Source organism: Vulpes lagopus, chromosome 20, assembly GCF_018345385.1.
Source record: "Vulpes lagopus strain Blue_001 chromosome 20, ASM1834538v1, whole genome shotgun sequence".
NCBI classification, from domain to species: Eukaryota; Metazoa; Chordata; class Mammalia; order Carnivora; family Canidae; genus Vulpes; species Vulpes lagopus.
Window position 1 is genome coordinate 25,251,949 of NC_054843.1, and position 144,179 is coordinate 25,396,127.

The window sequence follows — 144,179 nt, forward strand, 5'->3', positions numbered from 1 at the left end:
ACATAGACCCAAAGTTAATTATTCTTTAGGGGGAAACTTGAGAATATTCATAAGAAAACAACCAATAGGGGATCCCTGGGTGGCTCAGTGGTTTAGCGCCTGTCTTTGGCTCAGGGCGTGATCCTGGAGTCCCAGGATCGAGTCCCACATCAGTTTCCCTGCATGGAGCCTGCTTCTCCCTCTGCCTGTGTGTGTGTGTGTGTGTGTGTGTGTCTGTGTCTCTCATTAATAAATAAGTAAAATCTAAAAAAAGAAAGAAAGAAAGAAAGAAAGAAAGAAAGAAAGAAAGAAAGAAAATAACCAATAGAGGGAGAAGATAGAACAGACAAGATACTTGACAAAATGAGGTCTCTGAAGAGGTGGGAAGGCAAAGAACGGACAATGCTAAAAGAACATGAATAGATATTGGGATGCTGCTTCCTCTGAGATAGGGAATGAAACAATAAAAATGGGAATAGAAGCAACTAATTTTGTATTAGTGTGTGGCATATTACCACTTTCTATCTGTATGCTCTATAATAATGTGACTGTGTCACTCCCCCGTCAAAAGATGGTCATTCTCCTACCCTTGATTCTAGGCTGTTTTTAGTGACTTGCTGGACCAATAGAATACAACAGAACTGATACTCCAGGACCTCCAAGGCTTATGTCCACATTTTGGAACACAGGATCTTGGGACACTCTCTTTCAGACTTAGCCACCATGCTGTAAGCAGCCATACAGAGCCACTGGAGAGGCCAGCCCCAAATAGGTGCTCTGGTTAACAGCCCAACCCAGTTCTTACCTCACAACCAACAACAGTTGCCAGCCTTGTGAGAGAGACATCTTGGATACCCAAACAAGTCAAATCTTCAACTGTCCATAGGGCAAGCTGATTGTCTTTGGTCAAGCTGCAATCATATTTGGGGTGCAAACACCCCAAAATGAGAACTGTCCAGCTGTGCCCACCAACCTACATAACCTTAGGAGAAAAATAACTGTTTTAAGCCACTAAATCTTAGCATGTTTTGTTACCCAGTCAAAGCTAGTCAGAACATAGAAGAATGGGAAGTTAAAGAGTTCAAGCTTAATTTTCTCTTAGTTGAGTAGAATGCTAACTGATTTGGTATAGGTAATATGAGGAATGAAACAGAAAATTGATCAGGGTTATGTAGAAAAATTGTTAAACACTGTCAAGAGCACAATGCATGTCATAGACCTAACTCTGTGATGGCATCGATCCCCTGTATGACTTTTCTCTAGTAGAATGTAAAAGATCCATATAGGTTTGAGGTTGGACAATGAGGATAAACAGAAAACAAGAGGCCAAGAGAGCAGAGAGTGGTGCCAAGAAAGTGATTAAGCAGTAAATCAGTGCCTAGGAGCAGGACCGACTGATACTTTAGACACATGGTCTAGGGTTCACAAAAATGTTTTAATTTCTTTTAGAATAAGAAGAAAAAATAAACTTTTAGGCCAAAGAAAATGTTATATTTACCTTTTATAAGTGCAATTATAAAATATACCATTTTTTTCTTTTATAATGGAGAAAGGGGTCCATAAAGGCAAAAATGTCCAGGTCTTGTGAAAGTCATCATGTGGTCCTGCCAAGTAAAGCCAGACAATATGAGAAAAAAAAGGAGGAGTTAAGGGTCAGAGGTCTTGAGGAAACTATTATGAATCTGTAGTCAAATCAGGAGAGCAAGAAACACAAAAGGATAAGAGACTGTGGTAAAGGAGTGGAATGGGAGAGGTTTAAGTTTTCAGAAAAGTAGAGTGGTCTCACAGGGGATGAGAAGCTCCAGGACATGGTGGTGAGAGATGGGAAGAGACATGACTGTTGGAGCAGAGGAGATCAAGGAGCATGGAAGGTGGGAGGTTGAAAAGGTCATTAACACTGAAGTGATCCAAGATGGTGGCAGGAGTTAGAAAGACTAGGATTTCTGATGAACCAAAATTTTTTATATAAAAATTGAAGTGCTAGAAGAAACCCATTTTTTTCTTTTTCTTTTTCTTATTTTAAACATTTTATTTATTTATTCATGAGAGACACAGAGAGAGAGAGGCAGAGATATAGGCAGAGGGAGAAGCAGGCTCCCAGAGGGGAGCCTGATGGGGGACTCAATCCCAGGACCCCAGGACCATGACCCGAGCCAAAGGCAGATGCTCAACCACTGAGCCACCCAGGCACTCCCAATTTTCTTTTCTTACATTGACATTTATTTTCAAGATACACATTAAGTGGAATTTGGGAAGTTCCTTAGTTTTTATAATAATAAAATATATTTCAAGTATTTTTTCTACCAAAACTAATGTGAATTTCTTTTTTTTTAAATTGAAGTATAATTAACATAAGACATTACATTGGTTTCAGGTGTACAACACAATAATGATTTGTTATTTTTATATATTGTGAAATGATCTTGATGTCTAGTCAATGTCTGTCGCCATACATGGTAATGAAGTTTTTTTGTGTGTGTGATGAGAACTATCAAAATCTACTCTTAACAATTTTCAAATATGCAATGTAATATGTACAGAAATGTTTAAAGTTAATTTCAAAATAGGGAAAGTATAGGCACGATACAAAATACAGAGAGCAAAATGGAGAGATTAGTAAACAATGCAGATAAATTTTTTCTGTACAACAAACATCAAAACCAAAATGACCATTTAACAAACCAAGAAAAAATATATTTCAATTCATATGTCAATAGAGGTCTATTTTCCTTATTAGGTAAAAACCTGCAACAAAATAGCAAGAAGACAAGTAAGGGTGCTGCACCCAGTTCCAATGCGGGGGTTTTTATTCCCACTCTGCTGACCAATCCTCTGATACCAGCTAGATGACCTACAATTCAATTCAAGTCTGACAGCTCCCAGAGATAGCATCAGATTCCAAAGGTTAAGAGCTCAGTCCCACAAGACTGCCCTCCACTTCAGATACCAATCACAAGTTCAGGTTAACAGTGCTTCTGACTGACCAGCTATAAATTATAAGTTCCCACAAACCCCTCCTTGGATTTGATTAACTTGCTAGAGTAGCTCACAAAACTCAGGAAACCCATTTACCCACAAGATTACCAGTTTATTACAAGAGATATTAAAGGATACAATCAACAAGCAGGGCAGCCCCAGGTGGCCCAGTGGTTTAGCGCTGCCTTCAGCCCAGGGCGTGATCCTGGAGACCCGGGATCGAGTCCCACATCGGGCTTCCTGCGTGGAGCCTGCTTCTCCCTCTGCCTGTGTCTCTGACTGTTTCTCTCTGTGTGTCTCTCATGAATAAATAAATAAAATCTTTAAAAAAAAAGAAAAAAAATCAACAAGCAGATGAAATACATCGGGTGAGGTCCTGAACAGAGGATCTTCTGTCTTAGTGGAGTCTGGGGCCTAGCATGGTGGCACATAGAAGAGTAGTTCTCTTTCACCAATCTGGAAACTCTCCGAACCAACTACTTCTAGACTTTTACAGGGACTTCATTATATAGGCATGATTGATGAAATCATTAGCCCTTGGTGATTGATTCAACATGCCAACCCTCTAATCGAATGGTTGGTTCTCCTGGCAATGAGTCTCCCACCTTAGCTGGAGTCCAAAATCACCTCACTGACATAATAAAAGACATATTCATCCTTCTCGTTACTTAAAAAAACCCTCAATTCCATAGTTATAAAAAACTTTGTGCCAGAAATGGGGATGAAGACCAAAATATATATTTCTTATTAAGAATCACAGTATCAACAATATAGGCAAAGGAGATGGCCAAAAATTCACAAAAGGGAAATACAGAGCTAAACATTTGAAAAGATGTTCATCCTCACTCAAAGTAGGAGAATTGCAAACTAAAACTTCAATGAAATATTTTTCAACTATCAAACTGGCAAAGGAAAAAAAAAATTAAACATTGTGTTGGCAAGGATAATGACACTGACTCTGACACATCACTGATGGCTGTGTAAATCAGCACACAGCCTATGGAGAACAATTTTGTCAACAGCTACTACAACTTTAAAAAAGCAAATGACTTTTTCTTTTTTTTAAGATTTTATTTATTGGGGATCCCTGGGTGGCGCAGCGGTTTAGCGCCTGCCTTTGGCCCAGGGCGCGATCCTGGAGACCCGGGATCGAATCCCACGTCAGGCTCCCGGTGCATGGAGCCTGCTTCTCCCTCTGCCTGTGTCTCTGCCTCTCTCTCTCTCTGTGACTATCAAAAATAAATAAAAATTAAAAAAAAAAAGATTTTATTTATTTATTTGACACAGACAGAGAGCACAAGCAAGGGAGCAGCAGAGGGAGATACAAGCTTCCCACTGACTAGTGAGTGCAAAATGCAGGGTCTAAGCCCACCACCCTGGGAGCATGCCCTGAGCCAAAGGCAGACAGTTAACTGACTGAGCCACCCAGGAGCCCTGCAAATAACTTCTGACCCAGCAACCTCGCTTCTAGGAATTGATGCCACAAATAACTTGCAAATATAAAAGATGACATAAGTAAAATGTTATATATAGCAGCTTCATTTGCAATAGCAGAAGACTTTTTTTTAAGAAGTAAAATTTGTATGTACTAATAGGAAAAATTATTCAAAATATTTTGTTAAGAAAAAAATGGTTTTCAGAACAGTGTCTATAATAGCTTACCACTTGTGTATTTCTAGGAAACAATTTATATATAAATATGCATACATATACATAAATGCATATGATTCTATTTTCATAAAATATTTCTGGAAGGATATCCAAAAATTGGTGATGAAAGTTCCTTCCAGACAGAGGTAGTGGGGGACTGGAAGACATGAGGGGAAGGCAATTTTCATTACATATTCTTTTTGATGAGGAACCACTTGTCATTGTCCTCAGTTATTGTGGAAGTGACTGCGGCGGGTGTTAGAATGGGGTATCATACAACTCAAAGAAAGAGGGCTTGTTGGACATGGAGAGTCAAAGTTTGGAAGAAACAATAAAAGTCTAAATGAATACCACTTCCTGGCTCAGAGATACAAATGAAGAAAAAATGGCTAGAATCTCTAAAGAAAGCTGCCTGAGAAGTGATAATGTCAAGGAAAAGCCAAGTTTACATTAGAACAAGAATACAGAGAGTTCCATGAAGAGACTGAGGACATTGTAGAAAATAGAGTATTTCCAGAAAGCAGTAGAAAGGGTTGTGAGAGAGGTCAGCAGTGGGAAGCAATGAGAAGATGACTCAGAGAGGAAATTTTGCACAGAGCGGGGTAAAGAAGAAAATAAGAAAGAAATGCGTGGGGCAGCCTGGATGGCTCAGCGGTTTAGCGCCGCCTTCAGTCCAGGGCATGATCCTGGAGACCTGGGATCCAGTCCCCCGTCGGGCTCCCTGCATGGAGCCTGCTTCTCCCTCTGCCTGTGTTTCTGCCTCTCTCTCTCGGTCTCTATGAATAAATAAAAATCTTTAAAAAGAAAGAAAGAAATGCCTGAAGAACTCACATTCTAGACTTAAGGGTGATGTCTATGAAAAGCACAAGAGCAATTAATAGCTAACAAAGTTCTGTGGTTTTATCAGTGTCAGCTGAGCTCAGCCACTGGGTGACCCAATGGTGTTAGCTTGGTCTCTAAGGCTAGAATCCATATCAACTGTTTGACTCTGCACAGTGGCCTTAATAGAAATTCAGTAAAAGAATTCTTTCTCTGCCACCACAAAATTCAACACTAGGCAGTATGGACCACCCTCAAGGAATGCCTTCTCCAAACCTCATCATCAACTTGAAATTCTACTTTCTGATCTATTTTTCTCACATGCTCACTCACTCACTATAACTGAATTGCTTTTGCCTTCACTGAGACCTCTCATTAAGTAGAACAGAGAAGAAATGTTAGAAATCATTTACCCTAGTGATTCTCAACTCTGGAGGCTCATGAGAAATCACCTGGCATTGCAATAACGTGGATGGACATTGAAGGCATAATGTAAAATGAAGAAGTCAGACAGAGAAAGAAATATTGTATGATTTCACTTGTATATAGAACCTAAAAACAAACATACAAAACAAAACAAAACAAAAAGCCAAAGTTTCTATATTCTCTTTATAGAAACAGAATAGATTGGTGGTTGACAGGGGTGGGAAGTGGAGAGATTGAGTGAAGGTGGTCAAAGGGTACTCAAAGGGTACAAACTTCCAGTTATAAGATGACCGGGGAATTTAATGTACAGCATGTTGACAATATTATGTGGTGAATACTTAAAAGTGGTTAAGAGAGTAAATCCTAAAAGTTCTCACTACCAGAAAAGGTAAGGGAGATGATAAATGTGTTGACAAACCCTACTGCATTTACCATTTCACAACATATACACGTAACAAATCATCACGCTGTATACCTTAAATTTATGCAATGTTATATGCCAATTAAATCTCAAAAAAAAAAAGTTGGAGTAAAAATCACCCAACATGCTCTAAAACAAAACAAAACAAAAAAAGATATCTAGGTTTTACTTCCCAATCTGATTTAATTGTTCTAAGATAGGGACTAAGAATAATATTTTTTTAAACCTCACCAGGTAATTCTATGTATAGCTAAGTGTGAGAGCTGATTTACTTCAACATTTTTGTTATAAAGATGAAGGAACTAAGGCAGATGACCCAAGGTCAACCCTCTAGAAAGTGGAGGAAGGGTTGGAACTTTGGTCTCCTTGTTCTCAGTCTAGTATTTATACCTCAATTCATATTGCTTTGACCCATGATTCTGTCCTTTCTCCTAGCTTCACTCGTCTCTTTAGCCAACCTTAAGGCAACAATAAAAAATACCAAAATGTGGGATGCCTGGGTGGCTCAGTCAGTTAAGCGTTTGCCTTTGACTCAGGTCATGGTCCCAGGGTCCTGGGATAAAACCAAGAGTCAGCCTCCCTGCTCGGCTAAGAGTCTGCTACTCTCTCTCCCTCTGCCCCTTCTCTCAGCTGTGCGATGGTATGTTGCTCTCTCTCTAATAAATAATTAAAATCTTAAAAAAAAAAAATGTAACCAGCATGACCTTCACAAGGATCCACAGATCCAGCTCCCAACAACTGTATATAAGCCCAAACGTGGACTTCTAGTCCGTTGTAGGTGGCTTTGCATTGCTTGAAGTCACTTAATGGTGCCACTTGGCATCATCATATATTCTTGCTCTCACCCCAGTGAATCCTCATTCTACTTAGCCATCCTTATTTCACCTTTCTTTGTTCCTTGTCTTGTTGCCCAGAGCTGCTCCAAATCTTTTCTATGTTCCTTCAGTCATCTGCCTTAGCTATGTGCACTCAGCAAACTAAACCATCTGATATTAATGCCATCTTTTCCCTAGCATCTCCTCTGCCTGAAATCATCTCTGCATTTAAACTTTAACTATCCTCTTATTAGGTCTAACTTTTGTCTGTAATTAGATTTAATCCCTCTTGTTTTTCTCAAGTACCTGTTCCACCTGTCGCCCCCAACTCTCCTTTCTCCAGTCAGTCATCTCTTCTCTACTGCTTCTTTTCTCTCAGCTTAAACAAATTTAGCAGTTTTTCCCATCCTTAAGGCAATCTTCCTTTACAATTACTGCCCTATTAAGTTACTAATCACCATCCCTCTTTCTTTCTTAATAACATACTATTATCCAGGAAGGCAAGTTTAAATGAGTTGTATATTGTAAAGCTCTTAGAAGAATACCTGGCTCATAAGTCATAGTAAGTGATCTATCACTCTACCTACCTACCTATCATCTATGTTATCTATCTAAGATGTTTGTTATCTATCATCTAATTGTTATCTATCATTCCATCTATCTACCTATTTTTCATCTATCTATCTATCTATCTATCTATCTATCTATCTATCTATTTATCTATCTATTATCATCATCATCATCATCATCTATCTTCCCGGCACTCTCCAACAAAGCTGTATCTTTCACTCAAGGACCTGCTCAAATGGCCTCACCTCCATGAAGTCCTTTCTTGATCAGCTATGACAGGCCAAATTAATGCACTCTCTTTTACCAAATCACTTAGAGCATGGTGAATCAGAGCATTGTGTCTGCAGTCCAAGTGCCTGGGTGCCAGCCCTGTTTTTGTCATTACTCCCTACAGGCTGACAAAGTTTAGGACAAGTCCCTCAAAATATGCCACTTTGGCATAAAGATTATTTTGAGTTAAAAGTAATCAAGATCCAGCAGGTTCAGGAAAAGCTCTTTACCTCCTCTCTAACTGCTTAAAAAGAATTTAGGTGGAGGACTTGCTTCAGAAAGAGCTATCACCATAGATAACTATACTATGATATGAAGTACATTTGGTAGACAGGGAGGAAACTAGCAAGGTCTTTTTGATCAAAGTCCTTTTTTTTTCCCATTACTTGGGACTTTGGTAAATATTTGTTTGGTAAATGTCTCATTTGTTTACCAAACATTCTGTTTTTCATTCTTCTGAGGATTGCATTCCTTCCTTTTGAAGTCCCAGGCCCCTAACCCCTTGTCCCTAGTTCAAGATGCCTTGCTGAGGTTTTTGCAAGTTCCATATCTATCTGGATTCCCTGTACACATACACTATTAAATTTGATTTTCTCCTGCTACTTTGTCTCATGTCAATTTGATTCTTAGTCCAGCTAGAAGGACCTTGAAAGGGACAGGACATTCTTGTTCCCCAACAAGGCCTTTGGCTTCAGTTACTATCAGTAAAATGGCAATGAGAATAGCATCGAGCTCATTGGATTACGATGAAATGTCACACACAGTAGTAAACACAGTATCCAGCGGTAACCAAACATATGAAGTTTCTACAGCTATGAAGCTTCATTTAGGAGGGGGAATAAGTAATAAATGAGTAATAATAAATGCTGATATACAACATCTTAGTTGATCACCCATTTAAAGGCCTTCTAAGAAGGTGAAAAATGATCAGTGATCCATTCAATGCACTGGAGGAAGAGAGCTCCTGGTGAAGCAAACGGCATGTACAAAGAACTAGAAGAATAAAAGAAGCTGAAAAGTTTGCACAACTGACATGTCCTATAAAAGAACAGCCAATGAAGGAGAGAAGAAAATTGGATAAAGAAACCAGGTTCATAAACCATGGTAAAAGATTTTACTGTTTTAAGTTATAATGAGAACTGAAATTTTTAAAAAGATATTATTTATATTATTATTTATTTATTATATTATTCATGAGAGACACAGAGAAAGAGGCAGAGACATAGGCAGAGGGAGAAGCTGGCTCCCAATGGGAGCCCAATGCAGGACTCGATCCCAGGACCCCCAGGATCACGACCTGAGCCAAAGGTAGATGCTCAACCATTGAACCACCCAGGCGTCCAGAATTGAAACATTTTAAGAGGACAAACAACATGTTCCAGCATTTGTTTTTAAAAAGAATGTCCAAAAAAGAAAGAAGGGTAGAAAAGAAGGAAGGAAGGAAAAATAATGCTTTGGTTGATGTTTGTGGAAATGAAATATTCATGTTCAGACATTAGCATAGCGACAGGTAAGCACTTACTGGCAGATTGTATGTTTCAAAGGCAGCACCAATATATCCCATCCCATGTGTTCTTCTTACAATACAAAGATGCTCTGAATTGAAGTAGGCCTATGCCAACAGCAGTAGTGAAACCATATGACTTCCAGGCTATGTCATAAAAGACAATAGAACTCTGCCTTTATCATTAGAACTCAACCGCCATGCTGTGAGGAAGCCAAGCAGCTGCATACATAGAAGAGCCACATGAAGGTGTTCCAGTAACTGCCCAGTGATGATACCAGGTAACAGCCATAATCCTCCAGATGTGTGACTGAATGAGTAAGCCTTCATATGATTCTAGCCTTCAGCCTTGAACCACTCCAACTGATGCAGGGTAGACAAAAGAGAATCTATTCCTGTGGGGCCCTGCCAAAATACAGATCTGTGAGCAAATTAAATGTCGTCATTACTAGATTTTGGGGTGGTTGGTTGCATAGTGTTGGATAAATGGCATAGTGGGTGTTAGTATTAATATTATCTCTGCTAATTGCCTGTCCAATAGCCTCTTCTTACTTCTTAAGTAGAACCTCAATTTTCTTTAGAGCAGAAAAATGACCAGTTATAAAAACCTATTTCCCGAGATGTCTTTCAGCTAGTGCTGACATATGATTTGCCTCTGGCTAATGGAATATAAGTGGACATTTACTATTTAAGGCTTCCAGGAAAGCTATTGTATTCCTAACAAAAAAAGGGACCAATTCAGTTAGTAGGTATCTTATGCCTCCACCTTTCCGATCTTATTGCCCAGAATTTAAATATAATATCTAGAGTCATTTTGATTTAATTCCTTGCCCCCTGAAGTCAAATCACCTGAGTTTGAGTCTGTGTGATATCTCTGAACCTCATCTTTCTCATTTGGAAAATTGGAATAATAACAGTCCCTGCATTATAGGATTGTTTAGAGGAGAAATAAATGAGGAAATTTAAGGAGTTAGTTTTATATATATATATATATATATATATATATATATATATATATATACATACATACACTGGATAAATATTAGCACAGTGGACTGTTATTGACTCTGGCTAGTCATAATCTATTCCCTCTAAATTGGTAAGCATATCTTTATTTCCCTTCAGAGCAGGACCTCTGCCACTCTCAGGCTGTGTGGTTTTTGGTTCAGGCCCCACCCCAATGCCAGGTGGTACACTGGACACAGCTTGAGCTGTTTGACTTCCTAAGCCAGGCTAATTTATTTAAGGATAGACAAGTGACCCAATCAAGGGCAAAAATGCAGCAAGACTTTTGCTAAGACTTTCAAGACAGAGGCAGACACTCTCTTCTGGTGGCCTTAAGGCTGAGGAGATGTAAGATCTGGAACTGCTATAGCTGTTTTAGCCATCACAAGAAAAAAGGCTGTCTAAGAATAGTGCCAGAAAGAAAGAAAAGAACACAGATGCTGAGAAAGAGAAACGACCTGTGATAGCATCACAGGTCAGTGTGTGTGACTTTCAGAATCACAATCAAATAACTCCCCCTTTTTACTTTGGCCAAAGTGGGTTTTTTCCTGCACAAAGGAAGGAAAGAGTTCTAATTGACTCAGCTATTATTATTATGGATGAAATTTTTATTGAAAAGATAATATACATCAAGATTAAGAAACAAAACTCAGATGCAATATTTTAATTACTCAAAATTATGCGAAGCTGACAATTACTTTTTCAGTTTGCATATTACCTCAGAAAAATAAGAATAGAAAGGAATATTCTCAACCTGATAAAAGACATATTTGAAAATCCTATAGTTAGTATTATATTAATGGCTTAAAAAAATAAACACATCAGTACTAAAATGGGAAATAAGGTAAGGATGTCCACTCCCACCATGTCTATTCAATATTGTACTGGAGGTTCTAATACCATAAGAAGATGAAGAAAAAAATAAAAGCAAACAGATTGGAAAGGAAAACACAAATCTTTGTTTATCACAAATGATGTGATCATCTATGTAAAAATTCTAAAGAAACTGCAAATAAGGGGATCCCTGGGTGGCTCAGTGGTTTAGTACCTGCCTCCAGCCCACAGCATAATCCTGGAATCCTAGGATCAAGTCCCATGTCAGGCTCCCTGCATGGAGCCTGCTACTCCCTCTGCCTGTGTCTCTGCCTCTCTCTCTCTCTCTCTGTCTCTTTGTGTGTGTCTGTCATGAATAAATAAATAAAATCTTAAAAAAAAAAGAAAGAAAGAAACTGCAAATAAGCTATAAGAACTAAAACTGAGTTTAGTAGGATGGCAAAGTCAATACACAAAAACCAATTATATTTCTATAAATTTGTATGAGCAATTGGAATTTGAAATTAAAATTTACCAGTTACAATAGCATCAAATTATGAAATGCCTAAGAATAAATTTGGTAAAAGATTTTAAGACTTATTTACTAAAAACTATAAACACTGTTGAGAAAAATTAAAGAAGATCTAAGTAAATGGAGAGATATACTATGTTCATAGATTCATAGACTCAATATTGTTAAGAAATCATTTTTCTCCAAAATGATCTATAGATTCAGGACCTCTGAGTCAAAATCCCAACAGACTTTGCTGAAGTCTTAAAAAGACTTATATGGAAATGCAAAAGATTCAGAATAGCCAAAACAACTTTGGGAAAAAAGAACATGGAGAACATTTTGAGCTTTTTCTAGGAAGTTGTTTCTAGGAGCATAGTTCTGAATAAAAGGCTGGAAATATCTATAAGAAAAAACAATCTTTTGCAGCTCAAAATCCTTTTATGTTTGAAATATTTTAAAAGCATATTAGTAGTTGTCATAAGCTTATGAAATGCCTGAATGACTCTATCCTTCAGACACCAGGTAAGAGTGAAATGGGATGGGGAGAGGGTGTGGCATGGGATTACCTGCTAGTGAAATATATGATGCACTGGAAGAAAAAAGTCTAATTTACTAAATCAATTAAAAATAGTCATAAAATTACTAATAAAAAGAAAGATATTCTACAAATATTTGATGCTTATAATTATGCCTTAACAGGGCAAAGAATAGTAACATCAATTTTTAAAAACTTGAAAACATGTACTAACCTAGGAATCTGTGACCTAAAATTTTAGTACTGGGCTTGTCACTAACCAGCCTTTGGGCAGGTTAGTTTACTTCTCTTGATCTTAATCTTGACATTTTCAAAAGGAGGGTTTTGAGGGACATAATTTCTAAGCACTTCTCCCAGATTTATACTAAAAATTTTATTTAGGCCTTTCTGTGTGTGTGTGTTTCAGCACTACTATACCTTGAGATAACTTCCATTCAGTTCTTCTCTACAGAATCCAATGCCTTGTAATTTCCATATCTTTATTAGAGACCATTATGATGGGATTGTGGTTGTTTTGAAGGAATCAAGGGCTATAAAATGGTTTTCTCTTTCATCCAGGACCAGTAAAGAAGGCATTTAGCATGTCTGTAACCAATGATTATGGATACTTCTATTTTTAATTCTTTCTGCAGTCCTCTAAAATGTAGTCTTTGATACATCACATGCATGAAATATGACCATCATTTTTTCTCTACTGATTTCCAAAGCAAGATAGACTATTGGAGGGTAGATAAGTAAACTAAGAGGTTCAATGTTCTAAATGGAAATAACTAGTTCAAGTTCACCACCTTATCTTTCTCTAGCTACATCTGAAAAGCCCCCTTCGATATTTTTATAAGTCTGATTGCTGACTTACTAGAAAAGCTATTGTGCTATAAGGATTGTAATCCAAAGAAAGCTGGTTTAGGCTCTTTTTAGTGCATAAAGACAGAATTCAAGAATATAAGGAAACATAAATGAAATTTTGCAGTCTTAAAAAGTATTTTGTCTTTTAGCTGTGGCTAGAATGAGGTACCGCTACCTTATTCTGTCCCAGGCAGGTCCCAATTAGCAGATCCTCCCACATAAGCCACCACTATTATGTAGAGTTACAGATGAAATCTCTTTTCTAAAGATCATACTCCTGGGTTCATGATCTTTTGAGATTTTTCTTCTTTTTTTGTTCACCTTTATTCTACAACTTACCATCAGTCCAAAAGACCTGCTTATCTTTTACTAGTGTATGGGAGGCCATTCTGAGATATAAGCTTCATATGATTAAAGAACATTCCCGGTGTAGAAACCTTAGCATAGGTTTAAAGAACGACTTAAACTTTGGGACCATCTTGACCATAGCTCCAGCCAAAATCTAAGTTCCCTCCTTTAACCCTTTCATACTATTGACACAAGCTTTGACTCAAATCTATTCCGTTCAGTTTTAATTATAAGTTATACCATTAATGACCACCTGCATTGCCAATCAGGCTTGTGTCTCCTAAATGTTGCCCTTTGGAAACTTCTAACACTTTGTCGTAATTTTCTCTAAACTGAGCTCCCATAACGATATGCAACTCTGTTATTCTGCTTGCTTTATCTGTTCTTTTTACAGTTCTTCCCACCCTTGATCTTTCCTAAGGCTGTAAACTCACATTGTATTCTCCTAAGTCTCCCTCTGAACCCCTAAGCTTTTTTTTTTTTTTTTTTTTTTGAATGCTTAAACTTTGTATCTCACAGACTTTTTGAACTCAGGCTCCAATTTTTAACCTATAGATTGTAAAACCCTTCATTCTTGAAAAAAATGTGTGAATTTTGTTCACTTCAGTTGGTTCACTCTGAATCTTTCACTATGTGGTACTGAAACTAGAAATAAACAAGTTATTTATCCCTAAATTCTCAATCATGTTTGCTTCCTATTGAAAATTCCCAAATTCAGACATTTTTTAAATAGTGAGAAATAAAGCTCATCTTCCTTTCATTGTTCCTATAATCAAGTGGTGTCTAGTCTACTGCAGTTGGGGGTGGTTAGGCAACACAAACATGCCTTTGGCTTACAGTCTGTCTGAGATAGAAGTAACGCGGAGAAACATATAAAATGAAATCTATACAAAAATACATAAAATGAAAAGGATATCAGCAGTGAATTTTTTCCATAGAAATTATAGAAATTATTTCATTAAAAAAGAATCCAAGTTGACATCTGTAGGCGCTATCTCACACTTGAGTAAAAACAAAGTCAGCTGTTGCCTGACTGCAACAGTACTTTTATTTGACACTTTCAAATGCTTGGCTTAAAACGAAGCAGTGTGCTGGCCAACAAAAAGCAAAAGAGCATGAAAAGCAGTGGGGAGATGAAATTGGGTAAAAGCAAGACATTTTCAGTTCAACTGTTTTATTTTATAGTCTAAGACTATAAAAGCAACAAACTGTAAAACTTTACTATTTACCACTGAATTCTACATAATTCTACATTAAGTGTCATAATCTATCCTTTCCTCAAGAAAAAATTGCCAGTTCTATATTTAAGCTAAAGAACCTACTATACCAATATAATAAAAATCTATTTTAAGGATTTAATACATTTCACTATTCAGATTTCCATCATCCTCTTAATGAAATACTGTTTTTTCTACAATACCTTAAAGTCTACACTTGATGTCTCCATTTTCTCAAATCTGGTTCACTCCCTTTGGCTGGTGTGAGGGACCGAGGAGAAGTCTGCTTCTCTACATCAACTTTTTCTCTATCCATTTCTGCTTCCTTTGTCTTCTTGATCTATGCCATCCATTTCAATTTCTGCACTTGCATTCTCTTTCCCACAACCTACTACCCTCCTAGAAAGTAATATATTTTGGGGTTGCTTTGATTTCTTCTTAGATTCTAGCTCTTAATCTCCTGGCTATATCTAACCCTCAAATCACATTTATTTCCCACCCAGGGTGATTTGGAGATATCGTGGGTTATTCTCACACTGCTCAGAGAGTCTGATATCCATAAGTAAAACAAGCCACCCAGGTGTTTTTCTAAACAAAAGGTATTTTTCCTGTAACTTCATTGACTTCTCTCTCCACAGGCAGAATATATCATTCTCCCCTTTGTGCTTGCACAGCACTTTAAAAATATCTATATTGCAATATTAAAGCTATGATTATTTTACTTGTCTGTCTTACCAAGTAAATCGTCTAAGTCCCTTGAGAACAACAACTGTGATGGCTAAGTTTGTGTCAATTTAGCTGGGCCACATGCTGAGCAAATATATGGTCAAATATTATTCTGAGTTTCTGCAAGGGTGTTTCCAAATGAGATTAATATTTAAATCAGTAGACTTAGTAAAGCAGACTGCCTTCTATCATGTGGGTGGGCTTCATCTAACCAGTTGAAGGCCTGAATAGAACAAAAAAGCTGATCCTTCCCCAAGTACAAGAGAATTCCTCCTGCCTGACTGCCTTCAAACCAGGACACTCTCTTTCTCCTGCCTCAGACTTGAATTAACATGAGCTCTCCTAAGTTTTGAGCTTGCTAACCATTGGATTGGAAATTAATTATCCTGTGTCTCCAGCTTATTGATTCATCCCACAGATCTTGGGACTTCTTAGCCTCCATAATAACATGAGCCAATTCCTCATAAAAAAAATCTTTTAATATGCACACATGCTATTGGTTTTGTTATTTTGAAGAACCCTGATATAGAAATTTTATCTTATGTATTTCTAATGGCCCAGAACTTGGCACAGTGCCTAACAACAAATAGATGCTTCTCTTAATGGTTTGTTGAATTAACTAATATTTTAATAGTGTTTTATGGTCTCCTAAATGTAAGACTTATATTTGATTAGTTAGTTGTTAGTTTTGAAAATAGCAAATGTTGAGCCCCACAATGGTATGAGAAAGAGTGAATTCCTTGTTTTTTAAAAACTGCAGCTAAAATGTTAGTCAACTAAAAGAAGAAGGAAACTGGGGCATCTGGGTAGCACAGTTGGCTGAGCGTCCAACTCTTGGTTTTGGCTCACATGGTGATCTCAGGGTCATGAGACCCTGGTTGAGCTCCATGCTCAGAGTGGAGTCTGCTTAAGATTCTCTTTCCCTCTCCCCATACCCTTCCCCACAACTCTCTCTTTAAAATAAATCTTTTAAAAAATAATACAAAAAAATAAAAGAAGGAAATTACTAGACTAAATTTAAACTACTTATCATGTTTTATTGATCCATTCTTTCAATTTGGTCACACATCCATTCTCTTATCAGTTTGGGTCTGAATTTTCTCCTTATGGACCATGAAGCTAACTCCTTCCATTTCTCCCTGGTTCTGGCATTTCATCCCTCTTATCTTTCCCAGAAGCAACTATAGGTTAATTTTCTAATATACTGCTTTTGCATTATCCCAAAATTTTCAGCAGCAGTCCTGTACTATCTGTATTCTTCACCCTAGTATTCAAAATTTCTCACAATCTGATCACAACCTATCTTTTCATCAGACTCTCAAGCAAATCCTCCACCCTTCCTGTTAGGTTGGTTAATGTATACCTCTTTTACATACATTCAACTAAATTTAGCCCAGTTCTTTTTTTTTTTTTTTTAGTCCAGTTCTTAAAATACCTTCCCCCTTACTCTTAGCAAGCCCAAATTCTCTTAGGAAATAGTGGAGAAATCACCAAGTCTGGATTTAGGAAACCTTGTGTCTAGTTTTTTCCAATAGCACTATGTTGTATGACAGGGACAACTGAGTCGAATCACTTCTCTAGAACTCAATTTCCTTATCTATATGATAATGAGAAAAGACAAGAGGATAGTAAGGTTTTTTTTTTAAGATTTTATTTATTTATTCATGAGAGACACAGAGAGAGAGAAAGAGAGAGAGAGAGAGAGGCAGAGACACAGGCAGAGGGAGAAGCAGGCTCCATGCAATGAGCCTGACATGGGACTTGATCCCGGGTCTCCACGATCAGACCCTGGGCTGAAGGCGGCGCTAAACCGCTGAGCCACCCTGGCTGCCCAGTAAGTTCTTTTTCAATTAAAAAAATGTTATATTTTCTTCATCTACCAGCACAGCTCTGTCAATAATTCAATCGTTCTTGAGTATTTCTTATGACCAATGCACACCTGCTCTATGAAACCTGAATAGCCCTCACCACACCCCTAACAGCTGGACTTGTTGACTCAAGTGCATTTATTTTCTATGCCATTCATTTGCCACATATTATTTTTAGGCCTTATCATCTTAAATATAGTATTGTCTCTCTAAGAGCAGCGGCTTATGCTTCTACATATACATGACGATTAATTCTCAAACTTTTAAAAGTATACTTGAGAAACTTATTAACAATGTTGAGGGATCCCTGGGTGGCGCAGCGGTTTAGCGCCTGCCTTTGGCCCAGGGCGCTATCCTGGAGACCCGGGATCGAATCCCACGTCGGGCTCCCGGTGCATGGAGCCTGCTTCTCCCTCTGCCTGTGTCTCTGCCTCTCTCTCTCTCTCTCTCTGTGACTATCATAAATAAATACCAAAAAAAAACATTTAAAAAAAAATGTTGATTCTCAAGCCTCTCATCCATCTCCTTCCAATTCTGATTCTATAATTGGTAATCTACATTGTAAAAAGTACTCCTTCCCTGTCCCATAATTCTGAAAAAAAAACTGCTCCACTGCATATAATACATTTTCTTGCTTGCACTTGGCATGGGTTGAAAAACTTTATTTTTAAAAAATCTGTTTTGGGGATCCCTGGGTGCCTCAGTGGTTTGGCACCTGCCTTCGGGCCCAGGGCATGACCCTGGGGTCCCTGGATCGAGTCCCATGTCAGGCTCCCTGCATGAAGCCTGCTTCTCCCTCAGCCTGTGTCTCTGCCTCTCTCTCTCTCTCTCTCTCTGTCTTCTCATGAATAAATAAATAAAATCTTTAAAAAAAAAAGAAAAGAAAATGTTTTTTTAAATAATCTGTTTTAATTCAGAAAGGTAGGTATGTTTGCATTGAGAAAATTCTTTTTTAAAAGACTTATCTATTTATTTGAGAGAGAAAGAGAGAAAGAGAGCACTAGCAAGACCCCAGCTGAAACCAAGAGTCAGCTGCCCAGCCAAATGAGCCACTCAGGTACCCCACATTGAGAAAGTTCTTACATAGAAAATGGCTGAGGATGGATGGGTAACTCTAAAATATTCTGCCCACATTATTAAAGATATTTCCCAAGAGGAAAGTAAAGAGAAACATGAATAGAGAACTAAAGAAACTGCATGCATAAGGTGCTGCTTGATGGATCAGCTACAGATAACAAAGACCTGGGCTGAAACCCTTAACAATGGTAAAAGGAAGGCTAAATGTCAGAATGAGCTGATACTCTCACAAAGGGCTGTTTAGCTAAGTTCAGAGAAAGTTTTCAGATCTCTGCACAGTGCAGATGAAGATAGAAAGCAAAATCTTCAAAATCTCATTTTGTGTTCATTCTTTCCTCCAAGCAAAGTGATTTTAAACAAGAAAGAACAAAACAAACAAAAATAAATAAATAAAAATAAAAATAAAAAAAAAGAAAGAACAAAACAAACATCACAGGGAGAGGAGTTAAAGAAAAAGAAGGAATGGAAGGAATGGTAACTTTGAGGGGATTAATATCTCTAATTCCAGAGTCATTTATAGATTTAGGGCTCACTGTCAATAATCTTTGAGGAAATGTTTAAAATAAGAGAAATAACAAGAATTGGCAAATGAGAGATATCCTTATTTTGAAAAATGGAAAAAATGGATCTGAAAACTACAGACTTGAACTCTTTCAAGTTTTAGAACAGATTATATAAAAGCTTGTCAGCATTTAGAGATGGAAGAAATGAAGACTCTAAACTAGTTTATATATGCCAACGATAGAAATGTCAAGTCAGTTAAGCATCTGACTCTTGATTTTGGCTCAGGTCATTATCTCAGGTCATGAGATTGAGCCCTACATTAGGCTCCTTGCTCAGCAAGGAGTCTGCTCAAGATTCTCTCTCCCTCTCCCCACTTCCAAAATAAATAAATAAGTCAAAAAAAAAAGAAAGAAAGAAAGAAAGAAAGAAATGCCAAACTTTTCTTTTACTATAGATTAGGTGATGCTATAGAAGTTGCAATTAATGACTCCAGCAAGGCATTTGATGAACTAATTATATTCTTATGAATAAGGTTTTTTTTTTAAGATTTTATTTATTTATTCATGAGAGACACACACACACAGAGAGAGAGAGAGAGAGAGAGAGAGAGAGAGAGAGGAAGAGACACAGGCAGAGGGAGAAGTAGGCTCCATGCAGGGAGCCCGACGTGGGACTTGATCCCAGGTCTCCAGGATCATGCCCTGGGCTGAAGGCAGCGCTAAACTTCTGAGCCACCTGGGCTGCCCTGAATAAGCTTTTTTAAAGTTGTTCTATTAGGTCAATTCAGACTTACTTGACTCATTTTTCTCAGACACGATTAATGGAATGAGGGCTCTAGGGATTTTTTGGTGATTTGCATTCATTCAACAAATATTTATTGAACATTTTACCATATGCCAGGAACTGCTGTAGGTAGTGAGAATCCAATGGCGAATAAATCAAAGTCCCTGATGTCAAGGGATTTAGTAGAGGGAGATATAATAAACAAGTAAACCAATATATCCTATATCAGGCAATGGTCAGATAAAGGGGGGAAAAAGTTTAAAGGAAAAAAAAAAGAGTAATAGTAGATAGGTTATTTCTTTTAAGGCTGGTCAGAGAGGCTGATAGAATCTGGTGATAACTGAGCAGAAACCTAAAAGAAGTGATGGAATGAGCTGTGGAATTATCCAGGGGAAGAATATTCCACAGAACAGGACAGCAAGCATACAGGCCCTAAGGTGGAAGCATGCTTGGTCAAGAGGCCCAATGGTAGGCAGAATAATAGGACCCCAAAGCTTTCCATGTCCCAATTCCCAGAACTTTGAAACTGCTATATTTCAGAAAAATGGCTTTGCAGAGGGATTATCTTGGATTATCAAGGTGGGCTTCACAGAATCTCATGAACCTGAAAGGCAGAGAACTTTGGCTGTAGCAAGTTGGCAGAAGAGTAAATCAGAAAAGATTCCAAGTATGAAAAGAATACTATACATTGTTGCTGATTCGGAGACGTTAAGTTCCCCTGAGCAAGGACCAGAAAGAGGTCTCTGGAAGCTAAGGGAAAGCCCTAACAGCCCCCAAGGAAAAACAGACCTCAGTCCTTCAAACACAGCACAAAATTCTGCCAACAATCAGAGAAAATAGTTAAACCAATCCAACTTCTGACCCGCAGAACTGTGAGATAATAATATTGTATTGTTTTAAAGTGCTAAATTTTTGGCAATTTGTGGTCATTTGCTTTGACAGCAATTTAAAACAAATATAGACTACACTGGATTGAAACGGGCAGGTAAGGGCACCTGGGTGATTCAGTTGGTTGAGCGTCTGACTCTGGATCCCAGCTAAGGTCACCACCTTTGAGGTTGTGAGTTCATCCCCATGTTGGGTTCCATGCTGGGCGTGAAGGCTACTTAATAAAAAGAAGAAGAAAAAAGAAACAGATAGGGGGTATGATAGAAGATGAGACAAGAGAGGTAGAAAGGATGGATTGCAGGAAGAAGGTAAACAAGAGGGTAGCTACTATGGGGCCTTCTAGATCATTATAAGACCTTTTCTTTAACCACAGATGAAATGGGTACCAAAGGGGATTGAGGGCAGGCATTACATAATCAAATCTATATTATAAAATAACTACTCTGAACTATTTTATTTTTTAAAAAGATTTATTTATTTATTCATGAGAAACACAGAGAGAGAAAGAGAGAGGGGGGGGGGGCGTAGAGACACAGGCAGAGGGAGAAGCAGGCTCCATGCAGGAAGCCTGATGTGGGACTCGATCCCGGGATTCCAGAATCATGCCCTGGGCCAAAGGCAGGCGCTAAACCACTGAGCCACCCAGGCAGGGATCCCCTGAACTACTTTATATAGAGTTCAACTGAAGGTATTCTTGCAATAATTCACAAAACAGTATAAACTAGGGAAATCATAAGGGAGACAAGTCAAATTCTGGGTATGTTAGGTTGAAGCATATAAACTTGCTATTTGAGTGGCTCAAAAACAGTTGAAAAAAAATCAAAGGATGAGTCAAAAGGATTTGCTCATGGATGGCCTAAGGGATGTTGGGGAAAGAAAGGAGTCATTGTTGACTAAAAATCATTGACTTGAGCCAAGGGTACAAGAGTTGTACTGAGATAAACAGTGCAGGAGGGGCAAGTTTAGTGAGGGTTGAGGGGCAAAGGCAAACAAGGATTCATCTTGGGACGTGTTATGTATGAAACGCCAATCAGACATCTAAGTAGAAATGTTCATTAAACTGTTAGTTATACAAGTCTGGAATTCAGAGGACTGTCTGAGCTGGAACTATTAATTAGGGAGTCCTCTCACAACAACGGTGTTCAAAGCCATGAGATCAAGAGTTCAAACACGCAGGAAATGAGTGTAAAGAGAGAAAGGTGGTGCTTCCTGCCTTACTCCTTTTTGGAAGTCTTTCCTAGATAATTTTTTTCCTGACTTTTAATACAAATGTATGAATAATCTCACAATCTGAAATTTTTAAATATTTAGTTATATAATTAATGAATTACCTGCTGAAGGGCCCCAGGCTGCCCCAAAATGTGTCACAATGGTATATTGATTATTCTGAATTAAAGTTACTTAAGATATAGCCAGTGCAAGAACACTCTGACCCTCCTTTGTCTCCTGAAAGCAGGAAATAAATCTCCCAAGTGAAAAGTGTCCTCTCTCTAGGAGGTAAAAAGACATCCTTATCACCAAAGATAGGGAATTCAGGGCAAAGAAGCCTATATAAACAAATCTTGTTACTTTTACTAATTTACTATGCAGCCCAAATTCAGTTTAGAATTCCTCATTAATTGAAGCTCCTGAACATAAATTTACTTTGTCCTGTCAACTCCTCACAGATTTATGATTCTTTGTCTAAAAAATATAAAGGCTACATTCCTTGGTCATTTATTTAGGTCTCAATTTTATTACTGGGCCTCTGTGCACACATCATAAAATTTTGTTTTCTTCTTGCATTAATCTCTCAAGTTACTTTAATTCTTAGACCAGCTACACGAACCTTGAAGGGTAAAGTTAATTTTTCCAACACTGCTTTAAAAATAATAAAATTGAGTAATAGCTGTACTATCAAAAAAATTCAAAATAAAGGGTCACCAATTACTTTCAGGTCTTCCAAATCAAACACAGATCATACACTTGAAAAACTCAAGTGACATTAGCATAAGCTACACACTGATAACAAAAGAAGTGAATTGGGATGCCTAGGTTGCTCAGTGGTTGAGCCTCTGCCTTAGATTCAGGGCATGATCCCAGGGTCTGGGATCCAGTTCCACATCCGGCTCCTGCAGAGAGCCTGCTTCTCCCTCTGTGTCTCTGCCTCTTTCTCTCTGTCTCTCATGAATAAAATAAATAAAAGCTTTAAAAAAAAAAAAAAAAAAGACAAGTGAATTGTATTCCCTCAGTAGCTGTTGCTCTGGGACACTTTCACATTCTATAATTGTTTACATTTCTATATAACATTTATGCTGAACATCTGGAGAGGAGTATTATTCTTTCAATTCATTGCGGTTCCTCAATACTGTGAGAATTCAGTATTTACATGTCTGCAATTAAAAGGAAAAGCAAAACAAAACAAAATTACCAACCTAACAACTTTGTTCTATCTGCTTCTTTCTACACCTATTGCCCCCATAGTGTTTGAGTAGTTGCTCATGATATATACAGGTCATAGCTAGTTTATTATTCTCACCAACTTTCCTTCTGAGTGAAAAAAAAAAGCAATTATGAGCAATTTACACTAGTATAAAAACACTAATATATAATATATATCTCACAAATCTGTCATGAATCTTTCACCTTCCTACTCCCTCTCTCAAAGAGAAAGCTTTTATTGATATACAGGAGATTATAAATATTTATATATATGTACCTCATGCATGTAAAGTTTTTTTTAATCACAAAAAAAGTTACTGAAACATTCCTCAAGGTAGAGAAAAACCTGACCTGCTGCAATTATCTCCCTAAAGCACTCCTGCGAGCACAATTACAAAGTATTTTTGCCAACCACATCACAAACAATTATTAATGTACTAACTGTAGTTCCATGTTTTAAGCTTCTCCTGGGCCAGGTGTGGAGTGGGAACATGTTCTTTATGGAAACATTTCATTGGATCATCTGCTGACAAAGCACATTTTTAAAGCATACTCATAATCACTCTAATTAGGCCATCAAATGTCAGGACTTGCTTTGTGATTTTGATTAACTCTAGCAATCTCTGTGATGCAACCAAGGAGTGACCCTACCTTCGAAACAATTTCCTTATGCTATGCTCCCCCCATCCCCAACCTGTCTGTCCTGAAAAGTAGTTAGGAAGGTTTGAAACTCTGCCCTTACAAGTCTTTGAAATTTCCTTTCAGCTGGGAGCCCAATCACATCCAAAACCTTTTATATGCCTTCAACATTATTTCCTTTATAACTTTTGTGACACTGAATTTATAATTTATAAAATGTAATATGTTAGGTAGATTGTTTACATATCTCTATCTTCCACTAGGTTGTGAGTAACTAATTTGTCCTATTTTGATCCTTGCTAACGGATGGACACGGTGTTCTCAATGCTCTAGCACAAATATTTGACGTGGTTAGGCAGAAAAGAGAATGTGAACACATCCAGTCCTCCCTCCCCCACATTCTCCTATCCCTACCGCAACACAACTGACTGAAAAGAACAAAGAAAAATAAAACAAGGGGACTGATTTTCTTAATTAAAATATACCATATATTGTTCATATATACGCTCATATATAAATTAATATACGTATATATATACACACATATATTTAAACTTAGTTATCATTGTGACTTTGAGGAAATACTACTGAATGAAGGTCATTGTGATAGTTAATCTTAGGTGTCAACTTGGCTAGACCATGGTGCCAGTTGTTTGGTCAAACACTAGACTAGATAGATGTTGCTTGTGAGGGGTATTTTGTAGTTGTGATTAACATTTACAATCAGTGGACTTTAAGTACAGGATATTACCCTCAATAATGTGGGTGGGCCTCAATCAGTTAAAGGACTTATGAACAAAAATTGAGGTTTTAGGAATAAAATAAATACTATTTCCTCAAGATCATAACAGAAATCTTACTAATGGATTTTGGACTCAAGAGTGCAACTTCAACTCTTGCCTGAATTTTCAGCCTGCCAACAGGCTGCCCTACAGATTTCAAACTTGCCAGCACCCACTTAAAATAAATCTCTCAGGCAGCCCCAGTGGCTCAGCGGTTTAGCACCGCCTTCTGCCCAGTGCGCCATCCTGGGGACCCAGGATCGAGTCCCACATTAGGCTCCCTGCCTGTGTCTCTGCCTCTCTCTCTTTCTGTGTCTCTCATGAATAAATAAGTAAAATCTTTAAAAATAATAAAAAATAAATCTCTCCCTATATGCATCCTATTGGTTCTGTTTCTCTGGAGAAGATTTACTAACAACTGCATTTTGAAATAGTTTTCTTTTATAATACTTCTGAACTTTTTGCTAATTGAATATATCATATTCTTAATTTTGTTACATAGAGCAAGAGTAGGAGCTTATATACTACTTACTAATAGAAGTCAGTTTCTCTGTTGGTCCAGAGAACAAGAGAGTTGTCAAAGGAACTCAACAACAATGGCACATGTCCTGCCAAGTAGGGAAATTTTACACCAGGTTTCAAATATGAAGCTCTGTTTGAGCCCAGAGTGTGCAGCCTATCTAAATATGATACCCTATTCCATAAACTAGGAACATTTTCCTAAGCTAGTTTATAGAAATTAACAAATCTTAAGCAATTAACCAATAAAGAATCTGAATAGCTGGATCAAAATATTTTTCTCTAAAAAAAGATGTGCCATGTTTGGGGCATGGTTGGGGCAGGGAGGAGGGTTTCAACAATTAATGCAACTCAGAATAGGAGGTTGGTGTGCCCAGTTTCCATTGCCTCATTCATCAAGAGAGTTTGTGTTGTGACTCTTGGAAGTCAGTTTTACTGCATTATGTAATGGAGAAAATAATGAAGATTACAAATTTTCTTTATGCTTATGTTTTTTTAACCACTGCCAGTTTATGGATATTTAGGAAGTTGAAGCAAAGAAAGTAGATTTAGTTTCCTTTAATTCAGCCAAATGGTTAGGTCCTAGAAATTTCTGAAGAAATGTATTAGTGTTTTTAGAATTAAAAAGTCTTAGATCCCACTTGGTAGACCTTCAATGGCCCTCAGAGGCTGCACAACTTTTCCCTGATGTTACATAACAGAACTCTCTCTGTCTACTATAAAAGCAATGGTTTTGTATTCAGATTTTTTTTTTTAATTTTTATTTATTTATGATAGTCACAGAGAGAGAGAGGCAGAGACATAGGCAGAGGGAGAAGCATGCTCCATGCACCGGGAGCCTGATGTGGGATTCGATCCCGGGCCTCCAGGATCGCGCCCTCGGCCAAAGGCAAGCGCCAAACCACTGCGCCACCCAGGGATCCCCTGTATTCAGATTTTTTTTTAAGATTTTTTATTTATTCATTCATAGAGAGGGAGAGAGAGAGAGGGAGAGACACAGGCAGAGGGAGAAGCAGGCTCCACGCAGGGAGCCCGACATGGGACTTGATCCTGGGTGTCCAGGATCACACCTCAAGCTGCACACGGCACTAAAACCGCTGCGCCAAAGGGGCGGCCCCTGTATTCAGATTTAAACCTGACATGTGGATTGAAAAGATGGTATTTGAAACTGTTCTGTTCACAATGCTGAACTTCTCTGAGCTCAAAGGAATAACAGATTTTAAAGAGTTACACAGGGGATACCTGGGTGGCTCGGCGGTTTGGCGCCTGCCTTTGGCCCAGGGCACGATCCTGGAGTCCCGGGATCGAATCCCACGTCGGGCTCCCGGCATGGAGCCTGCTTCTCCCTCCTCCTGTATCTCTGCCTCTTCTCTCTCTGTCTATCATAAATAAATAAATAAATAAATAAATAAATAAATAAATAAATAAATCTTAAAGAGTTACACAGTTATTTAGTGGAAAATAAGTCCTTATTAATGAAAGCAATTCAGACTTTGGTGATTATGAGTCGTGTTCTCTATGACTTTGGGATACTACCATAAGATGTGTGTGAATATAGACCCCCCAGATCTACTAAGGCAGCTCATTTTCTTTTTTTTTTAATTTTTATTTATTTATGATAGTCACAGAGAGAGAGGCAGAGACACAGGCAGAGGGAGAAGCAGGCTCCATGCCCCGGGAGCCCGACGTGGGATTGGATCCCGGGACTCCAGGATCACGCCCTGGGCCAAAGGCAGGCACCAAACCGCTGCGCCACCCAGGGATCCCCAGGCAGCTAATTTTCAAAACATACACACATAAACTTGCCTTAAAACTGTTCTAAAACGGGATCCCTGGGTAATTGTATCAACTCTGCTCCCCTCTTCCAGCCTCCTAAAGAGGCCCCAGCCCTGTAGACCAATTTTTGGGGGCTTTTGTGATTCAGAATCAAAAGAAAGAGAGCTGGGGGAAAAGATCTGAAGCACACATCCAGGGCTAGAGAAGAGTAGGGCATTTTTAAAACACAGAGGCATGCAAGCAGCTATCTTGTGTGAGAATAGTGGATGAGAGGGAAAAAAAAAAAAAATGAGATGCTTAAGATATGTTGTTATGTATGTGCTTCACAGTCTGGGCTACCAGAATTTTTTAAGAGTTATTTCAATATTAGGTTTCAGGTATTTGCTTGTGTATTTTGAATACAGTCCTGCTCTAAGACTGGGCCATGTGGGTCACAGATTTATAAACATCACACAAAACAGTAATCTCAAGCTATAGGAATTTCTGGACAAAATCTTTATAATGTTTGTGGCTACACAGTTATTTTATGGAATTGCAGAGATAAAAGTCTTTATCAGTAAAATAATCTCGATCGAATTGTTAATTTTTTAAATTGTTATTTATTTAAGAGAGACACAGAGATAGGCAGAGACATAGGCAGAAGGGAGAAGCAGGCTCCATGCAGGAAGTTGGATGTGGGACTCGATCCCAGGACCCTAGGATCACGCCCTGAGCCAAAGGCAGACGCTCAACCGCTGGGTCACCCAGGCGTCTCAGGAGCCACCCAGGCGTCCCCGGATTGTTAGTTTACACTGATGAAAACACCCTCATAATCTCCTAGAGTAGTCCCGGGTGTAAATATCAATATCCTCATTAAATCAACCAATAAGTAGACATAGGTCGAACAGTATAATTTTTTTTAATAAATAAAACTTACTGTACTGGTTTTGGAATTGCCTATTTATCAATGCTAAAAAAAAAAAATCGCTTTGCATTGTGAACAGGGTATAATCACCAGTATCAGTAATAGAAATGCTGTAATCTAAAAATTAAAATAGTCATTGGACAGGGCTGAAAACATGTTCCTAGGCCTAGAGGGCAGTGAAGAATCTAGACAATCTACAACTTGAACAATCAGCGCTTGAGCAATTCACATGTTTTAGCTGGGAACAGTGGAAACTGGCTCTCTTTCAATAATAATTTTTATAAAAGGAATAGCTTGTATTTTTCTGGTCTGATGTATTAAAGTGCTTTCGCAAAACTAATGACACGGTGCCAATTCGACGTAAAAGATTGGCGAGATTCTCCTTTTCCCCACAATGTTAAAATGCACCTTTTCCACATTTGTATTTGCCCGAAGACTAAGCTTTGTACCTGGGAAGCCCTGGAGGAGAAATACCTCAGTAAGAGCCTGAACTCTCAAGGTCTCGTTCATTCGGCCAATGTCCCCGAGCCCCGCTTTGTGCAGGACCCCGGCCTCCGAGCCAGGCCGCAACCCGGTCGCCAGGAGGTGGCCCTGCTCTGAGGGAGCCTCCCGCCGGCGGGCAACAGCCCAACTAGGAGCCCTGAAGAAACCACCTCAAACACCACGGAGCAGCTACACAGCGGACGTGCCTGAAGTCACCCCAGGGACGAGGGTCGAGGGTCAGCCCGTAGGCGCAGAGTCCCAGCTGGCGCGGGCGGCCACCCCCTCTCGAGGGCTGGAGCAGAGCCGGGGCTAGAACTCGCGGCCGGAGGCGGGCCGGGGGCCGGGGGCACCGAGGTACGCGAGGGGAAGCGGGGACCCGAGCGCGCCCCCGATGGCGCGGCGGCAGCGACGGGGGCGGATCGGCACGCGGCGCGGGCCTCGACGCGACCGGGGACGCGGGGGCGCTGCGGGCCCCGCCGTCGGGCCGGGGGGCTCCAGGCGCCGCGCGGTCCGGGCCCAGGGGCGGGCTCCCGGGCCAGCCCCGCCCCCGGCTCCTCCCCCGCCCCCGAGGCGCGCGAGCCGGTCCCGCGCGGCGCCAAGCCTCTCCCGGGCCATCGCCCCTCCTCCCTTCCGGGCCGCGAGCCCCCCGCGCGTCGCCTCAGGGCTGCGCTCGCGCGCGCGCTCCTCTCCCGCGCTCCCCGCGCGCGCACTTCCCGCCCGCCCGCCCTCAGCGCGCGCTCGGTCGCCCGACGACGCGGGAGCCGCCAGCTCCGGACCAGGCTCGCCGCGCTCGCTGCCGCCCAGCGCCGGCCCGCGGAGGCGGCGCCCTCGGTTCCCTGGCCGGAGACTGTCGGGACCGCCAAGTCTGCGGCCCCAGGGCGGCGGCGGCGGCGGCGGCGGCGGCGGCGGCGGTGAGGAGGCCGGGCCGGGCGGGGGGCGGACGTGGTGGAGCTGAGGGCACCGCGGGGAGGGGGCCCGGCGCCGCGGAGGCCACGTCGGAGCTCGCGGCCAGCGGCGCGCGGGGGAAGGGGGAGGCGTGTGGGCTCGAACCGGGCTGCGTCGGCCCCGGCTCGGCGCGGACGAGGGGCTGGACCGCGCGGGGCGCCCGGGGTTTGCGCGGGACCCTCGGCGGGATGGGGCCGGAGGAGACGCCGCCTCGAGGCTCCTGCCACGTTTCCACCGCCCTCGCCTCCGCCGGGGGTGGGCGACAGCCTCGCGCCTGCCCACCCGCCTCGGGGCGTCCCCTGGAGCCGCGGGCCCGGCCTGCTGCCCGGGGGGTCGCGCCGAGGGGAGCCCCGTCCGGGAAGCCGCGGCGGCCCGGCGGGCGGGAGGACGCGCCCCGCGAGGGAGGCTGCTCGGGGGGAGGACGGGGACGGGGCTCCGCGGCCCTTCCCCCTTGACTCGGGGAAAACCGCGATTGCAGAAGTTGGACGCGCTCGCAGGCCGCTCTCCGGGGTGGGTGGAGCCGCGCGGCGCCTACTCACCCAGCGCTCTCCCCCCGGGCGTGAGCGTTAGCGGCGGCTTCGGAGGGCGTGAGGCGGCCGAGCCCCGGCCCGGGGGACCCCGGGGGGACCCCGTGGGGGCCCCGTGTGCTCAGCGCCCGCAGCCCGCCCGGAGCGCCGCGGAGGCCGGTCCGCGGTCCTCGCCCCCCGCCGCGATCCCCGCGCCCTCAACCTCGGGGACGTCTGTCAGGAAGACTTGGTTTCTAGAAACGGCGGCGACGGAGCCTTTCGTCGCGACACGGGGGAAAGCACAAAGTTATGAGCTCCTGGAACGCCGGGCTTGGGCTCCCCGTGGGCTTTATGCCCGCCGCCGTGAGCCGAGGAGCCTGAGGAACAAAGTAGAACTTGAGGAGCCGCCGCCGCGGCGACTACGTCCCGGGATGACGTCACCGTGCGATATTTAAAATGGGAGCTTTTCGCTCCGAGTGTGGGTGGAGGAATTGCGGCTACTTGAAGACGCCTGCGGGCTCCCTGGCCCAGCTCGCTTCTAGTTTCTTCCTCTGACTTTGTAACTCCCTCTTTCACCCTTTGGTACCCCCAGGATTCCAACTGGTGGGAGGGGGTTAATTTTTATGCTATTCCACGCATCGTTCCTTCAGACTGAGGGAAAAAAAAAAAAAAGTAATTCCATATGACTCATCCTGTGTTCCAAAGCAATAGCAACCACCGAGTGGTTCTTTCCTTCCTTTTATTTTTTTGATACGAAACAACAAGACAAAAAGGAAAACAAAAACCCTGACCTCAGCTGTGGAGAGCGCAGTAGACGAATTTAATGAATGAGAATGATTATCGGTTAGAATTCAGTACTTTTCTTTCGTGGGGTTCCTTGTTTTCTTTGATGAGATAGAAGCTAATGTAGTTCCATCAGCAAGCAACTTTCTTCTCAAACCGTATATTAAGTTGCAGTGGGTTTTATTTTCCATTATAACATGGTGGGATATAAATACAGCTTTGTAAAGTGGAAATGGCCTAACTTTTTTTTAGGAGGAAGGCTGGGGTTGTATGTGCCTCCACAACTTTTATGTGCAACTCAGTTCCTCTTGTCTGGTACTTGGCCAAAGAAGGTGGATTTGGCATTCTAGGGTTCCAGAGGGGAAGGTTTAGGTGTCTACCCATCCAAGATCAGGGTGGGGAGGACTGCCTGCCTGCACACCTCTCAGATAACTAGTATTTCACAGTGAGATCCCTCGTTTGAATCTGCACAAGGAGTAAAGGATCATATTATGAGGAGAGATGTCAAGAGGTTTGAGAAAACAAGTGTGTGAGAACCCAAACTTATCAGCGAGGTTTTTGGTTTTTATATTAAACACAGCAGCGGCTGTATATCTTTAATAATTGGCTCTGGAAGGGATGATATTGCTTAGTAAATGCAGCATATGAAAAACTCCCAAGTTACTTACAGCCGCCAAGTGAATGAGCTCATTGCATAAAGACAGAATAGAATATACGTTGAAACAATCCCAGGATAAGATTTTTGCCTTTATGGATTAATCAATGATAAATCAGATCTGCCATTTAAAGAGAGTCTTTCTTGAGGCAATTCCACAGTGCAGCTAAATCTCTGGCTTTCTTTTAGTTTGATTTTTTCTGTGGATGACCCTGAATTTCTGCTCTACTAAATATGTTTTGATAGAACCACTGTTGGGTTATATCTTTCAGGTAAATATATCTCTGTTCCTGAAAAATGCTAACAAATTCATGCTAAAATTTTTTTCTTTATGTGTAACAGCTTTATTATTCAAATAGGAATTTACACATTTAAAATCTACAGTTCATTAGTTTCCGTATATTCACAGAGTTGTGTAGCCATCACCACAGTTAATTTTAGGACATTTTCAGCACCCTTATAGCAAACCCTGTATTCATTGACACCCTCCTCTTCCCTCCCCCCCATCATTCCTTCCCCTAGGCCAATAACCTACTTTCTGTCTATATGGATTTGCCTATTCTAGAAAACTCAAATAAATGCAATCATACAATATTTGGTCTTTTGTAACTGGTTTCTTTCCCTTAATACAGTGTGTTCATGGTTCACCTTTGTCATAGCCTGTATCAATACATCATTCCTCTTTTTTGTTGCTGAAGAATATTCCATTGCGTGTATATACCACATTTATTTGTCCCATCAGTTGGGACATTTGGGTGCTTCCACTTTTGGACTGTTACGAATGATGCATTGGACACTTGTGTACACATTTTTGTGTAGAAATATATTTTTATTTCTTTTGATGTATAGCTATAAGTGTAGAATTGATTGGTCTTATGGTAACTCTTTTTTTTTTAGGTATTACCATTTTTCTATAGTAGCTATACAGTTTTGTGTTTTAAAGTTTAAATTATTACACAGAATTTTAAATTATTGCAGCTAAATATTGACACGTTTAGTAAAAAGTGTATAATATCATTGTAGTGCTTTCTTTGATACCTGATTTTATTTAGCCAACAGAAGCAATTTGGTGTGCTCTCTTTACTGAACTTCTTCACAAAGCTAAGTGATAAGATTCTTAGACAGTATTGTAATAAAGTCTTCATGGCATAAACTAGTCATTATTTGTTCCTTTTTCCAGATATGAGGCAGTGAAACACAAGATAAAATTGAAAGAAGGAGAGCTATGAAGGACAGACGTTTTGCAGAGCTTTATTTTCCAGTTTTTATGTTTTGTTTTTTTTTTTGAGGAAAACTGTTTTATCTTTACAGGGAAAGATGAAGAACGAAATTGCTGCTGTTGTGTTCTTTTTTACACGGCTGGTTCGAAAACATGATAAGTTGAAAAAAGAGGCGGTTGAGCGGTTTGCTGAGAAATTGACTCTTATACTTCAAGAAAAATATAAAAATCACTGGTATCCAGAAAAACCATCAAAAGGACAGGCCTACAGGTAAAAGATTAGATTGAACAGTTGGATTGGACTAAGAGGCTGATAGCTCCTGAAACGAGTACAAGGCCAGAGGACTAAAGGGTGTTCAGTTCATTTCTTTCACAGTTCAACTGCAAAATACAAAACTTGGGGTGTCTTTGGTATTTTTTTTTTCCATACATGTTTTAAGGTACAAGTGTTTGTTCAAGTCCCACTTACCACTGACTACTTGGGTAGTCAGTACTGTCGGGTCATGGGAGTTAGTCTTGAGGTTGTAGTTTGGCTTCTGACTGAACGGATTTCTTATGTATCACAGGTAACGTGAGGGTTTTCACAATTCTAGAGGACCCCTAAAATTCACCCATAAATGGGCATGGTAAGAGTTGAGAGAAACGAGTCTCTTTGTTTCTACAAATCAATTACATGTTCTTGGAAAAATAAAAGTTTTATGGGGAATACAATTAAGAATATTAAATACCTAATACATTGTTGACCCCAAAAATTTCATTTATACTGTGCATAATCCTTTTAGTAGAAGCCATTGTGACTTCTATTGATGAAAGCAACTTACTATGACCCACAACTGGCAGACACTAGCTCTGGGATTTGAACTCACGTCTGACTGGTCCTAAATTCTTTTGGGTTTCTGCACACCACAGTTTGAACACTGCCTTGTCTCTGAGAGGGAAAGTAACTCTCACTTGCAGCTGTCTTTTGTACTCTGGTTTATAAGTTACACTTACGGCTTAAAGTAAAGAAGAACAGGCTTCTGCAAAACATGTTCTGGCATGCTCATTTCCTAGTATTTACGTGATCACTGTGTTGAGAACCTGGGTTCTGCTAAATAAACTCAGCTGTCAAACTATGCCCCATTTGTGGAGGTGGCCACAAAAAAATAAAAGTCGAGCAGTTGTGACTACAGAAATTCTTTTATTTATGCATAATGGTGCCCCCAGAGTTTCCTTCTCAGATCAGTACTTCAGTGCTTTGATGTAAAAAGGACTTCTTTCAGTCACTTAGCTTTTACAAGTGTAAGACTATTCAGGGAATCTACAAAGAAATGAAAATGTGATTTGTTTAGTTCTCATTTGCTAAAAGCCAGAGGTGAGCATTTATTTGATTGAAAAAAGAAAAGTATTGTATTGAAAAGTTATTGATGTATTTTCGTCTTCATTTTTATCCAAGGAGGTTTCCTAGTAAATTGGAAGATGTGATGGATTAAAGTAGAAATATGAATGTTTTGTATAAGTCAGACTCAAGTTATTTTTTATCTTCTCACTTGATTCTCTTTTTTTCCTGCACATCGTCATTTCTGATAGTGAACAGCTTTTGTGAGTTAGAGCTGTTGAGGCTTTTTACACTGATATAATTGACATTGGACAAAGGCTTTTGGAAGTGCCAAACCAATTTTTTACTATTACTGAGAAAAGAAGACACTGTCAAGTAAATGCTTAAAGGTCAGACAGTGTACAGTTTCATTTCCATTAATTCTAAAAACTTGAGGAAAAAAATTAGCTAAACAGGATTAAATTGGCATATGATCAAAAGTATCATTATTGAGTCATTTTGAAGCTGTCTTTGGAGTAGAAAACTATTAGACTTAATGGTGGGTTGTTACTATTATAAAAATGAACAGAATATAGGATTAGCCAGAGTGAGACTCTTGAATCCATAGAGTAGGTTGGAAGTGTTCTTTTTCTTCTAAAGTGTTTATAAATTAAAATTGTTTCTCCACAATATCTACAAATAAGAGGCTTTTGGAGGGCAATTTGGCAATATTATCAAGATCTGTAGAAATACTCCTACTCTTTGAACAGTAAGTCTCCTAAAAATCTATTCTAGAAGTATAATTAGAAATGCAGATAAATATGTATGAATATGGATGTTTCTTACACTTTATAATTGCAAAAAATTGAAAAGAACTGTCAACATTAAGTAAATGATAGACTATTTTTATGCAACTTTTGAAATCTTGTTTTTGAAGATCGGTTAATGGATAAGTCACGGTATATAGAGTTTGAAAAAACAGCACAAAATATGTAAGATATGCAAATTTTGTTGAAGCAGAGTCTCTAAGCATCTTTATTTACATATATATTTTTTTAAGCTTAGAGCCTACATCACTCTTATTATAGATAACAAAAACACGTACTTCTAAGTTCTATCTCCTTATCTATAACTGCTTTTGATCCTATGGTAAGTAGGACTTTTGAATCAACCTACACAACACTAGAATTTGTAAACATAGACCATCTTAAAGAAAGGAACAAATAGCATCTTATATGCTGTAAAATATTTTTTTTATTACTCTGAATTGCTTACTTGTTAACAGTCATGTTAAGATTAGTATAGACAGAATAGAATAATAATAGCCTTTGGAGTCCAGTTGTCCAGATATGCCCCCTGGATTTACCTCCTCCTAGTTGTAAAGTTGGTAAAGTTATCAACTCTGCCTCCTTTCTTACAATGGGGAAGCTAGTATACATGAAGCACTTAGGAAACTGTCAAGTGTATAGTAAACCTTCAGAAAGAGTTATTATTAGTACTTAGAAATCTGTATTAGCTATTAGAAATTTTTCACTGTTTTAAATGAAAATTGAAGTCAAATAATGAAATAATTTTTTTAAGAACCTAAGCATCATGTTAGGTTCTATTCATTTTTCTATTGATATCATTGTATTTAATGGTATAATTACTATCTGTCAATAAATTTGTGTTTTCCTTATTTGAGAGCTTTGCATCTGAGGAAGAGGTGAAGCGACTTAATCCAAATTCACCCAATAAATAAGTACTGGGAGTAGCACTAAAACCTGGATTCTCTTGATTGATTTCTTAGTTGTAGGCAGTAAATACTTTTATTGTAGCCACCATTTTTTGTACATAAGCAAAATGCTTACTTTAACATGTATTTTTGCATTCATCCTCGGAGCCATCTTTGAGCATTCCATTGGGTAGATATGTATTTTCTTAGGTTTAAAAAATGGAACAAAGGCTCTGTTGGTTTAGATTTTTTTTTTCAGTTATTTTTGGCGTTTTTAAAAAATGAAAACCCTTTGGTAAATACATGAGTAAGCCAATAACGCTTTGGATTATATTTTAATCTTAACTATGATATGAATGGTTCTATGTCTTGGACTGATTGTATATTTATAGAACAATTATAGGTGAGGAAAGGACACCTTTCTTAACACTTGCTATCTGGAATCTATAAGCAAGGAAATGATCAAAACATCATAAGAATTTCAAAATATTTGAAGCATTGGTTAAAAGTCTTTTGTTGGAGATTTTGTTATATAGTAACTTGGCCTATTAATACTTCTACCTTTAGTGCTCTAAGTAATTTTATGCAACATTAGTGCTCCTTCCTCATTTAATGTACATGTGAGATTGAGTGGTTTCTGTCTGGCTAAAATGACGTAGAGCCAGTTCTTATGGTTTCCCTGGGCCTGGACAGATGCCCTCCTCTTCACACCAGGCTGAGTCGTCTTACTGATGCTGCTTCTTTGCCTTCAGTTCACATTTATTTTCTACTTAGGATAGATATGCACCTGGGTTCCCCAGCAGGGTTTTTTTGTTTTAAAATCACGTGGGATCCCTGGGTGGCGCAGCGGTTTAGCGCCTGCCTTTGGCCCAGGGCGCGATCCTGAAGACCCGGGATCGAATCCCACGTCGGGCTCCCGGTGCATGGAGCCTGCTTCTCCCTCTGCCTGTGTCTCTGCCTCTCTCTCTCTCTGTGTGACTATCATAAATAAATAAAAATTTATTTTAAAAAAATCACATTGGTAAATACTAATAATATGACAAGGTTTATGATTAAGATTCAATTAAAGCTATTAACATTATTCTACTTCGTTGTAGATGCATTCGTGTCAATAAGTTTCAGAGAGTTGATCCTGATGTTCTGAAAGCCTGTGAGAACAGCTGCATCTTATACAGTGATCTAGGTTTACCAAAGGAACTCACTCTGTGGGTGGATCCATGTGAGGTGTGCTGTCGGTAAGTGTGCTGGCTGAACTGATTACCATGCTAGAACTAATTTTATGAAATTCTCTCAGTTACTGCCTGCTTGTGTGTCTTTATGTCCAGAAGCTGGCTGTGTGGGCTTATTTAGTTGTGAATTTTGTCATCTGAAGGTGAAGGACTGGTTACATTCCTTTTTTACAGTTAAAGAAACTTAAAAAAAACTTGATTGAGTAGGGTTTTTATAGGGCTCTGCCAAGAAGTTGATTATAGACCAAAAGGCAGAATTTAGATACCTAGCCTCTTGTAGGTCAATTACTGTCTTTTCTTTGGTGGTGCACTTGTGTTTCCTCTCTTCAAATTAGGAAAGAAGTTAATCTCAAGTAGTACTGGATAATAATAATGTTCAGTTGGTTTCTGTTTGTCTCTTCTCTTGCCTCCCTCACCCATTATTTTCATAGTTTTGTTTTTTTAATGGAGATTATTTCTCATTTCCTAATGAGCAGAATTGTAAAAGGTGAGTGTTAGATGTGATATCTAATTGAATTCCATTCATTCTGAAAAACATACATTATGGACCAGGCATTCTTAATTGTGGGGTTTTTAAAAAGTGAAAGTGACATTCTGCTGTCAGATTGTTTGAAGTATAATAAGGGAGAAAAAAGAATGAGCAGATTATAACAGTGTGGTTTATGCTGTAATAGAAATACGTACAAAATGCAGTGGTTGGTGGCACAAAGGAGAAAGTTACTGCCTCTACTGGGAATCAGAAAAGAATACCAGGTGGGTAATACTAGAGTTGGGTGGGGAAGGATGCAGTTGACTAGTTGACGAGGTGGCAAGGATATTTCCAGGCAGGAAGAATAAGGATGAGTAGATACATGGAATACCCTGCAAGTGATTCCCTACAGTTGTTCCTTTAGGGTATTTCTCTTTGGTTTTAAGTGCATTTCACCTGTTGACTACAGTTGAGATGCTTTTTGATACAATCCTAATAAATTCCAAAGGTGATCATAACCTTTGACCTGATCTCCAGCAATAAAAGTAGAGGTGGTGATATGCCATGCCACTCTGGACCACCATGGAAGTACTTGGTATAAGCTGTTGGTGTAAGCTGCTTGCTTTGGGAAACTTAAGGTTACTAGATTCTCCAGCACTTCTTTCTCAGAAAAAAGAAGAGCAAGATATCTTAAGTTTTGGTCCAAGAAGGTCAAACATTTTTAGATTCTGGGACCAATTCAGGACTCATCTTAGGCCAAGGTCAGACTTTATAGACTTCGGCCACTGTACCCCTGCTCAAGACCTCAGTATATAAGAAATAGTTATCACAAAGTTACCATATTCAATTGCTTACTTTTTTATTAGGCCTGCACTTGGATTCTGACTGACTCTTCTTTAACACAGTTCTTTAGTTATGTAGTTTTTCAGCCATAAAAAAGTATAAGCAGTATTTGAAAGGGGCTTTTTCATGTAGTTATAAAGCTACCAAAAAAATAGAGTCTTACGTGGAGGCAGAAACAAAAAAAGCAAAAAAAGAGTTGGCAAAATGTATTATCACCTAGTCAAATAATGAGTATTTAATATGACAATCTTAAATCATTAGGGAAATATTTCTATGTCCAAAAATGCTTAAGTCAGGTAATTGTATAAACATTTTGGACATAGTTATTCGAAATGGCTTTTTTTTTTTTTTTTTTTTTTTTATTTACTTATGATAGTCACAGAGAGAGAGAGAGGCAGAGACACAGGCAGAGGGAGAAGCAGGCTCCATGCACCAGGAGCCCGATGTGGGACTCGATCGCGGGTCTCCAGGATCGCGCCCTGGGCCAAAGGCAGGTGCCAAACCGCTGCGCCACCCAGGGATCCCTCGAAATGGCTTAAACTAAATCTTGGCACCTGAAGATAAAAGCTTTAGTTAAATAGTCATTCTACTTAGGTGGATACTTCATTACTTATGATGCCAGATAATGAAAAGTTTCTGTGCTTTCATCTTATTAATATATGAAAATCTTTGCGTTCAGTAGCCTTTTAATAATTTTACATGTGATTAAAATTTTGCCAAAAGTTGGCTATGATGTGATATTTTAATCACCTTCAGAATGTGGGGTTCTCATTCTGTGATAATAGAACTTCGTGCTGGTGATTGAGTAGAGGTGATTGCAGTTAAGAGAAGAAATCTCAATATTGATAGTGCTTTTGGACCAAAACTATAAAGATAAATATTCTGAAAACCAAAATAAAGCTGATCTAGCAGTTCTATAATTGAACAAATATCTGAGAGACATTAATAATAACTCATTGGTACACTAGAGAGTAAGCTTATATATAAATTGAAATTGACTAAAAGGGAGCATTCTTCATAGTATAACTGAGTTATTTCATCAGGATAAAATATTGGAAGTGTACAAGAAACCTTATGTAGTTAGGTTATCATTTTGTGAACTATGTGAGAAGATACAGAATAGGTAACAGATCCTCCCTTATAAAGAGAATGCCTGAGAATGGCTCACAGCTTTCTTATTTTTCTTATTTATCCAACATACTCCATACCTTTTTTTTTTTTTTGAATCTCTATAATCCTTTTCCTGATACACAGACCATTAGATGCAATTGATTTGTTTCCAGTTAACTAAATTGGACTTAATGTTTTAGCAGTGTATGGTTGAAAAATGGAAAATGTAAGTTATCCATTACTAATTCTAAAACATTAACCGCACATGCCAATGTTACAGTAATATATAGTGAAGAGCTTTGCTTACTATGAAGAGAACTATCATACCGAAATAGTAGAAAGGGAAAGATGCAGAACCTAATTGAATTTGCATGTCAAAAATATCTGAGTTAATAAAGCTGACCCTTCAGTCATTCGACCCTTCAGTCTGCCCTCGATTTAAGTTTCTGTTTCTACAGAGGCAGGGATTTTTCTCAAATGCCTTTCTGTTTTATTTGAATTTTGACTCCATTAATGGGCAAAACCGAAGATAGGCCTAATAAACCCTTTAATATTGCTGACATTAATAACATGTGAATTAACCATTTTTTTTTTTGATTTTTTTTTTTTTCTTGAATTAACCATTGTATTGAAATTTGTTGAGTCCTTAACCCATGGGTAGACAGGTAAATTCCGTTGCTAAAACTCTGTGCAAAGTAAAGTTGAAATTACAGTACAGGAGTTATGTGTTACGAAGGATTTGCCTAAATGCTCAGGCATCTTATACTAGGAAAAAACACTAGCTGAAGACCAACCAGTATCCAGCCAGTTCAGCTTTCTTGCCTAGCAGATAGGAAACTGTGGCCTGGAGACATTAAATAACTTGCCCCTTATCAGAGCTAGTTAGTGGGAGAGCTGGAACCAGAAACATGTTCAGTGCTCCTTCTACCATCTGTAGCAACTCCTTTTATGAGATAAACTGAAAAAGAATAAAAAAGGGAGTTATGTCCCATATTTAGGTAGTATTTATGGCCCATTCAGCCTGTGAGAGTGGAAGTCAGCACAGCTATATAAAGAAGTAGAACTCACCTGTGAGGCTACATGATCTCCATATAACTTTCAAAGAAAGGCTTTATTGCAGTTTGGCCTTTTACTTTATACATATTCTGATTGAGAAATAATTTGAGAGAAGACTTTACTTGAGGGCCACCTGGGTGGCTCAGTGGTTGAGCCTTTGGCTCAGGTCGTGATCCCAGGGTCCTGTGACAAGGTCCCACATCAGGCTCCTCAGGGAGCCTGCTTCTCCTCCTGGCTATATCTCTTTCTCTCTGTCTTTCATGAATAAATAAATGAAATCTTAAAAAAAAAAAAAAAAAGACAAATTAATCGACGTTATTATTAACTGTGTTTTTCTGTCAAGGTTGGTTTTTTTTTTTTTTTTTTTAGGCTTAAAATCACTTTGTCTTTCTAACTTTAATTACATGTTGTGTAAGAAATGCTCAACAATTAATTCCTTTGTCCTAACACTTACTAGAAATTGTTTCATAGTGTTTATGTTGTACAGTCTATTCAAATAGATTTGTGGGTTTTTCTTAATCTCCAAATGAAAACTGGTTTTATGGGGGCCTGGGTGGTTCAGTTGGTTAAACTTCCAACTCTGATTTCAGCCCAGGTCATGATTTCGAGGGTATGACATCAAGCCCCCGTTGGGCTGTTGGGCTTCTCGCTGGGCAATGGAGCTTTCTTAAGATTCTCTCTCTGTGTCTCAGAAAAAAAACCTACTAGTTTTACTATTCACTATGCTATTTTCCCTCATTGCAGAATTTACTTTCCTTTTTTTATTTTAGTAGCCAGCAGCTATAGTTAAATATTCTAACAATTATTTTTTATTTCAAGGCTCTAAAAATACTTTGGGAGGATTAAAAGGGTAGTTTTACTTTTTAAAAAGAATTAGGATGAGAAATGAGCAGTTTTCGTAGGAATCTCCATGAGATAAGCAATATAATTCCAGCAAAACCTCTATTTTACTCAACAATTGTTTGTTTTTTAGTTCCTCAGTTCTTATTTTTGTCAGTGTAGATACAGGCAAACCAGGCCCCTTTTTTATTTAATCATGGTAAAAGTCAATCTCAAAGGAAATACCTAGTTGATTTGTGACTTGAATTACTAATATCTACATTACAGTGGTTAGTTAAAAATACATTAGAAAATTTTAATGTATAGCCAGTTTAATGGTACATACAAAAATATAATCAAAACAGTGAATTTCTCTTCAGTGTTTTTTAAACAACTATTTTTTGGGTGGCAGTAGGAAAGAAAATTGGAAAGAGAATGTGTAATTGAATAAAGCCAGAGGTAGGAAATCATGGTTTGCTTGTTGTCATGGGACCTGGACTAAGACACTGTATGAGGACGCCGGGGTGGCTCAGCGGTTGAGCATCTGCCTTCGGCCCAGGGCACAATCCTGGAGTTCCAGGATCAAGTCCCGCATTGGGCTCCCTGCATGGAGCCTCCTTCTCCCTCTGCCTGTGTCTCTGCCTCTCTCTCTGTGTCTCTCATGAATAAATAAAAAATAAAAATAAAAAAAAGATACTGAATATGTAAGGTTAAGTTCTGGGGAGAGCTCCTTCTTTGCTTTAGACCAATGGCATATCCAAGGCTGTTTGTTTTTATGGAGAATTTCTTGCTTTTGTTGATGTACTTCAGGGTTTATAAGTTTGTTTTTTTAAATCCTTAGGTATGGAGAGAAAAACAATGCATTCATTGTTGCCAGCTTTGAAAATGAGGATGAGAACAAGGATGAAATCTCCAAGAAAGTTACCAGGGCTCTTGATAAGGTTACCTCTGATTATCATTCAGGATCCTCTTCTTCAGATGAAGAAACAAGTAAAGAAGTAGAAGTGAAACCCAGTTCAGTGACTGCGACCCCAAGCCCTGTGTACCAGGTAATCATGGATGTCTCAAAGATGATGAGCAGGGCTTGCGAGGTCATTCCAGGGGGTCCTGCTCATATTGCCCAGGGTTTCTGATTTGAGATACTGAATCCCAGTTCTTACTTTCCACATAAAGGGAAGCTGATCCTCTGAGATATAAGTAGGATAAATACATTTTATTTGGTTGTTTGTTTATGATAAATACATTTTAAAAGGTGTGACAAAAAGTAGAAAAAATTATGGTGATAAAACATTCCTGATATTTCAAAATCCTTACTGTATTACAAAGGAGGTATTCAGTTTTTAGAGTCTTCAACACTTCTGTTGCATACCATTAGGTTTAACTTTCTTCTCTTCATGATTAAAGAGAAACTTCACTGAATTATATATAAGATTTTTCACTCAAGTCAGAACACTATCTCCTTTACTTCAGCAGTTAAAGAGTTACATAGCAACTGTGCATGCACTTAGAAATTCATCCACTTGTTTATACCCCACATACCAAAGAACATTTAATATACTTTTTAAAATTGTCAATACAATACTCTTCAACAAAAAAGATAAATCAAGAAAATTTAAAGACATCTTTTGATTTGAGCTGTGTTCTGTACATGCACTTTATTCTAATTTTGAGTATATTTAAAATATACCTATTTTTATTAATTTGGCCTTAATTAGATATAAAACATACCAGATTTGTGGTAGGGTTGGATTTGGGCTACAATGAACAGTTAGACTTTAATGAGAAATCAGGGTTTTGAGTATGAGAAACCAAATCTTTTTTTTCTTTTTTTCTTTTTTTTTTTTTTTTTGATGTATTTATTTATTTATTCATTCATTCATTCATTCATTCATGAGAGGGAGATGCAGAGACATAGGCAGAAGGAGAAGCAGGCTCCATCCAGGGAGCCTGATGTGGGATTCGATCCCAGGACTCCAGGATCACACCCTGGGCCGAAGGCAGGCGCTAAACCGCTGAGCCACCCAGGTGTCCCAAGAGAAACTAAATCTTTAAATTCATCATACATTTATATAATGAACATGCTTTCGGTTTAACTTCTCTCTCTCTCTCTCTTTTTTTTTTTTTTTTTTTTTTTTACATTTGTTGAATTATCCTTCTAGGAAGATTAGTTTTGAAGATTATCATATTCGTAGGGATATATGGTGTATATTGTAAGATAACATGCACTTGCTTTAAACAACTTAAGTGTAAAAAACTATAATGGTGACCAAGTCCTCTCACCTCCCCCCAACCAGCAGTGCTGTACTTTTCTATGGAAGTATTCGTTACTAGGATTTTTTTTTTCTGTATTTTCCCTGAGAGATTCCCTATATAGATAAGTAAACATAGTATTTGTATTTCAGAGATGATTTTTAAGACTTTTACCATAAATATTTGGGTTTTTTCCCCCTCTGTGATGTATTATATACTCTAAATTACTGTTGTTAAATTGCCTGGAATTAATTCACATGTGGCAATTTTATCTCAGAATTTTATTATTACTCAACAAAGCAAGAAAGTAAGTCTCAAATTGATTGCAAGTAAATTGGCCTTTAATTTTTAGATTATCCTTTTTTTAAAGATTTTTACTTATTGTCTATTAGTACAAGCAGGGGGAGCTGCAAAGGAGAGGGAGAAGCCGATGCCTTGCTGAGCAGGGAGCCAGACATGGGGGTTGATCCCAAAACCCTGAGATCATGACCCAAGCCAATGTCAAATGCCCAACTGACTGAACCACTCAGGCACCCCTAGATTTTCCTTTTAAATTGTATTTATTTTCCCCCATGTTGAGAAACTGTTAGTATAAAATTATAACAAAAGCATGGAAATTGAAGTATCTTCCGTGGGCCTTTATTTTTTTTTTATTTTTTTTTAATATTTTTTTTAATATTTTTTTTTTATTTATTTATGATAGTCACACACAGAGAGAGAGAGAGAGGCAAAGACACAGGCAGAGGGAGAAGCAGGCCCCATGCACCGGGAGCCCGACGTGGGATTCGATCCCGGGTCTCCAGGATCGCGCCCTGGGCCAAAGGCAGGCGCCGAACCACTGCGCCACCCAGGGATCCCATTTTTAAATATTTTTTTTAATATTTTTTTTTTATTTCCGTGGGCCTTTAAAATAAGACATTTTTCCTTGACATTTTATTCACTAACAAAACATTTCATGACAGAGAAGCATGTTAAAAGCCATTGTGTAGAAATCTGGTACAAGTGGCCCACTTTAATCTTTTCTTCCTATCCACTTCATCTTGAACCTGGCACTGCTAAAAGGTGTAAATAGGGGGCTTGTCAAAGTAAGGACACAAAGTTCCTAGCTTGGGGCCTTTGTTCTTTTAGGAGTCTGTCTGGTTTTTTAAAGATCCTTCCAGAGATTACTAATTAAGAATTGAAGATCATGTCATTTCTCCCACATTGATCTATAGAGTCAATTCAGGTTCAGTCAAAATCCCAACAAGATTTTTCTAGAAAGTGACATTGATTTTAAAATTTATAAAAAGGAGACTTAAGTTAAAGGCCTACACTTCTATAAAGCCATTATGTCTAATAAGATAATGTGCTAAAGATTTATAGATACACAAATATATTAATGGAACAAAATAGAGAGCCCAGAAATAGACCTACATATGTACAGTCTTCTTCTTCTTCTTTTTTTTTTTTTTTATGAAAGTGTCAAAGCAGTTCAATAGGGAAAGTCTCTAAGAACTCATACTAGGGATACCTGGGTGGCTCAGTGTTGAGTGTCTGCCTTTGGTTCACGTCATAATCCCGGGGTTGTGGAATTGAATCTTGCATTGGGCTCCCTATGGGGAGCCTGCTTCTCCATCTGTCTATGTCTCTCTCATGGATAAGTAAATAAAATCTTTAAAAAAAAAAAAAAGGAATGGCACATTGGGCACTCTATATAAGAATAAAAATGAACCTAACTGCTACCTGGCAGCATACACAAAAAATTTAATTTGAGATGGGTCTTAGACCTGAACATAAAAGCTAACTCTGACACTTTTGGAAGAAAGTATTCAGAGATATCTTTATTACTTGGGATAAGCAAAGATTTCTTTCAGGGTATACAAAAAACAAAAGAAAAGAACTTGTTAAATTTGACTTCATCAAAATTAAAAATCTTTGCTCATCAAAACAAACCATTAAGAAAATGAATAGGCAAAGCATAGACTGGAACAAAATATTCTCAATACATACATCAAAGGACTTGGTTTCCAGAATATACTTTATAAATCATTCCTATAAATCAGTAATAAAAGACAAACAACCCAATTAAAAATAGTGGGCAGAAGATGTGATTAAACACCATGCAAAAGAAGTTATACAAATGTCCAGTAAACACACATGAAAAGGTGCTTAACCTTATTTGTCATCTGGGAAATGCAAATTAAAACCACAGTGAAACACAATTTCTTCCAGAATGGCTAAAATTAAAGTCTGACTGCTGGCAAGGATGTGAAGTAGCTAGATTCATAAACTGTTGGTGGGAGTGTGAAATGGCACAACCGCTTTGGAAAACTATTGGCGCTTACTAAATATGCATCTACCCTATTACCCAACATTAACACTTAAGTATTTAATAAGAGAAATGAAAATATTTACAAAATCATGTGTTAGAATGTTTATAACAGCTTTTTTTCATAGTAGTAAGATGGAAAGCAACTGAAATGTCCACAAACAAGTGAATGGGAGAAAAATTGTGAGGTTTTTACACAGTAGAATAATAGCAGTAAAATAGGAAGAACTAATAATAAATATAATATGGAAGGACCCCAAAAACATTTGATTGAGCAAGTGAATTTTGCCATCCACCAAAGAACACATGCTAGATGATTCTATTTATATGAAGTTCACAAACAGGGAAAACTCAAGTCTGATGACAAAAATCAGAACAGTGGTTGCTTATGGGGGTGAGGATTAACTGGAAAGGATAATGTAAGCTCCAGAATTTTGTCTTTTCTGACAGTTTTGTTTATCTGTGCCCCTAAAGTGGGGCTTGACCTCACAACTTTGAGATGAGTCACATACTCTTCTCCCTGAGCCAGCCAGGCACCCTTTTCTCTCTTGATAGCTTTAAAACATTTTCAGCACCTCAGTATAAAAAGAAATGAAAACATTTCATTTTGCTGTTTGTAATATGAGTCAATTATTAGTTGGAACTCTAAATTTGTCCTTATTTCAGCATTATTTTTTTTTAGCATTATTTTATATAATTAGGAATTAACATACTAAGGTTATTCGTTGAAGCATTGTTTTATTTTGTGCATTGTTTGTAATAGTAAAACACTGAAAACAGCCTAAATGTTCCATCAATAGGACACTGATGTGTGGCATAGTCATTGCATTACACCTAGCTGTCAGATAATGAAAAAGGACTTTAGGTATGATACAAGTATCTCTGAGATGTGTTTATCAAGTGCAAAAAGTAGTGAAGAAAATTGTATGTGCATGTTTTTCAAAATGTATGTACAGATGTATACCCAAGTATATGCATGAAAATTTAAGGGTATACACCAAAAAAATTAGTGTCAATTGCCTCTGAGAGGGCAACTGAGTAGCTGTCAATCAGATACAGGGATTTTACATTCATTGTGTATGCTTTTATATATAGTGTTTGTATTTTTTAGGCTATGAATGCAAGTTTATACAGAATATAAATTTTAAAATACTTATATTAAAAATTGCAGATTAGAAATGAGAGAATTCAGAAACTCACAGTCACACGGTACAGCATTCTGAGCAGGGGGCTCCAAAACTGCTGATGACTTGGAGTTGTTTTGTGAACTTGATGTCCCATTTGACTTTGGGATAATCTAGTACTGTTGTTCTAAAACACAGACTGGCTGCATTAGAATCACATACATTGTAGTCAGAATACCTGACCTCTGTTTTTACATTTTTGTTATTGGTCAGGGCTAGGATATGAATATTTTGTGTTTTAAAAGCTTTCTAGGTGACTCCTTAATAACCATCCAGCTGTGGAAACTACTGATCTAAAACATGGTGTGTCCTTTCACACTTCCATTCATTTCTGTTTTAATCTTTTCTTAGAATGCTGTTTTGAGTTCATTCATTCTTTCATTTCATTGTCATTTTCATTCAGAAAACAAATCAGTCACCTATTATATATGAAGTTTTTAACATATTTATATCTGACCATAGGATGTCACTTAGACCTCCTCTTAAGAGTATGGGTGAGTGATTTGGTTCGTCTTTAAAGAGTAACCTGGACTTCTGCATTGTTTTTACATAATGTGACTAATTTTTCCTTTGAATTAAGTTACTGTTTTCTCTTTCATGCAGATTTCAGAATTAATATTCCCGCCTCTTCCAATGTGGCACCCTTTGCCCAGAAAAAAGCCAGGAATGTACCGAGGGAATGGTCATCAGAATCACTACCCTCCTCCTATTCCATTTGGTTATCCAAATCAGGGAAGAAAGAATAAACCATATCGCCCAATTCCAGTAACATGGGTACCTCCTCCTGGAATGCATTGTGACCGGAATCACTGGATTAATCCTCACATGTTAGCACCTCACTAGCTGCTTTTGATTCTGTTGGTGTCAGTGTTGAGAGAAGGTAGACTAAGCCTGACCACATTAAAAGTTAAAAGTTCATACTCATTCTAGTAAAGTTAGATGGGCCAAACCATCAACTTATTTTTATAGAAAAGTTATTGATAATAATCTTTCTTAAAAAATATATATGCACTTTAGATATATTGATATAGTTTGAGAAACTTTATTAAAGTTAGTCAAGTGCCTGAGTTTTTAATATTGGACTTGAGTATTTATATATTGTGCATCAACTCTGTTGGATACGAGAACACTGTAGCAGCAGACGATCTGTTCTAGCACCTTTGAGCATTTACTTTATGGAGAGTATGTAAGTTATTTATACACAAGGAAATCTATTTTATGTCATTGTTTAGAAAAATTGCGTGAAATCATGTAGTTGCAAATAAAAAGTAGTTTGAGGCATGACAATGTGTGCTTCTTTTCTGTGCATAAGAAAGGGAGAAATAGCAAACGGGATATTTCAGTTTAATGTGCTTAAATATTTAGCAAAGAATAAAAAATGTAAGAATTTAATTTTTTCTTTTAAAAAATCAACTTTTTATTAACCGTAACTTTCCCCAAGGCAACCATAAGAAAATGCATATAAAAAATCCACAATTTATTAGTATGAATTGAAAATATAAATATAATAAAACATTTTTTTCAGCCATCAAAGTTGCTATAGATAGGATTTCCCTAACCAAAGATTTAGTCTGTATTAATTTTGATATGGCATCTGACTTAAATGCCTGGTGCCACTGCATAAGGCAGAAATGTTCTTTTTTTTTTTTTTTTTTTTTTTTGGCAGAAATGTTCTTAATCTCTGATCCTTGTGCTTTTTTTCAACACATGAAAGTCTAACAGATGTCTGAAATAAAGCCAAATAGTACAGTACTTTTCAGATTCTTCAGTAGTCCTTCATATTTATACCACCGTAACGTCATCTGTCTTGTAAGCGTACTTGAACTACAAAAAAGAGAGAGAGATAAGAATTTGGATTTTTTTTCCCCCAAAATTAAATTTTTTAGATACTTTTTCCTATTTTGCACCATATTTAAATTTCTAGTCATAAATTATTTGACTTATCAGAAAAATCACAGCTTCCTAATAAATTATTAGAAGCCCTTGGCTACTCCAAATAATTCCTGTAGTCATTTTTTATGATAGGTTCTATTTAAGTATAAGAGTACCAGAGAAGTGCACAAATTCTAAGGATACATATAGCCCAAAGGTTTGAAGTATGTGGAATTTAAATTCTGCAACCTCAACATGAAATTTGTTTTTAAATCTTAGAGACTCTTCTAGTTTTAATATTATCTTGGGTAAACTATATACATCTTTTAATATATTTCTAAACCATGATAATCTTTTTTCCCTGAAATATATAATGAATACCTACTCAAACTTGAGCAGGTTTTTCTTAGGGTAACCAGCATCACAGGATGATAAGCTTTATTTAAATTTGAAAATGTTTTTTAGGGATCCCTGGGTGGCGCAGCGGTTCGGCGCCTGCCTTTGGCCCAGGGCGCGATCCTGGAGACCCGGGATCGAATCCCACGTTGGGCTCCCGGTGCATGGAGCCTGCTTCTCCCTCTGCCTGTGTCTCTGCCTCTCTCTCTCTCTCTCTCTCATAAATAAATAATAATAATAAAATTTAAAAAAAATGTTTTTTAACTGTTAGGCTTCCCTTATGGATCCTAGAGAGTTCTGTGTGATAATGGCAGATTGCAGTTGTAAAGGTAGCAGGTTTCAAGTATTTTTATCATGGAGTTAACAGATAGCTTTTCTTTTAGTTTGCTTGTAGTTACAAGCTTATTGGGAAAATTAGAAGCATAATAGTCATACTGTCAAGAAGGGAATTATTTTTAGCACACATCTAGTAACTAGATTTTTCTTTCCACATTAGATTACTATAAAACCTAAATCTCTTCATTAGTGCTGACAGCTAAATGGCTGAGTGCCTTGTGAAAAAGGCTAATTTTGCATTTGAACTGTGTATTAGACCTATTACCTCTAGAAGATTTTGCCCTTCGATTGGCTATCCAGCCTCTCAGCTTGTTAGGAAAGTTATTTAAAGCAGAAGAAAACTCCGAATAGTTTTTCCAATCCATTCCTAATGGAAAAAGCCATCTTTCAGCAGTTGGGTCTTAAATTCAGTCTCGTAAGCATGGGATAGAAGTTTGTCAAACTTTTAATGGTATTTAGGACTCTAGGAATTGTAACATCTCTAAGTCTGTCTCCCGTATACAATATAGGGCTGCTAATGAAGACTTGCATGATTTCAGCTTGAAGCCTTTTCAGGCTGTTTCAAAGAGAAGTGGCTTGTGACTGAATGATGATTATTTGTTTTAATTCTCCATCTTACATTTTTAGGCATAATGACAAAGCTCTAAATTCAGAGATTAAACTTGGACATGAGAAATTTTAAAGTTAAAAAATACAAATTCTTTTGGTAAGTTCTATTAATAGTGAAGTGCTTATTTCTGGGTTTTTGGTGTAATATTTATCTTAAAATATTTAACTTTTAAGCAAACTTACGATTTCAATTTAAGATTAATAACACATTTATGTTGATTTCTCAACTATCACTCTTAAAGTGACTTCTTTGATGATTGGAAAGAAAAACTTAAATGCTATGATATGCATTTACCTTGCCAGAGTGCCATTCTATCCATTTCACAGATAACATAAGTTTTTAAAATTTCATATCTATGTGCCTGTAACTTATTTAGTCCTCATAATCACCCCATAAGGCAGGTACCATTATTATCCCAACAAAAATCTAAGTAGCCAACAAGTAAACAGTTAGAAAAGGACTCTCCGAGAAGTTAAAAATGCCCAAGATAACAAAAACCTAAGAAATGAAGCCCTGACTTAAACCAACCCTGTTTTGTAAAGCCCATGGTTGATGGTACCTTGCTTGGGTCAGCTCATTACTTACAATAATACTGTGAGAAGGTTTAATATCAAGCCAATATTTGAAAATAAGTAACAAGATGCAAAGGTTAGATTAAGCAAGTGAGGATAGAAGACATTAAAATATCTGTTGATAAACAATAAAGCCTTGACAAAGTTCCTCTTTACAAAGTGTTCAGATATTTCTGAAGAGGGACTAATAACAGACATTTTATTTGCTTGAACTATAAATCAAATTGCAATAGGAAATAACAGCCCACTTGACAGGATTGAGATGACAAAGCAAACTACCAATGATAGGTCCAGGGGGAAGATCACACAGAGAATTAGTGGTATTTTATAAAGGCCCAAGTTAATGATAGGCTTTAACTTCTTTTAGTTACCAAATATTTGGTAATTTAACCTACTATTCAGTATTCTCATAATATTCTCTGGAGTTTTGTTTTCCACTTGTGAGGCAGTAATACTGTGAGGTTTGAAGGGAAACCCAACCATATCCCTACATTACTGATGGAGCATTGGCTTATAATGGGAAGCTGTCATGCAAACACTAGTTCTAGAGAAGGCTCATGCAATTCCTGTTTAAAATGTATACACTATTCACAGAAAATATGGCCTGTCTCCCAATTTATAACATGAAGCACCTTCCATATTCCATGGCTCTTTCATGTAATTTAAAGGATAACCTAAGGAAAGAAATGGAAACCCATCTAATCCTTGTCAGAAGCAAATTTACCATTAGTAGGTGTAGCGGTCCCCACTACAATTAGAGTGGTTTGATGTTTATTCCTTAAAGCACATGATCAGCACAAATAAAAGTGCTAAACTTTGTCTTTATCCTCAAAAAAGGAGTTACTTGCTATAGAAATGACTCCCATAAATTACATAATGGGAGCCTTGCTCAAATTTCATAAGTCTTGAAAATACCAAGTATTATAATGTAGACACCATAACGAGGCTTTAAAATGCCACCATTTTTGAAGGGCAGTTAAAAATGTAAATGTGCCTATCTTTTGACCAAGAAACTACTTCTAGGAATCTGTGTTCAAAAATACTCAAACAAAGGGACCATTATATATATAAAAGTGTTTATTGCAGAATTGTGAGTGGCAAAAACAACAAAAATCTAAGTAGCCAACAAGTAAACAGTTAAGTAAAATCTGAACATATACTCAAGAAAATACCGTGGAAAATACCACGTAGTGACAAAAAAAAAAAAAATGTGATCACAGGGAATAAAATGTTGCAAATTGGGGAAATACTGCAAGTGGGAGATGAAAAATATTATTTCTATGATGGTGCCAAAAACTGTCTGGAAAAATAAATACCACATTAACAGTAGCTAGTGTTCTCAGAGGCAGGGGAAGTGGCCAGATACAAAGAACTTTTTCTAGATTGTACATTTCAGTCTCTAGATTTTTATACTGAGCATTATTACTTTGTAACTAGAGATGCAGAAAGACAACATTTTTTATGATAACCAAATTGTGTGTATATCTCATGGGCAGTCTGTTAAATTTCTGAATTAAAGGATTGCAATGTGGTTAAAATTTTTGATCAAACTACATCTACAGGGAAAAATTTCAAAATAATGCTTGTAATAATAGAGTGGTAATATATGCTTTTCCTCCACTGTTCGCAGTTATTTGTAAATAATATTAATTTCATAAGAAAAACTTAAAATAGTGCTTTATAAGAGAGAACCCCTATTATTAAGAGTACTAAATACCTGGAAATAAACTGTACCAACAGAAATGAGTGAGTCAAATGAAGAAAAATTTATAAAAATTTACAAAAAACTGACTAGAAGAATATGCTATATTTCTAAATTGACTCAACATTATGGAAACCTCACTTTTCAAGTTAATATGTAAAGTCAATATAAGTCATAATTAAAAGTCTGATAAAATTGTAATGGAACATGAAACCCTGATTTTAAGTTTACATGGAAAAATAATTCTCAAAAGTAACCAGCAATTTTTTTTTTTTTTTTTAAAGAATAACTGACAGGGAGTATTCTTCCCTTTACATGATTTGTCAGTATATACTCAAAAGTATAACAGGAATGAACAATGAAACAGGATTACAAGTGCACAACCAGAAACAAAAGTTTAATGTAGAGTGAATGTGACTTCTCAAATTGAAAATAACTCACTAATAAAAATTAATAGTGAACCGTTTGGCTATGCATTTTTATACTCATCATAAGGCTTGAACTTATGACCCAGGATCAAGAGTCCCATGTTCCTCTAAGCCAGGGAGGCTCCCCTATATGCATTGTTTTTAAAGTTAAATTCCTACCCTACAGTATAAAAATACATCCCAGGTAGATTAAAGATAAAATGTTAATTATGAAACTAAAAATTATGACAAAATATGAAGGGGAGGTATTTAGTAACTTTAGCTTAGGAAACTCTTCCCAATTTTAACAGGAAGGTTGGTGGTTTGGAATTAAAAGTAAACTGCCTATCAAAAGACATCATAAAGTTAAAAGAAACTCCAAAGAAAATTTCCACACCATGTTTAAAAGAAAAGGAATTACTATTCTGAGAATATGAAAAGGTTCTACGAATAATTATTTAGCAGAACTAAATAAATATAAAATATAAATAGATGCAAATGGCTAAAAACAGAGGATGTGCTAATGGCGCACTAATGACCAGGGAAATATAAGTTGAAGCCATGAAATACCATTTTTCACCTCACAAATTGACCAACATGGGAAAGGTTGTGGTTTGCATTCTTTGTGGAAGAGAATTTGAAACTGTCAGTGTTTTTTACCACATAATTCTCTTACCTGGTAATTCAAATTCTATACACCTAGAAGATAACCTATGGAAATACTTTTGCAAATACATAAAAATGTAAAATTGATGCAGCATCATTTGCCATTAATAAAAGATTATAAATTAATTCAAACTTTATAAAAGCATGAGAATTTGTATCTACTCATGTGGGAAGATGTTCACCATACTGTGATATTGTGTGATAGGTACCACCAGTAAGTCCCTTCCATTCTCAGATAAACCCGTGTATATTAAAAAACAAAACAAAATTTAAAAAAACCCGTGTATATTTTACTATTCTCATCTTACACAAGTACACTATGCAAGTAGGTTGCTCCAGGTGACCTAAATTATCAGGGCTTCAAACCCTGGAAGTATAACTCCGGGACACATGATGATACATAGACTAAACTGTAAAGAGTATTATGTGGGCATTTTATCATTTAGAAAGCAATAGAATAAATAATTGTTAATTTTCTTGGTGTAGACTGATTTGAATGAAAAGGAATCAACTACCTTATTAAAATTATTGGCCACCAGGGGGCATCAGATATTCTTTTTCCCCACTTAGAAGTGGAAGGCTGTTATTGTAGTTAATCCATGAAAAGCATTACTGGCTACAGTTTTGTTTTTTAGCTTTTTTAAGCAAGTAAACCACAATCTATATGTAGAACTGTCATTGGTAATGGGGAATTCTAACTATGCCATACTCATTTACACATTTATTTATTAGAATTATTTTTCAGTTAACAAGTAATACTCCTTCAGGGAAAAAAAAAACCTAGAAGCACAGAGAAAGATCATTAATCACTCAAATAATCACTCAAACAGATATAACCACTGTTATTTTAGTAGATGGGGGTGTTTAAAAGAGCGTTTACTTTATATATGCCTATCCTGTTGTATTATGAAATATATTCGGGGATCCCTGGGTGGCGCAGCGGTTTAGCGCCTACCTTTGGCCCAGGGCGCGATCCTGGAGACCTGGGATCGAATCCCACGTCGGGCTCCCGGTGCATGGAGCCTGCTTCTCCCTCTGCCTGTGTCTCTGCCTCTCTCTCTCTCTCTCTCTCTGTGTGTGACTATCATAAATAAATACAAAAAAAAAAAAAGAAAGAAATATATTCATTTTATGGTCACAATCTGAAAATGTTTAACATTTTCTTATGTCATTGACTTTTTTTCTAAAACATGATTTTTAGTAGTTTCCTCTTTTCATATGTATGTGACTTAACCAATCTTTATCATTAGATATTAAGCTACAGGGCAGCCCAGGTACCTCAGTGGTTTAGCACCACCTTCAGTCCAGGGCGTGATCTTGGAGATCCGAAATCAAATCCCACATCGGGCTCCCTACATGGATCCTGCTTCTCCCACTGCCTGTGTCTCTGCCTCTCTCTCTGTGTGTCTCTCATGAATAAATAAAATCTTAAAAAAAAAAAGAAGATATTAAACTATGGATCTCTTTTGGAATTGTCTTCAGTCATATATCTAAATATATACCACCTTTGTGGAGTTAGGTGTAGGGGAGTAGGTGTAGGGGTTAGGTGTAGGGGAGTACTCCTTTCAAGTTTAGAAACAAATGGACAAGTGGAAGGGTGTCTCGCTGGCTCAGCCAGTGGATCATGTGACTCTTGATCTTCAGGGTGGTGAGTTCAAGCTCCACCTTGGGCCTAGAGCTTAATTTAGGAGGGGAAAAAAATGGACAAGTTGGTACCAGAACTGCCAACTTTTTGAATTCATATAGGAAATGTATAGATGGTGATTTTTTGAGTTAATAATAAGCCACGGTGATTGACAGTTTCACTAAATTCAATAGAAAAAAAAAGTTTTTGCATCTTATAAATCATCCATCAAACACTTCTTCTAAAGAAGTGAAATAGGGGCACCTGGGTGGCTGAGTCAGTTAAGCGTCTGCCTTTGGCTCGGGTCATGATCTCAGGGTCCTGGGATAGAGCCCTGCTAAGCAGGAAGCCTGCTTCTCCCTTTGCCTCTGCCTCTCCCCCCAATTGTGCTCTCTCTCAAATAAATAAAATCTTAAAGTGAAGTAAAATTCACTGATTAAAAGTGAAAGTATTTAAATTTTTTGAAATTTGTCTAAAATGACTGGAACATCAAAAATGTAAAATTCCATTTTGTCATCTAAGTGAAATCTATTTCATGTTTTCCAGTGAAAAGACAACACAGACTATATTTAAAATCTGATATTGTTAGCTAGTAAGATCCTTTGGTAAATAATTTTGAAGCTACCATGTGATGCTTGATACTATGAAATCTGGGAGAGAATACACAAGAAGTTAAGATACAGGATCTGACAGGGATTTGGCATGCGGGTTTACAGCAAAATCCCTCTTCCCTGACACACTTGATTGGCCCTCCTAAAGTTTTAAGTGGAAAACCATTAAAAATGTATCCCTTATATATTTTATTTTATTTATTTGTTTTTATTTTTATTTATTTTTGATAGTCACAGAGAGAGAGAGAGAGAGGCAGAGACACAGGCAGAGGGAGAAGCAGGCTCCATGCACCGGGAGCCCGACGTGGGATTCGATCCTGGGTCTCCAGGATCGCGCCCTGGGCCAAAGGCAGGCACCAAGCCGCTGCGCCACCCAGGGATCCCCCCTTATATATTTTAAAATACACTTTCAGTCACTAAATTTAATGTAGCTATTTTTTATAGAATATTGCACCCTGTTGCAGAGTGCCTGGGTAGCTCAGTCGCTTAAAATCTGCCTTCAGTTCAGCCATGATCCTGGAGCCCTGGGATCAGCAGGGCACTCTGCCCTGCAGGGAGCCTGCTTCTCCCTCTCCCTCTGCTCCCTCCCTGGACCCCTGCTCAGGCTCTAAGACTCAAATAAATACTATCTTTAGAAAAAAAATGGGTCTATTGCTAGTTTTTTCTTTTTCCCATAACCTACATACATAATATACCAACCCTAATTTAAAGTCTAGTTTCTTTGCAGCCGAATGAAAACAACATATTTTGAAGCTATGTGCCAGCAGAATCATTTCCTTGGATACATTGTTGTCACCACATCTAGTACAGCTGATACATAGAATTCACTTAAATTATGTAATCAGCATGTAACAAGCATAAATGGGCTTGGTACCAAACAACGAGGACTCTAGTCATAACCGCCGGCGGGAGCATCATTCCATCTGGGAGAAGAGTGCAGCTGTCAATGCTCAATGTGCCCTGGGCACCGGTGACTGCTTAGGAAGGGACAGAAAGCCGTGGTTAGGCCACGGTCGAGTCTGCTCTTTCCCAATGGCCTTCGGCCTGGTTGGTGTTGCTAGGAGCAGTGAGAGATGAGAGAGCCACACACTCTAACTTCCCTTTTTGTGGCTCTCAGGAGGCCCAGACTGCCAAGAACTGGAGGTTCTTAGAAAAATACTAGACCAGGAGTTAGAGGAGACCTGGATTTTGTTCCTAAAAATATGGCCTGGCGGGATTGAAACTTTCTGAATCTTGAATTTTTTCATAAAATGATACTGAACTAGATACTGTAGCCTATGGATATCTTGGTTGTTTTTACAAAACTTAAACTGCCATGTCAATTTTCTTAACTAAATCACAAATCTTTGCCCATATTGCAGAAAGTTCCAATCAAATCTACATAAACATGGCATAAGAGCCCGGGTGGCTACCGTACTGTGTAACCTTTACCCTGCCCTGGGCCTAGCACACAATCGTTAAGCGGGCAGAGCAGATTATATTCCATGTGATTATTTAATTTTACTTTGTGCTCTGTTGTGTCTGAACACATAAGAGACCCCCTCCTTGTTAGCAGATCAAAAGACTAGGGGAGCTGAATGTCAGAGGACTGTGATTTGCCAGCAGGTTGCAAATCAGTCACTGATTTCTCCTATACCACACTCTGAATTGCAAGGTTGGGGACACCTGAGTGGCCCAGTCGGTTAAGGGACCCACTCTTGACTTCAGCTCAGGTCATGATCTCAGGGTTGTGAGACTGAGCCCCGCATCTGGCTTCCCGCTCCCCTCTACCCCCCCTCATGCCTGCTCTCTCTAAAATGAATAAATGTCTTAAAAAAAAATTGCAAGGTCATTCATTCTACTGTTCCCTAGAAATGTTCTCACTGTTGACAGTTTTGGGACTACGTGAGAGGGAAATTGCCCTACTTAACAACATTAAAAGAGCACAGCGCCAGTAGCCAACATTCAACTTGGAACACTGTGTGACAGCTGACCTAATACGTGGCCTAGACAACTCTTCTTTCCAAGTGCAAGATAACTCTTTTTTTTTCATTAGTGTAGTTTGTGCTGATTCCGTGAAACGGCTGAGCCAAAACACCAGTAACTTGAAGAAACCACACATAAATTGAGGGAAAAAACACTGTGATGGGGTATGTCTGGCAATGACTCGATGTGAACCCAGCTAGAGCTGCTGCAATTACCATCATCAATAGAGATTACTGCGTTGATCATTTGGATGTGAATATGTTTGATCATTAGGATATGAAGACGGTCCACCTTTGAAAGGTGTCACATCTGCTTAAGGAAAGGAGGCAAGTGTTGAAAGACAGGTGACCCTCAGCTTCCCCTGAGGGTACAATCTCAAGAAGGGAGAAGGCGGGTTGAACCAGGAAGATGGGGGCAGCCCCGGTGGCGCAGCGGTTTGGCGCGTCCTGCGGCCTGGGGTGTGATCCTGGAGACCCGGGATCGAGTCCCACATCGGGCTTCCTGCATGGAGCCTGCCTCTCCCTCTGCCTGTGTCTCTGCCTTTCTCTCTCTCTGAGTAAATAAACAAATCTTTAAAAAAAAAAAGAACCAGGAAGATGGTTTAGGAAGGGTTAGGATTCAATGATCAGAAAAGGTAAGACCATAAACATTGAAAGAGTAACCCAGGGCAGCCCCGGTGGCTCGGCGGTTTAGCGCTGCCTTCAGCCCGGGGCCTGATCCTGGAGACCTGGGATCGAGTCTCACGTCAGGCTCCCTGCATGGAGCCTCCTTGTCCCTCTGCCGTGTCTCTGCCTCTGTGTGTGTGTGTGTGTCTGTCATGAATAAATAAATTCAAAAAAAAGTAACCTGGCCAAAACATAAAAAAAAATTTAAAGTTCATTTCATATCACTATAAAAAATTTTGAAAGTTCATTTCATGTCACAAAGGGCTAATTAATATTTAAAAGCTCCTCCAAATTAGCAAAATGGTAATACAAAGAAAAATGAGTAAAGCATATGAACACAGTTCTCAAAAGTCCAAAGGGCTTTTAAACACAGGAAAAGATAGTCAAGTAAATAGAGAGGAATAGAATTTTAAACCATGAGATAATTTTCTTCTCAGAAATCAGGAAAGATTGGGATCCCTGGGTGGCGCAGTGGTTTGGCGCTTGCCTTTGGCCCAGGGCGCGATCCTGGAGACCCGGGATCGAATCCCACATCGGGCTCCCGGTGCATGGAGCCTGCTTCTCCCTCTGCCTGTGTCTCTGCCTCTCTCTCTCTCTCTCTCTCTCTCTCTCTCTCTCTGTGACTATCATAAATAAATAAAAATTAAAAAAAAATTAAAAAAAAAAAAAAGAAATCAGGAAAGATCAAAAAGTTGGAAAGAATATAGGTGAGGGGCAGCCCGGGTGGCTCAGCGGTTTAGTGCCACCTTTGGCCCCGGGCCTGATCCTGGAGACCCAGGATCGAGTCCCGCGTCAGGCTCCCTGTATGGAGCCTGCTTCTCCCTCTGCCTGTGTCTCTGCCTCTCTCTGTGTCTCTATGAATAAAAGAAAAAAAAAAAAAAGAATATAGGTGAGGATTTGGGGGAAGATAAACAACCTCATCCATTGCAAGCATAAGCTGCTGTAACAAAAAGGTATTTTAATAATAGCTCTCAGAATATTCTTTACTCAGCACCCCCCCTCTTTTAGACATTTACCTTAAAGATATAGTCATATATATGCAAAATCATGTAGATACACCTATACTGCTTGTAATTTTACTCATTATATCTAAAGGATAGTATCAATTTAAATGGTCCTCAATTGGAGACTGGTTAAGTTAGAGTGTATCACAATGATGCAACACATGGTTTTGAAGACAAGGTTTTAGGTAGGTAGATACATAAAAGGTGAGATACACAGAATAATCTGAGAGGATTTGTTAAATTAAAAATTTTGTATAAGACTTTATTTAAAAAACAAAACAGGTATATGCAAGTGTAAGCATAGAAGAATGTCATAGTGGAAGACCAGTTGTGAAAGTCTAACATCAGGCTAGACTTTGAACTTTTAAGTTAGAGGTTGTCCAGGAAAGCTTTTGAGCAAGAGAGTGAGCCTAAGTGCTTTAAGAAAATTAACCTAGAAGTGAAGAGTTTTAATCAACTCTTGTCTAGATCATAGGGGATTGTAGAGCAACGGCCATCTATTTGCTTCCACAACCAGATGGATTTTTTTTTTTTTTTACAGTCATGTAAACTCTTCATGTCTTCCTAAAGTTAAAAACCATTTTCCCAGAAAAATAGTTTCATCCTGTCAGGAAGATTCATAAGAAAAGACAAATCCATAACCATGTCACCAACTACTTTTTCACTTGACAGATACATGGTTAACTCCACACTTGAAATAAAGATAAGTACACTCCTGGGGGAGGTGATGGGGGAGATGGACAACCATTAAGTAACTCTGTTGGCATTATTTAGGTGCTATTTTTTTAAAGATTTTATTTATTTATTCATGAGACACACAGAGAGAGGCAGAGACATAGGCAGAGGGAGAAGTAGGTTCCCTGTGGGGAGCCTGATGCAGGACTCAATCCCAGGACCCCAGGATCATGACCTGAGCCAAAGGCAGATGCTCAACCACTGAGTCACCCACGTGCCCCTCAGTGCTGCTATTTTTATTATACCACTAAAAATTAAGCAAAGAAACTGAGCATGTGTTCCACGTCAACTTTGACAATTAGTCCAATCATCAATGCTGATGTGGTTTGAACTGTGTGCCCCCAAAACTAGGTTGCAGTCCTAATCCCCACTCCTCAGAATGAATTTGGAAATAGATCTTTGTAGTTACAATTGGTTTAAATCTGGTCATCAGGGTGGGCCCTAATACAGTATAACCGGTGTCCTTATAAAAAAGCAAAGTTAGGACGCAAACACCCATGGAGGAAAGGGGATTTAAGAGACACAGAGAAGACAGCCATCTACAAACCAACAAGAAAGGCCGGGGCAGATCCTCCCCTGACAGCAACGTGAAGCGGCCAATGTCGCCAACACTTAGATCTCAGACATCTAACCTCCAGGACATAAGACAATAAATTTAAGCCATTCAGTTTGTGGCACTTGTTACGGCAGCCCTAGCACACTAATCCAGTTATACATAGAAATTAATTATGACTAGTCATTTCAGAAAACTATTTTAAGGAACTTGAAAACAACTGGTTTTTTGGAAATTAAAATCTTCTAAAAATGGTATTTTAGTTATCTATGTATATCTCCATAAATCCTGATACCAAGAAATATTAGCATACCACAAGTAGGCAATGATACTGAAGCATGTAAGTTTTTTGGCCTTGCTAAAGGGAGTACTCAAACACTTCTAGAAGTTTGTGAAGCCTGAGAAAAAAATATACCGTTAATGACTTAGCGTGGAAACCAGTCACCTGCAACGGGATTCCTGAGCAATTCCGAAGTTCCCGTGGGTAATTATGAAAACAACCCAGGAGAGAAAATGGTCATTAACTTCACTCCAGACTACTCTGAATCTCTCAGGATGGGGTTACAAACTTACGTCTAAAATGCTTCTCTAGGTTTTTAAGGTAATTAGGTTTGTTCTTGTGTTTGCTCCTATTCAATCAAGTCACTCCATTCCGTGTTGGGGCAACTTAAAAAAAAAAAGGGGGGGGGATCCCTGGGTGGCGCAGCGGTTTAGCGCCTGCCTTTGGCCCAGGGCGTGATCCTGGAGACCCGGGATCGAGTCCCACGTCGGGCTCCGGGTGCATGGAGCCTGCTTCTCCCTCTGCCTGTGTCTCTGCCTCTCTCTCTCTCTCTGTGACTTAAATGAATAAATGAATAAATGAATAAATGAATAAATGAATAAATAAATGAATAAATGAATAAATAAATAAATAAATAAATAAATAAATAAATAAATAAATAAATAAATAAATAAGATTTCTTAGAGTGAGAGCGAGTGGGAAGGGCAGAGCGATGAAGAGCCTGCAGCAGACCGCTGCCCTGAGCACGGAGCCTGCCGTGGGGCTCAATCCCACCGCTGCGGGATGGTGACCGGAGCCCAACAAAACCAAGTGTCGGAGGCTTAAACGAATGAGCCAACCAGGCGCCCCTGTGCAAGTTAACTTTTTAAGCCACGTGCACTTTCCTCTCTCCACACATACGCACTCTTCTTCTTCGGACACTGTCTTATTGGAAGAGACCAGGGCAGCTGTCTTGGAGAACATATGACACACTTGCCTCAAGTGCCCAGTTTCCTGTCTAAAAATTCACTCAGCATTTACAGAGCAATATGCAAGTCAGAGTTTGGCACTGAGGATAAGGGGAGTAAATCCACTTCAAATCCACTCCCTTGCAAAAGGGCATATTAAGCAAGTTAAACAATTGGGATGCCAAGGATTTTGTGCCCTAAAAAACCTCTACCGGCAACGTTGAGGGCCCAGATGCACCGCTGATTTGTGAGGGGCAGGGATGCAAGTCAGGAAAAATGACTCAACTAACACCTGCAGGGCAGGTAAGCAAGGCGGGGTTCTCTGGCTGAAGACCCTGCATATTCACAAAGGTATGAAACCAGGGCCCCTTTGCTACTGAGCATGGTTAGTGCACAAAGGTGCACCTGGAGATGCAGAAACCAAGCACAGAGACATGGACTGGATCTTGAAAGATCTTTTTATATCCGGTTAAGATGTTCTCATTTTTAATATGATCAGATTTACATCTGAAGATAATCAATCCACCATGACTTAGTGGATGGATGAGGCAACAAGCACTCAGCAAAGACAGTCAAGATCACGAGGCTTTCTAGTACTTTGGTGGGGTCTGGCATTGGTTTTTACCTCTCATTTCCTGCATCTTCTCCCACCTTTCTCATGCTCCATTAGAGTTAGAATTTTCAGGGATGCCTGGGTGGCTCAGCAGTTGAGCCTTTGGCTCAGGGCATGATCCCGGGTCTAGGTTTGAGTTCCACATCAGGCTCCTTGGGGGGGAGCCTGCTTCTCCTTCTGCCTATGTCTCTGCCCACCCCCCATTTTCTCATGAATAAATAAATAAAATCTTAAAATTTTTTTCACAGCTCAGTAGTGAAAAAAGAAGCAAACTGATCAAGGACTTTATTCTGAAATTTACTTCTTGGTTCTTCATTAACTCTAGAATTTTTTTTCCCTGCAGTTATACCTCAGGGCAATAGCTTTTTTTTTTCTATAGTTATCAAACTTAGGAAAATCATTTAAGTAACATCACATTTGATTTAAATTTCAAAATTACCAGCAAGAAAAACAGAGCTGAGTTCCTAGGACTGTTTTTATATTTTCACTGCTGCCTTTATTACATTTAGAAATTACATTTGATTATGCCTTAGGCTTAAAACTAGACCACTTTAAAAACAAATTACTTCATATTCAGTTTTATCTCAATTTCATCAGTTTTGACATCTGGTACTTAATTAACCAGAAATATGGTCTGGCCTTTAGAGCTACAAGATTAAAATATGGTCTAAATTAAAGGCATTAAATTATGCTCAATAGTTTCACTCAGCATCTTTATTGTAATCTTGATTCTTTGTAAATCTGTGTATCACTATCAGCATCCCAGGGCAAATGCACAGAATTTTCATTATGATATTAATTCTCTCTTTAGACCATCCAACCTCCCCCATGATTTACGTATTTTTAAACCACATTTTAAACACCAGGACACTGAAGCTAAGTAAAGCAGAAATTTAGACACGTCTGACTACAGGGCCTATTCTCTTCTTTTAATCTGAGAGTAGAAAATTTCACATTAGTATAAACCAGTGTTCTCAACTGGAGCAATTTTACCCTCCACCCCTATGGACATTTGGCAGTACGTGCAGACATTTTTTGATTGTGGCATCTTGGGGAGGCAGAAAGAATGCTACTGGCATCTAGTGGGTGGAGGGTCAGGGATGCTGCTCAACATGCTATAATGCACAAGGACAGTCCCTTACAACAAAGGATTATCCAGCCCAGATGCTAAAAGTGCGAAGACTAAAAAACCCTATTGTAACAAAATATTCCTTAAAATGTCTTCTTACAAAAGTATTGCTACCTCATTGTTTTTTCTGAAATCACTGCTCAAAACAGCTTCAAACCATAACTAGATGTTTATGTATTTCATGCTACTCTGAGTACTCACATTTGAGTTTATGCTATGAATTGAGAAAGGATCACAGAAACTCTGTGGAGGCTTCGATCCCAAATATTATAGTATGTTATCTGGTGTCATATAAATGCAAAGGAGTGAGGAAAGAGAAGTATGTCTGACATGTTTTCACTGATGTGTGACAGTTTCATCTTCTGTTTAACAAAGGATGCGAGGAGGGGAGGAAAAAAAGGAAACCCTGAAGAATAGCAAATTGAAGTTTTATAAAGTAGACATTTTTCAAAAGGCACAATGAAGCCACACAATGAGGCAGGAAACTGCTTTCTCAATTTTATTTCAAAAGTACACAAGGTCACAAAACTAGAGCAAGTTTTTGTTTTTTTTTTTTTTTTAACAAATTCTGTTCTTACAAATTTCAAAATCTGCACCATGGGATATGTAAGCCAGAAACTTTAAATACAAAATCATTTTTTAAACTGACACTTGTCAATTCTCTACTTGCATATGGGAAGTGTCAAAATATTTTTTTCTCAGTAGTACAAGTGTTTTTATCATAAAAGTTCACAGTTAGGAATGAGAATAGTGAATAAATTGTGGTTCTCTTAACTCTCGTGTCATTAAATTAGCAAAAAACACAGAGTTCTTCCTTAATTAGAGCTTTCAGTGTTCACAACCAAAGCCAAATCCAACTGATATTCACCACACTTTTAAAATTACAAAATAGGGTATTTTTAAAACTTGATTTTAAATAACAGTAAGAGACTGAAGAAATTATTTGCTGGTGTTACCATCTAGAAGATAAACAGAACCACAATTCACAAGTTTATTATTTTTCCCTGCTTCTGTTACACTGTAGAATTTGTGCTCAGTTATGGACCTTTTTTAGTGTCAAAATAGGCAAACAAGTAAAAACTCCAACTGCAGAATGTGTTGCCTCTATTGCAAGACTATCTAAAGGCATTTGAAATATTAAAACTTGCCCAGAACATTTATACTACTAAACACAAGAATATTATTATAAAGATATATGTACATATATGTCACAAGCCACTAAAAAGTTAAAATTGTGCCAACATTTTCTATAAACTACTTCTTATGTGACACATCAAAGCATTAACCACATAAAATAGGTTTGTTTTTTCTGTTCACACTGGAATAAGGCATCTGACAGCCCTAAACACTGTGGAGATGAAGACAGTAGGGAAAAAAACCTTAAACATTCATATAACTTCAAATTTACATGCTGCACACACACAAAAAGACAGAATAGTTATTTTAAGAAGCCGTACATTACAGAATTTGATATCCAACTTCATGCAATGAGTTCTTTCTATATTTAATCAAAATGTTTACTTGCCCCTTCATTTGCTCCAAATTTCCAGAACTCAATCTTAAAAATTACCATTTTAACAAAATCAGATATTTTTTTATATCCATAATCTAATTACATTTCTTCAAATTAACTCCTCCCAAGACACACTCAGGCTGTGTTTCCACTGTTAACTCCACAGTAGATAGCCCAAATTCAAAGAAAGTTATATGCCTGAACAGATAAGAAATTTTGGGGGTTCTCAAAGAGGGAATTATTGGTAAGAATGCCAATAAGAAAAAGAACACCAGTAGACTACATATTTCAAGCAGAGGACTCATACTCTACAGTATCATTTTTCTTTTCAGATGATCCTGTGTACCTCAAAAAGATAGTGTCAAGTAGAATCACACTGATTCTCTTCAAAGATGCAGTGCCATTCTGGAGCGACAGGGTTTGGCTTTCTAATGGTAATGCTTAAATAACCAGTTTGGGTTGAATCGCTTGATGATTACTAACAGTTATTCTAGGACAAATATTTCTAGTTCAACTGAATTATCACGGAGAATTATTTGGGAAATTATCAGTACCTGACTAATCTGACTTTTGGACCAACTGAAATTTACAATGAGAACTGTTGGAGAGGTTAAATCTAAAACTGAATTCTGTCCTCAGAACTTAATCTCACCCAGCAGGTCTTCTCAGGTCACTCAACTGACGTTTTACGAGCTCTGTTCTCAGGCTGTAAACAGTATGGACCTGAAAGTGCTTCTGGGAGAGTCTGATTACTTGTAGCCAAATCCTTCACAAGAGTCTTATGTGTCCACCTTTTATAGTAGTTCCTACTTAAAGTGACAGCATAATCTTCACAAAAACTGGGGACAGGAACGACCAAATATTTTTATTATTCAACTTGGTGATCTGTTATTTATTCTTATACTCTTAAAAATTTTATCGTATAAAACAGGCCAAACATCTGGCATTCAAAAATAGCTACTGTTATAAAATCATAAACACAATCAAAGAGTGCTGGGGATGTTGAAATTTTAAAATCTTTATGAATAATACCATCAGTTAAGTTGCATCCAAACAGAACAGGGAACAGGAGGCAAGATTCAAAGTGTGGAAAGAGAAAGGTGTCACAGTGATGTGTTTTTAGGAACAGTACCTTCACCTCTAAGCACCTTTCAGGTGATAGCTAGCTCATAGGCACCAGAAATTCATAATAAAAATTAAATTACCCAAAGGCACAGATGAAAATGTTAACACAAGTATAAAAGCAATATTACGTAAGGTTAAAAACCTACTAAAAAATGCTTCCAAATATATAAAACTATACACTAATCCATTACACAGATATTCAGCTTAAGTTCAGCATGAAAAAGCATACACAATCCTCTGCCTAATCTCAAATTCAGATCAACATTGATTTATAATGTAGCATTTACCACCACAGCACCCAAAGAGATTGAAAGAAACCAACTCCCTACCAAAATCTAGGGAAAAGGTTTTAGAGCTAGTGAAATAATTTATTGCAAACTGTATTTACTATAAAGAAGCTGTTGGCTCATTTTACTATATCCACACTCCCTCACAATCTTAAGGGAAATACAATAAACTCACTTTCTTCTACTACAACAGTACTTAACACATTTGGCAGTTAGGAGTATACTTTTTACTCCTTTCCTTTCTTTTTTTTTTTTTTTTTTAAGAATAAATCACTTTCACAAAACTAAGATTTGCTCTTCTCAAAGCTCATCTTGATTTTCTGCAACTATACAAAGACATGTTGGCCACAGAATAGCAGCTGTACATCCTCCCAAGTCTGAAATGCAGAACTGATGGAGAACACCCACCAGTTTCAAATGATTTCATCATTCTGAGTCTATGAAGAAACTATCCTCTAGAACTGCATTCAAGTGGGTAAATTTAGGATTACATGTTTCTAGAACATATAATATATAATACCAACACAACCCCCACCCCTCCTCAAAACACTGAACTAATCAGGAAAAAGATGTTTTAAAATATCACCTCAAAGGCTAGTATTTAGTTAAGAGCTGCAAAGTATTCTATCCTTGTTCTGACTGGTCATTGTTCTGAAAACTGCCATAAAACCTCAAGGCATCAGATCACTCATCAACCAAACCCATACTCACTACTGCACCACTAACTAGTGTCATTGCTGTATGTAGCTGACAGCAAATTTTCTAAGTGAATCAGAGAAATGCTCCTTTATTTTTGCATATAAAAGAGTTTACTACGTCCCTGTTTCCTATAGCAGTCTGTCAATTAAATAGTTAGAAATCATTTCATAGACAAGGTTTATGAATGATTCAGAAGTAAAACCAGTAACTTCTAGTTCGCCATAGTGTTTTCTAGGTTACTAAAGATATTTCAAACTCGTATTTAAATGATCTTTCAAAGAAGCTATAAAAAAGAGCAACAAACATAAATGTGTCATAAGTATTTCTTCCATGAATGCTTCTTTATCAGTTTGGAAAGGACACCAGGTCATAAACTGAGAAAGGCAACTTAAAAACAATGGTAGAAAATAGTGAGTACCACTTTCACATGATTCAAGTATCAACTTATGAGTGCAAGTAAGTTCACCGATTTCTTCACCTATGATTTCACATTCAAAGTGCTCTATCTTCAGTATTGATACTTAGAAATCTGTCGAATCAATATCTTAAAAGGAAATCTTTTTTAAAATGGTGAACCTGTCTTTTGTAACTTCAATGCCTTTACTATTTCAACAACCAAACAAAACTTTTCAAAATATAATTTTCAGTTTCTGGATAGCTTCTTGATACATTTTGAGGCTGGTAGCAGAATTTAAAATGGAATGGTCTTCCTATTTGAAGAGGAGAAAAGAAACATGGAAAACACAGATGAAAGGATGGAGGCTCTATACTATAGACCCGTCCTTGCTCTGTGCTGGAATCATCACAGGCACCGCTCCCATCCTACTTAGATTAGGGGCAGCTACCTTAGCCGGTGGGAGAGTCGGACTCTGAGGAGTACGTTCAAAGTCTTCACTTGGTACTTGGTTATACTGAGTCTTGGAATATCCTTCCATGTTGGAAGGAGACATGGATCCCAGGGATGAATGATTGCTGCCGATGTAGCTTCTAGCAGTGGATGTACGGCTCTTAGGAGGAGGCACATCTTCCCTAGAAAGCAATGATCCCATACAAGTTCAAAAAACAAGTTTCTAAGAATCTACAATTATGTAAGCTACGAAAAATGGATATGGGTGAGGAAGGATCCTCCAAGTATATAAAAGTGTGTGTGACACACAAAAAGCAATCACAATGAGGTACAATATCACAGACTGGGTATTTGTCTCAAATCTATCATTTACAGAGCATAATAAGATGCAATTTTTAAAAAAATGTATGATTCTATAATGTCTTATAAGAAACAAACTTCAAATCTCTTCATACTCTATCACTGATCAAGATAATCTAATTATAATCAAGCAACATATAATTGATAAGGCACTACACTTAGAGTAATATTTCCAGAAAAAAAGAAAACCTTTGTTATGAAACTTACTTCTCTAAGACCTTAGCTGAAAACTTAGCAGACTGAAATTTGCAAAAGCTAAGAATTTAGGTCTAAGAATTTTTAAACCAAGCACTGGCAAAAAATATATATCTGGGTTCCCTCTGGTGCAGTTTAGAAAGACAAGTGCCCAGATCCCAAGCTAGACCTACCAAATGTCAATTTATTTCCTGGATGTTATTTAAGTCATATGTTATTATTTTTTTAAAGTTCTATAATGCAATGCACACTTCTAGTTAAGATTTACTGGTTCAGGATATTAAAAAATAAAATCACATTACCAACAGTTCTATAAACTACCTATATCAATTGATACTATCAGGTCTTTCTTTTTAAACCCCAACACCTGGTCCTTTTTTGAAAACTTCATGCCTGCACACTTTATTGGGAAAAGACAGGCAGTCTTGAGATAAGCATTTTGCAGTGGCTCTTAAAATAGGATTTAAAATTAGGGCGGGAGGGAGGGCACAATGGAGGTTGGTTGATTCTGCACACTTGAAATTGCAAGTAAAAGCTTTCAAATGTATTGAAGGGAAGAACTACAGCTTTTATCCAGTTCTTATGGGGTAAATGCTTCAGAAGGTTAAGAGAACTAATGCTCTAGAGATATAATAAAATTTGGTTTATAGCAGCCAACTCTTGTGTCACTTTATTACCTGATATCATGATGAACTTCCTTTTCATATTTTTCTTCTCTGCGCTTTTTACGACAGCAAAAGACGATAAGCCCAATGAGCACTAGAGCAAGCAAAATTCCTACAACAGCTCCTGCAATTGTTCCAGCTCTATTTGAAGCTAGAATAAGATGTTAACAAGAAAATAATTAAGAATAAAAAGATAATTCTGTATCTAGTCATATTGAAGGTAAGGATACACACTGATGAACTGATTTTATTGCATATATTAACTTTAAGAGACAAATTAATGAGTTTTTGGACCAGTGGGAAAATTCACTGAGGAAGAATTTTCTTCTGAACTGTGTATATAATCTATTTCAAGCATAAAAATCATGCAACCAGACTAAAAGATTTTAATATTCACAGCTATCTTGGTTGGCATGCAAGAATGTTCTTTTTTTCTTTTTTAAGATTTATTTATTCATGCGAGATACAGAGAGAGAGGCAGAGGGAGCTGGAACAGGCTTCCTGCTGGGAACCCGATATGGGACTCGGTTGCAGGACTCCAGGATCATGCCTGGAGCTAAAGGCAGTTGCTCAACCACTGAGCCACCCAGGCGTCCTGACATATAAGAATGTTCTAAATAGCTCATACTTATAATGGCTAAATATGGTACAGGAGTCAATTTGAGAACTCTTACCTTCGTAATGTCATTACATAATGGAGGCTTTACGAATATAGTGTTTTTTTCCCCATTCCATGACTTAGAATAGCTAATAACCAAGCCACAGAATGCTTTGCTCAAAGTTAGCATCCCCTTGCCCTCTAAAAACACACTTGCTGACTGAACCAAAGGAAGTTGCATAAAGACAAAAGAAACAAACTTTGTCACAATAGACAGAAAGAAGGTACTTACGTGGAACAACATTCAGGCGTAGCTGGCACTGATCAGAGCCTACTCGGTTTGTGACTGTACAACTGTATGTCCCAGAGTACTCAGTAGAGGCATTTTTTATAGATATAACAGGTGAAGTCATATCTACAGAAAAAAAAAGGGGGAGAGTGTGTGGTAAAACCCATCTTTACAATATTGTATTGCTAAGTTTTTAGTAAAGGCAAACCCTACTGAAGCTTGACAATCCAGGTAAAAGTGAGGCAAATTGAAGCAAGGTACCGAACAAGCTTCCAAGGAGATGTGCAGGTCTCCAGAATGCAAACACGGTCTACTCCTGAACAATGGCAGGGGGGATGGTGGGGGATGAGCAAGCATATAAGGATTCTGATCCCTTGAACAGTTAAAAGATCAGGGTATAACTTTTTATTCCCCCGAAATGTAATTAAAGATTTTACTTATTATTTGAGAGAGAGTGTGTGCATGCCTGAGGGGGGAAGGACAGAAAGAATCTTGAGCAGAGTCTGTGCTGAGCCTGGAGTCCAAGTGGGACTCCATCTCATGACCCTGAGAACACCACCGGAGCCGAAATCAAGAGTCCAACAATCAACTACCTGGGCTACCCAAGTGCCCCTAAAATGAAACCATAATTAGCCTACTCTTGACTGAAAACTTCACAATAACTTAAACAGTCGATTAAAACGTTTTGTATTATGTATTCTATACTGTATTCTTAAAATAATTAAGCTAGAAAGAAAATGTTACTAAGAACATCATAAGGAAAATACATTTACAGGACCCTCTGTAAAAAAATTCATGTATAAATGGACCCACACAGTTCAAGCTTGTGTTGTTCAAGGACCAACTCTAATTGTCCACTAGTTCATTTGTATCACAACCCAGAGTTAACCATGACTGCCTTAGCCAGGGAAATGGTTGGCTGAAGCAGAGCCACATTAATTATAAAAAATATTGGGGCACCTGGCTGACTCAATTCGTAGAGCATGCAACTCTTGATCTCAGGGTGGTGAGGAGTGTGAGAACCACAGTGGGCAAAGAGATTTAAAAAAACAAAAACAAAAAATTCCAACACACAAAGGCTCTTTGAAGCAGCGAGAAGATTTCAAAACCTATTTTATCCCCACAGATGGAAGAAATATACAAAACAAAGTCAGAAGGGGTCAAATGTATTTTCCTTATGATGTTCTTAGTAACATTTTCTCTTAGTTTGAGAAAAGAAAAAGGTGGTGAGAAATCCTACTTCAACATGAATCTAGGCAAAACATTCAAAATCTTACTTATTATAACCAAGCCATTATCTATATTATGATCATTATTTTCCACCAGTATTACTATCAACTAGAAAATATATAAGAAACTAACTATAATATCCTAAGCAGTAAGATTATAAAAATATTTTCATTAATTCTATATGACACTAAGTTGTCATTGTAAAACACTGAATTATTCTCAAGGAATCTTGACTGCTCTATACATTAATGGGAAGGTATCTGGGAATTTAAAAATATGTATACATGTACACACATACCCCTACTACTATATCTAAGTCCAAATCAACAGCATATAGTACAAATCTTAATATCACCGGTACCTGTTGACCACGAGGGGGGCGTTTTCTGTGAATTGGACAATTTTTGCCATTCATATTGTAACGGAAGTGAACCTTCTTTTGGTTCACATTTTAGTTTAAAGTCATTTCCAATTTCTTCTGATCCATCAACGTAACATCTTATACCTGAAGGCTTAACTGAGAAAAGAATAAATTGTAACTTTATACAAGAGAACAGAATTTATGTTTGCAAGGATTAAACATACAGTATTTTGCATAACCACTGACTCGTTATCATTTGGTCCTGAGTTGAGCTGACAAGACTGAAAGACTATAATAGGTTATCAACATCAGTTTACTCAGCTTTTTTAAAAAAATATTTTATTTATTCATGAGTGACACAGAGAGAGGCAGAGACACAGGCTCCTTGTAGGGAGCCCTATGTGGGACTCAATCCCCAGACCTGGGATCACGCCCTGAGCCAAAGGCAGACAGTCAACCACTAAACTACCCAGGAGTCCCAACTCAGCTTTTATTCAACACACAGCGGGCATGAATGAGAGCTCAGGCATCTCAGGTAGAAGCTCTGTGCTCCTTCATTCCAAGGGACACATCTGAAAAAGAAAAGATAGTGTAGGCTTGGCCCACTTCAGACCCAAGAAAGCTTCCACCTCCCTCCAATCCTTCCTTATTCTTCTACTCAGTGTTTGACATGTAGGTAGTGCTCTGGGAGTACGTGCCATGTCATATCCCTCTTAGTGCTGTTATCTTACCAATCAGGGGACTTTGACCCCAAATGATACAGAGAGAAGTGTTTAAAAAAAAAAAAAAAAAAAACGGTAAATCTGAGGTTATATTCCAGATCTCTCTGGGTAACTGTTTAGAACAGCGGCTAAACCCCTTACTTGTAACACCCTCCAAGCACTAGAATAACACCTTGGCACTTGATACTCTTCTGCTGAACTTTAAAGCACAATACACATACAATAAAATCAACACCACTGAATCTTGTGAGATGATCACTTTTAACAAATGTACAAGCACCACCATTAAGCATGGCTCCAATCCTCTCCAAAGAAATTTCCCCCATACTGACCTCTGAAACCACAACTCTGGTCCCAGGCAGCCACTGATCAAATTTCTATCACACTACAGATTTGGTCTGCTTCTTCCAGAGTCATATAAATGAAAAAATACACAATTACATTTTTTTTTTTTGGTCATGTTCTTTTTATTCCCTGTGAGGCTTATGAGACTGATATATACACTTGTACATACAGGTCAGTAGTTCATTCTTTTTTAATGCTGAACTGTATTCTGTTGATGCACAATAAACGTAAGTTTGCTCATCCATCCTTCTACTGATGAACACTCTTTCCAGTTTTAGGGCTGGTGTTAAAACTCAATCAGCTAAACTGAACAGGAACAGGTGTGCAGTCTGTCACCTGCAGGCTGACGCACCAGTAAGGAGGGCACCATGAGAAGCTATGGGATGCATAGCTGAGTGCAGACCAAGAAAGGTGTAGCCCCATGCTATATCAGATGCTATTTCTGAGCCAGGATTAGGAGAGGTAAGGATTCAGGTGGAGATGAGGGCCCTTAAGCAATGTAGTACCCTAGGAAAAGATGAGTAGTGCAAAGTGGGGGCATCACTGGGGAGGCAAAGAGGAATAGTGTTCCCCATGAACACTTTTACTTTTACTTTTTTTACTGCATGTCTTCCCAGTCAGATAAATAGCAGGACTATTTTTTTTAGTCTGAGCTAATTTTTATTCTTTCAGTCCTGGATGGGCTTTCATGCTTTCACTGCTATGAAAATGTAAATGGATTTTACAGTTTTGTGCTATTACAAATGCTGCCTGAACACCTGAACACTATGTAAATATTGATACATATTTTTCTTTTTCCCGGTGATTCTTGGGTCATATATGGCAAGTGCATATTTAACTCAGTAAGAAACATTCAAACTGTTTTCCAAAGTTGACCAAGAGGACTGTTGGGGAACATCTTTAAGAAAGGCTGTCAATCATAATCTCCTTCACACATATTTTTTTACCCATTTCTTGATAATACTTAAACCTTTTATTTCTCCACTCTCTTACTGCCTGTACCTTTTAATAAGGATGAACACATGCATTTAATTGCATTGATGACTTGCCTAAGCAAATGTGTTTCTTTTTCAGATTGATCAATTGCCCTGGGGACTACAGCAATTAGACTTTTTTTTTTTTTTTTTTTAAGATTTTATTTATTTATTCATGAGAGACACACAGAGAGGCAGAGACACAGGCAGAGGGAGAAGGAGGCTCCATGCAGGGAGCCCAATGCGGGACTCAATCCTGGGTCCCCAGGATCACAGCCCGGGTGGACGGTGGCACTAAACCCCCTAAGCCATGGGGGCTGCCCAGCAATTAGACTTTTAAATCAGTTTTGCAAATTATTTCATCCTGTGAATCTTTAATGAAATGAGCTTTATTCTCCATTTCTTCAAACAAGCAAATAAATCCTTCATTACATGAATCAGCAGATATTGTGAGATATTAAAACAATGCTCCATACATCAAAAATCCATTGGCAATACAGTGTTCTAATGCTAACATTCATCTTTCCTAACAAAATATCCCTTTCCCATAAACCAAATGTATCCAATAATGGGCAGTTACTTAGTGGCTGCTGCGGAAATTCAAGGCCCCTGAGCTTGAAATACACACTCCATCTACAACAGAACAAGATGTTACCAACACTGGCTTCTGGGTGTCACTCTGGAGTGGCCCACTTGATTTCCATTGGGAGGAGAATGGGCAAATCCTTTACATGCCAACCCTAGCCATTACACCACAGGGAAGATGACTTTTTTTTTTTAAAGATTTATTTATTTATTCATGAGAGACAGACAGAGAGAGAGGCAGAGACACAGGCAGAGGGAGAAGCAGGCTCCATGCAGGGAGCCCAACGTGGAACTCGATCCTGGGTCTCCAGGATCACGCCCTGGGCTGAAGGCAACGCTAAACCGCTGAGCCACCCAGGCTGCCTGGTAAGATAACTTTTATTCATGGCCTATATTGAAAGAAAGATAAAAACCACAAAGGATCACAGATAAAGTCTTATCTTCTCATGTTTCTTTGGCCTGGGGGTTCCAGGATACCTGTTCATAGCCCCCAGAACATTTGCCTCCCATGACCATTAGCACAGCCAATAGTCCCTCTCAAGAAAAGTGCATGTCCGGGATCCCTGGGTGGCGCAGTGGTTTAACGCCTGCCTTTAGCCCAGGGCGCGATCCTGGAGACCCGGGACCGAATCCCACGTCGGGCTCCCGGTGTATGGAGCCTGCTTCTCCCTCTGCCTATGTCTCTGCCTCTCTCTCTCTCTCTCTGCCTATCATAAATAAATAAAAAAAAAATTATTAAAAAAAAAAAAGAAGAAAAGTGCATGTCCAACGACTTGTACGTGGGTAGCATCCCTCCAGTGTAGTAACTGTACTCCATACATGTACTGCGCCATCACCCATTCATACTAGTGGCCTACATCAGTCTACAGGAGAAATATCTAAATTCCCATATGGGACAGGATATACTTTTGCTGTTTTTGCTTGGATGAAAATACTCTGCTCTCTGGGCTCAGACCTAGTTTGTAGCAACACGGCTAAACACACCAAGGTCGGAATTGTTGGTAAATATGGGACCTGTCATAGTACCTCCTTCAGGAAAATGGTAAACAAGATTGAAATAAACCAGCACACCAAGTACATGTGCTCCTTAAGTGGCAAAACCAAGATGAAAAGATGAGATGTGGGGATCTGGCATTATGGTTCCTGCATGAGAATAGTAGCCAATGATGCCTGGACCTACACAACACCACTTCTGCTGTCACAGTCAAGTCTGCCATCAGAAGACTGAAGGAGTTGAAAGACCAGTAGAAGCCCCACCATTTGAAACCTGCTAGCCTATAATAAATGGGTTAATTTATGGAAAACAACAACAAAAAAATACCGACTCCAGGTGAAATCATGCACAGAAGTTGATGGGCCAAAGTCTGAGGACAAACAAAATATTTGCATAAGTTTCAAAATGGGTCCCAAGACACAGTGTTTTTAATTAGAAAAAAATAATCATGTTCTAGTGGAGAAAATTTCTATAAAACTAAACCTATTTCAAAATAAAAGATGGGGGAAAAAATGCCCTGCCTTTACCAATGGCTTCCAAATCCGTCAGGCCCGTAAGGGCCAGTATTCACCCAGCTACCCCACAAACTGTTGGGCCATATACATCCAGGAAATGATTGTTATTCTTCTCTTCAAGACAATCCAACCTGTTCATAACAGAAGGTCTCAATAATATGCCCTTTCAGAGGTCCTGCGGGAAGGCCACATATTAACCCTTAATCAATTCCCTTTGTTACTGAGCTGCATCCACATGAACTTTTGGCATATCTGGAAGAGCAGGGCAGGCTCTGGCAATGGGGCAAGCCATAATAATCCTTCACTCTTCACACCCAGGCAACTAACAGTCATCCCAGTTCATGTCCACACAAGCACACAGGAATCAATGAATATACCTCATTATTCTGTGAATGCCATGGTGGCATCTCCTCCAGATTCCCCATAAGCAAATCAAGGTATTAGGCAGAGCTTCCAAGTGAACTGAGCTCCACTGGACAAAAGAGTCCAGTCTCTAGAGAGCACTTCATTTTATCTTTCTTCCAGACAATCCAAGCGGATTTCTCAGGTAAAGCTAACAGATAAGCTTCCATCCAACTTTCACTTAGAAGAGAAAATTCTGGTTGTTTTTCCCAGGAGTAGCCATGGCTTATCAAAAACATGGAAGAGAGAGCTACAGGAAATTCTCCTCCAGCTCTGACACAGCCTCTCAAATCAGAGTATTAGTCATCCCCACTGCTCCTCAGCAATCACCCTTTCTCCTCTTACTCTCCACTCAACCCCTCCCCTTCCTCCTTGGTTTGGATTCACAGCTTGCTAGGCCATGGTGATCCCCTATGGTGGTAACAAAAGGAATTACTGTGTCAGTGCTTCTCATTTTTCCCTCGTGAGGTAGGAGATGCTGGGTTGTGAGGTTTGATGAAAAAGGGACATTTCTCCTATATGGCAGTCATGGCTGCTGTCCTGAGTGTGCTTAGTCACATTATGTGCCAACCATTATTACTGACTCAGGTTCCTTCTAGGATATAAAGCTGCCTTGTGCTATAATGATCTCGTCAGTCGGGACCTGCAAATTCAATCCAGAACCTGGTCCTATGGAACCATAACACACGCCCACACATACTGTGCTTGTTCACACCATTTCTGGAAACGCACACTAACTGCACTCTTCCCAGTATACTTGCCCATCTCAGGGTCCACAACAAGTAACTGTGGTAACAGGCATAGTCTGATTGGTATATTATGGACCAGTTAAAACTCCATATATATCCTAACTCAATGCTTCCTGGAGAGAGTGTTAGTGCTAAAAGAAGACACACAGAGTTATAATCCCAGGTGTGCCTGGGCCTGGAGTAAGAGTTCAGATAAATTATTAAAGTTCTACCTGCCTTCACATTTATGAAAAAGAAAGGTAACTCCATGTTTACTAAATGCAGACATAGAAATCTAGAATTCCCAACATTACCAGATTCCCTCTCCTGGTTCCTTGGCTTTTATACCACAGAAGACATTTTGAACTAGTGTCATTTAAGATGAAGTGCCTTTTACCAGGACTCCCTTAAGTGCCCATTCAACAATGCTGCCAGTGGAAGGCAGCCTTACCAACCAAGACAACCCCTGAAGTTGCCATTACAGTGCACAAAAATCCACATTTTTTTTTTAAATCCACATTCTTGTTCCTAATCTCTACCTGCTCTGATATGCATTCTTTAGAAAAGAGTGATGTTCTCAGTAAACCTGGAATCCAACACATCTTTTTTCCATCCTCCTTCAACCGATCAATTCTCTAAAACAAAAGGAATGAGGTAGAGTTGATGTAGGGAGAGAACCTCAACGATTAGTTATTTCCAGGAGTATGGTAGATAGTCCTAGCAATACAAACTTCCTACACAAAGTGGGTCTCCTAGTGTAAGCCAAAATAGGAGACCTTAGGTCACAAAACAGGGTAGTGTCCGGTCATAAACAGAGCTAGACAGCTGTGTTTTTCTACATAGCAGCCATTGTACTTTTGCACACAATAAGTCTTTGGAAGTATATATATGAACAATAACCTTTCAGTTTCTCAGTTTGAAGGAGTTAAGAGTATACACAACCACAGAATCTAAAGAATAAACACTGCAGTCTGACAGTTTGCTAATCTCCTCCTTAACTGTCATAGAGACAAGACTTCCTAGTGAGCATCTGTCTAATTAATCCCTTCAAGGATGAAAAGCAGTGATGTTCAGGGAGGCCAAATGGTTATCTGATGTCTAGTGGCCTTATTCCTTTAATATTCCTTCTACTATATTCCATCTTCTCTGTTCTAAATATTCTATCATAAAAATCTCATTTATGAAAGTTACATAGTTTGAAAAAAGCTTAAAGTGCCCATAACAAACACCTTTGAACTGAATGGAATAATATAGAAACTTACAGACAATTAAATCTTCTCATGTTTCAAAAAAGGGAAGATGAGGCCCAGGAAATGAAGAGATTCTATTTCATTCTTAAGGCAAATCTGAGAATAATACAAAAAAAAAAAAACAAAAACAAAAAACAAAACCCTGGATCTCCTAATGGCCGGCTTAGGGCTCTTTTTTCATATCACAAAACTCCTTCATTTGCCTTTAAACTTTTATGAATTTCACAAAGAAGCTGGTCACTTCTTAAGTTCTTAATCCAAAAAAGTGCAAGTTTACGTTTTATGTTATTTGAGGGCATTAGAATTACTTCAAATGCTGCTACTACAGAACCCAGTTGTATTACTTTGTTAACAAGTTGCACTGATACAAAAAACTTACCAAGAACTGTCAGCTGAATCTTCTTATTTCCAACACCAGGAGCTTTTTTCACTTTGCACTGGTATGTGCCAATATCTGACAACCGTAAATTGGTTACATTTATTGATGCATCACCAGATTTGAGATCATTGCTTGTAAAATGTACTCGTCCTTTCAGATCTTGATAGTAGTCGTCATAAATTTTGTCTCCAGAATATAAAATAATCTTAAAGAAAACAAAATAAGACAGGGAAAAGAAAAATAAGCAAACCCTCTGTCTCATTAAAGGAGCTCTGGATACACCATGGTACTTTGCAGGATCCAAAAAAAGAACTAAATATAGTATTATCAGGAAATCTACAATTATTCAAATCAGAGATTAAGAAAACAGAGAGCTCATGGGTACCTGGCTGGCTCAGTTGGTAGAGCATGCAACTCTTGATCTTAGGGTTGTAAACTCAAGCCCCATGTTGGGTATAAAGATTACTTAAAATCTTGGAGGTGGCGGGCAGCCCCGGTGGCGCAACGGTTTAGCGCCGCCTGCAGCCTGGGGTGTGATCCTGGGGACCCAGGATCAAGTCCCACATCGGGCTCCCTGCATGGAGCCTGCTTCTCCCTCTGCCTGTGTGTGTCTCTGTGTCTCTCATGAATAAATAAATTAAATCTTAAAAAAAAAAAAACAAAACAAAAAAACCTTGGAGGTGGGGTACCTGGGTTGCTCAGTTGGTTAAGTATCTGCCTTCAGCTCAGGGCGTGATCCCAGAGTCCTGGGATCAGGCTGTGTGTGCACGCACCCACACATGCAGGGACGGTGTCCTCTGCTCAGCAGAGAGCCTGTTTCTCCCCCTGCCCTTACCCTCCACTCGTGCTCTAATAGATAAATCTTAAAAAAATAAACAAAATCTTGGGGCACCTCAGTGGCTCAGTTGGTTAAGCATCTGACTCTTGATTTCAGTTTGGGTCATGATTCCAGCGTCCCGAGACTGGGTCCCACGTCAGGCTCTGTGCTGTGGAGCCTGCTTGAGAGTCTCAATCTCTTTCTCCCTCCCTCCCTCCAGCCCTCAACCCACTCGCATTCTCTCTCTCAACAGTAATTTATTAATTAATTAATTTAAAAATAAGAAATAAAATCTTTAAAAAAGAAAAGAAAAGAAAACAGATCAGTAGGATCCTTGAATACAGCTGCACACCTTCAGTTTAAATGGAAAATCAGAAGCCACTCAGCAGTAGACCTAAAGAGGCTGCTGGCAGCAAGAGCAGCAGCTCCAAGAAAAAGAAAAAGCTCTAGAAGCTATCATAGAAAGATCAGAATAGACATTTACCTGGTAGGGCATAACCCATGTGACATTTCTCAACCCATTCGTTATATCCCAATAAAAACAAATTCATAAGAAAAAATACATAGGACAACAAAGACTCAATCTAAGTAATACAGCCCCACATAAGAGAGAGATTTAGACTGGGCAAGAACACAGATGTGTGTATTCCTACACACACTATTTTTCAGCTGTCTCCGAGCTTGCAATGTCAACTACATGTATGTCAATCAAATGAATAAAATCCAGTAAACACCACCACCCTTATTCCCCCAAAAAAGGCTTGTGATAATTTTCCTGTGGAATCTAACAACAAAAAAACACAACTTTTCTTTTTTTTTTTTTTTTAATTAATTTTTATTGGTGTTCAATTTACCAACATACAGAAAAACACCCAGTGCTCATCCCGTCAAGTGTCCACCTCAGTGCCCGTCACCCCTTCCCCTCCAACACCCGCCCTCCTCCCCTTCCACCACCCCTAGTTCGTTTCCCCGAGTTAGGAGTCTTTATGTTCTGTCTCCCTTCCTGATATTTCCCAACATTTCTTCTCCCTTCCTTTATATTCCCTTTCACCATTATTCATATTCCCCAAATGAATGAGAACATACACTGTTTGTCCCTCTCCGATTGACTTATTTCACTCAGCATAATACCCTCCAGTTCCATCCACGTTGAAGCAAATGGTGGGTATTTGTCATTTCTAATTGCTGAGTAATATTCCATTGTATACATAAACCAATGGCCACAATAGCCAAACTGTGGAAGGAGCCTCGGTGTCCATCGAAAGATGAATGGATAAAAACACAACTTTTCTAAGTCAGAGACACTAGTGGGGTCTAGACTCTAAAAGACAAAGTCATTAAAAAAAAAAAAAAAAAAAAAAAACACCCAAGATGTGTGGGCCCTGGTTAGCAGGACCTTAAAACTAGTTGGTTTTTTTTTTTTTTTTTTAGATTTTTAAACTTTTATTTATTCATGAGAGACAGAGAGAGAGAGGCAGAGGGAGAAACAGGATCCTCCCGCAGGGAGCCCAGTGCAGGACTCGATCCTCAGACTCCGGAATTATGTGCTGAGCTGAAGGCAGACACTCAACCACTGAGCCACCCAGGCATCCCTCAACTGGTCTTCTGAGGCTAAGAGTAAAGACCTCTTTCTAGTTTCACTGAGTTTTTTATTCCTAAGATTTTTATTTATTTATTTGAGATAGAGAGGGAGAGGAAGAGAGTGCACATATGCGCACGCAAAAGCACGGGGGAGTGGCAGAGGTAGAAGGAAAAGCAGACTCCCCATGGAGCAGGGAGCCCCAATACAGGGCTTTGATCCTAGGATTTGGGGATCATGACCTGAGCTGAAGGCAGATGCTTAACTGACTGAGCCACCCAGGTGGTCCTCCACTGAGTTTTCTAAGCCACTGTTACAGGCTTTAATGGGAATAACTAAAGGCTAGATTTAGAGAGAAAATAAATTCTGTATTAAACTTGGCTTGGAAGAGAATGACAATAAGTCACCTCTTCAACCAAAATTAACATTTTTCACATTCGTTAATGAAATCCTATATTCTGGTCTTCTGAGACCCAAGGTTCAAAGAGTAGTGGAATCAAACTCAAATAATAATCAGAGAAGACGACTACAGTTTATATTCTGGAAGTAATTTTTATCTGAGATGTTAATTACAGACAGTATAATCAGAATTAGTGTCTTCTGCAGAAATTTCTTGATGGCAAGGACTTGTGTTCTTTTTGGTATCATCACTTCCACTGTCATGCTAACCCCACACCTTGTCTACTAGATTTTTAAATTTGTGTATTAAATGTCTATATCTAGGATGCACTCCCAATACCAGTTTGCTAAGTAAATAAAAGCAGCAGTTGAAAGGTCCACAGCTGACTTACCCTAAGAACACAAGTCATTACTTTCTTGGCTTGCTCATCTTCTTGCCCACACTGACTTGTCAACAGCAACACTGCACTCCTCAGATGAGGCTGTTCTTCGTCTGCATTTAACTACTGACTCCCTTGTTCAATCTACTGTATTCAATTCCTCATTTTGCTACAAACACACCTTAGCAGTTTTTTAAGGAGAGTCTGACAAGATGTGTCTTCACTGTTATTTTGTACACTCTCTCAATATTTTCCCAGGAAAACAGTATTACAAATGGTTGTCATGCAGTGGAGAACTAACTTTTACCAGGCCAATTCTGATTCTTCTTCACAACCCTGCAATGATAGTGGCGCCATCCACATTTAACCTGTAAGCTGAGGAGAGCAGTGGCTCTCACAGATCAACTTTTGCAAAGGCCCACAGCTAAGATGCAAACCAGATCCATTTGACTTGGTACACTGATTGACTTGGTACTGACCTTATTAATTTTTACAGGACTTTTAAGCTTACAAAATCCTTACGCATACAGTATTTCAGTGAATTCTTATGGCAACTCTGAGAGGTAGGTGTCTTTGTTCCTATTTTACACATGAGGGTAGAGGCTTATGAAACACAAGAGGTAGTATGGGGTCAGGCAAAGGATAATAAAGTACAGTAGGGGATCCAGAGACCTCTAAGTTCAAACCCCAACTGCAGCTGTTGCCAGCTGTGTGATCCTGAGCCTCCATTTCCTCTTCTTCACACACCTAAAAATTTTCATTTTAGGGTGCTGTTTTAAGGCTTAAATAACTATACATAATTAAAACATGTAAAACACCGGCCAGCACATAAGTGCATAGTACATGGAAACAAGGATGTACTTCTTCAAGGATGGATAGTGCATAGTACATGGAAGTGCATAGTACATGGAAACAAGGATGGTAACTTCTTCAGCCTTGTCCCCGCTACAGTGACTACTAGCTTAACTAAATTAAAATGATGGCTCAGCTAACAGAAAACATAGCTGAAATTCTATGTGAAAGCAACCCCTTCTGCATCAATCTTTCACTATCCGTTTTACCTTTCTTTTTGGCTGAATTTTACTGTCTTTTAAATTAGACTAGGTTTTTGTTTTTTTAATATTTTATTTCTTTATTCATGAGAGACACAGAGAGGGACAGAGGGAGAAGCAGGCTCCATGTAGGGAGCCTGATGTGGGACTCGACCCCAGGTCTCCAGGATCACACCCTGGGCCGAAGGCGGCGCTAAACTGCTGAGCCACCCAGGCTGTCCCAGACTAGGTTTTTAACACAGAAATGGACACTAAAACCCATTTCCTACTTTCATAATTATCTCATAAGTACTGTAGCCAACAAAGCTGTGTCTCCCACTCAGCCCAGAAGACTTTGGGTTCTCCTTCCAGGAACGGACATGCAAGGCTACAGGGCATACTGTGCTTCTTGGTCTCTAGATGTACCTTTTCACAGTGCTTCTTCACTCTTTAGTCCTCAGCTGTGAAGCATTTAAAACTCATGCTCTCCATTCATTCATATGAGCCATGGGAGCAGTCATGGGCTCTATAGAGGGGTCGGGATGACCCCTGCATGGAGAGACAGTAGGAGGAAAGAAGACAAGTAGGGAGGTACACAGTAGCTGGCTAAGTAGATAGAATGAGTCAGGCTCTATTTTGCTTACAGAGACAAAATGAAGTTCCTTTTGGTAGCAGAATCAGGGCAGAGTTAAGCCTTTGGAGGCAGTGGCCCTAGTCACTCACTTGGGAAAGACGTTAATTTTTTCCTTCACAAATACATGATGGGGGAAAACAAAAACAAAAACAAATACATGATGGGTAAACTGCCTGAATTTGCCAAAAACAGTAATTATCTAATTGCACTGTTCAGTCATTAAATGGCTTAATAACCTTGTCTTTGCTATGGACCATAAATTAAAAACTTTCTCTTCCAAATGTATTACTATATTCCTGTAAATATTTGAACTTGTTTCTCTCCCCCTGGTCTAATATAATTTGTTATTTTTTAGAATTAAATGTGTCAGACAAAGCTAACACGAAATATTCTAAGTGAAATATTTTGGTACCATTAAAAGACAAAGTGTGATATATGTATTTGGAGATGAGATTAGTCGACAATTTTCCTCCTTTGTGCCACTTTTGGCTCTCCAGGTGTTGTTTTTTTTTTTTTTTTTAAATACAGTATGATTTTATTTATATCATTTTTAAAAACAGTTGCATATACTGTTTATCATGAGTTAACAACTTCAGAGCAGAGCATGAAAATAACACAAACTTCAAGATGGTAAAAACCTTCAGTGGGAAGAGGGTACTTTCCATGGTTATTTGTATATTCTTTACTCTGCTTGGACCTGGTTTCACAGGTGTTTCTTCTGCAAACAATCATAAAAATCTTGTATTCACATATGTTAGTCTCTCTTTTGGGTCAGTAGATAAAAAGAAGTAAAGTAGGATTCAATGAATAATGAGCAGGAGGAATGAATCATACATAGCCATATTTCTGTAATATATTTGAAAACCAAAAATAGAAAAAAAGGTTTTCAGGTGGTAAAAGAACATAAGCCTTAAAAGAAACATTAGTTCTTACTGCTTTGTTTTTTGTTTCTTTTTTCTTTTTTTTTTTTTTTGAAGATTTTATTTATTTACTCATGAGAGAGCAGAGGGAGAAGCAGGCTCCATGCAGGGAGCTCGACATGGGAGTCAATCCCGGGATCCCAGGATCAACACCCTGGGCAGAGACGCTCAACTGCTGAGCCACCCAAGAGTCCCAGGCTCTTACTGCTTTGTAATTAGAAAAACTTCTGTAACAATATTTTGGTACTTCATTTTTTAAATTTAAGATTAAATATTTTATAAATTGTCCTGCCATGATGACCTTATTTTACTCTTTAAGAAATTCACGGGCAGCCCAGGTGGCTCAGCAGTTTAGCGCCACCTTTGGCCCAGGGCCTGATCCTGGAGACCCAGGATCGAGTCCCACGTCAGGCTCCCTGTATGGAGCCTGCTTGTCCCTCTGCCTGTGTCTCTGCCTCTCTCTCTCTCTCTGTGTGTCTCAAATGAATAAATTAATAAAATATTAAAAAAAAAAAAAGAAATTCATTCTTCAGGATATTTAACTTGAAGAATATGGAAAATAGACTGCTGTGTTATGCACTTGCATTACACTGTTACACTCGATGAATTCTGAGGGATCCCTGGGTGGTTCCACGGTTCAGCCCCTGCCTTTGACCCAGGGCACGATCCTGGAGTCCAGGAATTGAGTCCCGCGTCAGGCTCAGGGCATGGAGCCTGCTTCTCCCTGTCTGTGTCTCTGCCTCTCCCTCTCTCTCTCTCTCTCTCTCTCGGTCTATCATGAATAAATAAATAAAATATTTAAAAAATAAATAAATAAAACTGAATTCTGAAAAAATATTAAAAAATAAAATGAAAACAAAAAAAATTAAATAAAACGAAAACAAAAATCTGAATTCTAGTTCTTCACAAAGTCTAATCTGCTTGCTGTCCCCAACACATTATTCATATTCCTATCATGCTATCTATAATGCCTGCTCTACATACCCCTCCCACCGCTCCCTGATTCACATTTCCAACTCCAGATTTAGAGAATGTTCCTAAGTTCCTCTTCTTCCTTAAAGCCTTCACAAGAACCTGCTTCTCCCTCTGCCTGTGTCTCTGCCTCTCTCTCGCTCTCTGTGTGACTATCATAAATAAATAAAAAAAAAATTTAAAAAAAAAAAAAAAACAAAGAAATCCTAAGGCCACTTTTCCATTTCATTCCATTCCATTACACATGTGTCCTCACTTTCCATCAGAGTGACTGCCATCCTCACCCAGATCACAAACCTGAGAAGCCTGGGGCTTTCTATGTAGCTTCCCCATCCCACCCTCACCCACACGATCAGCATAGTGATGGACACCTAAGAAGTACCAGTGGACATCTACTAAGAGAGCAAACACTTAAAACTTACCACTTGGTCCACCTTCTGATTATCAGCTGGTGACAGTAGCCACTCGATGTCCAGCGGTCCCTGGTCTTCTGGACTAAGGGTAAATTTGCATGGCAAATAAGCAGTTTCCCCTTTGGCCTTTTCAATCATCTGTTCAGGAGTAGTGATACTCAAACTTCTGGTGAAATCTGGAGAAAGAAACATGCACATGGACTAAGTAAGCATCTGTTGTCAGGTTGGCAGCATACTCAGGAGAACAGAATGTGGCAGGAACAGAATGAGAATGGGACCAGAGTGATGAGGTTCAAACTCAGTGTTCCCCAGTTTTTAGTCTGTGTCTTTGTAGAAATGGAATGGCAATAGTAATATCATCTTATCTGATACAGTTTCCTTTAGGAGCATTGTGAATCTCCCATCGCTATAAGAAATACAAGCTTCTATTAGTAGAAGGTATTCTACATCCAAGCAGATGTTTAAAAGTAAACTTAGGGCAGCCCGGGTGACTCAGCAGTTTAGCGTCACCTTCAGCCCAGGGCGTGATCCTGGAGACCGGGGACGGAGTCCCAAGTCAGGCTCCCTGCATGGAGCCTGCTTCTCCCTCTGCCTGTGTCTCTGCCTCTCTCTCTCTCTTTGTCTCTCATGAATAAATAAATAAAATATTTTTTTAAAAATATAAGTAAACTTAGAGTCTAAAAGGTCAGTTACGTCATACTAACTCAGGGCTATATTAATTCATACTTGCCACGGACACACACTGGGCATATCATATGCTGATGAATTTTGATGTTTTCTTTTTCTTTTTAAGATCTTATTTACTTATTCATAAGAGACAGAAAGGCAGAGACATAGGCAGAGGGAGAAGCAGGCTCCCTGTGGGGAGCCCGATGCAGGACTTGATCTCAGAATATCCCAGAATCATGACCTAAGCTGAAGGCAGACACTCAACCACTGAGCCACCCAGGAGTCCCAGCATGTTTTCTACCAACATTTCTTTAATTCTAAATTTTTATTAAATTAGAAGTGGCTGACTGGCTCAGTCAGTAGGACGTGGCTCTTAATCTCAGAGTCATGAGTTCAAGTCCCACATTAGGCACAGAGCTAAAGTTAAATAAATATTTATTAAATTAGATTCTATAATTTTTACTGAATGCTTATAAATATTTCTTCCTCTGGGATGCGTGGGTGGCTCAGTGGTTGACCAATCATCTGCCTTCAGTTCAGGGTGTGATCCCAGAGTCCTGGGATTGAGTCCCACATTGGACTCCTTAACCGGGTAGGAGTCTGCTTCTCCCTCTGCCTATGTGTCTGCCTCTCTTTCTCTCTTCTCTGTGTCTCTCATGAATAAATAAATAAAATCTTAAAAAAAAAAAAAAGAGTCAGAAGCTTAACTAGCTGAGCCACCCAGGTGCCCCTTAAAAGTAGTTCTAAGCAATAAATTTGATGACAACTCAAAGAGAAGAAATGCTGTCAATTTTTGTATTTTTGACAATTTTATCTTATTATTATTATTTTTTAAGATCTCATTTATTTATTTGAAAGAGAGCGCACAAACAGGGGGAGGGGCAGAAGAGGGAGAAGCAGACTCCCCGCTGAGCAGGGAGCATGATATGGGGCTAGTCATGGGACTCAACCATTGGACCTTGAAATCATGACCTGAGCCAAAGGCAGATGCTTTACTGACTGAGCCACCAGGCGCCTCAATTTATGTATTTTTGAATTTACTAAATAGTTGACCTTAATATTATCTTTTAAGACTTTTCTTACTGTTCATCTCTTCCTATTTCTCTTCTGGAAAAGTCTGTCATATTTATTATTGTTAAAGACATCTTAAAATTCTGTAACATTCAGAAATATATTTATATTGTATAAAATTTCCACTTAGATCATAGAGAATTAAAGCTGAATGGCAATATTAGAAAAGTATGTAAAAACCAAAATAAGATGTCCTGAGCACCAAACAAAAACTTCAAGACTCTTCTGAGTTTGTTGAAAGAGATGCCTTAAACCCACTGTATCTTTATAAGAACTAAATAAGTCTCTTTGTTGCTAATGGTTTACTATAACAAAACTAGTATCATTTACATGCAATATAAAAGGGTAAAAGTAAATTACAAGCAAAATGGCAGTTTCTTGATATAAGAAGAAAAATACTGAGTTTAATCCACTCCCATTGTTTTTCAAGAGAAAAGCAATTTTGTTCACATCAATTCACATATACAAAAGGTTTGTTCAATATGTCTTATACAAAGTTTGAAAAAGTCAACAATTTGATATAAAATGTAAATTTATTAGTATGTAAATAAACTATCACACAAAACATATTTTTTAAACTACTTACACTATATAAGTTTACATAGCACTAGTTTGTCACATCTGTTTTCCTTGAGATAACCCAACATTTTTTCACATACAAACTTTTAAGTATCAATATATTGCAGAACCAAGGTTTCTTTCTTTCTTTCTTTTTTCTTAAATTTATTTGAGAGAGAGAGCGAGAGAAAGCAAAGCAAGGGGAATGGCAGAGGGAGAGGGAGAAGCATGTGTCTGGCTGAGCAGAGAGGCTGATGCAGGGCTTGATCCCAGGACCCTGGGATCATGACCTGAGTCAAAGGCAGACCCAGGCACCCCAGAACCAAAGTTTCAAATGGTCATTCATTGGTCCTCCCCATAACCCAACTCTGACTTACAGAGCTGGATGATGACCTGCAAGAGACCTTAAGTACTAGGATTATGGTACATAGGGCCTTCCTCTCTCCCCTTTCCTTCTGTTGCCACCAAAGTACTAGTATCTTACACTAAAATTAAGAGTAATTTCAAGTCCTAATTCTCCATAATGATGATTTTATGTTCTTTTTTAAATAATAAATTCCAAAGAGCAAACCAAAACGAAGAATTAAATTATTAGCAGCCCCCCAAAAATAAAAATAAATAGTAAATAAATAAAATTAGCTGTCCCATGATTTTTCCCATTATTCCCCAAAGAAGCTTAATACATATCCCATGATCTTTTCCATTATTCCCCAAAGAAGCTTAATACATATCAGCTGTCACCTGAAATAAAATGCTAATAAAGTTGAAGGCAATAGATTGAGAATGAAAGAGAAGCAAGGTTACATTCAAAAACCATTTATATTCAAGCACCATCAAAGGTTTTAATGACATTTAAGTGCATTCTTCAAATAGCAGATTAAAACTGGACACAAGACTTTCTGCTCCCTTAAATCAGTGGCTGGCCTAACTCTGACAACAGAATACAGTATGAGTACTGCTCTGAGTTCTGAGGTGAGGCCTCAAGAGACCCTGCTGCTCCCAGCCTCGCCCTCTCAGACCCCTGTCATGGAAAGACCAAATCACACAGGAGAGAGAGGAGGTGTTCAACCAACAGCTGCAAGTGCTCAACATGTGGCCACACTAGAATATCCACCTCCAGCTCTAGACTAGCTGCCTGCAGCCATGCCATGAGCAAGCCTGGTACTTCCCATCTCAGCCTGACCTACACTGGCAACCCACAGGATCATGAAATAATGCCTAATTTTTGTTTTAAGTCTCTAGTGTTTGGCTTGGTTTGTTAAACAGCCAAGACTGATGATATACTGTCCAAACCCACTGATTCAGCCCAAATAAACTATTTAATAACCTTAAAAAAAAAAGTCTATTAGTATTCCAATCTCCATTCCACGCCCATTTCTATTTAAAATTATGATTTGATATTTATGTATATAACCTCAAATGTTTCTCCTGAATATTCAATCTTCTGAATAAATACTTTCTATCATTTGTAATAAGCTCAGTTCTAATTCCTACCTCATTCACTAAGGCATTCTTCTATCTATCTAGCTTAGTGATTTTTTTCTTTCTATGAATTTTGCTTTCTGCTATCTGGATCACCCATTTGGCACTTATTCAGTATATAATCTCAGGTTTTGTGTTTTGTTTTTTTTTTCCTTTATAAGGTTTACTGTGAAGTTGACTTAGGTAACCTCCAAGGTTTTGTCAAGTGTTCTATCTAGATATTGATGAGCTTATTGTCTTCCCATATTACCTTGTATTTTTAAGTAAATTTAAAAAACCCATGTCCTGATTTAAATCATTAGCTCTAAAAGGGTTTAAAAAAATTTTGTGGATACCTCTATCTTCTCTTGTATCCTTGCATATTAGTAGAAAAGAACTGATGATTATAAATTTGATCAGTTTTATAAAGGTTGAAAAAGACTATTAATCTACCAGAAGTTGTTCCTGCTACTTGAAGATCTTTCCACAGCTACAACAATTTGTTACCTGCATTAATTTGTCTGGGTATTGATACATTATGTATCAAGGTAAGAACAAAGTACACTCCAGAATGAAAAGTCCATTCCAAAATGAATCAAGACATAGTCCCAAAATATGGAATATAAAAGAAAATGAACTTTTGTTTAAAAAAAAAAAAAAAAACACTAGAACATTCTGGTTCCCCTGTGCTTTTTGAATTTTTAGTTTATAAAAAATCAAAAAAGTTAAATGACATTAAACATCTAAATGTATACATGTTCATATCCTTCTACGCCATGTCCTTCTCCCTACTTCTACCACACAATCATTAGAATAAAAATGCCACTGAGTTTTCATGATAGCATCTTTCATGATTTCTTGTTTGATGCATAAAAATTGCTTTAATCTTAAAAGACTACCTTAAGAAAAGTTACATATGCATAAAAATGATCTAGAGATATATGCCAAACTGTTAAGAGCAATTATTTTTTGAGAACTGAGATTTTAAAAAAGGTGACTGCCCATTTCTGCTTTACATTGACATTTTAATGTGAATACTGCTACAAAAAAATTAAGCAGATTTTTAAATGGCTTTCAATATTTCTTCTAAAAAAATGTTTAAAACATCCAACTGCTCTTCAATGTGTTGCCCTAGAAATGAATTAAAAAATCTCAAGATTGTACAAAACAGTTATTGGGTTTCCTAGCAACACTGAAGGAGTTCTTTGCACGGAGGTATAGTTTTGCAAGTATTCAAGTACCCAACAGTCACAAATTAGAGGAGACAAAGGCTGACCCTTGGTCCCATGCAATGTCTCTGGGGATTTTTTCCTAGTATGTGTTGCCCAATTCTATTTATGTAGCATATTAGGTGATCATTTAACTTGCAAAGTACCTGCAGGTTCAAACAAGGCCTGGACACTACCTCAAATAGCAAATCTTATCAATTTATTCAAGCTTATATTCAGTATGATGAAATATGTAGAACATTATGAACCGCAAGTATTTGCAGAATCCAGTTAAGTGCTCAGCACTGGATTAAAGAAGTAAACAAACTAAAACACAGCCCATTTTGGCAGTGACTGAAATAACATCTCCCAGTTTTCTATGTGTTTTTTAATCTCCAAATTTCAAACACTTGGATCTTCCAAACTTCTCTCCTGTCCAGTCTGACTTCTGTTGGAGCATCAAAACAAAATAAGCTCATCAAAGTATATTTTTGGCTTTCAGGTTGTCATCTCCTCCAAACATTACAAGATCTCTTTCTGCCCTAAGAATGGAGTAGAACTGGAGATACTGGAAGACACTATTCCTCCAGCAGGAAGGCAACATTTTGAACTGGTGACTGGTGACCTGCTTTGATTTCTTTAATGGACTTCAAGGTTAAGCTACACATTAACCTGGATGGTCTTCAGATATTTTTTCTTTCTCATAATCTTAAAATCACTGGAAAATGGAAAGTGCTTATGAAACTTTATGGCTGATTTAAAAAGACAAAGAAGTAAAAGGAGACTTTTCAATAATGTTTTAAGTCTTAAAAATAGAGAACACCAGGGGAATCCCTGGGTGGCTCAGAGGTTTAGCGCCCCCTTTGGCCCAAGGTGTGATCCTGGAGACCCAGGATTGAGTCCCATATCAGGCTCCCTGTGTGGAGCCTGCTTTTCCCTCTGCCTGTGTCTCTGCCTCTCTCTCTTTCATGAATAAATAAATAAAATCTAAAAAAAAAAAAATAGAGAACACCAAAGGGATGAAGGAAGAAAACACAAATTTAACTGCATTAGCTCAGAAAACCAGAAGCTAGCTTTTAACAAACTTGCTGGAAAAAAAAGGAGGTTTTCTGTTGTTTTATCACTTGGGAAACAAAACAGAATAACTTTGAACATTTTTCATGTTTTTACCTCAAACAACAAGATACTAAATGTGAAGTTTGACCAGTGAGGGCATAAGCACAGGAATGTTAAAGATCACGTGTGAGTGCAGGCATCCCTTCTAGGAAGCATTCCTTATGCCCAAACATGGACTGAACTAGATGTCCTCTGTGCACACCTTGGACAACTGATAAGGCCTCCACCATGAGCACTCTTCCCACTTTACTCAAGTTGCTTCCTTTCTGTGTGTCTTTCGTACCCCGTACCCTCAAGTGAGCATTTCACATGGGATTTTGAAGTCAATGACTCAGCTACAAAAAGAAGGAAGGAGGGAAGGAGAGAGAGAAAAGAAAAACAAAACAACTCACAGGCACAAGTACCTTCATATAAGAGAAGGAAGACAGATGACAGTCCATTTCAAAATAGGGAAATCAGCAAGTTGTAATACAGCTAAAAGTTAGGTGAATATCAGCTAAGACCTTTCTCTATTAAAGATGGAACTACAGCAAAGTGTCTGATTTCATAGGAAATCAAAGAAACAAGAGGAAGCACTCACAAGAAAAAGATGAGGAAGTTGGTGTCTGTGGAGCACTTGTGTCTGTGTACCCTGCTCACTTTCTCCCCTGCTCCACCGTCTCCCTCTGAGAACATCTCTAGGCACTTATCGAAGTACCTCTTAAGAGTTCCTTGCCTCCTCCTCTGGATTACACAAAGTGTTCCTCTATTGTTGGTAGTTGTTCACAGGGCCCCATCTTCAGCACATACTTTCACTTAGTTGACAGTGTCTCAGGTCTTCATCTATGAAAGGTATGTCCAAACCTAATTTAATAACCCCCCAAAGGAGCACCTGGGTGGCTCAAGTCAGAAGCATCTGACTCGATTTCAGCTCAGGTTGTGATCTCACGGTCATGAGATCGAGCCCTGTCAGGCTCCACACTCAGGGCTGAATCCATTTCAGATTCTGTCTCTCCTTCTCCCTTTGCTCCTCCCCTAGCTTGTGTTCTTTTCCACTCTTTAAAATAAGAAATAATAAAAATAAAACAAATAAATAAAACAGAGCTGGCATTGGCAAAACTGCTGAACCTCAAGTGGAGAGCAGGAGCTCAGAGTAGAGAGAAGGCGAAGGAGCTGTTTGAAACAAAAGAAGTGATTAATGGGACACAAACCCATCAGTCCTTGTGGGAAAAGCATGGGAAGGAGGGCCATGGGAGACCATGTACTCAGGAAAGCAAAGGAATGGACCAATGATCTTTAGATAGGAGAGAGAGCTCAAAAAAAGCTTAACAAACCTGGTCATGTGCTGATGGGAGCAAAGACTGATGCTCATTAATTTAATACTCACATTACAAGAAATGTTAGCAAATCTGATAATATGTATGCAACTTTATAGTTATGTTAATGTAAGAGAAATTGGATATTAAGAAAAACTTAAAAATCTTTTATTTGTAAATATTCTACAACTACAACTGTAGTTGAAGTAAAGCTACTTGTCTTATTTTTCAACTATCTTTAGAACAACATGAAGCAAAAAGAAAAAAAAATACTACAATGTGGTTTCTCAAAATATCTGGAGTCATTCCAAAGATACAAACAAAAAAGGGAAAAAAGACTAGAAAAAATAATTTAAATTTATATTCCAAAAGTCTTGTATATTTCTTTGATTTCTTGATAACGAGTACATTATGATGACCTTAACATCAATCGTTAAAATTTACCTGATACTGATTTTGAGAAAGGTCAAAGAATGTCATAAGGGGTACTATTTTACTGTTAAGAAATGAACTGGGTAAACCAGAAACTGGTATGTGTAAGGAACATGTTGATCAGGACAAGTATAATTCTGTTATGTATCTCATAACAAATACTACAGATGCCTGTGTTAACAACCAAGTCACTAGGGTATTCCAAACTAGGCAAAAGTGCAACTGTTGGAGCACTTAGCTGGCTCAAGTCAGTGTATAACATGTGACTCTTGATCTGAGAGAGTCGTGCATTTGAGTCTCATATTGGGGGTAGAGTTTACTTAAAATATATCAAAATAAAATAGATAAACAGAATTGCTTTCAAAAATGCAACTGCCATACTATTTAGATCATTTCCTTGACCCTCCCTCCGACCTATGGCAACTTTCCTTCTCACCAGGAAGTTGCGTTAGGAGTAGCAATCTTTAAGTCACCTAAACAGTTGAGTATTTCTAGAATGCAAAACAGAAAAAAAACATTTTAAATATGTTAATATGAGTTAACTATTCCAACCAGGCCTTTCAATATTATTGGAGGATAAAAGAAAAACACTTACAGGAAGGTAGAAATTATGCTCTTTGCTGTCTAGGGGTTGGGTTTTGCCTGTTAAATTCCCATGTGAGCTACCCAGTGCAGTATATTAATATGTACTCAGAGCTAAGAAAATAATACAATTAGATGAGTTAATAAGAACGAAAAATGACATTAAGTGTGAGGTTATATACTTTTCTATGCAGCTTTTAAAATACAAATTTCCAGCCCCCTATCCCCAATGAGAAATACAAAAGCAGGTGTCCAGGAAATAAACTGAGATGGAAATGGGTAAATCATCTTAACAGCAGCAACTAACAGTGACTGGATACTTACTATGTGTCAGGCACTTTTCAAAAGTGTAAATATATTAACTGAATTCTCACAACCTGAAGGAGGTACTACTATTACCGCATTTTATAGTGAAGAAATAGAGATACTGAGAGGTACCAAAGCTACTAAGAGGAACAAGATACAAATCTAGATAGACTGGCTGACAAGCCACATTCATCCTGTAAGTAGAAATCCATCAGTAAATACCCTTGAACACAGATCTTGTTTTAAAAATCACTATGAAAAAAAATAAAAATAAAATAAAAATCACTATGAAACATCAGAAGTACGTTTTAGACCTCCAATCACCATGGTGGAGGAGGGTTTGGAATTCACTTTCCTCTGCTACACTAAACTTACAAGCAGACAGAATTTTAGGTAGCACATGGTTCATGCGTTTGGGTGAAACTTTGTTTTTATTTTTCCTTTAAAGATTTTATTTTTAAGGAATCTCTACATTCAATATGAGGCTTGAATTTATAATTCCAAGATCCAAAACAACATGCTCTACTGACAGAGCCAGACAGGTGCCCCTGTGTGAACCTTTTTTTAACAGAGAAATAAATAAATAAATATCAGACTAGGAATATATTGTCATTTGTCACAAAACAACAATGACAACAACAAAACCCACTATCATTTTGGACCTGTTGTTGCTTCTTTAGGGCTTAAACATAAATTAAAGAGTGTTGAACTAAATTTCTTATTTCAGATCTAAATACGTCCTGATTTTAGACAATAAACCAACCAAAAAGAAGTCTTCCCACCCTCCCCCACATCCATCTCCTCCCCTTCTTCCACAACTAAAAGGTAGTAAGCAGCAGTTCTCAAGAGCTCGTTTAAATGTGAAGACATTTCTGAAACATTAGCATAAATTATGGAAGCAGTTCTATCCATTAATAGTGTGAGCTCCAGTCAGATCTGGGTTCAAATTCATATTGAGTTTACTAAATGCTTGGTCATAGGCAAGTTTCCAGCCTTTTTAAGTTAGTGTTTTTCTTCTTTAAAATGGAAATTAGGGGTAAGGCTAAGCCTCTGCCTTCAGTTCAGGTCATGATCTCCAGGTCCTGGGATCAAGCCCTGCAGGACTTAAGTGTGAGGTTATATATTTCTCTCTCTCTCTGTCTGCCACTCCCTCTACTTGTGTGCTCGCTCCCTCTATCCAATAAATAAAGTCTAAAAAAAACGACTTTATTAATAATACCTACTCCATTGTAAGAATTAAATAAAAACTAATGCATGAAAAGCTTTTAGCTTTTTTTATTTTTTAAAAAGATTTTATTTATTTATTCATGAGAGACACACAGAGAGAGAGAGGGAGAGAGAGAGAGAGAGGCAGAGACACAGGCAGAGGGAGAAGCAGGCTCCATGCAGGGAGCCCGAATGGGACTTGGATCACGCCCTGGGCTGAAGGTGGCGCTAACCGCTGAGCCACCGGGGCTGCCCTGAAAAGCTTTTAGAACAGTTCCAGTACAACCTGGTATAATCTTTCAAAAAACGGTATCTAATATGACAATTCACTGTCATTTTATAAGCCTGTCATTTCTATTAGGACATAAACTCCATAGTGTTGAGAAGGTATTTTTTAATCTTTTATTCCTCATACTTAGCAGCGCCTTCCATACAGGAAGAACTCAAAATGTGTTATATAAACAAATAATGACTCATGGGCCACCTGGGTGGCTCAGTCAATTATGTGTCTGCCTTGGGCTCAGGTCATGAGGTCATGATCCTATTATCCTGAAATCGTGTCCCACATTGGGCTCCCTGCTCCTTGGGGAGCCTGCTTCTCCCTCTCCCTCTGCCACTCCCTCATTTGTGCCTCTCTCTCTCTCCATGTCAAAAAAAATAAATATTAAAAATAAGTAAATAAACTCAAATATATCTATGATGTTTATTTTTTTTTAATTTTATTTATTTATTCATAGAGACACACACAGAGAGAGAGAGAGAGGCAGAGACACAGGCAGAGGGAGAAGCAGGCTCCATTCAGGGAACCCAACGTGGGACTCGATCCTGGGTCTCCAGGATCACACCCCGGGCTGCAGGCAGCGCTAAACAGCTGCGCCACCAGGGCTGCCCCATATCTATGATGTTTAAAAGAAGAGCACCACTAGTGATGTAGGTCAAATTTGATTTAGTAATGGTATCTATAGAGGCTAAGATGTGTGAGTAAAGACAGAAGTGACTACTGTTTTGAGGAACTTGTCTCTCAAGGGTGGGAGAAAATGGTAGTGTATGATTGGGGTCAAGGAAGAGTTGTTTTGAAATGAGAAATGTAGAGCATGTTTATATAAGTTAAAAGGAAAGAGCAAATAGAACAAAAGAGGTCTGAAAATATATATAGTAAGGGCACCTATAGTAAGTAAAATATATATAGTAAGTAATCAACTGCCTTTGGCTCGGGTCATGATCTCAGATACTGGGATCGAGCCCCACATTAGATTCCCTGCTCAGCTAGGAGTCTGCTCCTCCCTCAGCTCCCCCATGCTATCTCTCTTGCTCTCTTAAGAAGAATAAATAAGATCCTGGGGAGGGGGGGGGGACAACAATACGCAGAGACTGAAGGATCAACACCACACAAAAGAATGATGCCTAGAAAATAGCAAATAAGACACCTTTAAAAAAGAATGGAGGGGGGATCCATGGGTGGCTCAGCGGTTTAGCACCTGCCTTCGGCCCAAGGCATGATCCTGGACACCCAGGATCGAGTCCCACACTGGGCTCCCTGCATGGAGCCTGCTTCTCCCTCTATGTCTCTGCCTCCCTCTCAGTCTCTCATGAATAAATAAATAAAATCTTAAAAAAAAAAAAAAAAAAGAATGGAGGGAGGCACATGAGTGGCTCAGTACGTTGCACGTCTGAACCTTGATTTTGGCTCAGATCATGATCTCAGGGTCGTGAGGTGGAGCCCTGTGTGGAACTTTACACTCAGTAGGGAGTCTGCTTGAGATTATGCACCCAGCAGAATAGCCAAAATGAAGAAAAGGCTATGATAAGGATGTGAAACTGAAACTCTCATTCTCTACTGGTGAGAGTGTCAAGGGCACAACTAACCCTGGAAAACTGCTTGGCAGTTTCAACTAAAGCTAAAACAGGACGCCTGGGTGGCTCAGTGGTTGAGTGTCTGCCTTTGGCCCAGGGCGTGATCCTGGGGTCCTGGGATCATGTCCCATGTCGGGCTCCCTGCATGGAACCTGCTTCTCCCTCTGCCTGTGTCTCTGCCTTGCTCTTGCTCTCTCTCTCTCTCACTCATGAACAAATAAATAAAATCTTAAAAAAAAAAAAAAAAATCAAGCTAAAACATAGGTATTACCTACAGGACACCAGAAACACCATTCATAGGTAGAGAAATGTATACACATGTGCAATGAAACACATGAACAAAAATGACACAACAGCATTTTTCACAATAGCAAAAAATTGGGGGGAAGGTCCATTGGCAGTAAAATGGGTAAATCAATTGTGATATAGTCACATGATAGAATACCACATAGCAATGCAAATGAGTAAACTGCAGCTACACAAAATCAATACTCCTAACATAAGTGAAAGTTAGACAAAAAAGTTAGACAAAAAACATATTGTATAATTCCATTTATATAAAGTGTTAACACTAATCTACACTTACAAATCAGAAGAGAGTGAAGAACTAGGAAAGCTTGGAGACTTGAGATGTGTGAGTAGAGATAGAAGTGACTACTGTCTTGAGGAACTTGTCTCAAGGGTAGAAGGAAAGTGGTACGGTGTGATGATATGTGGTCAAGAAAGGGTTCTTTTGAAATGAGAAATGTGGGATATATCCTATTTCCTGATCAGGAAGAGAATCACACAAATGGTTCTGCTTTGTAATAATGCTCTTACCTATATACTTGCAAATAATGCTCTAAACTCTGTGCTTATCTCTATGTATGTCACACTTCAGATAAAAGGCTTTTCTTTTTTAATCGTAAAAAAAAAAAAAATTAGGCAAACTCTAACTCTACCCTCAACATGAGGCTCAACCTCATGACTCCAAAATCAAGAGTTGCATTCTCTACCCACTGAACCAGCCAGGTGCCCCCTAAAAGGTTTACTTTTAAAGAAATGTTTAAAGAGCTGAAGGAGTTAGAGACAAAGACTACTTTTATTTTTGTTAAAAATATAATGTCCCAATGCTTTATAAATGGACTTTACAAAAAAAGAAAAAAGTCTAGCCTAACTGGTACAATAAAGTTTTCCCAATGTACACAGCTGTTGGCCTATAAGATCAATCCACCCTGAAGAAGGAACTGAGGTCTGACCAGGGGACCTTGACTGATTGAAGAAATTCTGGTTTTAAAGTAACCAGAAGTGGGGTGGGTTGACAGTGTTAGGGCCTGAAGATCTTACAGATAACAGGATGTGATGGAAGTTCAGGGAGCTAGGTGACAATGCCAACAGAGTTCCAGATTTCAGGGGAATAAGTATAAAGAGAAGAAGATTATTTAAGTAAACTGGGAAGAAAATCACTGTATTTGGGAGGTCAAGGAACTGCTGTGTAAGAGTGTTAGAAGAGGGGCACTAAGTGGCTCAGTCGGGTAAGTGTATGACTTTGGCTCAGGTCATGATCCCAGCATCCTGGGATGGCTCAGCAGGGAGTCACTTGTCCCTCCCTCTCCCTTTGCCCCTCCCCCGACTCGTGCTGTCTCTCAAATACATAAATAAATAAATCTCAGGGGAGAAACAAAGAATGTTAGAAGAGAGTGAACTGTAAAATGTAAATTCTAAAAGGCCAAGACAACACTATAATGGGAGAGGGGCAGGTTAGGAATATGAGGCAAGGCATTTCTCGATCACTGTGGAGAAGCAACCAGAAATTTGGTGTAAACAGAGGGCAGGAGACCCAAGGGTTGAAGGGTTGGTACACAAGGTTGAAGGAGGGGAAAGTGGTCTGGAGAAGCTAGTGGGGCCCCAAGAGAACAATCAGAAAACCATACATCTTTATATCACATGACATTTCTACTCTGATCCCTGCCTGCTCTGAGAATCGTAGCTGGGGGAATAAATGCCTGACTCACTTCTCTGGCCCCAAGCTTGCTGACAGTATCAGAAAGATGCTTCAGAAGATATGAGGAAGACACCAATCAGAATACCTCACCTATGTGTACACATTATATTATTTATCTACCCCCAAATATCTTCCACAAGAATTGAAGTTCTAAATAAGAAATATTTAATATACATTATACATCAAGACCAGGGCAAATGTAAATTAGAATGGAAAGCCACAGGAAATTAAGAATGTAAACATCCAGACATTTTTTCCTGTATTTGAACTGGATTGTGACACACCCTTACCCCACCCACACACACAGAGAAACACTCGAGAATTTCAAACGCTATCAAAACTCTCAGATTTTTTTCAATCTATGTAGTATATTACCTTCCCTGCATTTTTTAACACACGGATGCTAATTTCACAATTCTCTGTTAAAAAATGCAAATAATGTATTTTACATTATGGGTAAAGCAGATCTATTGCCATGGTAAGTATTTTCATCACCTTCACAGAATAATATGTATTGCTTTATTTTTATTTTTTTTTCTAAAGATTTTATTTATTTACTCATGAGAGACACAGAGAAAGAGGCAGAGAGAGAAGCAGGCTCCATGCAGGGAGCCTGATGTGGGACTCGATCCAGGGTCTCCAGGATCATGCCCTGGACTGAAGGTGGCGCTAAACCGCTGAGCCATCCAGGGATCCCTGTATTGCTCTATTTTTAAAAACCTGCCTTTGCCTCCTTGCTCTTAAAGACCTCAGGCTCTCTTCCCTTAACGGGAAGACAGTAAAAGTAACTGAGTACTTGGCAAAAAACGAAGCAAACACACACAAAACTTAGGTAAAGTGTCTTATGAAGATGAGATCATAAAAAAATTAGAAAGCAAAGACACAGACAGAAGAGCACAAGTAAATAATATTACCTCTTCATGGAAAATCCTGAAGGTAATAAAGGGTTGATTACAAAAAGAAAATCACCTCTGTTATCAACATGTCTAACTAGATTGCCTCAATCCTGCATTAATTCCTTTCTAATACCCCAAAGTGAATTCAAATTTCCCTAGCAACCATCACCAGGGGTCATTCTATCCTATTTTCTATCTTTCCATAAATATATGTATTTCCTTCACAGGCAAGTTAAAAATGTGATTTTTTTGTGTGCATGTATTTCTTTTTTCTTCCTTATACCTAAAATGTAAATGTATACAGCTGTTGAATAAGGCAGTTGATAGAATTTTGGGCATGAGTAACAGATGTTCTGATAATTTCAAGAAACTAAGAAACAAGAGACTTTATTTAGCTTGTTACCAACAGGAATACTGCGTGATACAAATAATTAGTCATAATTATCTCGTGAGCACACTACACCCATGCTTCTTAGTAGGGTGTTTGGAGACTAGATGCATTAGAAGGTGACTGGAACTGAAGCTCTTATCTCTAGACTTGTGCTGACCAACAGGGTAGCTGCTAGTCAAATAGAGCTACTGGGTACTTCCAACACAGCTCCTTTGAATTGAGATATGTGTAAGTCAAATACTAACCAGATTTCAGACTTAGTATAGGGAAAAAAATTAATCTTATTAATGTTTAATTTGATCACATATGGAAATGATATTTTGTATATACAGAGCTAAACAAAATATAAGAACTGTAATGTCTCACAACTCTAGACTCAAATATTTCTACAAGCTACAACCTGCTGGGACTCAGGAGCTCAAAGAGCTCCAATTCCATCTAAATCCCACCACCCCTATAACATCTGCAGATATGCTAAAGGAAAGCAAAAAAAAAAAAAAAGAAAAAAGAAAATGTATACTCAAATTAATTTCACCTTTTTTCTTTTTACTTTTAAACATGGCTACTAAAAAACTTTAAATTACATATTTGACTTACACTATATTTCAACTGGACAGCACAACTTAGACCAATGTCACAATTTTTTGAATTTAATTCCTATAAACAAGAATATAAAATATTCTTCCTACACCAAGGTTGTCAGGAGATCAGATTCAAATGAGACACCTATAAAATTGTCTTAAAAAGTAAGTTGTACCAGGATGCCTGGGTGTCTTAGCAGTTAAGTCTGCCTTCGGCTCAGAGCGCGATCCTGGAGTCCCAGGATTGAGTCCCACATCGGGCTCACTGCATGGAGCCTGCTTCTCCCTCTGCCTGTGTCTCTGCCTCTCTGTGTGTCTCTCATGAATAAGTAAAATCTTTAAAAAGAAAAAAAGATGGGACCCCTGGGTGGCGCAGCGGTTTAGCGCGCCTGCCTTTGGCCCAGGGCGCGATCCTGGAGACCTGGGATCCAATCCCATGTCGGGCTCCCCGTGCATGGAGCCTGCTTCTCCCTCTGCCTATGTCTCTGCCTCTCTCTCTCTGTGTGTGTGAAGAAAGAAAGAAAGAAAGAAAGAAAGAAAGAAAGAGAAAGAAAGAAAGAAAGAAAGAAGAAAGAAAGAAAGAAAGAAAGAAAGAAAAGAAAGAAAGAAAGAAAGAAAGAAAGAAAGAAAGAAAGAAAGAAAGAAAGAAAGAAAGAAAGAAAGAAAAAAGAAAAAAAGTTATACCAAGGCACGTAGGTGGCTCAGTCTGTTAAGGGTCCAACTTTGGTTTCTGCTCAGGTCATGACCTCAGGGTCTTGAGATACACCCCTGTCAGGCTCCATGTTTAGTAGAGAGTCTGTTTATCCCTCTCCCTTTGCCCCTCCCACACACTTGCTCCCTCTAAAATAAATAAATTCTTAAAAAAAATAATAAGTTGCATTCTCCCTCTCAAATAAGTAAATAAAATCTTAAAAAAAAAAAAAAAAAAAAAAAAGGAAGGGTGCCTGGGTGGCTCAGTCAGTTAAGTGGCTGCCTTCAGCTCAGCTCATGATCCCAGAGTCCCGGGAAGGAGTCCCACACTGTTCAGCAAGGCGACCACTTCTCTCTCTCCCTCTAACCCTCCCCCTTGCTCATGCTCTCTTTCACAAATAAAATCTTAAAAAAAAAATAGTAAATTATATCATAATAACTATGCATTTTAGTTCATTGTGATAATCTAGATTTAGGACTGCAACGTGTTTATAGCACTGATTCAAAATCCATCCGTGGTGAAGTTATATAAATAATGCATATACTGACACCTTCTATTGCAAAATATGAATTTAAAACTTCTATGATGTCGTGTTTTTGAAAGAAAGTATGTGTATATTTACATGAAAAAAGGTACAATAATTTTTCTAGCCCAGAGTTAGTTACCGGTTCATCCTAAAAGTGTAAGATTTCACACCATACAACCAAGTAGGTTAAAGAGTCTTCTCAATTCTTACTGTACAACTACCCAAGACAAAAAACACTCCAAAGTTTTTGTCTGGCCCATTAGGGAAAACTCCTATGGGAATTTTATGGTATTTAAGAGTTCAAAGCTCTCTTCACTGGGAGACTGAAAGGGTCAGCTACAGTCACTAACATTTCAACAGAGATGTAGCTGAACACACTCGGTTCACTGTATCTGAATGTTTCTTGAGATTCCTTGAGAGCTTGTGATCTGTGTAGCCAAACTACCCCTACTTTGGAGAAACCTATAAAATTCATGCAGAGCGTACATTTACACTATGGGATGGTGAAAAAGTAACCACATTTAGTTACTTATTTCTTCTTGAAATCTAAACACAATTTATCTTAGAAGTAAATGAAATCAAAGTCATTCCCAGTCCAACTTCTAAAATACCTTTGAAATAATGAAAGTAATTTAATAGTTTCAAAGGAAATTTGCATTGTCTCAGTTAACCAATTAACTGGTTAATTTGACTGTTAATCCTTTTTCTCACCAACTATCAAAAGACAAACTAAACCATGCCATTGATCTCACACCTACCCTAAAAATAGACTTCTTATCTCCCTCTCCTAGCTACCTTCCCCTTTGTCAACAGGGCAGGCCAGTCTTTTCTTCTACAGCACACTGCTAATTAAAATAAATTGCAAATACTGCTGAGTCAAGTTAAGGCCTTTAACGCTTAAACTCTAATTGGCTAACTCTTTTAGAAACCTGGAAGAGTGAGTCAATGAGGTAAAGGTAACAGAAAAGGCCTATAGGGAAGCACAAAGAGAAATTCTTTTTAAATCACCATTTCGCCACAGAACGTAGAAACATTTTCAGCTTGCTTTGCATTTTTACACAGAAGACAATAATGGATTCAGCAGAACAAACTACAAAAGCAACACCAATATCACAGCCCCAAGGGATCACCAAACCAAACCATGAATTTCGAACCAGCTTCCTCAACAGAGCACTTTATCAGGCCACGGTGATATCTGCCCAACCCCCTCACATTCCACCATTTGTCATTTCTGCCCCCCAGAAAGGCTGAGTAGAAAATTAAAGTAGGAAACCAGCACTAGAAAAAGTTGCTTTTAACTTATACTTAGCACCACATTAAGAGAAACCAGTCTAATTCCAGTATCAATCTAACAACTATTCTAGATTATTTTCTTTAAAAACAAGACAGATGAAAAGCAATAGGATAAAACCGTAAGTTCATTTTACTTAAAGTAACCCAGACATAATTAAAAATTACCATCTTAAAGTCCACATCCATTCATTACTTGCCACCAAATGAACGATATTCAAAGTTCTCAGTATCAATTCTTGACTTTAATTACACCTGACAATGATTTGTATGTAACAGAGGAAAGATAAAACAGGAGATTGGAAGAACAGGCTGCAACAGGAGTTTATTTTTTTTTTAATTTTTATTTATTTATGATAGTCACAGAGAGAGAGAGAGAGAGAGAGAGAGGCAGAGACACAGGCAGAGAGAGAAGCAGGCTCCATGCACCGGGAGCCCGACGTGGGATTCGATCCCGGGTCTCCAGGATCGCGCCCTGGGCCAAAGGCAGGCGCCAAACCGCTGCGCCACCCAGGGTTCCCGCAACAGGAGTTTAAAACGAGGCCGAAGTGTTAACACAAATTCATTCCATTACTCAATGAAAAGCAGAGCTGACAAACAAAAAAGCTAGCCTGTACAGTATACAGAGTCCAGCCCTGCTCACCTCTCCCATGATGGACCTATTCTTTTTTTTTTTTTTTTTAATCTTAATGATGTGCCTATTCTTGATCTTCAAATGCCCTTTCTCTCTAGGTCTTTTTCTCAACTCAATATACACCAATTCCTGTCTAGAACACTTTCCCCTCTTATTTAACATGCAACTGTGCACACACTGGGAACAAAAATAAGGAATAAACAGATAATCCTTGACATCATGAAATGTACAGTCTGTTGAGGAAAAACAATTACAATAAAGGTCCACTTGATAAATGTTACAACATCCTCCAGTAATGTAACGTGCTTTGAGCAGGGAAAAATTCACTAGCCGGACGCCAACGAAGCTGGTATTTTAAACCATCTTAAGAGATGCTGGTATAACCGGGACTATAAGTAGTGGCTGGAGGAATACAGGTGACTTAGAAACTGACAGGAGGTAAGAGGAGAGAACAGGAAGGTAGGGTACCCAGCCTTCTGCCCGAGCATTCTGAGAGCCAAAAAAGCCACTTCCGGGGAGAGAGACCAGTGGTTATGCAGACAGGTTCAACTGGAGGTGCCTGTGAGAAGTCTAAGTAGGGGATGTCAAGTGGGTGGTTAACAAGTGATGGGAAAAAGCTTGAGAGACAGCCTAGAAATAGACTGGAAGCTGTCAACACAAAAATGCTAATTGAAGCCATAAACTGAGGAACCCCAACATTTAAGGTATAAGGAGGAAACTGGGTACACAAAGGAAAATGAGGAACAAGGTTCTAGGTCTGGTGGCTGGAAGTTAAGAGAGTCCCTACCTACTGGTTTCTACCTGGGTCTGCTGCTGTCCCTTGGAACGACGGTCAAGCACGCAACACTTCACTGTCAAGCCAACTGCAAATGCTAAGTAGGTTTCTCTTTCTTCACTTAACTGATGCCCACTCCTTAACCTATAAAAATCTAGCTCTACTCACTATAGAAACTGTCCTCCATGTGGAATCCAGAACTTTCTGAATGTTTCCAATGATCTCTTATTGGTAAGACCCACTGACCTCATTTCTGCATCAGTTTCTGGACACCCTCATTCCACAGTTCTCCTACATACCCCACATCACTCTTTACTGTTACCTTCTGTGTACTTATTAGTTGATGTTCTTCAATGTCAAAGTTCATCATTTCTCTAGTGCCACCAGCTTTTCCTGGTTAATCTTACACAGATGGCACCTTACACAATATTAGCAGTGATTCTCAAATCTCTATCACCAATCTTTGTTTCTTTCCTGAGATCTAGTCCTTTGTTTAAATCTTCCTACCAGATATTTTTTTTTTTTACCTCCATTCCCCTCAGGTGCCTCAAATACCACCTGTCTAAACTTAAGCTCGTTGGTCACCTCTCCTAAAACTTGTTCCTCTTCATCCTCTGCAAGTTAGTGACTTCACCATTCATTCAAAACCGGGTATATTACTGCTTCTCTCCAACTTCTGCTTGGAACCAACCAGATTATCAGACTTCAGTACATTTTCCTCAAAAGAACTTTTCAGATCAGAGAGGAAAGCCCAACAGCGCTCTGTTTTTCAAGGACTGCTTATGTGTAAATCATCCCAGATAGCTTCCTGTGTTAGACCTACCTGCCTCCAGAACTGCTACAGAGTTCATCATTCCAGAGAAATAATCTCAGTGTTTCATCTCACTTCTTTAATGTCTCCACAAGCTTCTTAGTGCCACCACAGAGGGTGGTATAACTTGACACATGTCAATTATCTTTCCTCCCCTAAGCTCTTGGCACAGCCTTAGAGCTTCACTCGCCCAGAGTGTGGTCACTAGTGAAATCATCAGGAACTTGTTAAAAACCAAAAATCTGGGATGCCTGGGTGGCTCAGCGGTTAAGCATCTGCCTTCCAGCTCAGGGTGTGATCCTGGAGTCCTGGGATCGAGTCCCACATTGGGATCCCTGCATGGAGCCTGCTTCTCCCTCTGCCTGTGTGTCTGCCTCTCTGTCTCTCTCATGAATAAATAAATATAAATCTTAAAAAAAAAAAAAATCTCAGGCCTCGCCCAACTTTTAGGAGAATGACTCAGATTTCCATCAAACGTTTGAGAAGTGGTGATTAGATGCTCTCATGAACTGAATTTCTCACCTCCCAAGACACATCATACCCTTTCAGCTCTCCATGTCTTTGCAAAAAGCTATACCATCTGCTGGGAATGACCTATCAAAGCTTTGCACCTTGCAAAGTTCTATACTACTGTAAGGGCACCTAACACAAGCACATAGTAGGCAATAAATATTTGAATGATTGAATCATGTAATCAATTAATTAATGGATGAGCCTGGCCTGACATTTGTAGAGTCTGAGGTACTAAAGATCATTCAGGTGGAATGTGAATGGTAAGCACCTGGAAACAGTGACCCAGAATTCAAAGGAGAGGTAGGCTGAACTGATACTATTTTTAAGTCCCTAGCAACTTTGTAGAGGTTATAGTAATGGATAAATTTAGTCACCCAGGTTTAAGATTGAGAGAAGGGGACTATGGGCCAAATCATGGGGAAGGCTGATATTTAAGGGACCTACTGTAGAAGTATGAAGAGCAGGTTAGCAGGGTGGAAAAGAGTCAAAATAGGTATCAAGGAGCTCCAAAAAAGATAAATGGATTTGGCACACTGTTATTGTTACCTCTCGCAACTGAAGTGGAATAGAACAATGAGATCAAAGATAAAGCAAAAGCTTAACTTCTTTAGACCACCAACTGAGACAAGGCTACTGGAAAGACCACTACAAAGACCATCATTATTTGAAGAGAGAGAGAGATGGAACTGATGAGAGCCACACCATATACATAGGCCTAGTGGTTAAAAGGCTGCAAATTTTCAGTCATACAATATTTATGGAACATTTGCTATCTACCACATTCCACACACTAACACCGGGACTATAACAAGAACACAAAGAATGCCCCTACCCTCTGACCTAGTGCAATGAGATAAACTGATGGACACCCCACAACAAATAGGGTAAGGAGCCAATGAAAGTGGGTTGCTGTGAAGAGGAGGCAACATTTTTTTTTTTTAGGTGATTGGTATAATGGCCAAAATGTAAACAAAGAGATATATGGAGGAAATAAAGTTCATATTTAATCTTCCCATTTTTTTATGCAAAGGAAGACGCCAGGAAAGCAAGATGATAAACATTTCACTTTGTTCCTTAATGGTCCTGAGATGATAGGATCCTTGTCCTTGATACATAAAGCAACTGAGGCACACACAAAGGACAGAAGCCTACAGCTATCGTCAAATGGCTAACAAGTGGTGGGGAGACAAGAACTTTTTAGTTTCACTCATGGTGCCAGCGTGAGAAGCAGCGTCTCAAACTAACAAGATCCCCAGGTGATGCTGATGGTACATGGGCCACATCAATTTACAATAGCTGCCTAAGCTTCTTCTTGCTCCTCGTGCTTTCCTAATAGTGTCTGAAAGCATTAAACTAAGTTCAAGAAATTAAAGGGCTAATAAAGAAGTCTTCAGTATTTGGCACACAGTCAAACCGACAGCAGGTTCTTACTATGTGACAGAGAAGCAGTGATAGAAATTTAGAATGTCAGAGATAACCAAAGAGGAAAGTGACTGCTTCAGAGGCAAAACAGCATAGTGGGAAGAGTAAGGATTAAGGAAATTTGTGACCTCAGCAAATTAAAGAACTACTCCGTGCCTCAGTTTCCTTACATGTACAACAGGGATCATTATAATACATACCCTCCAGGGTTGCTAGGTAAATGGAACATATGTAAAGCCCTTAACAGTGGCTGGCATTTAATAACTTTCAATCAAGACTTTAGTTTTACTACTATGGCCACTATTATTACTGGTAGTATGATTTCCTACTGGGTAGGTAATAAAATGCACCCAAAGGCCTTCCACTAGCAACTAGAACATATGACAAAACTCTTTACAGCCCATATGGAAACAGATCTAGAGGAAAAATAGCACTGCAATTTTTAATATGTAAGCCTCCTCTGCTTTGTCTTGCCAAATGTAGAAGCCAATCACGTTACCACTCAAATTGAATTCACAGCAATGAGTGTCTAAAATGGCAAGAGTATCTGAAGAAATACTCAAAGCCACCCATCAGTTACATAGCTTTAGAGCTGTTCCCTAAGCTGGAAAACTGGAACTAAAAATAGTTGTCTTCTTATGCTAAAAACAGCCCTTTAATGAGAAGTTCACTATCCTAGCTTACAGTTTAAAAGCAGAATGACTCTGTATATATTAAACACGTCCTCAGTTGAGATTGTACCTAATAAAGTGAGGTGTCCAGAAAAAAATGAAATCCAGACAATTATCTGGACATCCCCAGAAGGGGGGGGAAGGGGAAAAAAAAAAAAAGATCCTCTACATGGTTTGTTATTCCATTTTTCTGCTCTGGATGTAGCCTAAAGTATTTTCTCCATGGAAAACAGGCACTCTCCACTTCAAATTTAGTCCCCGACAAAACAAACGAGGGGAATGTACCACGTACACTGGTTACTGACCCTTCATCTTTTCCGGAAGCTTTGAAATTTTCACCCAAATCTAAATGAGATGTCTTAGAAAGGTGGAGGTGGTGCTATCGATGGAAGATTAGACTTGTTAATAGAATGTTGGTCCCCTGAGTAACGCTCACAGATGTGGCATCCAACAATGGAATTAACATTTCAACAGGAAGCAGGGAGCTATCCCAACAGAAAGGGCCACTCGATCCTTTCCAACACATCAAAAAAAGAAAGAAAAATCCTTCCAGAGACTATAAAAAGTGCGCCTCCGACGGTCACACTTACGGATTCTTTTTTTTTTTCTTTTAACTAACCATTTGGTTCCAACAGCGACAAGTGCTCATCCTGACAAACAAGATCAGTTAAAACACTGCCAGGAAAACAGATCCGTTTCTTAAAAAGCATCAAATGATTGTGCCTTCTAAGGTCCACGCATTTGTTTAAATGCCCTTTTTTTTTTTTTTCTTAAATTCCCCTCCCGAGAAAAGCGCAGTCAGAAAATGCACTTGGCGAATCCTTTAGGGACTGCCCTGTACAAGCCATCCCCTCTTATCTTCAAAAACGAATTAACTCGTCATAAACTCAAAGCGAGGTTTCGGATTTCTTCCGTGCACTTTGCTCCGGGGCTGCAGAATCGGGCGCCTACTGCGGGTTTGCAACCGTCCACCTGGGTCGAGCGACCACCTCCCGGCCAACCGCTCGCGCTCGGCTCGGCTCGGCTCGGGCTCGGGCTCGCCTCTGCAACCAGGTCGGGGAGGCTGCAGCGCTCCCCCTGCGCGGTCGAGGCACGGGAAAGCTCAGGGTCGGCTGGATCATGGCGCTGGAAACGCAGCCTCCCCGCCCGCACCGCTCGACACCTGGAAACCCGCAGCCCGAGGCTTCCGAGGTCCGGGAACGCTGGACCGACGCGGCTAACGAGGAAAAGCGCGAGCGCGAATAACGCGAAGCTCGCCCCGCAGCGACGACGCCAGGCGCCCCCGCACGCCGCGCCCACCGCCGGCGCCCGAGCCCCGAGCCCCGAGCCCCGCCGCCGCCGCCGCCCCCCCCGCCCCGGGCATCTCGCGCCCGCACGGCTCCCTGCCCGCCGCCCACCTTCCCGGCTCGCGTGCCCCGCTCCGCAGAGCCTCCCAGGGCGACTCCGCCCTCCGGCCGCGGCCGCGGCGCCCCCAAATCGCGCCCGGCCCCTCCCCCACGCTCATTGTTCCCGGGTGGCCTCGGGCAGCGAGCGCCCCGGGGCGGTGCCGGCGACGGGAGCCCCGCGGACCGCACCGCCCCCCGCTCACCCGCGACTCCGCACAGGAGAACGAAGCGCAGCAGGAGCGCCATGGTGGCGGCGCGGCCGTGGGCGGCGACTGGAGGTAGGCGGCCCTCGCCCGGGGTCTCCGCCACCCGCGGCCTGCGCGCTCCCGACTGGCTGGCGGCCGCGGCACCTCCGCACCCCGGCCCACCCCGCCCCGCCCGCCCGCGCTCGGCAGGTGAAATACGTCACTTCCGGTGGGGACTGAGCCCCGCGGCGCGCGCCGGCCCCGCCAGGAGCGTGGCGTTGCCGTGGCAACCGGCGCGGGCGGCCCTAGGATCCTCGGGGGTCGCGGACTCCCGCGCCGGCTGCGCTCAGAGCGGGCGGACGCGCGGCCCCCTCGCCCCAGCAGGAGCCGGGGCCGGCTTCAGAGCCCTCCGGCTCCGGGGCGGGCCCGCCCCTCTCCCCCGACAGCTGAAAGTGCGGCCGCGCCCTCGCTCCAGGGAGCGGCGTCGCCCACACTCGCCTCCGGCGCGCGCTGCTGAGGCCAGGTCGGGCGGCCTCGCGGGTTCTCGCCCCGCCCCCCGGGGTCCAGCCTCGCCCCCCTCCCCCGGCTCCGGGGCACGCGACCCGAGCTGCGCCCCGCCCTCCTCCGCCGCGCCTGGAGCCGGTGGCTGCTCTGGAAGGCTCGAGAAGGCGTTTCCCCATCTCCAGGAATGCCTGAACCCCTCCAAACCAGAGCTTCCGATTGGAGAAATACCTCGACTGCTTTTTTTTTTTTTTTTTTTTTTTTTTTGGATCCTGGGTATTCAAAGGTCCTTCTCACCCTAAAACTGGGCGTCAAGAACCAGTGACCTTTACCGGGGGGGGGGGGGGGCAGGTAGGGGTGATGAAGGGCTGGAGGTGTTGGGGGCACCGGGGACTGACGGATCTTGAACGGCCCGGTCGACTCTCCGGTGTCCCTTCCTGGTATCCTCCATACTTCTCGTGGCATTTGTTCTCGGCTGCTCTTTGCAGATACTGTTTATTTGTAACTGCCCATAGACCTCGGTGCTCCGGACAGTCCCATATAGGAGTGAATTAGAGGAGAGCAGCAGGGTGTGCAGCGGCTAAGTCCTTGGGTCCGGAATGGGGCAGTTAGCTGGGCAAGTGGTCTGGAAATTCACCTAGTCATGAAAATCAGAAGAGATGATGCACAAAAGAATGTTGGCACTGTGCCTGGCACATGGTAAATACTCAGTCCAGTGGTAGCTAATTTAAAAAAAAAAAGATCTGGGTGGGGGGCGCCTGGGTGGTTCAGTCCCGTGAGCGCCTGCCTTGGGCTCAAGTCATGATCCCAGGGTCCTGGGATCCAGCCACCTCTTTGGGCTCCCTCCCTGCTCAGCAAGGAGCCTGCTTCTCCCGCCCCTCCCTGCTCCTGCTCTCTCTCTCTCTCTCAAATAAGTAAAATATTTTTTAAAAATTATATTGGACAATTTTTTTTAATATTTTATTATTATTTATTCATGAGAGACACGGAGAGAGAGGTAGAGACATAGAGGGAGAAGCAGGCTCTCTGTGGGGAACTTGATGCGGGACCCCAGGATCACGTCCTGAGCCAAAGGCAGCTCCAGAACTAAAATTATCTAGAACTAAAATTTTTACTCAACACATACTTCATGAAATTAGAAAAGAGTATTAAAGTTTTATCTATTTAAGACTGTTATATGAGAACCACTGAGCCACCCATGTGCCCTGATATTGGACATTTCTTATTATTTATTGAAGCAGCAAAGGAAAGTAAATCAGTTATTAGTAAGACCAAAGTTGCTCAACTGAAATTTAGCCTGGTGGTCTGCTATCCTGATTGCACTTTTAAATTATCTGGAGGATTCACCAGAAATCCAGATTTGCAGGCATCTCTGCCCTGGACTCTTAGCCTCCAGAATTGTGCAAAAATAAATGTCTGTTGTTTAAACAAAAATAAATAAATTAAATTAAATAGGGGATCCCTGGGTGGCGCAGCACTTTGGCGCCTGCCTTTGGCCCATGGCATGATCCTGGGGACCCGGGATCGAATCCCATGTCGCGCTCCCGGTGCATGGAGCCAGCTTCTTCCTCTGCCTATGTCTCTGCCTCTCTCTCTCACTGTGTGCCTATCATAAATTTAAAAAAAAAATTAAAAAATTAAAAAAAAAAATTAAATAATGTGGAGGAGCGCCTGGCTGGCTCAGTCAGTGGAGGATGGGACTGTTGACCTAAGGGTTTGAGTTCCATCCCTACCTTGGGTGTAGAGATGACTTAAAAATAATATAAAATAAGATATTTTTTAAAAAATTAAAATTATGTAGAGAACTACAAAATACCACTATCTGAACCCTCACTCCAACGATTCTGATTTACCTTGTCTCCAGTAGAATTGTGACTGATCTAAGCAGAGTCCAAGAATAACTGCTAGGGATTTCCTTCTTTTTTTTAAAAAAAATTTTATTTATTTATTCATGATACAGAGAGAGAGGCAGAGACACAGGCAGAGGGAGAAGCAGGCTCTACACAGGGAGCCGGACCTGGGACGTGGGACTCATTCCGGGTCTCCAGGATCACAACCTGGGGCTAAACCGCTGCCCCCCACCCCGGACAGTCCTAGGGATTTCCTATTAAGGAAACAAAAACTCTCCTAGATATAATTGAAGGTATAAAATATCTAAAACTAAAATTTTTACTCAACACATACTTCATGAAATTAGAAAAGAGTATTAAAGTTATATCTATTTAAGACTGTTATATGAGAATTTTTCTATGATTACTTCAAAGCAGCACACATTCATTGTGTCTTTTCTAGTAGAAATTAAACTCACCCTTCATGGGTTATCTCAACCAATACTAGAGGAAACCTTTTGAAATTATTCCAAAGGATTTTTATCTTAATCCCTTTCTTTCTAGTACTTTTTTTTTTTTTTTTGCAGTCCCTACTTTTTGCCTCTTGTGATAGGCATTTTCATAACCCAACAAATCTCTCTTTTTTTTTTAAATTTTTATTTATTTATGATAGTCACACAGAGAGAGAGAGAGAGAGATGCAGAGACACAGGCAGAGGGAGAAGCAGGCTCCATGCACTGGGAGCCCGACATGGGATTCGATCCTGGGTCTCCAGGATCGAGCCCTGGGCCAAAGGCAGGCGCTAAACCGCTGCGCCATCCAGGGATCCCCCCAACAAATCTCTTATCTTACTCTAAATATTTCTAGAAAGCCAAAAAGGCAGATCATTCATCTTTGTCACTCTTGGAAGCCAGACTATAGTAGGTCCCTATATTCTTTTTTTTTTTCTATTCTATTTTTTTTTTTCATGAGAGACACAGAGAGAGGCAGAAACATAAGCAGAGAGTGAAGCAGGCTCCATGCAGGAGCCTAATGTGGGACTCGGTCCCAGAATTCTGGGATCATGACCTGGGCCAAAGGCAGGCACTCAACCCCTGAGCCCTGCAGGTGTCCCTGAACTGAATATACTATGTATATGTACATATGCATATATATATGCATACAATTACTCATAAATCATTATATCATGATATCCTTTTAGAACATACTTTTTAAAATGCAAATTTTACAAAATTAATATTTCATATTTCATTAGATTACTGAACACAAATTTTTCCAAATGTATCATCTCCAAGATTTAAGTAACTTTGAAAGGAGCAATGTATCTTATTTAGGAAACTATTATCCTTTATATAATTATATTAAAGCTGGGGGAAAAGGGAAAAAATTTAAATGGAGTCATCTTTACACTTTGGTGTTTTGGTTTTTGTTTTGTTTTTTAAGATTTTATTTATTTGACAGAGCGGCAGAAGCAAGGAGAGCAGGAGAGGGGAAAGCAGGGTTTCCATTGACCAGGAAGCCAGACTCGGAGCTTGATCCTAGCTCAACCGACTGAGCCACCCAGGCACCCCTAGACTTTGGCTCATAACTACATTATTTCATATAAACAACTGCTAAAATTATGCAAGTATCTGAAACTTCATAATGACACCTTAAAAAGTTTGTGGCTATAGTTAGCTTAGAAATTATGTCTCCTGAAAGCTGTAATGAGATAATCTCATTAATTCTGGATCATGCAAATTATTGATATTTTCAAACCAAGCTAACAGTAGTGTACAGCCATTAAATGGATTGTTCTGGGCAGCCCCGGTGGTCAGCGGTATAGCGCCGCCTTCAGCCCAGGGCGTGATCCTGGAGACCCCGGGGGTCGAGTCCCACATTGGGCTTCCTGCATGGAGCCTGCTTCTCCCTCTGCCTATGTCTCTGCCTTTCTCTCTCCTCTCTGTGTTTCTCATGAGTAAATAAATAAAATCTATTAAAAAAAATGGATTGTCCTTAGTAAAGCTGCAAGCACTCCACGTTGTATAGCCGGCAGAAAGGCAATTCTTGGTCTGTCAAGAAGGTGATAATTGTGGATACACAAACAACTATGGTTAATATAACATTTGTTCTTACAAAGATTTTTCAGCAGTAATGGATTTGTTGACACACCAAGAGATGAGTAAAATCCTATGATCACATTCAGAGATTGACTTATCCCTAAGAATGAAAGGATTTTTAGCTCTTTACAACCTGGAATATGAAGGCATGTAAAGCAGGAAACTTTTTTTTCATAGGTGACACTGCTGATATTTATGTTTTCAAGGAAATGATAATGCTGTTCTTAAGAAAGGAAGGTTTCTGGGTTGCCAACCTGGCTCAGCCAGTGCAACATAGGACTCTTGATCTCAGGGTTATGAGTTCAAGCCCCATGTTGGAAGTGGAGCCTACTTAAAATTTAAAAAAGAAAGAAGGAAGGAAAGAAAGAAAGAAATGAAGGCTTCTCAGTGTTCTACTTACAATACCAAGAGCATGGATTTCATGGGTTAATATTATCTAAGTCATCTATTTACCCCTATGCAAATGAATGTATAAATCGTACACTTTTAGTTTTATGCCATGTATATAATATTTAGAAATCAACCCTTAGCCAGTGACCTAGAATTTTTCTTTAGATTCCTAATGTTACAGGAGTTTTTTCTCTGTCAGTGTCCATGGTTCTTGGTTACACTGCTTTGAAGAATGACGTAGACTAGACAGAGTGGTGGGCAGCAAAGCGAGGTTTATTGAGTGATAGCAAAGTGATAGTACAAAGCTCTTGAGGAGAGAGGGGCCAGAGAGGGTTGCCATCGGGTTTCTAAATCTAGGTTTTGTGTGTGTGTGTGTGTGTGTTTTTTAAAGATTTTATTTATTTATGAGAGAGAGAAGCAGGCTCCATGCAGGGAGCCTGACGTGGGATTCGATCCTGGGTCTCCAGAATCAGGCCCTGGGGCTGAAGGCGGCCCTAAACCACTGAGCCACCCAGGCTGCCCAATCTAGGGATTTTTATGAGCTTGTTGAAGGGCTGTTTTAAATTTTTTTTTTTTTTATTATAGTCACAGAGAGAGAGAGAGAGAGAGAGAGAGAGAGGCAGAGACATAGGCAGAGGGAGAAGCAGGCTCCATGCACCGGGAGCCCAAGGTGGGATTCGATCCTGAGCCTCCGGGATCACGCCCTGGGCCAAAGGCAGGCGCTAAACCGCTGCGCCACCCAAGGATCCCTGAAGGGCTGTTTTAATCTAATTAACCCTCCCTGCATCTGATTTCCAATCAGATTTTTGTCATCTATCACATGCTAAAGGATGGAGGACCCCTTCCAGGGTGGGTGTAAAATCCTTTTAAGGATTGTTTCCTTTTGAACAGGGCACCCTGTGTCCCTGCCTGCCTTTCTTCCAATTATCCTTCATTACTAATAATGTGATTCTAGAATGAATACACAAAAGTGGTAAGTTTAGGGGCAACTGGCTGGCTCAGTCAGTAAAGCCTACAACTCTTGATCTCAGGGTTATGGGTTCAATCCCCACATTGGGTGTATAAATTACTTTAAAAAAATCTTTAAAAGAATATGTTTAGGGGTGTCTGGGTAGTTCAGTCGGTTAAGCACCTGCCTTTAGCTCAGGTCATGGTTCCGGGGTCCTGGGATCCAGTCCCACATTGGGCTCCCTGCTCCGTGGGGAATCTGCTTCTCCCTCTACTCTTCCCCCTTGCTTGTGCATGCTCTTTCGCTCTCTCAAATAAATAAAAATCTTTAAAATAAAAATTTTAAAAATCGACCAAAATTTAAAATTTTATTGATGCCTTTTAATTTTCTTATCCAAGAACGGTCTATTTATTCCCGTTGCTTTCTTTGTTTTGGTATCTGTCACTTAATGCTAGTTGCTTTCCTCCAATTTCTGCTAATTTATTGTTTTCTGCTCAAAGGTTAAAATAGGACAGAAAAAAAGAAGCATATTGAACGTTCTGGGCTTGTTGGTGACCAGGTCAATCTGGAGAGATAACTAGTAAAATTATGTTTATTATTTTTTTAAAGATATTATTTATTTGAGAGAGAGGACACTGGTGTGCTCAAGTGGGGGGAGGAGCAGACTCCCCCTGGAGCCGGAAGACCTATGTGGGGCTTGATCCTAGCACCTTGAGTTCACAACCTGGGCTGAAGTCCGACACTTAACCAGCTAAGCTACCTACGTGCCCTAAAAGGAATTTTTTTTTAAGTAGTTTCCCAGTCCAGTGTGGAGCCCAATGTGGGATTTAAACTCATGACCCTGAGATAAAGAACTGAGCTCAGATCAAAAGTCAGATATTTGGGATGCCTGGGTGGCTCAGCAGTTGGGCGTCTACCTTTGGCCCAGGGCGTGATCCTGGAGTCTCTCGTGAATAAAAAAAAAAAAAAAAATTAAAGTCAGATACTTAACTCACTGAGCCACCCAGGCACCCCTAAAGAGTTTATTTTTAAATAATCTCTACAATGTGGGGCTCAAATTTACAACCCCAACATTAAGAATTGATTGGTCTGCCGACTGATGGAGCCAGGCTCCCCAGATCTCAGCTTTCTTGAGTGTATTTGGTAAGTAAACTTACATCCATCTGTTTTTCAGATTCCAAAAATTTGATATTGTTATCTTCTATTCTGTTTTGTTTTTCTTTGTACTTGGAGGCTTTAAAAAAAAAAATCCATTTAGTGTGGGATGCCTGGGTGGCTCAGCAATTGAGCGTTTGCCTTGGGCCCAGGGCGTAATCCTGGAGTCCCGGGATCAAGTCCTGCATCAGGCTCCATTGCTTGGTGCCTGCTCCTCTCTCTGCCTGTGTCTCTGCCTTTCTCTCTCTCTCTCTCTCTCTCTCTCATGAATAAATAAATAAATAAAAACTTTTAAAAAAAAGAAGACATTTAGTGTCATTTAAATGAGGTTTTCTTCAGGAAGAATAGAGGCAAATTTGTGTGTTTGAGTCTCCATTTTTTTTTTTTAAGATTTATTTATTTATTCATGAGAGGCACAGAGAGAGAGAGAGAGAGAGAGAGAGAGAGAGAGAGAGAGGCAGAGACACAGGCAGAGGGAGAAGCAGGCTCCATGCAGGAAGCCCGACATGGGACCCGATCCTCGGATCCCAGGATCACGCCCTGGGCGGAAGGCAGGTGCTAAACCGCTGAGCCACCCAGGGATCCCTGATTCTCCAACTTTATGCAAAGATCTGCCCTTAATTCAGGTGAAAGGTCCTCTTGCATGTTGAAATGTTAAAATCTGAAGAGAATTAACATGTTTACTCTTCTCCTGGGTAATAGAAGGATCTTAGACTGCTTTAATCCCTACCAGATTCCTCTCCTAATTTATATTTCAATCCAGTGTCTTTGTTCTATAGATCTTGTAAATTATACAATCGTTTTTGTAATATGGGCAATGTCTAGCTTTGTAGGTCTTGGAGATCACATCAAAAGTAGCCTCGGCAAAGTCCCCCAGGGTGGCAGTGCAGCCCCTGGCCGAGGTGTAGCAGTCCTCAATACCGCCCTCATCAGTAGCTTCCTGGGCACGGGCTGAGACAATGCCATGCCTCTGGGGGCAGGGAGGAGACGCGCCAGCACAGAACCACAGCGGCCAGTCACACCTTGCAAGGGACAGCGTGGGGCTTGCCGATCTTGTTCCCCCAATAGCCTCCCCGCACCGGGACAATGGAAAGCTTGGCCAGGATGGCCCCAGGGAAGGCAGTGGCTACCTCCTTGGAGCACTTGACACCCAGACGGAGGTGTCCATTGTAATCTCCGATGGCAACAAAAGCCTTGAACCTGGTCCGCTGGCCAGCACAGGTCTGCTTTTGCACGGGCATGATTTTCAAAACCTCATCTTTGAGGGATGCCTCCAGAGAAAAGTCCATGATCTCAGACCTTGATGGGCAGGGAGAAGAGATAGATCTCTTCTGGGGACGTGACCTTCATGTCCTTGACCAGGCAGCCCAGCTTGGTGACGGGGATCCACTCCTTATCCTCTGCCTTGCCTCCACGAGCTCTGTGGCCTCGGCTCTGGCCCCCGGGCGCCGCTGCCGAAACCTCCCATTCCGGGGCCCCCAGGGCAGCCAAGCGCCCCCCTTCCCCACCCACCCGGGCAGCCAGGCCCTCATCCACCATTTGATGTTCTCTCGGAGAAGCAGCGGAGCAGCAGCGGTCTACATTGCTTTTCACCGCCTTTTCTTGCATATCATACCATTTCCGGGATGATTGTTCTTCTCCCAAATGTATGCCCTTTATAAATTCCTTTACTGATGATCTCTTTAAGGTAAACTTTGTTTCAGTTTGCCAGGGATTTCCCCTTTTTTCTTTTTTTTTAAGATTTTATTTATTTATTCATGAGAGACACACAGAGAGAGAAGCAGAGGCACAGGCAGGGGAGAAGCAGGCTCCATGCAGGGAGCCCGATGCAGACTCGATCCCAGGTCTCCAGGATCACACCCTGGGCCAGAGGCAGGCGCTAAATGGCTGAGCCACCCAGGGTTTCCCCTCCAGGGATTTCCTAATTTGAGAGAATTCCTGTCATTTCTCAATGCTGGAAAAATCTCAGTACTCAAATTCTTGTTGAATATTGCTTTTACTCACATTCTCTAAGATGTGCCCTCCAAGATATCAATTAGATATATGTTACAATTTCTTATTCTAGCCTTCACATCGTATCCTTTATCATTTTCATGTATTTGATAATCTGAACAGGATCCCAAGTAATTCTTTCAGTTTTTTTTTTTTTTTTTTTATGATAGTCGCACAGAGAGAGAGAAAGACAGAGGCAGAGATACAGGCAGAGGGAGAAGCAGGCTCCATGCATGGGGAGCCCGACGTGGGATTCGATCCCGGGTCTCCAGGATCGCGCCCTGGGCCAAAGGCAGGCGCTTAACCACTGCGCCACCCAGGGATCCCCTCAGTTTTATTTTCTAATTAACACCTTTGGTCTTCAGTTGTGTTGAATCTACTATTATACAATTCCCCAAATGAGCTTTAGTTTCGGTTATATTTTTTCCATTTATAGATATTCAATCCTTTTACCTACGTAAAAGGATTCTGTACTCATACTTCCAAATATTTCTTTTTCCCTAAATATTTCTTATATTTCTTTAAACATAATAAATGTGCTTAATATATTTTATGTGTGCAATAATTACATGATTTGTAGTCTTTGGGTATCTTATTTTGTGGGTTGTTTGGTTTATTTTAAGATTATTTATTTGAGAGAGAGAGAGAGAGAGCAAGCACACATGTGAGCCGCGCCAGGGGCAGGGACATAATTCCAAGCGGCCTTCCCGCTGAGCACAGAGTCCCACTAGGGCTTGATCCCAGGACCCTGGGATCCTGACCAGAGCTGAAACCAATAACCAGTCATTCAACCGGCTCAGCCCCCCAGGCACCCCTTATGTTCTGTGTTTGGTTGTTTATACAGGCTCTTTCTAATGTTAGGCTTCTTTTTCCATGTTTTATGACTACTTTTTATTGCAAGTGCGTGTTTGTGGAACTTTTTCTGTGTGAAGTATTTGAGAGTTTTAAGTGTTTTCCTTGAGAGATGATTTGTATTAGCTTTTGCCAGGATCCAGGGACTCTACCAATCCAGGAAAGCTTTAAGAATAATTTTTGGCATAAAGTTCCCAAATGACACAGTTAATATAAATTTGGATCAGAAACCAGCATGAGAGGAAGCTAGAAGCTGTAATTTCGCAGATGAAGCTCATCATTCTCAAATCTTCATTAGTCCTTTTATTTTTTTTTAAATTTTTTATTTATTTGTGATAGTCAGAGAGAGAGAGAGAGAGAGAGAGAGAAGCAGGCTCCATGCACCGGGAGCCTGACATAGGATTCAATCCCGGGTCTCCAGGATCGCGCCCTGGGCCAAAGGCAGGCGCCAAACCGCTGTGCCACCCAGGGATCCCTTATTAGTCCTTTTAAATAAAACATCATCCTGTGTTCTGTAGATGGGCTGGCTATCTGGAGAAATCAAACCACATCTTCCATTGTTGACAACCCTCCGGTTTTTTTTATTTGGCTTGCTCTGGTCAGTTTGTTGAATCACTTGGAAACCATTATATTTAGTTGCTTTTGCAAGATTCTCTAGTGGTTAGGTGGAATAAATAAATCCTTGTCAAGAATTTCCTCAGCAGGTTTTCCTCGAAATATACAAGTTTCAAGGGCCACATTCTGTCGAGGGCCCTAGGTACTTTTGTCTTTGTGGGCCGCTCCCACCACAATCATAGTTGAAATCGTGCTTTCTACGCCTGAAACCAACTTTACTATATATGTTAACGAATTAGAATTTATTTATTTTTTTTAAAACGAATTAGAATTTAAATAAAAACTTGAAACCCCAAAAAAATTCAAAAATAAAAATAGTCTTTTACAAGTGTTGGTATGAGGTGAATTAAATCCAGGCTGGATCATAGCATTATTTCTTCTGCTTTTAAAAGAAATGAAGATGGGGCGCCTGGGTGACTCAATCGGTTGAGCGTCTGCCTTCGGCTCAGGTCATGACCTCAGGGTCCTGGACCTGGGTCCTCAGGGACCTCGTTGGGCTCCCTGTTCAGCAGGTAGTCTGTTTCTCACTTTCCCGCTCACACACTCTCTCTGTCTCTCAAAATCTTAAAGAGAAATAAAAGAAATGAAGACATTTTCAAAGGCCCTGGAGAAACTGGCTCTGAGTGTTGCTTGTCTCTCCCTCCCTCTCGATTCCCCCATTATAAGTTGTTCTGTACCAATAATATTAAGGGTTTAATATGAAAGGTAAGGGAAAGAGTGCACTTACACATTTCCTTCTCATCTCTGTTTCACCTCTTTTGCTTGTTTTGGGGACAGTAAATGGGGCGGGCAGAATTAACCAGGAGCTCATGTCATCTTTCTGGGATTTTACACCAACTGCTGGTTACCTTTGGAAAGAAAATTAAAGTCTGTGAACTCTATCATAAGCCTCAGGAAGAATTATAATGGCTGGTGTTCATGACGTGTTTGGAGGGCATTTTGAGAACAGATGACTTAATGTTTGCACAGTGCTCTGGGCATTTTAGATCAAAGATGCTGAGCTTACCCAGCATTAAGCCCATTTAATTTATGCCCAGATTATATATTTAACTCTGACAGAAGTGGATGGAGACTCATATCCTTTGTATTTTGCTGGTTTCTTTTTGGCTGGAGACAGCTTTCTGTCTGATAGGTAATAGCAATGCTTTACATTTATAGACCATATAACATCTTTCATCCAAGGAGTTCAAAGAACTCAGCAATTATGACTCATTGTTCCTTAAAATATCTCTACAAAACCTGAGATGACATGCATTGAGGTAAACTGGTTATTGAGGTAAAGAAACTAGAGTGATGGAGGCATTAAAGTGTTAACAAGATATTTCCGGAGTCAGACATAGGATTCAGGTTAAGACTCCCTTTCTTTGATTAGACCTTAACGTTCCATCCCCGTAAAGGTAAGCTCTACAAGGACTGCAGTTGTGCTTGTGATAAATACCTCTCAACTATGAAGATTTTAGCTCTTCTCCAGCTCATCTCCTTATCCCTACCCTCCTCAGTTCCCTTCTCATAGTTGTAGCCACTCTGCAGATACTGTCACTGTGCCCAGAACATCTGACCTGCCAAGTGGTTCCCAGTCATCACTCCCATTTCAGAGTACATGTCTCCTAAAAAGACTCCCTGATTAAATCGAATTCTAGAATAATAGTTTCCTAAAGTACCAGGTACCTCCTCTTTAGCACACTTGCCATAGTTACAATTTTATATTTAAATGTGTAAATTATTTGATCGTTTAATTAATGCCTATCACTACTTAACCAACTGTAGGCTCTAGGAGGGCAGGAGCCTCTTGTTTTTTTCCTATTTTAACCCCAACATCTAGTTTAGTGCTTGGTCCTAAATAAGGACTCAAAACATATTTGGTGACTGAATCAATTTAGATTTTAGGAAAAGTGTTCTTTTAGAATTTGAACCCAAATCCTGAAACTTGTGGCTCAGTGGTTGAGCATCTGCCTTTGGCTCAGGTCGTGATCCTGGAGTCTGGGAAATCGAGTCCCAAATCGGGCTCCCCGCAGGGACCCTGCTTCTCCCTTTGCCTATGTTTCTGCCTCTGTCTCTCTTTGTCTCTAATGAATAAATAAATACAATCTAAAAAAAAAAAAAAAAAACAATTGGGAAAATGGTGAAAAGGCAAGGGCTCATTAAAAATGTGATTAAGGGGAGCTACCACAATTTGTTACAAAATTTGTCTCTGGTCTTTGGAAGTCTGAGATTAGACGGAAAACCAGTGAAATTTTTCTATAACAAGAGTCCCAAGGGACGCCTGGGTGGCTCAGCGGTTTAGCATCTGCCTTCGGCTCAGGGCCTGATCCCAGGGTCACAGGATCGAGTCCCACATCGGGCTCCCTGGCATGGAGCCTGCTTCTCCCTCTGCCTGTATCTCTGCCTCTCTCTCTCTCTCTCTCTCTCTCTTCCTCTATCTCTCTCATGAATAAATAAATAAAGTATTAAAAAAAAAAAAAGGAAAAAAAGAATCCCAAGAACCCAAGAAAATGGACTTCTCTATTTCTCTTTGGTGTCCAATCATCTTCCCATGTTAATCTGAGTGGTCAGGCAGGGGCTCACTATAGATTTTTCTAGGACACTCCTGAGGAAGAAGACTTAACAAAAGACAAGCTACATTCAAACTGTTCCCCGGCCTTACTGAAAGGCTCTCATAATGAGACTTACGGGGAGTGCTACCCCCTAAAGCCTTCGATGCACTAACCAGTTGCTTTAGCGTAACACGGTATAGGCAATAATCTCTCTTCTGAAGTTAGGTTTTTTGATTTAGCAGGAAGAGCAATCCAAGGGGTGTGTGTATGTGTGTTGCCATTTTTATATTGTCTTGTTTTAAAGAGGGCCTTTCCTAATTCTATCTTTGTTTGGGAAAGAAACTCTAGAGGCTGTGCAAGGAAGGATAGATCTGAAGAGAGCAGGAAGAAACAAGGGAGGAGATCTTTGAAGAAATCATTGTCATAGTTAAAAGCCAGTGGGGTCTGAACTCCAGTTGTGGTGAGAGGCTAGGAGCATTTCAGAGAAAGGACAAGCAGAATTTGAGCCCAGTTGCACATGGACTGTGAGGAGCAGGAAACAAAGCCAGCTCAGGTTTCAGGTTGGGGCAATCAGTGGATAAGGGTGCTATTAACTAAATAGGGAATAGAAGACAAGCAGGTTTAGTGGAGTATAAATGCTAGGTTTTTGGCGCCTGGGGGACTTCCAAGTGGAGATGCCAGGAAGAGAGACGACCTGGCTGGAGATCCAGATTTTGGAACCTAGATTACACTCCTTTGAGGAATTCATTTGTTTTTTGTATTGGTTGTAAATCTCCCAGAAGCCATGCCATAAATGTGAATTTCCCATAGAAGCTGACAAACACCTATTTACCCTATGGTCTTCCTGACACAGCAGGATGAAACGTCCTTTGTAAGAATGTTTCTTTGGGGACTTGCATTCACAGGGCCAACTCTGCACTCCAGTAAAGCAGCTTCTCTCCCTCAGACATAGAATTGGGAGCCAAGACTTCTTTGCCAAACGTTATTCTTTTCCCAGGAACAATGGAGCATAGAATGTTAAAGGGCAGGTTGTGTATGTTTAGAGTACGGCACTAACGTTGTTTATAGTTTTAGGGAGAAGGGACTGTATTTGCATTTAAAGAAGTGAAGGAGAGAGTTGGCACATTATCCAGTGATCTAGCACCAATAGATGCTGGTGGGGATACAGTGGAAAATTGGAGTAAAAGACCCTGGTTAGAGTTGAATGAGTGAATGTGGGAGTAGCAGGAGTGCTGAATCAGCAAGAAAGCAAGCTTTGGGACCACAGATCCCAGGCAACTTTGGCAGCCTTATCAATAAGTTTGGGAAGGTATCAGCTGTGATATTGTGATTTTTTTTTTGATATTGTGATTTATAAGAAATATGTATATACATATATATGTGTGGTCATGTAGAAAAAACATATATATATTTTTGATCATATAAGAAAAAAATCTTTTGTTCATCTGAATGACCAAATATATAGGAGAAATACTTCTCCTATATATTTGATCTTCATTTACAGCTCTTGACCCATTGCTGCCAAAACTCTTGGAATTTCTACAGTAATAAGAGCAATGGGAATTTCTTTTCTTATAATATTTGGCCTCTTAATCTTCAGTTCCTGAAAATGCTTCAGAACCATGCAGATGAAATGGGTGTTTTGTTATTCATAACCAGACCCTTTTGACCACACTAGGTTGGTGATTTTTGGAAATTCCCTAACTTTGGGGGCTGGTCATGGAGAGAACCAACCTGAAATAACCTGAAATTGAAGGATGGAACTTTGGGCCCCACTGGGGAAGGGAGAAGAGTTGGATGTTGAGTCAGTCACCAACAGTCAGTAGTTCAATCAGTCATGCCTATGTAAGGAAGCGTTAATAAAAGTCCAAAAGGGTGGTGGTGGTGGGGGTCTTCAAAGAGTTGAGCTTCTCTGTTGGAGAACCAAAACTCTCCCGTGTGCCACCATGCGGGGCCCCAAATACCACAATGACAAAAACCCCTTTGTTTGGGCCCTCACCCTGTGCATCTCTTCATCTGGCTATTGGCTGTTGATTTGTATCCTTTAATATCTTTTGTATACTCGTACTCAAGTGGATACATGGGTTTCCTGAGTTCTGTGAGCCTCTCTAGCATATCAAACCATCAAACCCAAAGAGGGAGTTGTGGGAATCTCTGATTTATCACTGTCCAATCAGAAGCACAGATGTCAACCTGGTCTTGACACCTGGCATCTGATGTCCACTCTAGCAAATTAAACCCAAGGAGGGGTTTTTTGGAACCCCCAATCTATAGCTAGTTGGCCAGAAGCACAGATAATAAGGTGGGGAAGGGGCCACGTGTAGAACTGAGCCCTCAACCTACAGAATCTGATGCAATCTCTGGGTAGATAGGGTCAGAATCAGGTTGAATTGTAGGATACCTGGCTGGTGTTGGAGAATTACTTGGTGGTGTAGAACTGCCCCCTCCCCTGCCTGACACACATTTTAATTGGGGAACAGAAGGGGTACCTCAGTGGGACATGTGACTCTTGATCTCAGGATCATGAATTCGAGGCTCATGTTGGGGGTAGAGATTACATTAAAAAATTTAAGCTAAAAAATATTTTTAAATAAATAAACTAAAAAATAAAGAAGTCATCTTTTAAAAAATTGGAGAGCAGAACCGTTATCAGTCACGCATTCTGCTAATCAGTAGTGAAGAAGAGAATGAGAATGAAATAGAGAGGGTGCCCAGGGGCAATGGCAGTGGGCAGGGAAATGCTATTCTTTAGACCACCAGGTGACCCCCTGGTTAGGACAGCCTTTCACAGGTACATTGGCTATTTCTAATTTCAGATTGCTAATAGTGAGAACATACCCTAATTCGAAACACCAGCTCTAAAAGACTAGGAAACTTGTAAATTTCTAATAAAGGAAGAATTTTACTATTGTGTGGATGGACTTGCTATCAAGGTGATCTTACTTGTCCCTGCTTTTATGTTTAAAAGTCCATTATGCATTCCTGATTCAAAAGCACTTGAAAGATTGAAGAAGCCCATTTATCATTAAAAAGCATTCTTGTCACCACTGAGCATTATCATTTCACTTTTATGAAAACTTTATTGCATATAAAAATAAACTTTGGGGGCAGCCTGGGCGGCTTAGCGATTTAAGCGCCTGCCTTCCACCCAGGGTATGATCCTGGAGTCCCAGGATCGAGTCCCACGTCAGACTCCCTGCATGGAGCCTGCGCCTCCCTCTGCCTGTGTCTCTGCCTCTCTCTTTCTCTCTCTTTCTGTGTCTATCATGAATAAATAAATAAAATCTTAAAAAATAAAAAATAAAATAAACTTTGGCTAATTGATCTGTTTAATTTCCCTTCTGTTGCTATTGCTAAGCAAGAAAGGAATATAGGGAGTATCATTGAAAGGAGATTACTTTCTGTTGTGTTGTTGAATAAGACAAAGCTTCATACTTTTTTTTTTAAGGTTTTATTTATTCATGAGAGACAGAGAGAGGCAGAGACACAGGCAGAGGGAGAAGCAGGCTCCTTGCAGGGAGCCTGATGTGAGACTCGATCCCTGGACCTGGGATCATGACCTGAGCTAAATAAAGGCAGAGGCTCAACCACTGAGCAACCCAGGCATCCCCAAAGCTTCATACTTGACAAGAGATGCTATATGGGAGTGGGCATGAGGATGGAATTTGGCCCTTTGTAGATACTTAAGAAAACTGAGGAAAGAATATTAAGCATACTTAATATGTATTTATTCAAAAGCTATTAGGTAACTCAATTCATGGCATTTTAGTTTTTTGTAATCTCTGATAGAGATTAAGTAAATTTTTTCTTGACTAAGTAGAATTGCATTCGAGTGTATGTTGGATTCCATTAACATGATAGGAATTTTGCAGAGTGTTCTGCTACAGATGTGTTAGGCCATATTTTTTTTTTTTTGAGTTTTTTATTACAATAATATATGTTTCCTACTTGCTTGATTAAGGAAAAAAACGGACTTCTGGTGAATAGTGCCAGGATATCCCATATGGCTCTCAACTAATGGCTGCTGGTTTCCTGACATTCTTTTAGATGCTCTTTCATGCACTAAAATTGCTTAATGGACAGGAGAAGAATCAAATGGACAAACATTGGCAACTCAAATAGAAACTCAGATGATAATTCAAAATGGATAATTAGGTTTGGTCTGCAGAACTGCAAAAAGCCATCTGCCAAAAGACATGCCTGCAGAATTCCAGGGGCCAACTTCTTAGAATGGTACTAAGATTCCAGCCATTCTCTCAAGGTTGAGAGCCCAGTAAAGGCAGCAAGAAGGAAGGGTCTCAATTCAAGTAGAAAACCAAATAAACCAAAGTAGATTATAATCTTCAACAGAATGAGGAAATAAACATTTAGCCTCCCACTATCCTAGGTCAGGTCCTTTTCACACCCTTTTATTTTTCCACTTGGACTCCAAAGGGCTGCTGAGAATTTTCTTTTCTCCCTGTGTTTATGGTGCTGTGTTTTAGAAGCCTATGCCTAATCCAAGCTCATTAAGATTTACTCTTACATTTTATTCTAAGAGGTTTTTTTTTTTAATATTTTATTTACTTATTCATGAGAGACAAAGAGAGAGAGAGAGAGGCAGAGACACAGGCAGAGGGAGAAGCAGGCTCCATGCAGGGAGCCTTGACATGGGGACCCGATCCTGGGTCTCCAGGATCACGCCCTGGAATGAAGGCAGTGCTAAACCGCTGAGCCACCGGGGTTGCCCTCTTTGTTAAATTTATTATATTTGATGTTGTTACAACTAAAATTGATTTCTTAATTTCATTTTCTGATTATTTGAGGAACCAGTGGCTCAGCAATGTTAAATTGACCAAAGATCAAAGTTGCTGGTATATAGAAATACAACTGATTTTTGTACGTTGATTTTATCTCCTGCAACCTTGCTGAACTCATTTATTGTTCTAGTAGTTGTTGTTCTTTGTTTTTTTTTTCAATAGATTCCTTAGGATTTTATATCTACAGAATCATGTCATCTGGAAATAGAGATTGTTTCATTTCTTCCTTTCTAATCTGGGTGGTTTTTTTACTCCTTTTTCTTCTCTAATTGTGATGGATAGAACCTCTACTACAGGTGTGAGTAGAAATTATTCTCTTCTTTCTCATCCTATGGGGAAAGCATTGAGTCTCTTACCATTAAGTAATGTTAACTATGAGTTTTTTCATAGATGTTTTTTATCAGATGAGGATGTTTCCTTCTATCCCTAGTTTTGTGGTGTTTTTATCATGAAAGGGTATTAGATTTTGTCAAGCACTTTTTCTGCTTCTGTTGAGATGATCATATGTGGTGTGGTGCTGGACACAGAAGCCTAAGGTATTAGCAAGAATAATGTACTTTCTCCATCAGCTACCTCTAGCGTGATATGGAATGTAGTGTGGTTAAATACGAAATAGGGTTAGAAGACCCCAATAATTAGACAGTAACTACTGAAAGACAAAATGGGGTTCCCTCATGTCAAAGGAGAAAAAACTAAGATTTTGAACAGGTTGAATGACCATGTGGGACAAAACCAGTCAGCACAATGTAAGGTGGCCAGCTTGCACAAAATTCAGCAAAATTTGCAAAAAGACCCCTGCAACACATCCTGTCATGCTCTCAAACAGCTGCCACATCCTGAAAGTGCTACCAGAAATAGTGAACTTTATCGTCCTTGCCACTCCACTCATGATATTTGCAGTTTGAGACTTAAGTCTGACCAGTCCCCATAAAGGGCACAGAACTTGCGGTTTTTGCCCATTTAACCCTGAGCCTAATCCTTCCCCTTTAGAGTGTACTTTCAATTTGCAGCCAAAGGCTGTATCTCCCTGGTTTGCAAGAGTGCATGGGATTTAAGGTTTTCCTTGTCTCTGAAAAAGTCCTTGCATTCCAGGATGTTTTTTGTTGGCAAGGGTCTAATGTAATCATTATAGGGGAGGTCAGTGAAACACCGCTGGTTTCCAAAGATGAATATAGAACTTGACCCATTTAGCAAGCATTCTGATTTTAGTATTGGTTGATTAGAGTATAGATAAACCAAATGATAGCCAGAATGGATAGTCTATATGGGAACCAACGTGGTTTGACTTGGGCTGACCCTGAGGTACAGACGCGAGTGCAAGTTTTTATTTAGAATGTGATTCCAGGAAGCACAAGTAAGGAAATGGGGAAGTGAGACAGCCATGGGAAAAAAACAACAGAAGGTATATTGATGAGCAGATTGACTCTGGATAATGGATCAATCCCAATAGGAGATCCTGATAGATTATGTAGAGTAAGTGTTGGAGTTGTTTCATCTGAGGAGTGAGGAGTTGGGGTGTTTATTTACCGATTCCCATCTATTGATGGCTGGAAGCTGTTCCTGGGATATTAACTCCCCAGCATTCTCCATCTCTCCTTTCGGAGTCCAGCACACTCCTTTAGTTGGAGAAGACCCTCAGGCAGTCAGGCAGTCATTCCTGACTATGGATTCTTCCCCATAGGAAGTATGGGAACAGTAAATGCTGAGTAAATCTAGGCCTGGCACCAAAACATCTGCTACATGGTTCTGAAATTTTTTTGGTTATCAAGCACGTGGACAATTTTTTAAAAAGATTTTATTTATTTATTCATGAGATAGAGACAGACAGACAGACAGACAGAGACACAGGCAGAGGGAGAAGCAGGCTCCATGAATGGAGCCTAACATGGGACTTGATCCTGGGTCTCCAGGATCAGGCCCTGGGCTGAAGGTGGCACTAAACCACTGAGCCACCCGGGCTGCCCAACACTTGGACAGTTTGATTAAAGTTTTGGATCATTGCACTAGAAAAAAACAGTATGTGCTTATATGTACATGATTTTGTATTCAACCTATTGGGATTTAAAGTTATACCTGAAGTGCCAGAGTCACCATCTTTTGGAATCTATGCTGATCTATGGAAAATTGTTACCTTGTCCCATTTTGCTGGAAAGTGAATACAGGGTGGTTGGGGCCAGTTAGGGAATTACCAATCTTAGACAGCCTTGTGAAAGAAAGTGTTATGAAATGGATCCCATTGTTATATTGAAATATTATGTTCTTGATGGAGGAATGGATGACATTATTAGAAGGACTTAGGGACGTGAAGGAGGGAAGTTCAGGTGTGCTTATAGCAGGTGGTATAACTAAGATAGCATCAAAACAGTATTGTGAAGAATGGTATTGTTGGAGATTGAATGTTTGTGACTCCCCCATAAATTCATATGTTGAAACCCTAACTCCTGATGTGATGGTATTTGGTGGTGGGGCCTCTGGGAAATAATTAGGTCATGAGAGTTGAGCCATCGTGAATGAAATTAGTGCCTTTATTAAAGATACCCTAGAGTTCCTTAGCCTCTTCGACCATGTGAATACATAGCGGGAAGAAGACGATCCATGAAGCAGGTCTTCACCAGACAGTGAATTTGCCAGTGCCTGGATCTTGGACTTTCCAGTGTCCAGAACTGTGAGAAATGTTTGTTGTTAAGGCCGCCTAATCTATGGAATTTTTGTAATAGCATTTTGAACAGACTAAAAAAAGTATCATCCCTAACTGGGCGAATTGTGAAACCTGATTTGATTCTAGTTAGGCCATCTAAAATTCAAAACAGGGATGCCTGGATGGCTCAATCAGTTAAGCATCAGCTTTTGGTTCAGGCCACGATCCTAGGGTCCTGAGATCAAGCTCCATATCAGGGGCTCTGCTCAGCAGGGAGTCTGCTTCTCTCTGTCCCTCTGCTCCTCCCCCTGCTTGTGCTCTCTCTCTCTCTCTCTCAAATAAATAAAATCTTTAAAAATAATAATAAATTTTAAAAACCCATAAAATTCAAAAGCCTATTTTATTTTACATTTTCTTTATTTGTTGAATAGGTAATGCAATTGTATGGCTTTCATTTTATTTATTTTTATTTTTTTATTTTTTTTTTGGCTTTAATTTTAGTAAAGCATATAAGAATATTTTTTTTCCTTATGGCCTGCCAGTCATCTAGAATTCCTCCAGAAGCAATAACTGTTATCAGTTTCTGGCACAGTAGTGTTGATGGCTGTGGGAAAGATTCCCAGTACCTAGAAAAACTAATCAGTATTGAAACAATAGCCATAAATGCTATGATGTCATCATGACCTTGGAACAAAGGCAATATTATAAAACCAGTAAGTATGGTCCCCCATGCCCACTCTCCTTTGAGAAGGAGACTGGTGAGGATGTAGCCTGAAAAGTCTTGGGTTCTGGCACATGTTGTGGAGCAAGACAGGTAGCAGTCTGGTTTGTTGCCGAGATAGAGCCTTTGTCTTAAACAGAAGGTGCTCAATGTAGGTATCATAAAACAACTCCTAAAGGTCTAATAATTCTTTTCCTTTGTTTGTTTTCCAAGAGGAGCTATTGACAAAAAAAGAGAGTAAATGGTAGCAACACATTTGATCTACATGTTTCCCATGTGGTGCCTGAATAAGTGGGAATGAGAACTACGGTTTATGTGCCAGAAAGTCCAATTTTGGGGTGGCAAGAATATAGGTATTTCAGAAAATTAAGCTAGGAAATACTGGGATCATTCCTATTTCTTAACTAACTTAAATAAATAATGGCCCCCCAAAAGGGAGGGATAGAGAAGATGAGGAACTATTGTTCATGATTCAGCTTCTTGATAATCTGCCAGTGCTTGTGGTTCCTGGTGATTTTAACCACAGCCCAGCTTCCCTAAGTAACACTGCCAAGTCTCTAAAGCCAACTCGGTGGCCAAGAAGTTTTGGTCTTTTGTTCTTTGTGTGTGTGTGTGTGTCTGTCTGTCTCTCTGTTTTAACAAGTCTGGTAGTTCTGCATAGTCTGAGTTATTTAGAGAGAAGCAGATGTCAAGACAAGATAAGAAGTGCATGAAATTTCTTGGGGAAAATGTCTTTGAGGGAAAATGAACTGAGAGGGAATAGAGGAGCCTAAGAGAGCTTCAGGCCACCACACCCTTCTGACACCTGTAAAGGAGAGAGGGAAGAAAGGAATGATAGGTGGGAAGAGTCTTAGAATGCAGAGCAGTTCTAAAAGGTTCAGCAAGGCCAATGGGGAGTCCTCAAGGCAAAGTCACCAGTGAAGAATGAGTCTGCCTTTGTTTCCCTGCCACACTTGGTTATCTGTTGTGAGCAGCTAGTAGGCAGCTTGACCTGGGAGCCTACGTTGTGGTGGATTCAGAGCACAACACCTGGGGTTGTTCCCCAGGACTCATGTAGACGAGACTGTTTTATAATTTTGAAGATATGCGCAAAAATGTGTGTGAGAGATTAGAATATTTCAAGGTTGTCGGGAAGGGGACATGACATTTCAGGGAATAACTACAGCTTAAACAACCACCATTTATATATGCATCAAGTACTTGGTAAGCCTTATACATGCATTAAATCACGAAATGCTGTGATAACATTGTGAAGTACTATAGTAGATAGAACTCTTTCATTTGGAAATGGCAGACCTAAAATTAACCTGGATGAAAAATAAGAAGTTATAGAATTTAACTGCTCTCATAACCAAGATGTCTAAGAGCTGGGATTAAAGGTGGGGCAAGTGAGGTAGGTCATGCAAGTGTACAATGAGATCTTTTTATTTTTTAAAAGTCAATTTTTTTTTGATCATGGATTTTTTTACACTAATGTTGATTTTTTTTTTTAAAGGCTGTTTAAAATTCTGTGTTTTTTTTTTTTTTTTTCTGATGGCAGGGTTTTGGGTTTTGTTTTTGTTTTTTTTCCTTTTGCATCCCTTTGAATTTCCGTCCTGAGATGAGTACCTCACTTGCCTCCCCTTACTTCTGACACATAACTGAATTGAGAGGTTCAAATGACCACAACATGAGCCAGCTCCTTTGACTCTGCTTCTTTAATTCTGGTAGGCGCTTTTTTTTTTTTTTTTAAGATTTTGTTTATTTATTCATAGAGACACACAGCAGAGACACAGGTGGAGGGAGAAGCTGGCTCCATGCAGGGAGCCTGCCGGTGTCTCTAGGATCATACCCCAGGCTGCAGGCGGTGCTAAACCGCTGAGCCACCCGGGCTGCCCTGGTAGGCGCTTTTGTGTGTGGCTTTTAGTACTCACAGTTTCAAAGGGAAAAATACCTTTTCTCTTCTACAAGTTCTTGAGTCTTTGAAAGGACTCTACTTAGGTCTGTCTGAAACCTTGGGCATTCTGGAAGAATTTTAAATTATAGGATACACTCTAATCCAGGAAGACATTTAATTTCTGCATTAATTTATATTACCTTCAAGATGCCTGGGTGGCTCAGCGGTTGAGCGTCTGCCTTGGGCTCAGGGTGTGATCCCGGGATCCTGGGATCAAGTTCCGCATCGGGCTCCTTGCACGGAGCCTGCTTCTCCCTCTGCCTGTATCTCTACCTCTCTCTCTCTGTGTGTGTGTGTCTCTCATGAATAAATAAATAAAATCTTAAAAAAAAATTATACTACCTTTTTCTTGGAAAATCAATTGTCTTTTCTTAAAAATCATTTATAATTTACAAAATTCTCATTGGAAGGCAAAAACAGTGGTAACTAACTTCTCATTGATTAGGTAAGAAAACTAGAATGTCTTTCATTGGGGTAGCTTTTTATGAAATATTAATGTATCTTCATGAAATAATTGTGTTAAGGATAGTTCATTAATTGAAGATAGCAAGATGTAAAACTATCTAGTATATACCACCATTTGTGTGAAACATGTGCGTGTATGCGTATGATTTCTGGAAAGACATAAAAAATAATTGATAATAGTTATTACTTCTGAGGAGGATATTTGGGTAGCTAAGAGGACACAGGAGGAAAACTAAGTTTTTACTGTATATTCTTTAATGTCTTTTGAATGTTGTACTGTATGCATGTATTACCAATTCAAAAAATTATTAGATTTAAAATACTCTCTTTTTTTCCACTGAATATGTGACAGATACTATTATAGTTATCAGGGGCAATACTGGTGTGGAAGGCAGTTTTCATTTTTTCACTCTTGACTCCCCTTACTCAAATGAGTGGATGTACAAACCAGGCATGCTATAATTTTTGGGGGTGGAGGGGGCATGGAGCCCAATATGGAGCTCAATCTCATGACCCTGAGATCATGACCTGAGCTGAAATCAAGAGTCTGGCTTAACTAACTGAGCCACCCAGATGCCCCCAGGCATGCTAGAATTTTGACAAATGTCCTGAGATTAAAGAGACAGTAAACAAATATTAGTTGATAATGGCAGTCTGTTCCTAATAATAAATACAAAGTACAATTCATTATTGACCCTGGCTCTTAGCAATGAGCATGCATTGTGTTGCCAATAATGTTAATAGCTATTATGAGTCTTTAATGAACTTTGGTATTCAGAATTCCAAGATCACTTGGATGTTGAGTCAAAAGGGATATATACAGATTTCATGAATCCCCATGTTCTAAAGACCAAAGAATTAAGAAAGTACCTCAGGTTACTGTGGTGTGGGGTGTCCCTCACAATTATGAGGGAGCATAGGTGCCTCCATGAATTTACTAATACAGTTGGTAGTAGGTAGTCATGATAGTGATAGCAGGAGCTAAAGATTCTAGAATATTGATGCTAGGCTACATGATGGCAACATATGCTTCTCCAATGAGGAGACCATGAGAATCATTAGAAAGAATAGTGATTTAGTAATTATGAGTAGAATTACCTCCTTTGTTTCTATACTAAACCCTATTAGGTCCAGTTTCTGGGATTAAAAGCTTTAATACTCAGGTGCCTGTGTGGCTCAAGGAACTGATTCCTGATTTTGGCTCAGGTCATGTCATGATCTCAGGGTCGTGAGATTGAGTCCTGTGTCAGGCTCATGCTGCTTAAGATTCTCTCTCCTTCTGCACCTACCCCCACTTCTGCCCTCACGTGGGTACTCTCTCTTAAAAAAAAGAAAAAGCTTCAATACCAAAATGTACTCATTAAATGTGTCAATTCCTGAAGAGCTCAAGGGCAAATGATAATTGACTTCTATGAACATGAAAATGCTCATTCAATTTTGAGTCTGTGCCTAACTAGGTCAATGTCTGCAGAGCTTCCAAGATCAATATCAGGAGCTGATGGAGGGATATACAGATGAACAGGAATCATGCGGCCAAATAGATCTCCCATTACAGAAGGTAGAAGGTGCTTAGCTGCTGATGGGGCTAGATTTGCTGTTTGTAATTTCTTCCTTGGTCTATTTACAAGCCTGGAAGAAACAACTTTTCGACCTTCATTGTCATCTTTTTTTTTTTTTTTTTTAAATAATTTGAACTTCATTTGTATGAACACAATTGCCATTAACAGGTTGGTTATTCATGTTTGTCAGGACTTGTTAGATGAAGTGCCTGGTTGGTATATGTAGATTCAGTGTCTCCTTCTCTTATGGTTTTAAATCACTGTTGATAATTATTTAACATTTATGTAACTTCATCATACAAATTTAGACACAGAGAGAAGCCAGGAGATCAATCCATCTTACTCATTTTGCAACTGTGGAAGCTGAGGGTCAGCAGGGACAAAAGATATTAATCTATCCATAGTCAAAGGAAAATTAGTTTGCTAAAACTAGTTGACAGTTTGGAAAAACACATTTAGTTCACTTTATAACAACATATTCAAATGGATTAAAGAATTTTAAAAATGAACAAAACAACCAAAAGAATGTATGTGTGTGTGTGCACCTGTGTGCATGCATACATATACATATTTAGAGACTAGTAAAGATCTTTACTTTTTATTTATTTTTGGTAAATTTTATTGAAATATACATATAGAAAAAGTACGCAAATCATAAGTATGCTGGATGAATTTTCACTGAGCGAACACTCCTTTGTAACTACATAAAACCAAAGAAAGAGGGATGCGTGGGTGGCTTAGCAGTTGAGCATCTGCCTTTGGCTCAGGACATGATCCCTGTCCCAGAAAGAGTCCCACATCAGGCTCCCAGCATGGAGCCTGCTTCTCCCTCTGCCTGTGTCTCGCTTCTTTATCTCTTTGTGTTTCTCATGAATAAATAAATAAAATCTAGAAAAAATATACTTTTAAAAATCACTGGAAAATACTGAATGGTGTGAAAATAATTGCAATATAAGTGAAGACATCAAACTATAAAATTAAATGTATGCTAAAAACCCAGTTTTTGAAATAAATGGTGTAGTATTATGTGTGTCAAAAAAATACTGACAGATCTTACGTTAAAATGTGAAGAGGTTTGGTGCACCTGGATGCTCAGTCAGAAGAGCCTGTGACTCTTGATCTTGGGTTGGGGTCATGAGTTCAAGCCCTATGGGTATAGAGATTACTAAAAAAATAAATAAGTAAACTTAAAAAAATTGTGAACAGGTTTAAATCTGGCTGAAGAAATATGGGTGATTAGTTTTCTCTGTGCTTTTTCTGTATTTTCTAAGTTTTCTGTAGTGAATATTAATTTTCTAATCAGAAAAAGTTAATAATATAGGTAACAAAAATCATTTTTTAAGAAAGATTTTATTCAAATTTAAAATTAAATGACTTTAAATGATTTTTGTTGGAATGCGTAGGTGGCTCAGCGGTTAAGTGTCTGTCTTTGGCCCAGGGTGTGATCCTGGAGTCCCAGGATCGAGTCTCACATTGGGCTCCCTGCAAGGAGCCTGCTTCTCCCTCTGCCTGTGTCTCTGCCTCTCTCTGTGTCTCTCATGAATAAATAAATAAAATCTTAAAAAAAGAAAAAAAGATGCACACATTATGGTTGCCTTTCTATGGTGACACCTTGATAAGCATTCAATATGTAACATCAGGGGGGATCCCTGGGTGGCTCAGCGGTTTGGCGCCTGCCTTTGGCCGAGGGCGCGATATTGGAGTCCCGGAGTCGAGTCCCATGTCGGGCTCCCGGAATGGAGCCTGCTTCTCCCTCTGCCTGTGTCTCTGCCTCTCTCTCTCTCTCTCTCTGTCTATCATAAATAAATAAAAATAAATCTTAAAAAAAAACATGTAACATCAGGATTAATCAAAAATACCACTAATAAACTACCAAGGTAATACTCTTGACAAACAATAGAGATACATATTCTCCTGAAACACCAATAGATAAAATGTATTAGATTACTAGCATATCAAATTACTATGATAATTCTCAGCACTGTTTGAAGTATTTCACTGAATTCCACTGAATTACAAGTATATAAATATTAAGCTTTTATTGACTTGCCTAATGGGACAATCTGCCAAATTTTTGCCCTAGAGGGAATTACATGAGTATTTCCTTTCTCTTCTTATGCAAAAGATGTTCTGTCCTTGTATGGATAGAGATGGAAGACCATCTTTGAGCAGATCATTACAATTTGTGAGTCCGACAAGGCATGGACAATAGGAGAAAGGTAAAAAAAAGGCATTTAGTGTAAAGCCAGCTCCTGAACTGACAAGTGGAAGGGAACCATTTACATCAGGAGCCCAGGGGTCTTCTGGGAAGGGAGACAAATTGCTCCTATCCTGGACCCCCCAAGTTTTCTACCTGAGGTTTGGCTTCAAGTAGATTCATAGATTTGGACTAGGTAGTCCCATCTGAGGCCCCGGTGTCAGTCATGTAGCTGAACCCCTGAAATGAGACTGTGGGACTCTGGCTTGACCCTAAGTCAAGAGGGGAAGCAGGGCCTGGGAGGAGTTGGCCCCACAAGCCTGTCTAGAACCAGAAGTTCACAGTAGCAAACCTCACTTATATTTTTTGGTGAAAGGAAGGAAGGAGAGGGATAATAATATAAATCGTGTCTCTAATGACAATTTACTTCAGATATACAATAAAAAAAAAGAAACAAGTGAAACTAAAGAAATTGTTGAAATTCAGCATCAGGACCGAACTCTTCATTCATTACAGAAGGTAATATTTTATTTTCTTTTCTTTTTTTTTTTTTAGAGGTAATATTTTCTAAAAGATTCCTTGTTAGTTAACAAAGGACTTGTGGAAAATATAATGAGGTTGGAGTTGTGTTTATTTCTCAATACAATTTTTATGCCTTAGCTGATAGTAATTAATGTCTTGCTAAGGAAAGATCAAGGACCTTAGCACTCCTGCGATTCCTCCCCATGTTGTTTATTTAGATTCTTATTATTATAGTTGTACATCATATGATTTTTAATATTTATTTTTCGGTCTATAGCAAAATTTCCATAGTAACTTAGTGTCATTTCTCTGTTTTAACAGAGCCAGTACTCATTGTCAGTTTCTTCACCAGTTTCTTTGTTCCTGAGCTCTTTGTTTCAGTCTCTTAACTGCCTAATTTTTCTTAACAATTTTAATGGGTCTTCATTGCCTAATGTTTTTGCTTGTGAAAATATCTGTTACTTATTTATTTTTTTAATTAAAAAAATGTCAAGACTTAATTTTTCAGTAACCTCTACACCCATTGTGGGGCTCAAACTCACAATCCTGAGATCAAGAGTTGCATGCTCCATGGACTAAGCCAGCCAGGAGCTCCTAAGTTACTCTATTCTTGAATACTATCTTCTATGAATAGATTATTCTTGGGTCATGCTTTATTTCTCTTTTTGAGGATTGTTTTAATTATCTAAGGCTGTGTAACAAATTACTCAAAATTTTAGCCATTTACAACACATCTTTCTTATGGTATGCAGTTTCTGAGGGTGAGGAATCTAAGAGTGGCTTAGCTGTATGGTGGTGGCTCAGATCTCTCCTGATAACGTGTTCAAGCTGTATGTGGCACTGTAGTCATCTCAGGGGTTGGCAGGGCCTAGAAGATCTACTTCCAAGATGATTCACTCATGTGGTTGTTCTTGGGAGGCTCTTCCTCCCTGAGTGGTGGCAAAAAGACTTCAGTTCTTCATTGCCTTGACCTTTGCATAGCAGCTGACCTACCCCAGAATGTGTGACCCAAGAGGGTGAGAGTACAACCAAGACTGAAGTTGCAGTGCTTTTAGAACCCAACCTTGGAAGTGACATACCATTACTTCTGCAGGATTCTTTTGGTCGCACAGTCCAACACTTTAAAATGAGAGAGCAGACCACACAAGAGTATGGACACCAGGAGGTGGGGATCATACAAGATCATCTTGGAAGCTGGCTGATACTGCCCTTTTCCTTACTTGTGTTGAGTATTACCATAGAGAAGTCAGAAACCAGCCTAAATTCCTTCCCTTGCTAGTAGTTTACCTATAAAACCTAGATGCCTGGGGAAAAAAAAATATTTATTTTTAAAGCTCTTTAGTTTGGGGGTTGAATGTTCTATATCAGATTTTCTTAGAGGTGACTTTTTTGTGTGTACAGATTCAGTTTCTGTTTCATTTCAGGGATAGGTCTTAGATCTTTGAATAAAACTTTTCTTCCATTTTTGGGTTCTCTTCAAGATCATCCAGTTAAAAAGGGGCAGAACTATTTATTGTATACAGTGCAAAGAGCAGCATCTTCCCCCTTGCTTCTTACCAATAAAAACAAGATTAGTACATTGCTTAGCTCAAGCTATAGACTGAATGATTAGGTCCTTTCAAAAGTCCTGTATGGATATCCTAAGCCCCAAGGTGATGGTACTAGAAGGTGGGTCCTTTTGGAGGAGATTAGATCAGAAGATTGAAGCTTCTCATGAATAAGATTAATGCCCTTCTAAAAGAGACCCCAGAGAGCTCCCTTGTCCTTTCCATCTTTTGAGGACACAGTGAGAAGATGGCATCCTGTGAACCAGGGAGCAGGAATCTACCAATGCCTTCACCTTGGACTTCCCAACTTCCAGAACTGTGAGGAATAATTTTGTGTTGTGTATAACCCACCGCATCTGTGGTACTCTGTTATAGCAGCCCAAATGGATTAAGACAGTTTATAATAAGCACTCAATAATGTTAACTAAGTGCTATATATGCATCATGTCACAATTCAATCAGGTAAGGGCTATTAAAATCCCCATTTGATAAATACACAAACACACTTTCATATTGATATACTTAGTGGACGGCAGAGTTGAATTTGAAGCCAGGCCATTTGATTTCCTAGATCAGATGAAGGGAAATGTTGCCTTCTACATCTAGATATTGGCCCCTCAGTGGCCCATCTCTGCATGTTCAACAGCAGTGGCAGCAACTTAAGCAAACATTGGCCTCATGGTTGCCATTCAGCAGACCAGAAGTGAGTGGAGTCCTATCTAATAACCGCAGTGAGGTAGAGTTAAGAGAGGAGAAACATGGTTCCAAGAACTAGACCATGATGCTTATGGGCAAATAGTCTCTCAACCCCTTTAGACCAATTCTGGAGGATATGAGAAAACTGGACTTCCAAAGAATAAAAGGAGCAGATCTAGGGAACTACAAATTTATGCTGCTTTTGCCCAAACTTTTACCCTAGGCCTGGCTCACCTAAATATAAATACATATGTGTACGAAGATATTTAATCTGTGTATAATCACAAAGGGGTTGACTCAACACTTTCTCAGTAGGGTGTTGGAAAAACCTGTAGCTGAAAGTAAGATAAGCAGATCTCTACTTGTCCTGGCTCTGATCCACCTGCTGATCCTTTTGTAACTCTCATTCCGGTCTTTACCCTTGGTTGTATCATATAGATTCAGGCCAGGCTGGGAATTTCCTGGTATGGGGCGGGGAATAGAAACTGTATGAAGTCCTCGGTCTGTGTACAACTGTTCAAGGTTCAGACTGGAATGCTCAGAATTTACATCTACAACATGCTAATTGTTCTAGATATTTCTTTGTATTTGCTACAGTCAGCCCTGTGTACGTGGTATAATTCTCCTTTTGCTCTTTGCAAATGGTTTTCCTTTGCTTCCACTGCTGTGGTGGGAAGGTTTTATTGATAGCCTAATTTTATTTTATTTATTTATTTTTTTGATGGCCTGCCTTTATTTTTTTTTTTTAAGATTTTATTTATTTATTCATGAAAGAGAGAGAGAGAGAGAGAGAGTGAGAGAGAGGCAGAGACACAGGCAGAGGGAGAAGCAGCCTCCATGCAGGGATCCTGACCCCAGGACTCTATCTGGGGACTCCAGGATCACGCACTGGGCCTAAGGCAGGTGCTAAATCACTGAGCCACCCAGGGATCCCCGATGGCCTGCTTTTAGAGGGAAGTTCCAGATGGAGTGCTTTATGAGGACTCTCCCACTATACAGAAGCGATTTACTTTAGTTGTTTGGGGCATTACTCAATGCCATTGCCTAACCCCCATCCCTACTGCATTATTTATAATTATTACATAGCTTGAAGCAAGAAATCATTTGCATATGAAAAGCAACAGACCTGGTTCTTCCTGTGTGACCTTGGGCAAAACATTTAACCTCTCTAATCCTCAATTCCTTTGGCTGTAAAATGACAATTAAATGATAGCCAGCAACAAATACAAAAAGCAGCCCCTCCCCTTTCTTTGGCTTGTTTTAAATATTTATAAGGAGACAGTTCCTTGCTATTTATTTACTTATTTTTAAAGATTTGGGAGGGGTAGGGGAAGTAATGTTTGAAACTAGCGTTTGGGGTTCCGAGAAAACTTTAGCTCTCTGAAATTAACAGTTCTTTGTGCTCTTTGTTTACCGACTGCTTCTGACAAAATGTTAAAAAAAAAAAAAAAGATTTTCTCAGAGATTTCACTGTCTATATCAAGTCATTTTCAGTCTGCTAATGATTTCCTCAAACAGAATTCCTGAATTTCTTGGAGGGTTTTTTTTTTTTTAAATAATAATGAGAAATTTATTCAAAGGCAGATGCTGGTGAATGAAGAACTAATGGCAGGTTTTTGTGTTTTTTTTTTTTTATTGTAGTAAAATAAATATAACATTTATAATTTTAACCATTTGTAAGTGATTCGGTGGCAGCAAGGACAGTCACAGTATCATGCAACCATTACTACCCTCTGTTTCTACCTTACTCATCTTCCCCAACTGAAGCTGCACCAATTAAACAATAACTCCCCATTTTCCCCTTCCCTCCGCCCCTGGCAACCTAAGGAGAAAGGAACAGGATGGGGCTTCCCTAGCTTGTGGCAGGCATTGCTTTTCTATCGAAAGCCTAAATCATTTCTAAGCTATCCCACTGAGATGTTAATCTGGTTTCTTGGCATCAGTGGCCCCAGAGGAATGCCCAGTTTGACCTGAGCACCTGGCTCTCTGGGGGGCTTATTGTGGGCTGCCAGGGGACCTGACCGCAGCCTCATCCCCCCCTGCTGCTTTGAGAAATCAGCCCTAGTCTTGATATCCTGTTTTAGGCCCTGCTTAGCCTCTCCTCCTTCCTTTGGAGCCTTGAATTTCAGGCCAGGGACTCCAGCTGGTTTGACACCCGCCTGAGATGCCAGGCCAGTTTCCACCCCACCAGGAATTTACATTGGGCAGCCCAACCCGGTTTCCTCCAACCCAAATACCGACCTGGGAAAGGCGTGCTGGATCTTGGCGCTTATCTGTAAACTGAAGAGGGTGAATTAATGAGGTAATCTCAAAGGTATATTGCAGCTTTAAGGCTGTTACTCTCTGTTTAAAACCAATAGTGGTCCTAACGTAATTGCCTAGATAGTTCTGTACAAATTCTCTCTCATACTGTTACTGGTCATTTTTGTTGTAAACACAAATGCTGAAAGCATTATCTTTGCTTTGAAAAGTCAGCTAATGATCAGCAAAGGGTTAATGCGTTTAGGAATAAAGATAATGTTTTGTCAGTACAAAGAATTTCATATCCTGAATATAATCCTGAAATCATTGGAGATCTCCGAGGAGCCTTTAGCTGGACTATATTGTCTTTGCATCAAATGGTTTTGGCTTTCACTCCAATACAGTTTTAGCCCAGGCCAGGACTAGCAGCTTGCTATTTGATAGGGCTATTTGCATTTCAAAGCTAATCAGTATTAATCAGCTGGTGAGGAAGAGTAAGAGGGTCATTGTGTGCATTTTATTATTGTGTAAACTCGGAAAACAAGCTGAGAGGCTGAGAGCTCACTCATATTCTAGCAGATAAGAAAGTGGTTTAACATGAAAGGTCGCTTAATGGGTGTGTTGCTCTTTTCTTTCCACTTGTAGGACTGCTAGGATTTATAAGGAAGTAAACAAAATGTGGAGAAAATAACCGCGTTTATTTCCAATACAGATCTAATACTTAAGGTGAAAGCATTTCTTAAATCTTTAGCTTGTATTCCCCTATAACTAGATGGTTACTTTTTAAGGATCTTTAATAGCTTGAATTATGTTTTGCGGCTCCTGGGTGTCTCAGTTGGTTAAGCATCTACCTTTGGCTCAGGTTATGATCCCAGGGTCCTGGGATCAAGCCCAGCTTCGGGTTCACTGCTCAGAGGCGAGCCTGCTTCTCATTCTCCTCCCCTCTTGTGCTCTCTCTCCCCATCTCTGTTGCTGTGTCTGTGTCTATGTCTGTCTCTCTCTCCCAAAGAATTATAATGTTTTATTGGCCAATTCAGATCAAACTTTAATTCTAAGTCTTAATCGGTGGTTCTTAACCCCAGAACATTAGAACTGTAGCTGGGATGCCGGGGTGCAAGAGTACCTGGATCTGGCGGTCCCAAATAGACATTGCCTGTGACAAAATCCAAAGGCAGAGAAACAAGTGGTGGTGAAGCGAAAAAGGGATTTCAGTGAGGCCAAAACCAGGAAGACAGTGGATTAAGCCCTCAAAGACTGTTTCCAAAGTGCTGATAACACTTCCAGGTTTATATTAGGAAAATGTGTGGCAGAGGTGGGCGAGTCCATGCAGGTGGGCATTAAAGCCAAATCTATCACTGTCTTGGGGTCAATCCACATGGGTCTTGCTGGCTTGAGGCAGTTCTTAATGCTTGAGGGGGTAGTTTTGGTTCCCATCAAGGGATGCTTTGCTTATTGGGTCTTTTGCCTGAGTTGAAGGAGAAGCTGGAAAGAAAAACTTAATCAGTTAGAAAGTTTGAAGTCAACATAAAGGTAATTGAAATCCTTTTTCAAAAAAAAAAAAAAAAGAAATCCTTTTTCAGAATCATCAAGGGCAAAGAAAAATACTGATATTTGTTCGCACCCCCAAAGAATGATAAATTGGTTTGGGGTGGGGCCTGACCATCAATATTGTTTAGTAGTTCCCAGGTAATTCTCCTGGGTTGAAGGTTGAGAACCACTATTCTAATTTTTATCTTGTGCATATCTTTATTCTCAAAAGAAACTCAGAAACAAAACCAAAACTGTATTTTGTTCCCAGTGTCAATAGCTGTGGTCTCAATTTTTGATTGCACACATCTATTAAAAAAAATTAGAGCACATACCAAAGTATCCTTGTGTGTTTGTACTACTTCACTAATATATTTTCTATATTATAAAACAGAGGAGTAGACATTTATATAAATATGAAAAATAATAAATGTTTTCTTTCTGTACCCCTGAGTATTCTTGTAGCCACCCTGGAAACCATTGTTTCACAGGATAAAGTCCAAATTCCCTAGCATGGAATTCAAGGTTTTCTCCAAGCAGAG

The 144,179-nt window shown here is 39.5% G+C and overlaps 2 protein-coding genes and 2 pseudogenes across 7 annotated transcripts; 2 read left to right on the forward strand and 2 right to left on the reverse strand.

The window, feature by feature from the left end:
• Positions 1–28,050: 28,050 nt before the first annotated feature.
• Positions 28,051–47,746, forward strand: BTG3 (BTG anti-proliferation factor 3). Of its 5 annotated transcripts, XM_041735017.1 has the most exons (6): positions 28,778–28,989; positions 29,616–29,620; positions 32,278–32,457; positions 36,295–36,432; positions 41,565–41,772; positions 47,069–47,746. In XM_041735017.1, the coding sequence occupies exons 3-6, from the start codon at positions 32,285–32,287 to the stop codon at positions 47,306–47,308; spliced, it is 759 nt and encodes a 252-aa protein (XP_041590951.1). In that variant the 5' UTR covers positions 28,778–28,989; positions 29,616–29,620; positions 32,278–32,284; the 3' UTR covers positions 47,309–47,746. The 5 variants fall into 5 exon arrangements, with proteins under 5 accessions (XP_041590953.1, XP_041590951.1, XP_041590950.1 ...); XM_041735019.1 differs by lacking the exons at positions 28,778–28,989; positions 29,616–29,620 and adding an exon at positions 28,051–28,432 and having other exon boundaries at positions 32,279–32,457; XM_041735016.1 differs by lacking the exon at positions 29,616–29,620 and having other exon boundaries at positions 28,779–28,986; positions 32,279–32,457.
• A 125-nt stretch (positions 47,747–47,871) lies between these two features.
• On the reverse strand, positions 47,872–110,367 carry CXADR (CXADR Ig-like cell adhesion molecule). 2 transcript variants are annotated; one of them, XM_041735004.1, is made up of 8 exons: positions 109,892–110,367; positions 85,370–85,536; positions 78,216–78,420; positions 71,322–71,477; positions 69,734–69,856; positions 68,856–68,994; positions 67,622–67,805; positions 47,872–48,289 (listed from the first exon to the last, which is right to left on the reverse strand). In XM_041735004.1, the coding sequence occupies exons 1-8, from the start codon at positions 109,932–109,934 to the stop codon at positions 48,248–48,250; spliced, it is 1,059 nt and encodes a 352-aa protein (XP_041590938.1). In that variant the 5' UTR covers positions 109,935–110,367; the 3' UTR covers positions 47,872–48,247. The 2 variants fall into 2 exon arrangements, with proteins under 2 accessions (XP_041590938.1, XP_041590937.1); XM_041735003.1 differs by lacking the exon at positions 47,872–48,289 and having other exon boundaries at positions 63,639–67,805; positions 109,892–110,365.
• On the forward strand, positions 74,721–76,791 carry LOC121479433 (annotated as a pseudogene).
• Positions 110,368–117,550: 7,183 nt separating the features above from the next.
• LOC121479369 lies at positions 117,551–118,404 on the reverse strand (annotated as a pseudogene).
• Between the last annotated feature and the right edge of the window lie 25,775 nt (positions 118,405–144,179).

Coding starts and splice junctions, on each gene's coding strand:
- BTG3 (XM_041735019.1), top strand. CDS start 32,285: ATGAAGAACGAAATTGCTGCTGTTGTGTTCTTTTTTACACGGCTGGTT. Junction 32,458..36,294: donor TCAAAAGGACAGGCCTACAG/GTAAAAGATTAG, acceptor ACTTCGTTGTAG/ATGCATTCGTGTCAATAAGT. Junction 41,773..47,068: donor CCCCAAGCCCTGTGTACCAG/GTAATCATGGAT, acceptor TCTTTCATGCAG/ATTTCAGAATTAATATTCCC.
- CXADR (XM_041735003.1), bottom strand. CDS start 109,934: ATGGCGCTCCTGCTGCGCTTCGTTCTCCTGTGCGGAGTCGCGG. Junction 85,537..109,891: donor TCTCCTGTGCGGAGTCGCGG/GTGAGCGGGGGG, acceptor TTCTTTCTCCAG/ATTTCACCAGAAGTTTGAGT. Junction 68,995..69,733: donor ACGCCTGAATGTTGTTCCAC/GTAAGTACCTTC, acceptor ATCTTATTCTAG/CTTCAAATAGAGCTGGAACA.